This window comes from Danio rerio, chromosome 17 (assembly GCF_052040795.2).
Source record: "Danio rerio strain M-AB ecotype USA chromosome 17, GRCz13ab, whole genome shotgun sequence".
Classification (NCBI taxonomy): domain Eukaryota; kingdom Metazoa; phylum Chordata; class Actinopteri; order Cypriniformes; family Danionidae; genus Danio; species Danio rerio.
The window spans coordinates 35,108,043-35,236,937 of NC_141037.1; the positions used below are offsets into that span (position 1 = coordinate 35,108,043).

The 128,895-nt window shown below is 36.0% G+C and overlaps 2 protein-coding genes and 1 long non-coding RNA gene across 4 annotated transcripts; 1 reads left to right on the forward strand and 2 right to left on the reverse strand.

Moving 5' to 3' along the window:
- Positions 1-4,230: 4,230 nt before the first annotated feature.
- Positions 4,231-8,060, forward strand: pth2 (parathyroid hormone 2). The gene is made up of 3 exons (NM_205577.3): positions 4,231-4,493; positions 5,104-5,210; positions 7,258-8,060. The coding sequence occupies exons 2-3, from the start codon at positions 5,104-5,106 to the stop codon at positions 7,622-7,624; spliced, it is 474 nt and encodes a 157-aa protein (NP_991140.1). The 5' UTR covers positions 4,231-4,493; the 3' UTR covers positions 7,625-8,060.
- Positions 8,061-11,546: 3,486 nt separating this feature from the next.
- tmem121aa (transmembrane protein 121Aa) lies at positions 11,547-63,371 on the reverse strand. Its single transcript, XM_087290781.1, has 2 exons — positions 63,140-63,371; positions 11,547-13,870 (listed from the first exon to the last, which is right to left on the reverse strand). Exon 2 carries the CDS (start codon positions 13,403-13,405, stop codon positions 12,455-12,457), a length of 951 nt encoding a protein of 316 aa, XP_087146907.1. The 5' UTR covers positions 13,406-13,870; positions 63,140-63,371; the 3' UTR covers positions 11,547-12,454.
- Positions 63,372-80,922: 17,551 nt separating this feature from the next.
- On the reverse strand, positions 80,923-95,972 carry LOC147833124 (uncharacterized). Of its 2 annotated transcripts, none has more exons than XR_015513588.1 (2): positions 95,832-95,972; positions 80,923-81,738 (listed from the first exon to the last, which is right to left on the reverse strand). It is a non-coding gene; the product is annotated as an uncharacterized LOC147833124 (long non-coding RNA). The 2 variants fall into 2 exon arrangements; XR_015513587.1 differs by lacking the exon at positions 95,832-95,972 and adding an exon at positions 82,997-83,053.
- Positions 95,973-128,895: the final 32,923 nt, after the last annotated feature.

Consider the following 128,895-nt stretch of genomic DNA (forward strand, 5'->3'; position numbering starts at 1 on the left):
TTACATAATGTTTCAGTTGCAAAATAGTGCAGTAAATTATGTGATTTGAACTTGACTCCACCCACTAAATGTTTCTGAACTGTTTCTATGGTAAAACAATGTCAATAACATTGTATTTTCTCCACGGAATGAGTTTTAAATGTCTGAATGACATCTAATTTAGGACGAATACTGAAATATGTGATAGAAAAAAGAGCACAAAATTGAACACCAAGCATTCCACCAGGAGGATTCCGATCATTAAGAGGTAATGGGCTCTTCATGAAGAAATTCATTTGCATAATATCATGTTTTTACTGCATACTTAACTATTATATTTTAGACCTAGTTTCAAACATATTATAGGATGTTAATTTTATTGTCTCAGGAGATCAAGATTTGGCTGTTTAACATGGTGGCTGTTATGCCCTGCTTGTAGATCATAATCTGCCAGCAAAAATCTTCTTCCTGTGTTGGCACTTGAATGCTAATGCAAAGAATGCTAATGCTATCATAACCTTGATAACAAGAAAAGCAGGAAGCATTATTAATTCTCCATCCATTACATTCCTCTCTCAGATGTACAGTCTACTCATTTATAGACTATTCAGGACATAAATGCTAATTTAGTGTAGTGTAATGCTAATAATCTAGTTAATTTACATCTTATGATTATTAATTTAGGAGATTTATTTATTTTACTTACAGTAGAACATTTCAGCTTTTTTCGCGAAAACTGATAAATATTTATTGTATAAATGATTAGAGGTCACTAGTTCAAGTCCCAGTTGGGCAAGTTGGCATTTCTGTGTGGAGTTTGCATGTTCTCACAATGTTTGTGTGGGTTTCCTCCGGGTGCTCCGGTTTCCCCTACAGTCCTTCAGAATGGGGGAACTGGATGAACTATATGGGCCATAGTGTGTGTGAATGTGAGATTGTATGGGTGTGTACCAGTACTGGGTTGCAGCTGGAAGGGTATACACAGCGTAAAACATATGCTGGAATAGTTGGTGGTTCATTCCTCTGTGGTGACCCCTGATAAATAAGGGACTAAGCCATGGGAAAATGAATGAATGAATGAATGAAGGTTTAAGTAAATTGTTAAAGTAATTGTCTGATAAAAAAAATTTCCCGATCTCAAACAATAATAAAACATGCCATTTAGAGCATTTTGTTTCTTCGAAACTGACAACTAGTTAGAACACAAATGCATTTATTTATTGAGGTTGAAAATCACAGTTATTTCCTAAGGTTAATTTATTAATAAATTGTTTCTTATCTCTTTTTAACATTGGAACAACCACGATTCTTTAACTACCAACGGCCATAGCGGTCCGTTTGACTGTTCACGTTTTTTGTCACATCATATTTACATTCAAAGCTTCTAATGAGATTTTAGAATAAAGTTTATAATGTCTGTCATTACATATTTATAAATCATTCATTACCCAAAAAATACAATTATTTTTGTGATAACTGTGTATGAGCAACACAATCTCACACAATTTGTAACTTTTTGATTTAGTGGCTAATTCATATGAATTTGTACGATCTAATTCATACAATTTAGTACAATTTGCTCATCCCCCAATGACGGTTGGATTTAGGGGTGGGGTTAGTTGCCACGTAATTTCATACGACTGAACTGGTACGAATTCGTACGAATTAGCCACTAAAACTGGCAAAACGTAAAATACTTACGTTTTCTCGTCAGATCAGCCTGGTATGAGTTACTGGGCATACCTCGCTTTGTCTGCAAGTTTCTGGAAAAGACTATTCACACATCCATTCCAAAATACTGGTAAATTCGGACATCATTAACAAGAAATGACCTCTAAGTGGCTGCGCTTGTAAATAATAAAAAATATTCAACGGCTTTTGTTTTCATAGACATCGCGGATGTGAATGCATCTAAATGTTCTGATTGGCTGGTGTAGACATCTCAAGTTAGCGCATTCTAGACGTGAACGTGATCTTCATGGTAATTTACATTCTGTGCTCACACAGCACAGCATTCTGGCAAATTGCCGGTAATGTTACAACTTCTCTTTCCGGAAAGTATTTTCGGTATTTTCAAAAAGGGCCTGTTCACACATGATCCCTTTCCAGAAAATTGCCAGAAAAAGTGACTCTACAATTTGATTGTTATGGGCATTTAAAGTAAAACATACTCAGAACTCCTTTGTGTTTTATGACTTTAATAAAGGCAATGCAGTGGCGCAGTAGGTAGTGCTGTCACCTCACAACAAGAAGGTCGCTTTTTTGAGCCTCGGCTGGGTCAGTTGGCGTTTCTGTGTGGAGTTTACATGTTCTCCCTGCGTTTGCGTGGGTTTCCTCCGTGTGCTCTGGTTTCCCCCACAGCCCAAAGACATGCGGTACAGGTGAATTGGGCAGGCCAACTTGTCAATGGTGTATGAATGTGTGTGAATGAACCTGTATGAGTTTCCCAGTAATGGGTTGCGGCTAGAAGGGCATCCGCTGCGTAAAACATATGCTGGATAAGTTGGTGGTTAATTCTTCTGTGGTGGTGACCCCAGATTAATAAAGAGACTAAGCCAAAAAGAAAATAAATAAATGAACAAATGAATGAACTTTAATAAAGTAACTATGTTAGAATAAAATATACAAATGAACAATCACACTATTAGTTAGTTACATGGGTTTATATATATATATATATATATATATATATATATATATATATATATATATATATATATATATATATATATATATATATAATTACAGTTCAAAAATTAAAACATGTCTCATTAGTTCTAGTGTAAAGTTAAAACATCATTGTTATTGTGTTGTCTAAAATAAAAATAAGAGTTCCTATTATTTTAGATAAATAATTCAAAAATACTAATAGGTCTCTGGATTTGCTTTTAATGCATATTTTAAGAAGAAATGCTAATTGTCAGAGTTCTTTAATAAATACTAAAGATCTATCTTCAGTCCACCCACTCCACAATGTCTAAAACAATTCAATATTTTATACTGACCAACGCAACGGTCTAATAGAATGTTTAAATTCTTAATCGTTATTAAATAATGTAAAGGACACTCTTTGAGATCCTTTACCATTTTAGAGCACACAAACCCCAAGGTTTATTTGAGGATATGAAAGAGTCGGAGATGGAGAGAAGAGAGAAGAGAGAGTGCTAGCATGTGTAAAAAAAAGCGCTCATGACTCACAGCTGCGGTCAACAGTAGATGTTCAAACATGCAGATCTACGGATTACTGGCAAAGTTGAGGCCAGAGTGTGGCGAGTGCTTCAGATCTTCTGAATCCCCTGACCTCTTCCACCTCACACCCTGATTCTTTCCGTCTACTCTTTCATTCTTGTCCCTGAACTCATGTCCGACCCGAGCGGCCCACGTCGCTGTTGCTGCTCTCCATAATGACTGTCAGGACCTGCACGTCTCAACCTTGGACTCGCAACCAATGCCCATTATTTTAAATGAGACCTCGCTGAAGTCTGCTTCGGTAACAAGCTTCCTTCTGTTGAATGAAAATGAATTCAGCGGATGTCTTTATCACAGCCATATTAGAGTTTACATGGGGATACATGATAAAAACACAATTTTTAGTTTGTTTAAAAACAAAATATATCAAATTCTGATATACACAACTGTTTTAGCAGTTGTCAGTGAGTCTCTGGAGCAAAATCCTACCTTGCGATTGTGTAAAATGCGACAAATTGTCTTGTGGGGGATTCAGTTGTGTTTGACAGGACCTTTCAATTTTAATGAGAGTGACGTCTTGCTTGGCCTAGAATCCAAACGTGTGCGTAGGAAGCCTGAGGACGGCAAACAAACGTCACTTCAAATTCGCTTCACGATCCTCATTATCGACCCTCATCTAGTATATCATGATCCTATAGGTTACGCCCAGCAAAAGGCAGGTCACGCTTGGTAAAATCAAGGGCATTATACACCATAGAATGGAAACACTGCAACATCTAGTTTTGATCATGATTTTGTGAACGTGTGGCACTTTCCAGATTTGTCATTTTCCTTTTTTTGGAGACATCATTAGGTGTGCTGACGTCCAAACTGTTGTCGTTTCTCTTCTGATTCTTTCCTCTATTTTAAGGCTCCGTTCCAAACAGGACATTCAGGGGTGTAGCCTTCTCAGGTTCTTGTTTCAACAAGAAAAATGACACATGTCTTTTTATCTTTTCTGTTTCCCCCTACAACTTCCGACACAAAGAGAGGTATATATAATCCCACACAAGCAAATCCTGTATATATTCACACTGGCACCTGACAACCTGAGAAGTTGGTGGAGCAATACGTAGAAAGAGGCACCGTAGGCAACTTTTTGACAATTAAATACCATCCTAGAGTGTTAGAGAGAAACTCTGGACAACCATTAATCTCATTGCATGGACGATTTACGAATTAGCTTGGAGTAAAACGTGAGTGATTGGATTTTTGAGTCCACACACTGGAAACAAAGAGCTTCATCCACGCAACACACAGTCAAGAGGAAGAACTACTCTGCTAAGGTAACACATATTTAAATACCACGTTACAAATTAAATCAGCTCACAAATGCATACAAAATAATTGGGATATTATATTAAACAATACATTTAATGATAATAATTATTTTTACAAAAAAATATTAATTAAAATTGTGCATTTATGAAGTTTTTTTTAATCTTTCACTATATGAGTCATTTAAACAAGTACAAGATCCTTCGAATATTATAATATTTATTTATAATTACTACACATTAAGTTTTGTAAAATAAACTATATTTTATTATAAATCAGCTGAACTTGTCATGTATTTTAGATATATATAAACACAACTGTTATTATGTACCTTAATATGCTTCTTTCTAAAGCTCTGCTGTGTAATGTAAGTGAGTGAAAGAGTGTGAATAATTCATATAGACATGTGAAATATACTCCTGATTGGCTGATATACGACTTTAATTTCAAAGTGGCCTGTAGTCAGAACAGCACTAGTCAGAAGGCTCGCTCATATTTCTCATATCTGTGTAAATTGTATTTAGCATCTATATTTTGAATGTTGCGCATGTATATTCTGTATCTCTCTCAACCAAGCGGTTGCTAATGCTATGTATTATTCAACTTATTCATCTGCAGATGGCTTTATCCTTGCCTCCTCGTCCTGCCCTGTTGTTCTTAGTCCTCATGAGTGTGACTCTCATGGCATCGGCATTTCCCCAGCCTCAGCTTCGACCTCTGCAAAGGTATAATATTAATGATAATGATAATAATAATAATAATAATAATAATAATAATAATAATAATAATACAGTCAAGTGTTATTATTCCAATTATGATTATTATATTTTTGTTGTTCTTTGTATTGTAGTTATTACTCACTTTTATTTGACATATCGATCACTTAATATAATAACATTCCTTTTTATGCATTATGAATCTGTCATTAATTGCAATTGTGTAACTACTTACACTGTAATAAATGCCCAGAATTTCACAACATGTTGCTGTAATTTTTTTACAGAAAATTACATTGGTGTCAATTTACATGATTCATTTGTTAAATTTTACATATACAGATTTGCATTGTAAAATTAAGGCTGGCATCATGATTACAGCAAATTACTGTAGAAATGGCTATATATTTTGCACGTTAGTCATATTAATTCAAAGACTATTGATAAATTATTCAACATATAAATTAATACACATTAACTTTTATACTAGTACAGGAACTTCGTTTTAATATTTAGAAATATTTACATAAATATTGTTATTATGAAGTACCTCACAGTAATTTCCTGTGAATTTACATTCAGTACCTTACTGTGAAAGTAATGCAATTATTAGCTAGTAATTTACTGTAAATTTAGGGTCAAATATTTTACAGTGTACATTTTCCATTGGAGCTAGAGACTTAAATTTTCACATGTAGGTCTTTCTTTTCAAATAGAACAAATTTGCTTCAAGGAATTCAAATTTGCTAGTAACCTCAAAATAAATCAATATTTTCAAATTCTTATTCAGGAGGTCATATTTTAAGATAGCATTGGCTATAACATTTTATAAAATACAGAGTTAAATGATTTTAGGTGCCAGACAGTGAGTGCAAAATAATGTCGAAATTATTTAAAAGGGAATTAGAAAAGCAGATCGTTTTAAAGATGGTTTTAAAAACCTATTCAGAAACGCTTCAGTACAGTTTCAGTTAAATTCGGAAACCCTTCTTATCAGCAACACCAGTGGCAATTAAGAGAACTGCAGCAAGGTACAAGAGACCAAATTTGATATAATGACATTTAATTGTTTTTCATACTTTGATCAGAAGTTGAAAGATTTTGGAAATACTTTTGCATTAATAAACTGTTGAGAGCAATGTTTACATGAATATATAGCTGCATGCTTTCCTTCAATAACAAAACAAACACAAAAGAAAAAAACACTGATGTAAAAAAAAAAAAACCCACAGAGTTATATAGTTCTACCATTTTTAAACCCATTCAGCTGATCTTTGGGTGGGTAGAAGCATTTTTAGTTTAGCTTAACTTACAAGAGTGTAGTCCCTCGACCTAGAAAATCTAGAAACTTTTCAATTTCTGTCAGTCTTAGTACAAGATTTATCTACAAAAGAGAAGAACTTTAAAAAGGGAAAGTTATCTAAACTTTTTTTTGAATGACATGCTTGATTTATGCTAAGCTAAGCTAAGTTAAAAGTGCTCCCACCAGAGGTCGACTGAATGGATTCAAAAAGAGCAAAACTCAACTGTGAGTCTAGGCAAGTTGAAAAATAAGCATATTCCCTTCAAAAAAGTGGAGTGTTCCTTTAAGAAAGCATATGATCATAGCATTGTGGATATTTCTTCTATTTAACAACATCATGTAATATATTTGCTTATTAAAATCACACTATTATGACCAATATGAGGTATTATTATAAAGTACATTTTTGCTTTATAGACTAAATACTCACTCATTCATTCAGATATTTTCGGCTTAGTCCCTTTATTAATCTGGGGTCGCCACCGCGGAATGAACCATTGCTGTTAGGCGAGTGTCCACTGTGCCACCGTGATGATAATTTTTTTCTAAACTTTATAAGCATTCATTTTGTGTCACAAGTTATTTCACGTTTCACAGACACTAAGAAGTAAAATTTCATTACAGCTCGTCCACACGACAGAAAAAGTCTTGCATGTATCCCCATTAAAGAGTTATCCTTTCAGAGTTATCATTTCATTCACTTCTTTATTCCTCACTGGAGACATTTCTAACACTTCTCTCACCTCTAAACAGTAACTTGCCTGCAATTGGTCAAGAAGACTCCAAAGGTGAGCAGTGGGAGGTGGTGTATCCATCCATCTCGCTCCGTGATTGGAGCATTCAGATGCTGACCGCCCCTGATTTTGGTGCAGCTAAGACTGGGAGGGAGCAGCTGGTGGCAGATGATTGGCTCCCGCTCAGCCAATCACAGATGGAGGAGGAGCTGGTGAAGGGCTGGACGGGCGACTGGCCTTCACGGGTGGGTCACCAGCAGAAGAGAAACATAGTGGTGGCAGATGACGCTGCGTTTAGAGAGAAGAGTAAGCTGTTGACAGCAATGGAGAGACAAAAATGGCTCAACTCCTATATGCAGAAGCTCTTAGTAGTTAATTCAAAGTAATTGTAATCTTTATGTAATTGTATAAATATATATAAAGTATGTATAGGGAAAAATGCATTTTGTGTGGGAGAAAAACAAGAATTTACTCATTACTTCATGAGTAAACAATTAAAGGGGTAGGTCAACTGAGAATTAAAATTCTGTCATTGAATACTAATTTCAGTTTGTATGACCTTTCTTGCATGGAAAATTGAAATATTTAGTTAGTAATATGGATTTTGAATGACATGGCACTAAGATACATGAAAAGGACTGTATTTTTTGTTGATCTATCCCTTTAAACACTCATAATCACAGTATTTTAAAACTGTATGCAGATAAAGGTGCTTTTCTTTTGGCTTTCTTTTAAGAAAATCTTTGAATAAGGAATGCATGATGTGTTTGTTGGTCTGATCATGATTGAATAAACGCCTAATAAACAATCTTTATGACTGTTTGAGCGAACATTCAGATGGTTAAACTGGATAGAATACGAGACACACATTGCTTTAACAACTAAATTGACAAGTACTAAACTAAAAAAGTACATTTTGATAGTGAATGTTTGTCAGTTTATTAGTTCAATTAGTTATTAAATACCGGCTAAGATTATTTAGAAGCTGTCAAATTTACAGCCAAACATTGGAAAAGCTAAAGTCTCAAAATCAATGATGCTTGCATCAAGTAAAATTTCCAAGTCATACTGCAAAACGCATATTAAATGCAGACGTCTCCTTGAAAGCTTGGAATAACTTTTGGGAAAATAAAATGTTTAAATATAAGTGATTATACATTTTCCAAGTACTGTGTTGTATGGTTTTTACATCACAATATCATAAGAAGTTAATATTAGATTAATATATTGATGTCAAATACTGACATTTATTCATCAGGTATGGCAACCAAAATCCAACATTTAATGGATGTTATAGTGGTAACGTCAACACAATGTCAAGCTGTAACATCATTAAGCAATATTTGGTTGATTTTAGGTTGGAAGTTGGACGTTGACTTGACATTGGGCTCTGATGTCAACACGGTTTTAATTTCCAAACAAAATGAAATGTTTGGGGTACAGCGTCAATCTGACATCATGTTGACGCCTTGCGCCTGCTGGGTGTTTAAAGCTATTTTGGTCATCATACAGTAAACATTCATCATCTTCTCATCAGTGACATGCATCTAAACAGTCCTTGGGTCATTGCATGTAAAGATTTTTTAGATATCCTCTTAGACACTTTTAATGCTCCAAACAGTTTGCTGCAATTATAAATCACCCATGTCTTGAGGTATTTCATTATAATGCGATTTACCATCTATGTGCGATTTGATTTGAAGAGAAACACAGGACTGATTTTTCTAATCCCCATAGACAAGAAAAATAAAGTAGTGACTGCAGGTTGAGCGAAAGTTGTGTAGTAAGAGTATCAATACTGCACTAAAAATGTACTCAAGGGAAAGTAAAAGTATACATTTTTAAAACTTCAGAAAATTTTCTAAGAAAAAATACTTAATTAGCTGTAGTTTGAGTATTTGTAATTTGTTACTTTACACCACTGCAAATAATTAACATTTTTTATGTGGCAAATGGGTAGATCTTTGGTATAAAGCACTGTAGAAAAGTATAACAATTTTAAATGACAATTAATTAATGTTTTCGAGCTGCATTGTGAGGGTCTTTAATTTGTCATCAAAGGATTACTTGACAAAATATTTTGGTAAATAAACCATTCCCAGCTAGAATTGATTGTGTTCTAATGAAGAAATCTAGATGTCTAAACACAGACAGCTTGGCTAAAATAAACTACAATTGACAAAACCACAGGTGTTAAAATCACGAATGTGCACATTAAAGATGACAGAGACCCAAAAGATCATGTCATTCGCCAGTTAGAAAACTTTAAAGTACTTTATAATACTACAATTTACAACGAAAAACTGTATTATATGTAGCACGTTTTCAGTTGTGTAGTTAGCAAGCAGAAAACACTCTGTCATCAGTATCACTCATCAGTCTCACTCTCTCACATGCTTAAGCCATAATAACATGATATTTCAGCCTGATCTCATGAGGAAACTTAAGTGTTTTACGTTTTGTCAGTTTAGTGGCAAATTCATACGAATTCATACAGGATTAGTCATACAAAAATGTACGATTTTAAATCCTGAATGTAACAACACAATTCATAACAACACAATCTGTATAAGCTTTGTGTGAATAAAATAGTTTTAAATCATAACGTCACCTATCTAAAAGAAACACTTCAGCCATAGTGTCATCCTTCCTCCAGTGTCCAAATGTAACTCCAAAAATAGTTTAGGATTTTAAAATGTTTTGATTGAGCATTTGTTTTTAGCACTGTCACTCATGTCTACATATCTGCGTAAACAGGTGTGCAGTTGTTTAAATCTATATTTGCTGACAGACACTTTGGGCTACTCATCAGAATTATGGGAATAATTAATTAATTATTTGGATGAACATTTTTTAGTCTTATGCCTTACCCACAATATAAAAATACATATACATAAATACATTTAGATCATTTAATTTAATCATTACAATTGGACTGTGAAAAAACTTTCAAAGAACGTTTCTAAAGACAATCAGCTACTGCACCTTTAAATGTAAATTTTCCAGTAAGACCAAGTTTTGAATTAATCTCACAAATCATGTTCTTGCCAACTTCATTAGTGATTGCTTTAGTGCCTGTATAGAGAGAGATTACATGTGACAAAAATAAAACTTTAAGTAACAAGTTGCCTACATGCTTGATACGACAAAACATTTCCAAGATGAATAGATTTTTGATACTCTGTAAAGGTACCATGAAGTGAAGCAAGCTGGTAAATTGAGCTATGTGTCAGCGGAGATAGGGCCTCCCATGATGATATTAGTAATTTATCGCCAAGCCGAATTATGATGTGCTTAAAATGGAATTTTTAATGTTCTGACAGCAGAAAATTAAATAGGGCCATGGTTAAATACACCCTCATGACCTCATTAGCCTCGAGCTAGCAGGCGATTAATCAACTGATTGGAGAGGCTTGAAGTATGAGGAAATCTCTGACGCCAGAGACTGCGACAGCTGAATCGCTGCTTCAGGTGCATTTGTTGGAATTCCACAATGTTTATATTCCTTTTTTTTTTTAAATGGCCTTACAAAGGTCAAGTACTGCAGGCAGCGCTAGGAGGTGTTGTTAAAACTCTTCTCGTGAATCCCAAGGGGCTACTATTCAGCATCCAAGAAGTGATGTATAGGCTGTTTGTTGGGGATAATATATTTCCGCTGAAGTGACTGGCAGAGTTCAACATTTATCTCCAAGTGTCAAAAGTGTCTAGGTGTCAGCTGCCAACAATTTACAGCTCCCTAGAAATGGCATCTCTGTTAGGACTGAGAACTGCGGTGTAGGAAATCTTCCTGCTGTTCAGGCCTCTTGGTGAGGAAGCCTATAGAAACTCTATAACGCTGAGATGGATGAGAGGGCTGAGGATCACAGGAACTGTAATTTATCACTCTGTACAGCTGGCCTACATGGCAGCCAGAGCCAATCAGCAGTAGCCAAATTGCTTTCTGCACCCCATTCTCACCAAGTGGAACTGCGTTTCAGAGCTCATGCAGAATCAACCAGTCCTGCTGTTTCTCAGCGGTTCTGACACGAGTGTTGGCTGGCTGTGGGAGTGAACGCTGTGTTTATGGTTATCAGTTAAGTGGCCTTGAAAACCAAAGCAAATGCTGAAGTGTAATGCATATTTCAGCAGCTCAATTTCAAACAAACCACAGTTTTTTGAGATTATTGAGGTTTTATTACACTTTGCAACATTCAAAATGTCACATTTAAAAGAAAAAAGAAACTAGATTAATAATAATAATAATAATAATAATAATAATAATAATAATAGTAATAATAATAATAATAATAATAATATTAATACATTTGTCCTCTTTAAAAACATGACTGTATTGTATATTAATTGTTATCATCAAGTATAATCTGCTTTTAATGAACTCTCTTTTGTCCTCTTTTCTACACATACAAAACTTGAAATAAAAATTTGGCTAGTTAAAAAGTGTTCTGTTCCCAATTGAAAAAAAAAACAATCATGTGAGAGTTATTTCTGGAAAATAAATCCTGTGAGAGTTGTTTTGCTAAAAACATGTTCACAACTTAACACGCAAAGGATCATTTTCATCTTAAAATCACAAAAATCTTCAAAACACATATTTAAGTTCACTTAAAGTTCACTTCTTGCCTTAAATCTGTTGGAGGAGTGGATGTATTTCTGAACTTGGTATTCTTGGTTTTTCTTTACTCATCTGCAAACCCAGATGGGAATTTCCTTACATTTTAAGCACTGATTTTATGTGGGAAGATCTGCAGAATTGTGTAAAATGGGTTTAATCATTGAGTTGAGAGTTCTGGCCTCTCAATGACATCTGAAAGCATATTAAGACTAGCCAAAATATGTTATAAAATAACACACAAAGAGCTTTGAAGATCTTTGAAAATGACGAGATTCTGGAGAAATCTGAGCAGATTCCATGTGGGGGATCCAGGTGAGTCACGATCACACAAATCTCTTTAAAAACACCCCATATCTAACATCACAAAACAGCTTGAAATTACAAAATCTGGTTAAAAGCAAGATCTTGTGAGCTGCCATTTGTGCATGTGAGCATCAATGGCCTCAGCCTAGATGAGCAGGGCTTTAAAAACATCCTTCAAAGAAGTAATCTTAGAGCAGAACTCTTTGCTCAATAGCAAAGGGACCAAAATAAGTCTACTTCATCTGGTCTGAACTCACGAATGTTTTATTCTACAAAGTCCTGCCAATTTGGTCAGCTCTGGTCACGTGTCAATGACCTCACGGGCTGGTGAGGGCTCTTCTGGGAGAGTGGTTGTGGCGTTTGGTAGAGTTTGATTGTGTGGCACAGAGTTCTGCTGTATCTCCATTGCAATCCCTGCAGGATCCTGTGGGGGAAACTCCTTAACTTGTCTTCGGTACTCTAGGAAGGTGCAGGCCTTAGTGGCGATAGCAACAACGTTCTTTCCTATGAAGATGGTCGAGACTCGGCTGTCCTGGAACAGCACCATGTTGACCCCTCGAATGAGGATGGTGACGATATTGATGGTCACCAAGCTGAGAACTGGATACAGCATCATCTTCTGAGGCGACACATGTTCGCCCTGCACGCTGATCTCACTTAGAGAAACACAAGGCAGGATCAACAACAGAATGTAGCAGTAGAAGAACATCAGACCTTCAGCCCAGATGGGCAGACCTGTCCGCTGTGGCTCCCAAAGATTAGCCTGAATGTCCAGGACATCCAGAAGGTCAAGTGCCACCCAGAAGAGGCGACCCCTCATGTCCTCCTTCTTCCGAAAGGTTCTAACATACTCCATGCTGTCAAGAGCGACCAGGACAAGGTAGAGTCCAGGTACACAAACTGACAGCAACAAAGTCAATGCTTTCCGAGCGACCGTCTCCAAACTTTTACGGTCAGCCTTGTAGTTCTGGAAGACGAAGTAGAGTTTGATCTCCAGAACAAAGATGTATAGGAACCAGAGGATCATGGCGTAACCTCGCTTCGCAGTCCTTACCTCAGCTCCCACCCACACCGCCACATATCTCAAGACTATAAGAAAGCAAATATCTCCAACCAAGACGATAATGCAGACGCCGATTTTACGTGGGCCCTGGTTTTGCTCCACAAGGTAGGCATCCATGAAGGCCATGCTAGTCATGATCACAATGGTGGTTAAACACACATGCCTCTTGTCAGGTGGCGGCAGAACCATGGTGCTGTCTCTTTATTAAAGGAAAAAAACAAACAAAATATACCCTTCAAAAAGTTGCAAGATTAGTTCATGATGTGCAAATGATGTCCATCGATGATGGAGACTGAGGAGCCCGTACAGCAAAGCTCCGCACAGTCCAGTGTCTGTTCCTTAGCACATTTTGAGATTCACATTGCCTCCACACTAGTTTAGTTCATCAATATCTCTTTGATTCGAGGTGGCTTTGATATACCTTTATGTGTATCCGCAGCTGAGCCAGATTGTGTTGACTTCCTGACCTTACCGACATGAGCCTGCTTGTCTGTGTCAGCTGACCCATATAAACAGCATGGCTGAATACCGCACCGCTCTCTGGACGTTATCTCTTACTCCTGCAACTGAGTCGAGCGTGCACAGGAGTTCTTTTAGATGTGAAGGCGAAATGGGAGGTCACAACTCTCTGTCTGCTCTTCTGCCTTGGAGCATCTGTGAATTAGAGAAAGAAAAATTAGCTCTCTTCAGAGAATGTTTCTGACCTTGTTCCAACTGATGAAGCTTTAAAACTAAACACTAGGGGTCACTGTGGTAATTTAGCACAATCAGATGTAACATCCCCATGAGACCCTAGGCTTTATTTCACATTCCTCTAAAGCTTTTATGTTGAATAGGCTTTAGCTATGTTGAAGGACACTGGATTTCATGTTTAAACATATAAAAGGGAACTTTTTGCATGTACATATTCAGTCAATGACTATGCTAGCACAATACAGCTTGAATTATGATCTCAACATCTTTTTTTCTTTAACACGTGACCCCACTCCTCAAGTTCTCTCCTTAGCTGAATGCTTTCACATAGATTTAATGAAAAATTCCTGCTTTTTGCATAATTTGTATAAGCTTGATCTTGCCATGCTGCATTCTCTATACTTAGGTATAGCACTGTCAGCTGCCAGACTATCATTCCCTAATATTCCTATGAGCTCTGAGTCACCAGCTTCCATAGCAACAGTTTCTATTGAGAGAGTGATAATAAGTGATGATGAGTCTAACGCAGCAGGGAACCCTCGGATTTCTGGAAAGCGAGATATTACTGGATGTGTCGACAGGCGGAGGGGTGTGCATCGCTCTGATATCTAGGTGTGAGGTGGCTTGATTTGAATGACAATACTCAAAATATGATTTTTCCGTAAGCTTCTGTATGCAAGGTGGGCACAAAGTGTTGAAATCAAATAAACAACATCACATTTTAATGCTGCCATCTTCCTGGAAGCCACTGCTTTCAGATAAAGTAACTATTCTGACTAGTACTCATCGTGTGGTCAAAATTAGCTGACTAGATTTTCCTCTTTAGCTGGAAGATCATGTAAAAATGATCAATAGATTAATGTTGATCTTTTTTTTTTGTATGAAATTAAAAATACAACAACTTTTTGCACACCACTCATATACAGCAATCTCCTATTGCTAGTTAGTTCACGTCAGTGGTGCTCAGGTTTGATAAATATGGAAGCCAACACTGAGACTATTTGCTCACAAGTCTTCTCAAGTGATTGATTTCTATCTTACAGAGATAGAAATCATACACAATAAATCAGTACACTGAGAAATACATGGAGCCAGAGGATGTTAAAGGAAGATATAGAGTGTATGAGGTAGTATATCTTGTACTGTGTATTGTGCTGCTTCCAGAAATCATAATTTCGCTGCATTTATCTTGAGTCTTGAATGCACTTAGCTTTAGATATATGCTCAGAAATAAAGGTACAAAGGCTAGTATCTTTTCAAAAGGAGCACTTTTCTAGTCTCTATGTACTTTATTGTACTATGAAATGTTGTTTCACATTATGTACTTTATTTGTGAGTGTGTGTACATTCAATAAACTTTTTTTTTTTTGCTTGTTTAAACTGCTTAATTAAAATAAGCTAAAACACAATTCTTGAGATTTCATTGGAACACCTTAATTTTTTATGTTCAATCAAAATTTGTTAAAAGTGTTAAGTCAACTTAATCGATTTGTGTTGGGTCAACATGAATGAATTATGTGGAATCCTGTATTTGTTTAAGTGTAGGCATTCTGAATCCACTGAGTGATGGATTATTATGCTTCACATGATCAGCTTTGGAACACTTCATCTTGATAACATATAATTTTTTTTAACTAAACAACTTTGCAACTATATGTCAACCATCATCTATTAGGATATTGAAGTTCCTCCGAATTGCATCTGAATATGCAGCTTTATTTAGAGTGTTGACTTAATTTTTACCGAAACAGGTAAATCCCCAGCTCATTATTGATATGCACCACTATATACATTTATGGAGATCGCGAAATTTGTCCCAGGAGGTACGTTTTCTCGCAGTTTTAGTTTTTGTGAATCCATCAGAGGCCACTGTGTATGCTTTTTCAGATCTCAAATTTCTCTTGCAAGGAGATATATCCAGCTGCAGAACCGCAGAACCACACAAGTTTTAGGCACACACAATCTAGCACACACAATTTAGGCAAACCATATATGATAACTAACTAATTCCTTAGCATTATCACCACCTATTGAATTAAAAAAAATGGTTTCCCATTTCAGTCATATCATAACGATCATTTTAACATCTCTGCAGTTCCTAAACTCAGATTATGTAAATAAAGATAATTGGTTAAAGACACTTATGACTTTATTCATGTGTCCACATAAACAAAGAAAACATAATGGACCGTCTAATTGTAGGATTGAGTGTAATAAACCAATTCAGGATCTTAATCTTATCATACTTGGTTAAAATTGCTTTTTTTTTAAATATAAAAAAGCAAACAATAATATCACATTAAAATGAATTAGCCTACTTTAATTAATCATTTAAACAATATATAATATAGTTAAAAACTGATTATCTTAACTGATTATCTGATTATAAACTACTATCTTTTACTAAACTGTCACAGCTGTTAGTTATATATATACCAGTGTTTTCCAAAGCACAGATTGGCCTGATCACCCCTTTCCTAAATCCAACAGACAGTGTTTTTAAAAGCAATCCAAAATGTTTTCAAAAGAGCATTGGCGGCCGCCAGATTTTTATCACGTTTTTAAATCTTACCAAGTTCTCACCCTGTTATTTACTTGTTTCTTTTATTATTTGTCTTTTGCTTTTTGGAACCATTCTTCATCAGACTCAAACCCTGTTGTTGAGGTTGCTTATTGTTATACTTTTGGCTTTAAATAATAATAATAAATGTAATTAATGTAAAAAAAAAAAAAAAAAAAATATATATATATATATATATATATTTATATATATATATATATATATATATATATATATATATATATATATATATATATATATATGGGGAGATATATATATACATACACATATATATATACACAAATATGGGGAGAACATGCAAAGTCCACACAGAAATGCCAACTGAGTCTGAGTAAGTGTGGGGGGGGGGGGGGGGGTGGGGGGAAGACTTTTGCTATCTTGAACTAAGAGGAAGAGACTATTCCTTTAGATTTTATTGGGCAAAGAACCATATGGTATATATATGTATATATATATATATATATATATGGACTTTGCATGTTCTCCCCATATTTGTGTGAATTTCCTCCAGGTGCTCCGGTTTCCCCCACAGTACAATGCACGCGCTATAGTTAAATTAAATAAGCTAAATTGGCCTTAGTGTATGTGTTTGAAGGTGAGAGTTTATGGGCGTTTCCCAGTGCTGGGTTGCGGCTGGAAGGGCATTCGCTGCGTAAGACATAAGCTAGATAGGTTGGCGGTTCATTCCTCTGTGGCAACCTCTGATAAATAAAGGGACTAAGCTGAAAGAAAACAAATGACTGAATGAATGAATGTTGTTATTCTTGATATGTGCAGTAATTTAATGTATATGATTTCTCTGTACATGATTGCTCAAAACAGTATTTGGTTATTTCAGTAATTGCACTTTGCCTCTACACTGCTTCCAGACTCCTTCTCCTCTCCTTTCTTTTCTATTCTAGCGCACAGATTTTCATTTCTGACAACATGACTCTGTGACCTCATGAACTTCTCATCTATTCAGTTTCAGAACGTGCAGCTGAGCAGAAGATTGAACTGTTTACTTTAGAGAGGATGGAGGAAACCACAGATTTAGACGCTGAATTTGTCAAACAAAACATGAAATATGGATTCTTCTTTGCATTTAGATGTAAAACACATTAACTTAATTACCAGACACCTCATCAATCCTACCATAATTGTTGTGGGCCCTCCTGGACCGGTGAATATAGTTCCTACAGTATTTCTCACCCTATTAGCTACAATAATAACTCGAATGAATCTACAATGTTTAAGAAAAGTGGCTCAAACATTGTTACATCTACACTCACATATACATATCCTATGAAAAAGGTATAATTGTTAAGCTTTTTAGACATTCTCAGTTTTATGTGTCCAGATATTTGGTATGTTTGTAAATTTGGTAGATTTCATGTCTTTATGGGGTTTATTTGTGTAAGTGTCTGTTTAGTTGTTTACAAAATGGAGAAAATGTTTAAATCTGTTTCTGCCTAACAGCACTGTGACCTATTTTTGTATCTGGTCCATGCCTACACAAAGAAGTCATATTATTTTAACGTTCTTTCTTTGTTGTCAAATACACCACTTTTATTTTTAATTTAGCAAAAGACAATGCTCAAATGTGCTGTAAGCCAGTGTTGTGAAGTACTTTCCAATTTGGTTTAATTTAATCTAATTGAGTTTCTCTCCCAGGGCTTTAAAAGAACATCATTTGTTAGATTTCTGCCTAAAAGAAAAATGATTGATTTGTTTTTATGATGACGACATAATGTTAAATGCAGTGGAACAACAGGGTTCCTAAATAAGAACTCTATTCCTTTACTACTGTCACGATAACCAGTGATCGTTCTCCATAGATCGCTGGTTCTCACACAACAAACCATGGACTACACTTCCGCCTTCTCCTGGACTACATATTCATACATGCTCTCCGGTCACACTCACACATGCTCACTCATCTAGACTGATTACATTCTCACCACCTGAGCCTTGTCAGAGACTAATTGCACTCACTACTTAAGCCACTCATTAACCCATCCAGTTTGCCGAGTCTTGTTCGCTATCAGTGACATTACAACGCTTTTCTCCTTGTCTTGTTTCTCCGTGTTTAGACCCTAGCCTAGTTTATCTCCTGTTTAGCTGCCTTCCTTCTAACCTTTTGCCTGTTTACTGACTACGATTCTGAATTGCCTGCATATACCCATTTGGACCTGTTTGATCATTGCTTGCCTGATGCTGAATAAACCTGCATTGTGGATCTTACCTTCTGTTGTGAGTGTCATCCCCCGGCGTTACAACTACATGGGATTTTTTATTTTTATATTAAATAAAGCATTAAAGACTAGATAGCACGAGAAGGTGGTGCTCGTAAGACTGTCATGTAACCTTCATAATCATAACATGACACATCATGAATATGAAAGACACGTCTACATGCTTCTTCACTCAGTTATACCATTTTAAATGCAAAGATAACATTGTTTGAGATGTCTTTGTTATGACAACTTGACACAAACAAATACATCATTACCTGTCTTTGTCATGACAACTTGACATTACCAAGACAGTATAGCATAACCTAAATCTCTCATAAACATGACTCTCATGACGCAGAGCACATCTTACACATTTTTCAAAGTCAAATTTAAGCACTTTTATTAAAGCACTTACCAGATGCATTTTAAAAGTTTTCTGGCACTAATTGCATATTTACATACTTCATACTGCATTATATCAGATGATACTAGTTTTAGTATTCTGCAGTATAGAATTACAACGAATATTTGAATAGAATATTTTTCTGCAAGCCCAACACTGAATTAAGTTTATTAACTCTCTTAAATCTCTTAAAAATCTTTCATCTCAAATTTATATTTATTTTAATTTCACACATTTTGTCTTCATGGAGTTGACTTGCAAAAGGGCAATGGCTGCAGGTTTCACTCAGTAGATAAATTGCTAGCTCAGATTGTTTTTCATAACTGTTAATTTACTGATATTTCAAGAGTTCACACTTAGCTGATGATTGGTAATAAGCTAGTTTGGCATGCTGTCCCGGGAGAGAGCCCCGAGCTCAAAAGATCCTCAAGCCCGGAGCTCCCTTCCATTGCAGGGCGAGAGGGGAGTTTGACTCGGGTAGATCTCGAGGACCCCCTCCCTCCTGCTGCGTGAGGGTTGCTAAGGTGATGCGTTGCTGACAGAATTGAATCGAATTTGGTGCTAATTTGGTTTAGTCAATTTACTTAAGTGTCATGTTTTTGGGAGTGTGGGAGGAAACCGGAGGACCCGGGGAAAACCCACGCAAGCATGGGGAGAACATGAACTCCGCACGAAAATGCTGACCGGTTGGGTGGATACCCAAGTTGGAGGCATTTTTTGCTGTGAGGCCGCAGTGCTAGCCACTGGGCCTCCGTGCTGCCCTGTAGAAAAGAGGAGGAGAAAGGGTGGAAGGGGGGATTCTTCAAAACGAAGATGACTAAATGTAAGGTGTTTGGTTATTTATACTAGGTTAGGAATAGCCTGATTGGTGGTTCATTCATTAGCTTGACTCAGGGCCAGCTGTGTCAATCATAAGCACGTGATCCTCTCGAAATTAGTTTATGAATAAACTTCACTTGTTAACATGTATAATTGTTGAAAATTTAGGTATAGCAATAAATTCCAATAGTGCTATAATTCTTGTCACTTTCACAAATGTGTTAATTTCACTAGTTAAAAAGAGAAAGTACACAAGCTGTGATTGTTTAAAAGAATGCAACTGTTCATTATCAGCGGTATATTTAAAAATCAAAAAGTTCTTATTAAGAATTGTTTGTATTACTTTTACAAATAGTCAACTATATTCTTCATACAAATCTAAATGGACATATTTCAAATAATGTCTTTGCTGAGATGGCCAGTCAATTTGAGAAAACATTAATTATTTTGTATACTATGTAAAAATGTAGTTTTGAGTTGCGATTATGCAATGTCGTCATCACGCAAAGTAATATGTTATTAAGAACCTATTTATTGTGCACCTGGCTCTAATGTTTTAATATAATATGATAGACGGTGCCTCAGAGAGTAGAGACATGACGAGCTTACGCTTGTCAGATACTATGTGATGACGACACTGATATGCAAATTAACATGTGACTTTTGTGATGCTACTTTTCAGGCAGGATTTACTTAATTCTCCAGCGAAAAAATGTAATTGCTCCAAGAGGGAAATCATATTGGTCAGCGTTAATAGAAGATATTGATTGGAAAAAAACATGGCTATTCATGTAATCCCAAACAAAGCAAAGGAAATCCATTTTAAAATTCTACACAAAATATACCCAGTTAATGCATTTATCTCATAATTTACTGATATTGCAGATACTTGTTCCTTCTGTCAGGATAATGAGGAAACTTTGACTCACATGTGTTTTTACCTGTAAAATCTTACAAAAATTTTGGTCAGATCTATATAATTATTTGAATAAATCACAATCAACAAAACAAATCTTTAAATTATAAGATATTATTTATTCTAGTCCCAACAATAAAAATGAAGAATGTATATATAGCTTTTTTATATTATATGCAAAATTCTTTATCCACAAACAAAAAATTCTTAAATCCTCTCCCTAATTTGCCCATTTTTTAAATTGAAATTAATTTCTTGCTTAAAGCTATATGTTTATTGAACAACAAAAAATCTGCAAGTTAATAGAAACTCATAAAAAATATTATGGTTCCAGTAAGTTAGTCTTTAATGCTTTCTGTGATTTCTATTTAATTTTGTACGTTCCTTTTCTCTTTTTTTTGTTCTCTTTTTTCCTCTTTTTATTACTTATTGTTACTTATTGTTCTTATCACTTTGTAATTGTATGTACTTGTGTTCCAGTCTCCTACAAATTATTTTTTGATTTATATTGTACATTTCTTCTTTTCTAAATAAAAGTTTATTTAAAAAAATAAATAAATAAATCGGGCAGGCTTTAGCTACTTTTCATTTAAAATAGTTGGCAACACTGCCTTTAGCACTGTTCTTCTCGTTGTCTCGAACACCCCTCCCTTCCTCTATTTTTTCTTGCTTCCCATTAACAATCCTTATAACCTTCTCTTCCCTCCTAAGTTGAATTGGGGGGTCCAATCACTATACCAATATATAACAGAGACGGTAATCCCACTATGAGTATCTGGCCATTATTGTAGGATGCCCAACCAAACAACCTACCTGATCACTGTTTATCCTATAATTTATCCTTAATTTAATGTATCCTTTAATTTTATTCCCCTTCATCCCACATTCCCCTACTATCCCTTTTTATCCCTACAATGAAGTCTAGCTCAAAGTATGGTTTGGTTCATACTGGTAAATCACTGTTTAAGCAGAGGGCACATGTTTAAAAAACAAACAAACAAACAAACAAACAAAAAAAAAAAACCAGGCAGATCGCACATAGACATATTGCAGAGTTTTCATTTTATGCAAAAGCAAAAAAAAAGCAAAAAAAAAAAAAAAAGAAAAAAAAAATATATATATATAAATATATATATATATATATATATATATATATATATATATATATATATAATAAAAATTATATATATATACATACATACATACATACATATATATATATATATATATATATATATATATATATATATATATATATATATATAATTTAAATAGTTAAACTTTAACTAAAACCTAAGCACTTTTAAAACCTCAAAAAAACAATAGATTAAAAAATATTACAGCTTTTCAAGAATTTTTGATTTTGATTTTAATTTCCAGCAACATTATAATTTTGTCGTGAATATTTTTCTGATTACTTTAAGCGAAACAAAATTTTTCATAATAGTTTCATAACAATAATTTCATAACAATAACACATTTTAATGACTAATTAAATCTGTATTACTCTAGTTCAGTTGAAAAATATTAATGAAATTGTTATAATATTTATAACACAATTACATGGGCCTAATGACAATCATGTTTATGAGAAATTTATGACAAGTTATGTTCTCTTAGTAATTTCAAACGGTTAAAAATCAGGGGTGCCCAAAATGTTCCTTATGAAGGGCCAAAAACCAAACTTAATTGAGGCTAGTGGGCCAGAGGTAAATATTGCCATGGATAATTTCCTAATTTTTCAATACAATTTAAAGATAACTAGAAAACACTGCTTTATATCAACTAGGGGTGGAGTGGGTAAGGCGTTGGATAGAGGGGTGTCACGGACAAAGGATGAAAGTTGAAAGTGAAGATCGGGGGGTTGTCGTGGATGAAAGTGAAGAGGGTTGAGAAGTCGCGAAAGAAAGTGAAAGTGAACAGTGGACGGGGAAAAAGAGTGGTTGAGGAGGAAAATTGCTAAAATAGCTAAGATTTCAGAGGTGCTGGATCCGGATCTGGTGTGTTCCAGCACAAATTAAGCCCCAGGCGTCTCTGTTATAAATGAATCTCTAACAATGTCACATTTGTATTTAAAATGACTTAACTGAGATAATGACACGTTTTCATAAGCATGCATAAAATGTCATTCGTATTCATGACTGTAAAGGTGTCATGACAGTCTAATGAACACCCCTTCAATTGTTACCATTTGAATTTGCAAGAAAAGTGTTTCTCATAGTAGGGGTTTTGCTAAAAGATCTGCCCTTTCTGTGGTCGTTTATGGAATAGTTTTATCAGCCACATTTGCACTCACAGTTCTCCCCCAAAGCACTGTACTGTAAGTGAAGAGAGCAATGGAGTGAGAGCATTAAATCAAGAGTTTAATTAAAGTGGCAAAACACATGGGAGCAAATAAGTGTCTGGAGTAGTAGAGAGCGAGCTCATCAGGCCAATCAATACACACATGAGGAATATTCACCTCCTGTGCAGCAGACAAACCCTTTACACTCACAGCAGCCCATAAGGCAAAAGCTGCACAGTCCTCTGTGTTTGCTAATGGCTGATAAAGTGAACACAGCTGCACACAGCATAAATTGCACATGAGGATGCTGCACTGCAGCTGCATCTTGTGACAAATGAGATCGCCATAATATCTCAATCATTTGTCCAGTGGGATTAAATCATGCACAATTAACAGGTTTAATGCTTCTCAGATGTTTCCACTTAGTGTAAGATCCTAGTGGTGTTATACTGCAAGTGTCTACACTAGTTTCCAGAGTGAGCTTAACACTTTAGCTAAACAAATCAAGAAAGGTCAGCATGGATTTAAATGTGAGCTCAAATATTTCTCATCAGTTTTTCTCAAATCAAAGGATGATTATTTCTTTAAAAGAATAATAAGAGAAGCATATGAGGCAAGTTATAAATACATAATAACTAACTGACTGCATGAATGAATAAACAAACTAATGAAACATGCTAATTGAACATCTGAGCAGGGATGTAATGATTCACCTGACTCACGATTCACAATACTAATCTCATGATACGATTTAGTCACAATTTTTTAACAAATTTATTTGAAACTAATTTAAGGTGAAGAGCCCTTTAATTTTTTTTTTCTTAAATGCTGCACATGTGACAGCAGCCACAGGACAACGGTGTCAGTGCGCCCATCCTACACCAGCTATAGGGGTAGTGGTGAGATAGTGATAGAGCCAGTTCATTGGATAGGGATTATTGGGAGGCCTTGATGGGTAAGGTCCAATGGAGGGAAATTGACCACCAGGGTTAATCCTCTACTCTTTACAAGAAGCGCCATGGGATTTTTAATGACCACAAAGACAAAGGACCTCGGTTTAACGTCTCATTCGAAAGACAGCGCTCATTGATAGTATAGCATCCCTTTCACTATATTGATGAATTAGGACTTACACAGACCACAGTTTGAGTGCCCCCTGCTGACCCCACTAACACCAATTCTAACAGCAACCTAGTTTATCTATGTGGTCTCCCATCAAGGTACTGACCAGGCTCAGCCCTGGTTAGCTTCAGTGAGTAACTGGTCTTGGGCTGCAGGGTGATGTGGCTGTGGCCATACTAAAGAAGACTCATTAATACAAACAAACTAAAACTGTGGTGACTGTGCTGGGATTTTACAGTTTTAAAAAGTAATATCAGCATATCTCTGTTTTCTGGCATAAGCTGAGGTCTTTGCACATTAACATTGTCCCCTGCTGAAAAAAAACTCTACACAGTAAAACTCTGTACCTCTCGTGTACAGAAGTGGTCATTGGTCAATGGCCCTCTGCTCCAGGGGACTGGCCACTGGCATAAAAAACTGATAATAAAATGACTAATTATGAAATAGGATAAAGACAAGAGTTGAACATGATTATGAAGGTGAAGAATAAACATTACTTGTGTAATTCATTAGTATAAGTATCAGTTTGGTACACTTAAGAGATAATTTTGCACTTTTTAAGTATTCAATAATAATAAGCATTAATAATAATTGTAAAATAATAATAATAATAATAATAATAATAATAATAATTGTTAAAATATGCATAAACCAATTTGAAAAGGAGAGGGCAAAATAATCTACTACCTGCTTCTGTAACAGAACACCTTTCTCTTTCAGTCCATAGTTACACGTTCGCTATGAAAACACTGATGCACCGTGTGATCTCTGTAGCACTCTTCTGAGCTAGCAGGAGCTACAAATTATCCAGTCCATGTGGTTTGCCTTATCAATATTTTTTTTGCGTGTTTACTCTGCCACCCCACCTCTTGCTTGCCACTGATGTGCAGGTAAAGCAAGTTTTTGCCTGTAGACCTGCCTCTGTTCAAAAAATGTATTGCAATTCATTCAACATTTCGTGTAACGATTCACCTGACTCATGATTCGATACGAATCACATTACTTATCTCACGATTCTCAATTTAGTGATGATTTTTAAACAAAAAGTTTTTAAACAAATTTAAAGTGAACAAGAACCTTTTCATTTTTTTCCTTAATGCTGCTTTTTGCAAAATAATACATTTTCTGTCATAATTAAATTGCTAAAAAAGATTTAACAAATAATACAAACTAAAGAAGACTCATTAATACAAATAAACTAAAACTGTGATTGTGCTGGGATTTTACATTTTAAAAAGCAATATCAGCATATCTATGTTTAGGTATTTGCACATTTACAATGTCCTCTGCTGAAAAAAACTCTTTCACTGGGGACTGAGTGGAGAGGTAAGCCTTTCCTAGAGAGAAGTGTTTACAGAGGTGCTTAATAGTCCCTTTAACCCAGGGGACTGGCCACTGGCATAAAAAACTGATTACAAAATTACTAATCATACAGTAGGACAGAGACAGGAGTTGAACATGATTATTTTGCATATAGAAGTCTGTGTCAGTAGTTTTTCACTGTGTGGACGGTTTTATGTACATCATATTCGTTGTTCTGTTAGTGTAAGTAAACGTCTTTTAGCAGTATTTGCGTTTTGTCTGGCGTACTTCACCGCGGTCATTTTACTCTGCCGCCCCACCTCTTGCTCGCCGCTGATGTGTGCAGGTAAAGTGAGTTTGTGCCTGTATACACAGCCAAGTTTTTGCATTTACACTTCTGCATGTGGATTTGGGAAGTTTTTAAATTTGGATAGGGAAAATCCAGGCAGAAATCTCAAAATAACAGACGAGTTTAACTGGTTAAGAATTCAATTAAATACTAAAATAAAATAATTAAAATAAATGAAAATACAGCACTGTACTGTACTTTAAGAACGCTATTTCTTGGCACACTGAGATTTTAGTATATTGTGACTTATTAAATGTCAAGTAAGTGCACTCCCCATGCAAATTCTCTTTATTTTCTGCAGTAATATGATGTTTTATTTAACTGGTAAAGTATTTATACATCACAGCAGGCTCGTGGCTTTCAAACTGAGCTGTCTAACATCTTCACTAGATCTTTACGCCTCTGTTTTCTTGGCTGACACACATCTAGCGACTTCCAAACAAGTTTATCAGAGAAAGTATGGACATCACTTACTAAACACTTTCAACATGTGCTGATTTGCATTCTGTGTGGCGAGACACTTTATTAATTTTCCATGAGCACACAACAAACTTTCCTGAAGGATATTTTCGAGAGAAAGTTGATAAATGATGTTTAATGTTTCATTACTCATACATACTTAAGGCGAGACACTGAGGCAAAAACATTTTTTTCCTAAAGTATTTTTTTTCAGTGTGAAGGAATCCTCCAAAATACACTTTTAAGTGTTTCTTTTGTCGCTCTTCATCATTAAATACATTAACATGTGTAATGTCATGAGTAATTGAATTATTAGACTTAATCTGAATAAGACAATAACATGATTAAGGTGTTTACATGAGTTGCTTTTAAAACGTTCCTTTCATGATCCTGTTTTACATATTATAGCATATAATTCAATTAACGTCATTGCGTCACCAGGATATCCACTTTTCCTTCAGAAACCGGAGCACCTAGAGGAAACCCACATGAACAAGGGGAGAATATGAAAACTCCACAAAGAAATGCCAACTGGCCTAGCCGGGACTCGAACCAGCAACCTTCTCGCTATGAGGCGACTAATGAGTGCAAACCACTGAGTCACCAGGCTGCCTTGATTTTACATTCTTTTATTGAATTGTTTGTCACTTTGAGAAGCTGCTTTTAAATGTGCAGTATAAAATAAAGTTTATTATTATTATTTTTTTATTATTATAATTAGCATTATTATCATTATCATTTATATCTATAAAATGGTGAAGTATATGGTTATAAATATTAGTTAATGTGTCAACCTATTCAGCTGAAGTGACTTGCACTCAAAAAGAATACAGAAACCAAGCAGGTTTACTCAAAAAGCTTCAGAAGCCTGCTAAGAGCTGATGAATACACTGCATTTACGTATATATTTAACTATTGTTGCTGTGGTAACAGGTATCCATCAGACCCCAAAAAAGAAAACAATAATGAGTGTGACTCTTATTTCCACTCTGTAATGAAAAAAAAAAAGCCTCTATGCTCCAACTTGACTTGAAGTGGAGGATTTTGTGCTATTTTCCAGTTTTCATCTTGATGTTATTACAGCAAAAGCCCTTTCTGTGGACACACATGGATATATAAAACTGATGCCGCAAAACATAAACACAGATTGCTATTTGATCATTCATGGTGCATCTGTGCTTTCTGCGAATTCAACGCAGCTTTACTGAGAAAACAGAGATTCAAGTCAGTCAGTAGAGCCAGTAATTCTTATAGAAATTGATTCAACCATCAGTTAATCGAATAGTGCTCATCATATATGAGTACACCCCTCACAAATCTCTCATTTAAATATATACTTTCAATAAGAAGCTAATTTATTTACATTTTTGTTGAATTTTTTTCCCAATATTTCGCATAAATTTAAGTGTATCTTTCTATTTCTAAATATGTTCGGTAACTAAAATATTATAATAAATATATCCATGTAATTAATCTGTTTTGTTCAAATTCAAATATACACTTACCGGCCACTTTATTAGGTACACCTTTCTAGTACCAGGTACCACCCTAGTTTCTAGTACCACCCTTTTGCCTTCATAACTGCCTTAATTCTTCGTGGCATAGATTCAACAAGGTATTGAAATATTCCTCAGAGATTTTGGTCTATATTGACATGATAGCATTATGCAGTTGCTGCAGATTTGTCGGCTGCACATCCATGATGCGAATCTCCCATTCCACCACATCCCAAAAGTGCTCTATTGGATTGAGATCTGGTGACTGTGGAGGCCATTTGAGTGCAGTGAACTCATTGTCGAGTACACTGTGGCCATAATGGATGGACATGGTCAACAAGAATACTCAGGTAGGCTGTGGCAATGACACGATGCTCAATTGGGACTAATCTGCCTAAAATGTGCCAAGAAAATATCCCCCACACCATTACACAACCACCACCAGCCTGAACTATTGATACCAGGAAGGATAGATCCATGCTTTCATGTTGTTGACGCCAAATTCTGACCCTACCATCCAAATGTTGCAGCAGAAATCGAGGCTCATCAGACCAGGCAATGTTTTTCCAATCTTCTATTGTCCAATATTGGTGAGCCTGTGCTAATTATAGCCTCAGTTAAATGCATTGAGTTGCTCCCATGTAATTGGCTGATTAGAAATTTGCGGTAGCGAGCAGTTGGACAGGTGTACCTAATAAAGTGGCCGGTGAGTTTAAATTGCCTATATTCACCGAGAAATGGATAAAAATATACATTTTCAAAAAGAGATGTACTCAATTATGTAGAGCCATGTAAATCATTCCAAGAAACTGGGTAAATTTTAAAAAAGATTAAAAAATGTAAGTAAAATTATTAAAATTAAGTAATAAAAATAAATAATAAAAATGTTTTATGTGATCTATGTAAAGGAAATGACATATAGACACCTAAAACCCATCTTTGACACCTGATGTTGACATTTTGCTTATATATTCTAGATGTTTTATGGTCTCTTATTATGTTTTTAACTGTGTTTTTGTTTTTCTGTATTGCACTTTGGTACTTTTTAAAGGGCTGAATAAATAATGTTGATTGACTGATAATATCTGAGACAAGTAAATTAAGTCAAATAAAATAGAATCATTTTCTTTTCTTTCGCTTTGTCTCTTATTTATCAGGGGTCGCCACAGTGGAATGAACCGCCAACTATGTCGGGATATACCCTTGCAGCTTCAACCCAGTTTTGGGAAACACGCTTACACTCACATTCACACACACACACTCATACACTACGGCTAATTTAGTCCATCCAATTCACCTATACCGCATGTCTTTGGACTGTGGGGTAAACCGGAACACCTGGAGGAAACCCATGCAAATACTGGGAGAACATGCAAACTCCACACAGAAATGCCAACTGGTTCCTCCAGGACTCGAACCAGTGACCTTCCTGCTGTGAGGTGACAGTGATATAACCACTGAGCCACCAGGTTTCCACTAAACAAAATTTAACAAAATAAAATGCCGACATTGCAAGACATAACTGTTAAAAACCACCTGCTGTTTGAACATTCACAGCGCATCTTCGGCAAATGTGATGCAGCTTTCCTTTGAGCATAAAAGGTGATCCAACTAATCATAATATGAATCAATTCTGCAGTCAGTTATTCCTATAGAAAGTGATTCAGCCATCAGCTATTCTACCAGAGATCGATCCCGCACTGAGTATTTCCTGAATAATTTGTATGGACGTGCTGAGAGTTTGAGGTTGTCCTCATGAGGCAGGTTTCTCTCATCCCCCTCCATGTCTTTGGATTCATCTCCAGCACTCATTGATTGACCCCTCTCTCTCTCTTTCTCGCTCCCTCTCTGCTTTCCTCCCCCTCATTCACTTAATTAAAACGCAGAGTGTCTGGAAATCTGAGAGGGGCTTTGTAAGGTAATGAATGAGCATGTTTTCTGCTCTCTATTTGGGGGAATCGCAGATCAGGTCACATTTTGCATTGAACATCAAAACAAAACAGATTTTTATGATTAAGAAAAAAGTAAGATGTAAGGAAAAGTGGGTTATTTTAGCTTTGTATTTTAATTAATCATTTTTTTTTTTTATTTATTGTAGCATGTTTCCTTACTAATTTATCAATAAAGTAATGCATCTGTGCTGTACTTTTATTTATGAATTAGCAACAATTGATGATGATAACAATATTATATTTTATAATTATATCATTATTATAAAAAAAATAAATAAAATGACATTTCTTTAATTGTATTAGTATTTGTTTTAAATGAAATTAAATAAAATATTTTTGTAAAATGATATTATATTATATTTAAAATACAGAGGATAAAATTTAATTATGTCTTAATATTTTAATTTCTGGCTGATGACATTGTATTAATAATAATAATAATAATAATTCATTTATTTTCTTTTCGGCTTAGTTATCTTATTTACCAGGGGTCGCCACAGTGGAAGGAACCACCAACTATTCCAGCATATGTTTTATGCAGCGGATGCCCTTCCTGTATGTGTATGAAACTGGAGCACCCGGAGGAAACCCACGCAAACACGGGGAGAACATGCTAACTCCACATAGAAATGCCGACTGACCAAGCCGGGACTAAAAAAACAGTGACCTTCTTGCTGTGAGGTGACAGTGCAAACCACTGAGCCACCTTGCCGCCCTATTAGAACCATTATTATTTTTACATATTTAAGTTTGTTTGTACAGTATGCATGCACACCTCCCTCCATCCCCAGTAGTCACTGGATAATTATCATAACTTTTAATTAATATATATAATAGTCCAAAAAGAACACACTTAAATGTCCCGTAAAAACATATACACTTGAAGTTAGAATTATTAACCCCTCTTTGATTTTCCCAAATTACAGTATGTTTAACAGGGCAAGGAAACATTCACAGTATTTCTCATAATAAAAGTCTTATTTGTTTTATTTCGGCTAAAATAAAAGCAGTTTTAATGTTTTTAAAACCATTTTAAAGACAATATTATTAGCCCCTTTAATCTTTTTTTTTTTTTTGATAGTTTAAGAACAAAACATCATTATACAGTAACTTGCCTAATTACCCTAACCTGCTTAGTTAACCTAATTAACCCAGTTAAGCCTTTAAATGTCACTTTAAGCTGTATAGAAGTATCTTGAAAAATATCTAGTAAAATATTATTTACAGTCATCATGGCAAAGATAAAATAAATCAGTTGTTAGAAATAATTTATTATGTTTAGAAATGTGCTGAAAAAAATCTTCACTGTGTTAAACAGAAACTGGGGGACTAATAAGTCTGACTTCAACTGTATAAGTATAATGGGCTACTTTCTTCTGTTATCAAGGATATTTCCGGCATGTTCTTGAAATTGCTTTCCTCTATAATTTAATCTCATGTGACTCTGCATGTATCATTAGCTCAGTGTATGAATGGAGTGTGTATAGCAGGTCAGTGAGGAACAGACAGCACCGCAGGGGAGGAAACAGAGCTCAGCAGAATCAGATGGAGAGGCTGACGGCCCGAAGGCCTCTCCAGTAATCATATCAACATGTTCATCCAGCCTGGCAGCTGCAATGAGCACGAGCTCCCCGTGGAGCAATATCAGCAACATCAGCACCACAGAGACAGAGAACCATCCTTTAAGACAAAGAGGACACACACTCTTCCCAAATCAACACGCAAGTCCCCTGTGTGGGTTTGGGCTATTTCAGAGAAACATCAGTTCATGCTTCACTGGATATTTACATGCTTAAAGTCACTTAGGACTGCTTTTGCACACTGAAGGAAGAAAAATAATAATAATAGTGGTTTATAAAAATTATTTTCTTTTAAAAGTTAGTAGTGAATATGACAAAAAAAAAAACAAACAAAGAAATTGTGAATAATGCACTAATGCAAACATGTACTGTAAGTTTAAACTTTATTTTAGCCTATTAAAACTAAAATCTTAAAAACAAAAACAACTTGGTTTCTCTACTTTGTTTTAAAGCAAGACACTTTAGTTGAATAGATTAAAACATTAACTAATATTTATCACTATACTTGCCAAATAGAGAGATCAATAAAAACAACTCAATCTGCTCATACAGACTCATTCTGTTTACGTACTCCTATATACATTTTGGGAGAGTGCAAAATACATCCAAGGAGCTACTTTTTTTTATATTTGCAGTTTTTTGTGACAAACTTGCCAGCTCTAGACAGGCTGCAAAATAATCAAGAGTCTATGTCATTAATCAAATAATTTTAAAAAATAGAAGATTTTAAAAGTAGTTTAAACAAGCATCAAATTTAAAATAAATAATCTTCCAAACAAACAAAAACTCTGGTGCTGAAAGAGGAATTCTTTTATCATGCTCTCATCACTGGCAACGTGGCACACATGTAATGCACTCCAGCCTGCGTGCATAAGGGAACAAGTGACCTTAAGGCAATAGCGCCATCTAGTGGACATCCCAGCACCAGTGAAAGAAAAGAAAATAAACCTTTAACATTTTGTTTTCACGAGTCCACCAAAGTCCACTTGCCACCAGAGATCGCTGTCAACTGACTGATTGACTGACCGAACGACTGACCAATCGATAACCCCACCTTCCCTAAACCCAACCGATATTTTTTTTTAAAAGCATCGGTTGATCTGCCCACCCACTTCGCTAAACCCAACCGCAGTGTTTTAAAAGGCAATCCAGAAATAGAAAAGTGCTCTAATCTGTACCAGGCTTTCAGATTCTCACCACATTCTCACCCTGTTATTTACTTGTTAATACTATTTTTTAGCTTTTGTTTTTGTCTTACCTGCTTTCAACTCTGTTCTGCGTCTCAAGTTCGCAGACGAACATGTTAGCTACCAGACATTTTAAAGACGAAATGCAGCCATACGTACTTCTGGCTACATAATTTGCGATCTCCAGAAATGTCTATAGGGGAACATTTTCAGAATGAGCCTATTTTGCAACATAATAATAATAATAATAATAATAATAATAATAATAATAATAAAATGATATATTTATTTCTTTAGCTAGTTGCCAAGAAAGCATTTCTCATTTAGATTTTTCATTCATCTTTAAAATAACCCAAATAAAAGGAATAAAAACCACATAGAAATATTTTTAAAAATCTAAACAATTACTTTAATTGTCTTAACTAAGAAAGTATACAGAACAATATAAATATGATCATATTACAAAACATCATCATTGATTAGTTACTTTGGCATCATTGCTTTTATAAATTGCTTGAGTAAGTTTTTATTTGTATATTTTAGGTTTTCAGTTTAAGTTAAGTCCATTTTAAGCAATTTAATATATATATATTTTTTGTTTTTCTTGTTTTGCTTTGCATTTTTTTGTTTGGTCACATTATTATTTTAGTTGTAGTACTGTTTATTTTAGTTTTAAGTGAAACTAAAATGCTTAATGAACTGTGTGTTGCAATTCACTATTTTGTAATATAAATTACAGATAACAGCAAATATTAAATATAAGCAAATGATGTAATTAAAAAAATATTAATTGTTTTTCATGCATAACACCTGTAATATTATTTTTTAAATGATACATTCCAGGTGCATTTTTAATTTTCTGTGCAGCACAAATGTAAAAAAGTTAGAGTAACATCAACAGGTGTAAACATTCTGGCTAACAGAAAAATATTCTGTTTCATAAATATACTGAATTAACCAACTCATGTCACCTTTTTTCATCCACGTTGACAATGATGTCAACTGTTGCTGTCTGAAACAAACGAAACTGCAATACCAGCTCATTAGAATTATCACTTTCACATCAAGTTATTTTAGAGCTTGCATATTAACATTATTGCGAACCCACAAACTGACACAGGCAGTCTCTCTCTGTCCATCTGCGGCAATGCTGGTACACAGTTTAACACAGCAAGAAATTGTTCACAGTATTTCTGATATTTTTTCTTCTGAAGAAAGTCTTGTTTTATTCTGGCTGTTTTTTTTAACTATGTTAAGGTCAATATTATAAGCCCCCTTAAGCAATATATACTTTTAACTGTCTACAGAAGAAACTATAATTTTTTAAAATTTTTAATCAATTAACCTAATTAACCTAGTTAAGCAATTAAATGCCACTTTAAGCTGAATACTTTCTTGAAAAATATCTAGTAAAATAATATGTAGAGATGTCCAGATCTGATCATGTGATCGGAAGTTGCTCCAGAATCGGATGTTACCTCCCAGTCTTGAATATATATATATATATATATATATATATATATATATATATATATATATATATATATATATATATATATATATATATATATATATATGTACTGTACATTCTCAATATTTTTGAACACATCTATAGTTATGCGGTGGCACAGAGATAAACCTCTTTTGACTACACAAAAACAGCAACAGTGCAGCACGACATCACTCTGTTGCGGAGATGCTATTGGTTAAATGCCGGCAAAGTAGAGCACGGAAGCAGCTTGAAGTAGAAAGTGCGAGTGTGTCTGCTGTCTGGAGGTATTATAAAGCTGATGACAACAACACTGGCATAGCAAACTGTGAGATATGTAAACTTGGGATTGCCTGCCGGGTATTTTAAGCTGAGGTGCTATTTGTTTTTTATGTTAGATTTTTTTATATATTTACTGTTGGACCAGAGTCCAAAAGAGAAGAATTTATAATATTTATTACTTGATTGTTCAAGCTACCAAAGAGAAGTGCTTTGTTTGTTAGAGTTGTTGAATGTTGTTGAAATAAGGTACATTCTAGATCTGTTTCTTCACTCTCCTTTATTCTTTTTTTTAAATCTATTATAGAAGTACCAGATCGGGTTTCTGTATCAGTGGATACTCAAAATCAAATGACTTGAACTCGGGACTCAAACTTGGGGAAATAAATCTGATCGGGACATCCCCAGTATACAGTCATCATAACAAAGATAAAATAATTTAATTACTAGAAAGTAGTTATTAAAACTATTATGCTTAGAAATGTGTAGAAAAACCTTCTCTATGTTGAACAGAAATTGAGGAAAAATATATTTACAGGGGGGCTATTAATTCAGAAACGCTAATAATTCTGGATTCAATATATATATTTTTTTATTATTATGTTATAATAATTCTGTAATAACTATATAATAATGAGTAATACCTACAATATCCCTGGTTCTCTGTCTGTACAAGTCAAGATCAACCATGTGTGCAGTTCTGTTCACACATCCACAAACAAATCCAAAAGCATGACTTGTACAAGACAGAAAGCAAAGCAATCCCGACTGCAACCAAAAGCTGGAAGCACAAACTATTTTGAGCTCAACTCCTGCAAAGCAGCATGAACACAGAACACAGCTGTTCTCAGAGTGTCAGGCTTGAAATTGAGTCCAAGAACCTTTAATATTTTGCAAACTGAACCACAGCAGAATGCAATACAGTGTATCTGTTGGGGAAATGCCCCGAGCATTACTTCTGCTTCTCCTTTTCTGCCTCTTTCTCATTCGTTCTTGTCCTTTTAATGCCTCGCTTCCACTTGTTTCACTTCCTCTGGTCTGTTTGGCTGAGCTCAGAGTAACAGGACCCTTAGGGCTGCTGCTTACTACTGTTGCATGTTCAAAGCTAAGCGAACAGCAGACGTGAAGCCATACTCAATCCCCTTTCCCATGGTTTCAACTCCAAACACTTGTCATCTGCTTAAGAAATCAAAGTAAGAGCTCCCCGGGTAGCGACCGGAGCTGTCTCACAGTCTCTGTGGGGCCTGAAGACGCTTGACCTTGCAGCATCTGCTGGAGCGAGGAAGAATAGGACGGTACAGGGAAGATAAGCACTAAGAGATGAGAAGACGGATGTATAATGTCTGCATCAGCATACAGTCTCAGCAGGACCAGAGAGAATGTGCAGAGTGAGCAGAGAAAAACACAGTCTACTATAAGAGTGAGTTGCACAGAAAGCAAACACCAGCACACAGATACTTGCTCATTCATGAATGATACACAGAAGAGCTAGGTAGATATAAACAGTGTTCTTTTAAAGCAAGCAAAGTTTTAAAAATTACACTTACACTTAAAAGTTTAAGGTAAGGATGAGGTTTTTCCTCTCATTCTGTATGCATTCATTCATTTTCTTGTTGGCTTAGTTCCTTTATTAATCCGGGGTCGCCACAGCTAAATGAACCACCAACTTATCCAGCAAGTTTTTACACAGCAGATGCTCTTCCAGCCGCAACCCATCCCTGGGAAACATCCACACTCACATTCACACCCACACTCATACACTACGGTCAATTTAGCCTACCCAATTCACCTGTACCGCATGTCTTTGGACTGTGGGGACTTTAAATAGAAGTGAAGCACTCAGTAAAGTTTAAACTATTTTGTACATTGGTTTCCACTTTAATGAAATTTTATTAAACAAGCTCAATTAATGTAACCATTTAGAAGAAAACGCATGTTTTGCTATAGCTTTCAGATCTTCTTGGAATGTCGCTGTGTCTGATGTCACAGGGTTGGTTCCATTCCCTCAGCTGAACAGATACAGTGGAAATAATGGACTGAACACAGAGACTTGAAAGCCTAATTTAACCCAATGCGTGAAGTTGTGGGCATGGAGCTGGTGCAAATACGTGCATCAGATGTGTGTCTAATATTAAAAAAATATATTTATTCTATTTATTTTTCCCTTTTAATTACTGATCATCTGATGCGCTTTGGTCCACTCTCTGTATGATGCTCCCTGACTGCCTGTCTGGATTTTAGTCATGGTTTCAACAAGGGGTGGTATACTGACGTAATGTGGGTGGGTGCTCTTACTTTACACTACCACAGCTAAAAATAAAAATGTTGTCATTTATACTCATCCTTTACTTGGTCCAAGCATGTTTGAGCTTCTTTGTTCTGAACACAAAAGAAAATATTTTGAAGTACGCTGCAAAACAGTCATTGACATCTATAGTATGTTTTGTTCCTATACTTTGGATGTCAGAGGCTGCTTTTTAACAATCTTCAGAATATTTTTTTGTGTTTGCTCAACAGAAGAAATAAAATCATAAAGTTTTAAAGCACTTGAGTGTGAGTAAATAGTAAAGAATTTCTAAGCTATCCTTTTTATACATATTTTTTTACTCCAGAGTTTGTTAGATTTATGTAGATTGGCCAATGTGCTGATGCAGAAAAAGGCTGACATTTTATAGATCATTTCCATTTTTCTTTGAATAGTTCAAATGAATAGGATTAACTTTAAACTGAGATCCTTTGTAAGATAATAAATGCCTAAATTTGTACAGCAAAATCGAATGTTATCACTCAACTGATTGGACATTATCAGTACTTATCAGCTGATAGATATGGGCCAGTAGGGGCTATCTGCACCTACTGGTAGGCTCAGAAGGCTGTTATCATCCATCCACATGGTTAATCAGCTATAGATCACATAAGGCTCTGGCTGAAAGTTAACAAGAATTATTTATATTATTCAATGTAATAATATTTTATTAACGTCTACCTCTACCCCAACCCTAAACCCAACCGTCACAGTAACATAAAAACAGATCTGGATCTGGAGTATTCTCTATTTGTATAGCTGATGGACCATGTGGATGGATGATAGCAGCTTTGTGAGCCTACCAGTAGGCGCAGAAGGCCCCTACTGGCCAATATCTATCAGATGATAACCACTGATAACGCCAATGCAATAGAGTAATAAAATTCAAAGCGGGTGGTACTGCAAAGTAATGCAGAAATATAACTTAATTTATTTTTACAAATATTAATAATCAAATAAATAAATAATTTTACTTTAATGTACGATTAAAAATAGACTGATAAATCACAATGTTAATTTAAACCATCTTGATATTATTCATTCATTCATTCATTTTCTTTTTGGCTTAATCCCTTATTTATTAGGGGTAGTCATAGCTGAATAAACTGCCAACTATTCCAGCATATATTTTATGCAGCCTGATCTCACGAGAAAACATAAGTTCAGTCGTACAAAACTGTACAATTTTAAAAAGGAGGTGTGGCACCTAAAACCACCCCTAAACCCCACCGATATTGGGGGATGAGCAAATCAGACTAAATTTTACGAATTAGATAGTACGAATTCATACAAATAAGCCACTAAATCAAAAAGTTACGAATTGCCATGAGATTGTGTTGGTTTTATGCAGCAAATGCCCTTCCAGACACAACCCAGTACTGGGAAACACCCATACACTCTTGCATTCGTTCCAATTTAGTTCAATTAATTCACTTACTGTATATACCGCATATCTGTGGACAGTTGGGGGAACTGGAACAATTTTATGTATTTATGCAATTAAACTACCTATAAAGAATCTGAATTAAATCAAATTGCTTTTTAAAAAGTTCCTCAGTTGAGTCATACAGAAACCAGAATAAAATACACATTTAAGTTTTACTTTTTTTGTTGACAGCAACAATTTGAAGATGAGACAACCATTAAACACTGTTAAACACAGTAAGCTTTTTCTTTAAAAAAAAAAAAAAAAAAAGTTAACATTTAGTGGAATTGAAGCAAACTGTAGGCAAGAATCAGAACTTAAAAATGGCAAAACAGGGTTAATTAACTAAAATGACTTTGAATCCCAGAGGCACTCTCTAAAAGCAAAATTACATTTCACACCATTTAACCAAAACAAAAGCTCTGACAGTACTTTTTCACAGAAAAACAGAACGTTCTAAGATGTCCCTTTTTGTAACAATTATTCACAAATTACTTGACACTTTTACATGGAAATGTAAAGAGCGATCAAGTCTGAATGCAGCCCTGCAAAATAATGGCTTGCAGTGACAGTTTCCAAATCCGTGGAGAGCTTTTATAAAAAAACAGCTGTTTTTCTTCTCAACTTAGCATTTACCCCTTAACCTATTGATTTGTCTTTTCGAATGCTGCCATTTCATTTCACTAGAAGTGGAAGCACCCATCACAAGCACCTCTTTTAATAAGCTGCCTTTGTGCTGTGTGCTACTCTGTGAAAAAAAACAAGAGAAATATCAGGAAAACAGATATACAGTAGTTGTTGGATTCTTTTTGCTGTTAAGATACATATATTCTATGGTATTCATCAGATTCTTAATGCATGGCAGAAACCTGATGGCGCACGAAGATCAGTACCCTTCACATTGAAAGATGTAAAACTTACTAAATTCTCAGATTTTCAGAGCACTTCTTTTTAAGTGCTTAAGTTGTCCTACTTTGTTCTTATCTCACTCGGTTCTCTGATATTTTTCTCTACATCCCTCCTTTGCAAATTGCTCTTTTTGACAACCAAGTTTGAGTTTACTATTTTCCCAATCTTTATCTCTCCAGGTATTGTTCATCAGGGCCCTGTTTATGACTGATATTAAGAGACATTGGGGCTGCATGGTGGCGCAGTGGGTAGCATGTTTGCCTCACAGCAAGAAGGTCACTGGTTTGAGCCTCGGCTGGGCCAGTTGGCGTTTCTATGTAGAGTTTGCATGTTCTCCCCATGTTCGAGTGGATTTCTTTCCGGTTTCACATGCTCTGGATTCACTTGCGGTGACTGGGTAAATTAGGTAAGCTAAATTGTCTGTAGTGTATGTGTGTGAATGAGTGTGTATGGATGTTTCCCAGTGATATGTTGCGGCTGGAATGGCATCCGCTGCATCAAACATATGCTTGATAAGTTGGAGGTGCATTCCACTGTCGCGACCCCAGATTAATAAAGAGACTAAGCCGAAAAAGAAAATGAATGAATGAATGAATGAAATTAAGATGTATTGTAATTCAACCAAAAAAATCAAAAGCTAAATAGAGTGTGTAAAGAAGAAAAACACTTTTGATCACTAATCAGAAGTACAACTGATCGCTTTCATGTGTGTTCATGTGGTTGAATGCATTCAGACAGCAACAAAAGACCAAAATACTACTTACTCTCTGCCTACTCACTTTTAACCATTATCTATGGGATGTGTTGTGAGAAAGTACTCCAAAAAACATGTATACATATATATATATATATATATATATATATATATATATATATATATATATATATATATATATATATATATATATATATATATATATATAAATATAAATAAATAAATAAATAAATAAATAAAAAATAAATAAAAAATAAATAAATTATATATATATTACTGCTTTGTACCAGAACTCATGTATTGCTAACAATATTGAAGTTGCATGCGAATCATTTTCATTCACTTATTTCTTTGCTTGCTCACCATAAGCTATGTACCACAGGTTCCTTCATATTACTTGTGTCACACTGATTGCTCCCAAAAGTGATGTAGTGCATGATAAAGCAAGAGCGATGTGTCTTACTGAAACATGAACTCAAGTGGTCACAAGAGGCACATTGCTAATGTTAATGTCATGTGGAAACAGCAATATTTCATGGCTGACTAGTTGTGATCTGATCACGGAAAACTCGTTAAAGAGGTCACGAACTGAGATATCCCTTTATTCTTTGATATATGGGGTCAGTGTTAATTTGGGTTCACAATTGCTCTTTTATTACAGACCGCATGTATATACAGTTAATGCTCTATAACTATACTAAGTGGGAGGCACATATGCAAACTATTGAAATACCATTCAAAGGATTTGGATGTAAATACTCTGAAATTAAAGCTGACATTTTAATGAGCTGACGTTTAATTTCAAAACCTTTGTGTTGGTGTACAGAGCCAAAAATCTTAGAATTGTGTCAATGTCCCATTATTTATGGACCTAACTGTATATGTATACAGGAAGGGTCCAGATGCAAAAGCCTCTAAGTGCCATCTAAAATTTTCTTCTAAAATTAGCATTTTTCAGTTTTATGATTTTCAGTTTTTGATTTTCAGTTTTATGTCAAATAAAAAGTTATTTTTATAGCTTTTAAAATTAAATAACTGAACATAAATGTAAAAGAGGCTAAGAAAAATGCTCATTGTGGGAAAAAAATTCCAGATGGCCCTTAGAGATTTTTGTATCTGAACAATATGTATATATATAATATGTATATATATTTTTTCCGAACATACTGTATGCAGAGGTTAACCATTGTGTCCTGAAATTAAAAGCAAAATATTGATTTTTTTATTTTTTATTTTTTATGCAAGGCCATTAGCCTGTCATACTTTTGGGCATTTACTTACAAGTCCACACTTAGCCATGGCTGTTCAAAGCATGTTCTCTTTTGACCATGTTCTCTAACAAGCCTATTGATTCTAAAATGTACTTTTGTGTTTTTTTATGTAATCATCTTGATAGGCTTATAAGTGGACCTCAAAGAACAGTAAAGCATAAACAAAAGGCAATTCATGACCCTTTTAATACAGGCGGAAAAGAAAAAAAAAGTTTTAGCTTTTTAAAGTTTACTAAAACAAGAACTCAAACTTGTTTGTCAAACTTTTTAATGCTAGCAACCACCAAATATGATTAGCCTCAGGAAGAAACCATTTGACATTACACCAAAATTATAAATAAATAAATAAATAAATAAATAAATAAATAAATAAATAAATAAATAAATAAATGAAATACAGAGATTGGACAATAAAACTGAAACTACAATAATTAGTATGGTGTAGGGCCTCAGTTTGCGGCCAATATAATATCAATTTATTTTGGGAATGACAGATACAAGTCCTGCACAGTTTTTATTTCTTTTTGCAGAATAGTGGCCAGGTCACTACATGATGTTGGTGGAAGAAAACGTTTCCTGACTTGATCCTCCAAAACATCCTACTTTCGCTCAATAATATTTAGATCTGGTGGGACATGGGAGATTTCATGTTAATCAATGCACTTTGTCACCAGTGTTGCTGTGTGTATTGGTGCATTGTCATCCTGATACACCAATACACAATAATAATTAGTTCTTAGACTAAAAGGGTTACTAGGCAAAAAAACTAGCAATAGCAGAAACAGCACAATAATAAAAATATACAACAAAAATAAAAATATTTACCATAAGATATATTTACCTTAAGAAGTTTTTTAAACAGGCCAGAGAAGCGGCATTCCTAATGCTGATGGGTAGTGCATTCCACAGCTTAGGCGCACTGTATGAGAAAACCCTTCCACCCATGGTCTTGAGTTTACAGCGTGGCTGATATAGGGTACGTCCCAATGCAGAACGAAGACTGCGGGCTGTAGTGGCGAGAGTCAGTATGGTAGACCTGGCAGTGATCCGCCTATCTAGCATAAGTATTGGGCCAAGGGAATGCCATGATATTGTATCCCAAACCATCACTGATCCACCCATGTGCTTCACTCTGGGCATTCAGCAGTCTGAGTGGTGCACTTCTTTGGGCTTCTCTACACCTTAACTCTCGCGGATGTGGGTAAGACAGTAATGTTTCATATTGTCTAAACCCAAGACTTTCCCCGCTGGCACCATTAAAACTGGCGTTTGGCAATGGCATGAGGGACCAAATCTTTGGCTATAGCAGAACGTTCATGTACATTGCCCAACATCCCGCACTCCCTTGTGAAGCCAATACAGAAATAACTGAAACTGCAGTTCATCAACTCGCCTTTGGGGGCTGGCTCCACAAACTCCAGATGTTCACTGAATGCAATGCTAAATTGCCAATTTTACAACATGTTTACAGCCAGGTGCAAAAGATGGTTTTGGTGTATATAGCTAATATTGTCCTTCATGACAACTGTGAGGGGGTGAATTTTTTTGGAACTCATTCGTTTTGTTTTTATTACGGTATATTAAGTCTGCATAACTAAAGGCATGGCCACTTGAGTGACAGCTTGGTCTCGCTGCTCGCTGTCATGTCATTCTGGCTGATCAGCCACTGAACTCATATTTTTTGTAATGCTTTAAGTGGCTTTACACAGTCAATTGCCGTTTGGGATTAATTCCTATACAATTATCACATGATATGGCATGCTGTGTGCACTTAATTGTGCTTGCAAACTGTTCAAGATGCCTCCATTTCCCAGTTGAGTGCCCAGTTGAGTCCCAGTTGAATTATATATATATTTGTTTTATTTAAAATAATTTATCATTTAAAATTTTCTTTAGACCTGTAATATATATATACAGTTGAAGTCAGAATTATTAGCCCCCCTGAATTATTAGACCGCTTGTTTATTTTTTCCCCAATTTCTGTTTAATGGAGATAAGATTTTTTTCAAAACATTTCTAAACATAATAGTTTTAATACCTCATTTCTAATAACTGATTTATTTTATCTTTGTCATGATGACAGTAAATAATATTTGACTAGATATTTTTCAAGACACTTCTATACAGCTTAAAGTGACATTTAAAGGCTTAACTAGGTTAATTAGGGTAACTAGGCAGGTTAAGGTAATTAGGCAAGTTATATATAATGATGGTTTGTTCTGTAGATTATTGGGAAAAAAATATAGCTTAAAGGGGCTAATAATTTTGTCCATAAAATGGTGTTTTAAAAATTAATAGCGGCTTTTATTCTAGCTGAAATTAAACAAATAAGACTTTTTCCAGAAGAAAAAATATTATCAGACACACAGTGAAAATGTCCTTGCTCTGTTACACATAATTTGGAAAATATAAAACAAAAAAGAAAAAAATTTGAAGGGGGCTAATAATTCTGACTTCAACTGTATATATATATATATATATATATATATATATATATATATATATATATATATATATATATATATATATATATATATATATATATATATATATATATATAAAACAATGTGTATCTTTATTTTTTTGTTAACTGTGTCTGATATTAAGACTTATACAGTAAGTATTAGAGCTCAGAAAACTATAAAATATGCAGTGTTTTGGACCTTCTACTCAATTACATATAGTATGTGTTCCACAAAAGACTGAATATCATACATAGAACATGAGCCTAAGTAGTCGGGCTTCATTTTTAGATAAGCTATTCCTTTAATAGCTGCCCAGAATAGTGAATCAAGCACAGAATCGCATATGGTGGAGAGGCTTCCTTACAACTTCATTCTGAGATATTAGAATAGATATTAGATATTGGAATGCAGCCCTTGTCTCGCTGGCAGGATTTATCTTTTAATTTCTCAGCTGCATTGTTCCACTGTCTCAGTCATTCCCATGGGAATCTGAGCCTCAGAATCAAGCAAAGGCACGAGGCGAGACCCAGAAAGCTCTGCGCTTACTATTTATGTCTTTCTGGTTGAAGATGACAGGGAGGCTTTAAACTGCAGAACTTTGGCAGGCTGGGCATCGGGAGTCTACTCACGTCCATGAGATTCTTTATCTCAGCGTGACACAACTGTCCCCAGTGCTGTGCTAAGAAGGAGAAGAGAGTATCGCTTCTCTTCCACTCTTGTGCCTTCCCTACTCTGTTCACATAAAAGCTGGTACTTTGAGAAACCCAAGGTGTTTGCAGCACAACAGCTTAGACACTTAGGATTGCGTAAAGCTGAATGTAGAAAGCGATATGGCTCACGGTGACTGGGAAAATGTGACCTTTTAGGACCACTATATAGTTAAAATTCAGAATCATTTTACAATTTATTTCACCTCAAGCGAAAAACATAGCTTTCAACTGATGCGCGGTTCGCATTTTGTTCCCGAAGGGTCTAATAGAGAATGTTTTAATTATGTGATATTTACCTATGAAGCTGGCTATGGATACAGAATTAATGCTTTGGTGCATCATATTTTATCTGAGAAGATGTGTGTGGAATAAAGGGCCATTCACACCAAGCACAATTATTAATATGACGATAAGATATAGTTTTAAAAAATCTATGTTCACAGCATTAAAGTATAGCATCCCAGCAGGCACACAACATCGTAAGACGTTAATATTCAGTTAGATTTAGGTCATGACGTCAGTTCACCAAAATTCAATGTCTAGCCAGTGTCTAAGAACAACGTTATTTTGACGTCCAATAATGACATCAAACTACGTTGATATTTGGTTGATCTTAGGTTGTGTTGGAAAGTGACCAAAACACAACATCTGATTGATGTCATAGTGGTAACCTCCACACAATGTCAAGGTATAACATGATTAGACATTGATATTTGGATGATTTTAGGTTGGACACAGGGCCGGAGTGGGACTCCTTTTCTGCCCTGGAGTTTCAAGCCTCAGACCGGCCCACCTCAGTTCACGACTGACTATATTAAAATAAGGACATTTCCAATTCAGTTTCTAATTACACTATCACGTCTTTTTTTGAGAAAACAGCTGCTTTAGAACTTCAAATGTTCATCAACCCTAACAGTATTATGTCTTAACAATAAAAACAAAAAAAAAACAAAAAAAACAACTCAGTCGAGGATCAAACCCAGGTCCGCAGCGTCGTAACTTAACGTGCTAACCGCTGAACCACAACAGCTGTGCATTAAAAGGTGGCCCGTCTAAGTTATATCATCATTAACCAGGCTGCGAGAAAATAGATAAAAAGAGTAGAGCTGCGGTAAAATAATCAATAAGGAGACTGTGGTCAAGTAAAAAAAAAATAAAAAATTTAAAAAGTGTGACTGCTGAGAGCAACAGATTCTGGAGCTAGGGACACCGGCCCTCGCGGCCAAAAAACGGACCGGCCCACCGGGAATTCTCACGGTCCTCCCGATTAGCCAATCCGGGCCTGGTTGGACATTGACGTTAGCCTGACATTGGGTTCTGACGTCAACCTGAATTTCATTTCCAAACAAAATCCAACGCCCCTACGAGGTTGGGGTTCATCAGTATGATGTAATGTAATGTTTATGTCCTGTCTCTACAGGATTAGTTCACACCACAACTACAGCGTTAAAGATACAGAGGAACAATTTAATTGGGATCACTTATAGAATGATACTTCCCAGCTGATGAGCGATAAAACATTGACAGGCAGTCAGAATTCATTGAAAATTAAAGGGCTTGCACTATTTAAAGATACATACGACACAGTTGAGAAGCACACTGACAGATCTTAAGCCCTCTTTTAAAAGATAATTTGAAGATAATGAAAATGCTAAGGGGGCGACACATTGGTTTAGTGGTGGTTAGCACTGTCGCCTCACAGCAAGGGTCAGTTGGCATTTCTGTATGAAGTTTGCATGTTCTCCCTGTGTTCATGAGTGTGTTTTCTCTCAGGGCTCCAGTTTCCCCCACAGTTCAGAGACATGCAGTATTTGTAAACTGAATAAACTAAATTGGCCTTAATGCATGTGTGTGTGTGTGTGGATGTTTCCCAGTACAGGATGGCAGCCTAAAGGGCATCTGCTGTATTAATCATGCTGGATAAGTTGGCAGTTCATTCCGCAGAGGTGACCCCTGATAAAAAAAGGGACTAAGCCGAAGGAAAATGAATGAATATGAAAATGCTAAGGAAGATTTCTAAATTCACTGTATGATTAGATTGTTACACTTCACATGCTTGATAGTACAGTATGTTCACATGCGGTAGTGGCACTCCGAGGACACCTGCTGATTAAAAGGGATCATGCCAAATTAAAATCATAATCTAAAAACAAACAGATCATGGTCTATATGAATACAGACTTTTCATTTTCAGCCAGGCAGCCCAAGGGCTTCCAGTGAACTGTCTTTCCATTACAAAATTGTCACGTTTAAGATCTGATTTCTTTAAAAATATGAGATCTTCACTGTTTGTCAGATATACGATATGAAATGGGTCTCAGATCAGACAAGAAGCACTGCATTAAATTTAATTCCCCCAACTATGTCTTTAAATATGACAGTTTATTTTACCTCAGTATTTTCAATGGAATTTCTGTGCTCGCCTGCTGCTACTGATGGTGCTAGTGGTTACAACGGTCTTTCATCTCACTTTACGCTTGAACAGCTACATTAATGCTTTAGTCTATTCAACTGAATGTATTGTATATGTATCGTTACCGTCCTTGGTGTGAACGGTCTTAACACTGAAATACTGATTAAATATCAGAAATCTAGTGAATATAATGCCAGAAATTTACGTTGTTTCTATTTTCTATTGTATCTCAGGTTTATATCTATGACAGTCGTCTTTTATTGTAAAACCTAAAATGAGACATTAATAATGATGTTCATGCTGCTTTTTCATACACTAAATGTGTAAGTGGCTAGGTTATAGGTTATATTTTGAAGTCATTAACTGAAATAAAATAAACAAAATCACAATAAATAATGAACATTAAAATGATAAATAATTAAACATTTAATGAAACTAAAAATAGGTGGCGCAGTGGGGAGCGATGTTGCCTCACAGCAAGAAGGTCGCTGGTTTGAGCCTCTACTGGGTCAGTTGGCATTTCCGTGTGGAGTTTGCATGTTCTCCCTGTATTCGCGTGGGCTTTCTTTGGGTACTTCAGTTTTCCCCACAGTCAAAAGTCATGCACCATAGGTGAATTGGGTAGGCTGAACTGTCCGTAGTGTATGTGTGTGAATGAGAGTGTATGGGTGTTTCCCAGTGATGGGTTGCAACTGGAAGGGCTAGAGTGTATAGGTGTTTCCCAGTGATGGGTTGTGGCTGAAGGGCTGCTGCATAAAACATATGCTCGGTAGGTTAGCCTAAAAGGAAATGAACAAATGAATGAAACTAAAAGTGTATTTAGCAAAAACAAATAATGGTTTCCAGAACTCAGAAGCTCATTCTGTGGCAGAAAACCTGCGACTGTTTAACTGCTCAACACTGGACTATTATTAAAAAATTACAATAAAAAACTACATTTAAATTTGATCAAAAAATAAAAAGCTAAACTAATATGAACAAACCCATTAATGAAACAAATTAAAATTAATCTGAAACCTACAGCAAATTCAAAAATAGTATTTAAACAAAAACTAATTTTTAAACCAGAAATACACAAATTATGCAAAACTATAATAACATCAGTATAAGGGGATCAGGGACTGTCAAATTCCACAAATGACTTCTGAAGCTCTCTGCACAGCCTGAAACTTAAATTATTGTTAACAAAAACCTTGCTTTCACCTTTGTTGGCAGCATTCACTTTCACTTCATCCTTATGTAAACATCTTGGTTTGTGCTCCAAAGCATGTCACACTGTTTCATAACTCACAAGTATGAGTTTGAGTCGCACTATTGATCATTAAAAGTTTCAAACACCCACACAAACTTATTCCTAAATGACATGAGCAATCACAGCGAACATTCAGATCTGTGTTTGCGCTAGCGCTGATCCAGAGGGAGCAGTTGTCATCGTAAACATAAAACAGCTCCACAAACAGGCTTTTCAAGCACACAGTACTGTTGTATCTGTGTTACAAGCAAACAAATTATCAGGGAATTATCGAGATAAAACTTAACAATTCAGATGCAAACATTGATGTCTATTGAATATCTAAATGTGAGTTTCCTCTTCTCCAAAAACAAAGAAGACCAAATAGGTTGTTTGTGCAAGCAACTTATTACAACCTATAGTTCAGTTTTAAAGGTTCCATGATGTGCTTTGAAATCTGCTTTTTTTTTCTTCTTTTTGTCAGTGTTTGATGTAATCTCAAGTGAAACATGAAGAGAGGGTGGGACACTCAAGAAGCTCCTCCCCTTTAAAAAAAAACAGCCAGTAGTGTTTTGTTTTATCACAGCTGAGAGTAATTGAGCTCAAGTGCAAAAAGCAAATAGGTGCAATGCTGCACAGACCGATCTATCTTAAAGCGATGCATGCTGCAAAGTACCACGACAGCGCTCTGACATCAGACGATTGATTCAGCCAGTGTTCTAGCATCTGAAAAGCGATTGCGATGACGACACCGTTATTACACTATTGGCTAAGTTCACAGCATCACAACAACCATGTGTGTTTCGGGTTTATTATTGGACAAATTCCATCTCACAAATTTTAAAACAAACAATAAACTTTTCATACCCTCTCTATCTTGTATTTATCATGCTTATTAAAATACTACAAATATTTTACTGCAGTATCATCTTTTGTTAAGGCTAGATTGTTTGCACAGGTTTATTTTTGACCTTTTTATACTATTTACTGTATTCATCTACATGAACGATTTAAAATTTATTTAATTTATTTAGGTGAACAACCTAAATATAACCTTAAATAAGTCTTACAGACTTGTAATAAAATAAGTATTATCATTGATCCTAAAGGTTTCTTAACAAATTAAGTTAAAGAACGATTTTATTGAAAAATAATGAAATTATTTTTACGATTATAAAATATTTTAGAATTTATAATTTTATATTTAATTTTATTATTATTTATATTTTATATTCGATTATACACAAATTCTAAAAGTGACATTGATATATATTGCTCTTTCTGGGAAATTTCTACTTAAAGTGTAGCTCACTTCTTTCGGGAATGTCCTTTTATTTAATCTTACAGTGCTTTTATTAAAAATGCTTTCATTATCCAAAATAATCGAATCATTGTTTAAGACTAAATAGAAACACCTTGTTTTGGGTTTTTACGCTAATATATATTAAAAAGTTTCATATCTATAAACATAAATAAGCCTAATCATTTCTATGTTTATATCACCCTCTCGTTTTCCCTTATTTCTCTCATGCATTTGCTATATATTTAATTCATAATTCTCTTGTTTTGTAAAAAATGAACTATAGTTGGTAGATAATCTATTCTGTTTTATTTGTAGCGTAAATCTTTTTTGTTATAAATACAAAAATTAAAAAATAAATGATGATGATGACATGTGATCGTCATCATGACTGCTGCAACTTTGAGCCCCGAAGTGTCCGGCTGTCCATCTCCGTTTTCAACTGCGCCCCCGCTTGCGCCCAGCTAATCTCGTTGATCCCCGGCTGCAGCCGTGGTTCAAGCCGAACGCACCTAATGTAAAGCATCTTGAAGGGGGCAGGGCATGTCAGATACTAAAGAGCATTTAATTGGTTATGATGTAATGAGAAACTGAAGTATGAGGTGACGTGAATAAAGCCTTTGATCCATTTGGGTGGAAGTGACAAAGCTTTATGCTTCTATCAGTTTTACATTGTCACGCTCATCAAATAGCAATAGAACAAGAAGGTCAACAAGAATAGCGGTATGAGTCCAAACGATAATCAAAAGAGAAAATATAATAAAACGTAGCTGATATCGTCAAGTTAGACCGTGAACCAGACAACAGATCAGGTGTCCAGAGAAGAGTTCACGCGAATCCTGACATAACACGAAGTAACATAACTGGATGGCTAATCAGCACGGCTGATCAACAAGCAATAACTCACGTGACCACAACAACACTGACACGCAACAACAAACACACATGGGAAAGCAAAACATTACCATGTGACAACCAAAAGTGCACACACACCTATAACCATGACATATATCTTCTAAATGTGGATTTTGTCACTGTTTTGGGGCACACTAGCTCACAGATATCATAAAAATGAAAAATACTGAATCTAACATTTAAAAAATAAAACTTATTTTAATTTCATGAGGCCTTTAATCACCCTCTAGCTGGTGTAAAATTAATGAAAGTGTCATATGTTGGGTGTTTCCTCATGAAATTTTGTATGATCTGAAATTACCAGTCAAAAGGCAGAATCATTAAAACACAATATGTGGATATTTCAGATGGTCCTGTAACCATTAGTTTTCCTATTTCCAATAGACACATTTTACCAACACATGCATAATACAGTGACGGTGCCCTATCGATCAAGCTACACCATGCCCAAATGCATGATTAGGCACAATGCATTATGTCTTTTTAATGGCAGGAGCACAGTTTTAATAAGTGAACACATGTTGTATTTTAGGAGTCAAAAATGTTTCAAATAAAGTTTGTATTGATTACATTGTCGCTCCAGCAAGTGGCAGACCATAACAGTTAAAAAAAAAAAAAGTATTTTAACATTGAATCATCTCTATTCAGCTGTATTATAAAGGCTAATTCATGCAGCCATAATGATTTAATTCATTTAAACTGATAAATATTTAATTAGACGGCAGCAATTAATCTAATTCACAACCTCTAATAAAGTGCTAGTTTGGTTTTAATAGTTGACAATTCAATACAGTGGAAGAATTATTATTTATATTTTAAGCTAAATATTTGTCATTCTTAAATTAACCCCAACCCAGGCTTATTGGAAATTCATGCCTCATTGCCTACATTTATGTCAAACGTAAAATACATTGAAGGGTATATTTATTTACACATTTCAGCTGACAAATCCATTAGGAGGTGCTGTCTACATTTTTCTGAATGTGAAATATGCTACTTAGGATATGTTTTAATATACCTTTCAGTAGAGGTGTGAACCTACACTCGTCTCACAGTTTGGTTACGATTATTATGCAATCAATTGGGCTTAATTCCATATCTCGGTCCATCACAGTGCATAGACGATGCTTTCCCCACACAATTTTATATTTATTGATGTTTATATTTATTTTTAATTTTATATTTATTAATATTACTTCACAGCACATCAATTCTTTTACTAAAATATAGCATTTTAAATACATTTTTTATGTATTTGTAATACAATTTTGTCCTTTAATACAAGTAGTCAGATATATGAACTGTATGTTTAATTTTACCTGCTCAAAGAAAACACTCTTTTTGAATGCATCAAAAAGGAAACGCACAGAACAACATGAACATTTAAAGCACATATAAACCAGGGGTGTCCAAACTCGGTCCTGGAGGGCCGTTGTCCAGATTTTAGCTCCAACTTGCCTCAACACACCTGAAAGGATGTTTCTAGAAAGCCTAGTAAGAGCTTGATTAGCTAGCCCCGGTGTGTCTGATTGGGGTTGGAACTAAACTTTGCAGGACACCGGCCCTCCAGGACCGGGTTTGGACATCCCTGACATAAACAAACGTAAATATTATCCCGCTTGCTTTTTGAGCATTGTCAAGCGACTTGTTAAACACCTATAGTTGGTCATGTGCTTAACAGAAAATGCTCCGATTGGCTGTAACAAGCTGCTGCTGTTCACCGATGAGTGACACTGATAAACAGCAGCGGTGATTACCGCTGATCCATGATAGATTCGGTGGAGAAAACTTGCTATGCAGACATGCCCGAGTCTGGATCAACAAGAATCGCTATAACAATCGAAAGGAGAGGAAATATCTCACCAGCAGGTCAAAGGGGCCACAGTGAAAGAGAGACATAGAGTTTACTTTCATTTACTCTATCACAGTGAAATAGGGGCTTCTGCTGTAACCTCAGTGTTACTGAATGACTGTCCAGAAAACACATAGTCAATTGTGTAGAGTTTCTGTGTTTTAATTACATGTGCTCGCCTCCTTCACCATAGTAAGCTACTATGACATAGCACATATAAAATAAATGACATCATAAATGACATAATAACCAGTTGTTATCTATTACTGACTAATTTTGACACCCTACATTTCAGATACATGACTTTCTTTTACACATCAAAAAGGTGTTGGTTTTTTGTACAGATCACCTAGACAAGTGAACCGCTGATCTAAACCAAACCAATTCAAAGCAAATGCAAGAGAAAAATGTACTGTGAACGCAAAGGTTGATCTTGATTTCACATTGGTTTTATCTTTTTTAGGGGATCATGCTTCAAAGGACTCAAATCCTTCAAAAAAATAAATAAATAAATAAAAAAACACCATTCAAAGTGAGCTACTGAACAAATCGACCATGCCATTCACCTGTATTCAATGACAAACAGTTGTGCATGATTGTGCAGATCTAGTGTAAGTAATTCACAATTATGTTTTTTGGGTTTGGGTGAACTTTCAAACATCAGCATTTGTACTTGAATGCTAGAACACAGGGTACACTTTATTTTGATGGTCCATTTGAGTATTAGTAGACTGCCTGCTTAATATCTGTTGATGTGCTCCATCAACAGACATTTAAATGACTATAAGAAACTTTGCAAGTACAAGCCAACTTACACTAACCCTAGCCCCAACACCAACCTAACAGTCTACTTATAATCTAATGAGAATTAGTTGGCATGTAGATGCAAAGTAATTTAAATTCAATGTAACTTAAATTCAACAAACCGACTTAAATTCAACAAACCTGGTTGCTGGTTCTGCTCAGCTGCCAAAACTGACCTCTGTAGACTACAGCCAATAGTCTGGACTACTGAGCGAATCACTGGCACTACCCTTCCTACACTTCAAGAACTGTACTTTTCCAGAGTGAGTAAAAGGGCTCGCAAAATCACTCTGGACGCCTCACACTTTAGAGCACCAAGCACAAAAACAGCCAGACAAAGGAAAATTTTCTTTTCTCAGGCCATATACCTTATGAACAGGTAAATAAACCCCTACTGTGCAATAAACATGTGCAATGTTTGTACACAGCACCTTATATCAACATACAATGCAATACTTTCCCCCCTTCACTTTATGACTGTGCTTTTTCTTGAAGCGACCTAATTGATCAAATTTTTTCTTTACTCAAAAAAAATGTAAATGTATTTTAAAAGTGAGTCAAGATAGGCCAAACTTATGTGGCCCACATATACATTTTAACATCTGGGCCAAATACTACATTTGATATCTGGCCCAAGTTTTAAATGCCGCCTGTAAGACGGTGCCACCTCAGCCAAACCTGGGCCATGTTTGTTCCACATGCTGCATGCCAGTGCCGGACGAATGCCTACTGTGCCAGCTTTATGCCAAATCTGGGCCAGAATTCTTTGCTACCTGGGTCCATATGCATTTAAACACAGCACCTTATAAACTGTATATAATTATAACAAATCTGTGTCTTTTTTGACTAACAGTCTTTTTTGACTAACTGCATCTCTGTTTAATGTTTATCGTATTTCATTTTTTTCCAAATTTATTTTGTGTTGTCACTTGTCACTTTATGTACACTGGAAACTTCTGTAGCCAAAACAAATTCCTTGTGTGTGTGAAGCACACTTGGCAATAAAACTGATTCCGTTAAAGTGTGACCAAACATAGCCACAAGATCTTTTCAGCTGTTCATTCTTTATACATTTCATTCGTTCTTCTGTAATGTTAATTACATTTGTCTCAGACAAGTAAATAAATTAATACTACATGTCCTAATTGAAGACATGCCATGAATAAATGAACAAAATACAAGTTCAGCCTCACCATTTGTATTCTCAGTAAGACAAAAGTCATACCATTTTTAAGGTTGCTACACTGAGAGGCAACAAATGGAACGACTTAGAGCTCCAAATCTGCTACAAAAGAGGCAGTAACCAGTGCAATCTCAAATTGTGGCACATAGATGTTATCTTTGCTGCCTCTGTCTCTCTGTGACTCACTTTATCTTTCCTTCTCCCTCTGTGAGAGGTGATTCAATTCAGGCCCCACACGCTCTTAAGCGCTTGCTGCTCTGAGACTCCGCGGTCTCTGCCCTTATGCTGCTGTTATGGAAGGGCTGCACTCTCCTGTCCAGGTAGATCAACAGAAACACCACACAGCCATGCTCCATTCGGGTGTAAAACTGTAATAGCTATATTTTAGGTGACTCTGAAAGGCCAGCCTGTACAGTGCGCAGTAAAGCAAGACATTGTATCATGTTGAATTTTTATAGCAGAAAAAAAAGTCAGTCTAGAAGGAATCGCTGGATTCCCGAGATGATTTCATTGCCATGTATTTCTAAGGAAGTATGTTTTATGAACTGTCATCCTGCATCAAGGAAGAGGACCAGACCTGACTAATACATCTGTCACAGCAGAATATGTTCATTCGCACAGAACACGACACAAAGGCGAGTGTGAGTGGAGTCGCTATGAGCTTTTCAGCTCTAAAATGACATCTCGCACACTGAAAAGAACTCTATTTGCTTTGCAGCATTTGTAATGTGAAAGTATGTTGGCAACTGTACTGCTGTCATGATGCCAGGGAATTAATAGATGACTAGGTTGTCATGGGAACTAATGCTAGGTTGGGACAATGAATTACTCAGCTAAAATTGGACATGGTGGGATTTTTTTTGGGGGGGTGGGGATGAGGCAGGAATGGGGGTTTAGACTAATGGTATTGATTTCAGTGGTTGCAAAGCAGCACTGTATTGATATTCTAGACAATCTGTTTTGGGGGGTTTCTAAACCACTAACTCTATTCACATCTGCAAGTAATTAAACCCAAACCACTTTACATATAGATATTGTTTCATCAGCTATATGCACTTTTGGGCTTGTGGACCTTTAGAAAATAAAGTTGCTTAATAAACTCTCTAACATGGTACAGGGTTTCTGCAGGTTTCATAAAGTCAAAGTTAAAGGCCCGTGCACACCGGGACGATTTTTGCTCACGTTTTCCGTCAGCGTTTAATGCCTCGTGACTAAATAAAGGGCGCCAATGTGATTGTGTACACCAATGTTCAAAACGGCAGGCGTAATACGCCATTTTTAAAGAATCGCCTCAGGCTCGTTTTTTTATTTTGATGTGCTGCGTCGAAGCCTTCTCCAACGATCAGGTTGGCACTTTTGATCACGTGCACGGAGCTGCTAAAGTTACAGTAAACAGGACTTGAAGGCGCTCAAGCGCAAAATTGTCAATGCGAGCACACATTGAAGAAGATGCCCAGAGGCGATACGAACGAGGAGCTGCTTATTGCTCTGGTCAACAATAATCATTTCTTCATCGCTAGAGCTAGAGCTGCTGCTTGAACCATACATAACAAGAAGCTTGTCAACTTTGTCTTCTTCTTCTGTGTTACAAGTGGGTGTTAGAAGCTTAAAGCTGTGTAGCGCCATCTAACATCAAGGAGTGATTTTGCATATTCTTCTGCTCGACGCCAGTGAAAATCGCTTGGGTTTGAATCCAGTCTTGAAAAATGCTGACGATAAACGCAAACAAAATATTTCCTGTGTGTACAAGCCTTTAGACTTTTAAAGACCTTTTTTGAGACCATTATTTATGACATTTCAGACGTATACGTGACTAAACACTATTAGAATTTATTTTTTCCAATAGAAAAGGAAAAAATGTTTACTCTCCTCATCAAAAAATGTTAAATTTAGTTAATAATAATGTGTGAAAACAAGCAAACACTGGTTTTATAGATTCACTTTTTAACAAACAAACAAAAAAAAGCTAAATGTCATGTCATATATAAATCTATGCACATGTTATATATAAATATATGCACAACTGTCTCTCCAGGTCAGTGTCCTCACCATAAATCAATGGAGAACTTGTAAACAAATTGTATTGTAAGGAATAACTCTATTACAATTTCTTTTTCCAATTGAAAAGAAAATATTTTTATTTTTTTATCTATCCTCATCAACTTAGTTATTAATTATGAGTCAGAAAGCAAACACAGGTATTGTAAGTAAAATAATTAAACTAAATTGCTAAATAGAGTTAAAAATCTAACTATTTGTAAAAAAAATTCTATTGAGATGGATTGCTGGTGATCAGATGGGTTTAGCCTGTATGAGCTCTTCATGGATATAGGAAAACTAAGATCTGTTTAAAATGATTTAAGACCTACAACAATATTTTGGTTAATTTGAGACTTTTTAAGGCTTAAAATTTTGGTTTTGCAATTAGGCAAGTTATTTTATAACAATGTTTTGTTCTGAAGACTATCGAAAAAAAATATAAAGCCTAAAGGGGCTAAAAATTTTGACCCTAAAATGGTGTTTAAAAAATGTAAAACTTTTATTCCATCCGAAATAAAACAAACAAGACTTTCCCTAGAAGAAAAAAAAAATGTTATCAGACATACTGTAAAAAATTCCTTGCCCTGTTAAACATAATTTGGAAAATATTTTAAAAAATAAATAAAATCAAAGGGGGGTTAATAATTCTGAATTCAACTATTTATTTATATATATATATATATATATATATATATATATATATATATATATATATATATACACACACACACACACACATATATATATATATATATATATATATATATATATATATATATATATATATATATATGTGTGTGTGTGTGTGTGTATATATATATATATATATATATATATATATATATATATATATATATATATATATATATTACTAGTTAGTCTTATTTTTTTAACTTTTATTCACACAAAAACACATATAAACAGAACATTACATATGGTAAACATGGAAGTATATCATACCATTGAAGAGCTCAGATGCAAAAGCCTCTAAGTGCCACCTGACAATTTCTTGTTAAATGATAATTTTTCTCAGGCTGCTGTGTGTACGTTCAGTAATTTCATTTTATGGCAGTGAGTAGGTTGTTTTCATTGCCTTTAAAGTGAAATAACTGAACATAAACACAGGAGGCTGAATAAAGTGCTCAGTTTAGTAGAAAATTGCAGACAGTGCTTTTTGCATCTGAACTTTTTTGAGTTTCTTTCTTCTGCTGAACACAAAATAAGACATACCAAAGAACGTTGGAAGCTTTCATAGTATTTTGGATGTGAATGGCTGTAGGTTTCCTGCATTCTTCAGAATATCTTGTTTTGTGTTTAGCAAAAGAAAGAAATTTAGTTTATAACCGTTTGAGTGTGAGTAAATGATGTGAACTATCCCTTTAAAGGTGAGACTGGTTCTTGTGCATCACACATACTGTAAATGTTTGAGCTTTCATGTTTACCATATGATCAGCTTAAAATAAATCTGTTCATCAAATAAAGTGACTGGATTAAACCACCAGATTCATATAGATTAACTTCTAATGAAAGTTCTTAAATTATTTTGTGTGTGTGAGTGTGTGGGGAATTTTTAAACAACAGTTTGTTAAACAAAAGTGTTCATGGATGATAATTATTCTTTACAGAACTCTCAATGACAATTAAGAACCTTTAATGTGTATAGTAGATATAGGATCTTCAGACCATTCAAATATTTTTTTTTTTACCCTTTTACACCGATTTCTTAAAAAAACATAGTCTTTGGGGTCTTTTGAGTGTAATTTGAATCACTGTCAGTGTTGCCAGATTGGGTGGTTTTCCGTCCAAATAGGCTGAAAGGAATTTGATTTTGCAGGTTAAAAATGGCATAGGCGAGTTGACAAAATTTGAGCGGTTTTAAAATGTAAATTTTATATGCAACTTATTCAACAAAACATATAGTAACTGTGAGCTCATACTCTATTCAGTTAGTATTGAGCAGTGCATAGCAAAAACCGCGTGGGCACACCCGCAAAAGGAGGTGAAGAAAAATTGCATCAAAATCTGACCCCCCGGACAAATCCGACTCCCCTTTGCGTGCATACGCATCATGCAGCGTCTGCAGTTAAACTCAAAGCATTTTATCACTTATCGATAATTTTTTTCTGCAATTGACAGCAAGAACAAATATAGATGCGCTGTCAAGCAGCACCCAAGTATGTTCAAAAAAAATTTAAATAGGATGAATTTACTCCCCATTTCAAAAGTTAAACATACTCTAATAGGTAGTGTAATCTGCACAACATTAAGTGCAGTGTGTGGGTGAGTGTTGGGTAAAAAGCAATAACAATTTTACGTCTACCTAATCTCTTTAAAAAAAGTCAAAAATGCAAATTACAATAAAAAATTATACCACATATCTATTCACATTGCGTCCTTTAAAAGTGACTAACACATTTATTTACGTTTTTTTTTTTTTTTTTTTTAAGTGACTACAGGTTGTAATATATTACTTTTTTCCCAACAGAGTGTTTCGATGTGATCCGGCTATGTTGTGGTTTTGTGACTGCTGGTGTGTTCCTATCTGTATGGTAAAAAATTATGACAGTTAAAGTAACTAGGCTAGATTTAAATCTATTATTAATCTAATATTTTCTATGGGTTTTGGGCAGCTTTTGGGCTGGAGAAAGTCCACTATATAACACTGATCACTGTAAAGCTAATTTGACATTTTCCGAATCATAAATACACACAATGAAGTAATATTTCAACAATTGTGCATTATTTGTGGAATTCTGGAATGTTTTTGGATAATATTTCCCCCTAATCTAAAATCCATTGAAAATGTTCAGAGAAATATACAATACCGCATCTGTTCAACTACTCTGCATACATTAATTCATTCATTCATTCTTTTTCCCTCAGCTATTTTCCATACACTCATTCACACACACACACTCTCATACATTTTTAGTTCATTTAATTCACCTATAGCGCATGTATTTGAACTGTTGGGGAAACGGGAGCACTGGGAGCAATCCCACACGAACATGAGGAGAACATGCAAACTCCACACAGAAATGCCAACTGACCCAGAATGGACTTGAACCATCAACTTTCTTGTTGTGAGGTGACAGTGCTAACCACTGAGCCAATGTGCCGCCCTATTTTGCATACAATAGATCCATTAAAATATTTATTCTTTAACTTACAAACTAGACAAGTGTATAACAGTCTATATCAAAGCTGAAAAAACATTACGTTACACATACTTTCACATTATGCATTTGCTTATCTGTTGTTTACACTGCTTATGAGCTTTATATTTAACTTACAGAGCAGGCACTTCAGCAATAAATTCCAAACATAACTGCATAATATTAAACATTCCTCTCCTGTACTTCAGCACTGCATAAACTCTGTTTACCGGAACTGTGTAGGTTTGCTGTTGCCTTGGGAGCCACTCACCAAGTCACCTTCCTTCAACAAATAAGCTAATATGGCAGATAAACTCCATTCTTATTCTGATGTCTAAGTTCAGCAGGGGCATCTGCGACCACGTGATCTCAAACACCAGTATGTCAGCTACGCTTCCAGCATATTACAACACACACTCTAGAGTAATCCAACTATCTCTAATGAGCACAAGCAGATCGTCTTAACCAATCTTTCACTGTGCTGAAAGACTGTGCATGTGCATCCAGCATGCCGCCTCATGGGCAGAGCTGCATTGTTTGATGTGGGCATCCAGGCCTCCTACAGATGCAAAACTCAGAGGAAGGGCCTCCATCCAGCCAACCCCAGTCAAATGCTTCACTTCACAAAATGGCCTTGCCAGCTGTCCGTGCTGACATTGTGTCAGTAATTAGCCAGCGGGGGGTTTGGACTGGCAGGGAGGCAGTTAGCTTGTCTGCCTGCAAATGGAGGCGGTCATGTCACAGTTGTGAAACCCCAAAGGGATTGGAAACATGCAGGTGGAACTTCCATGACCGGGGTAAGAATGTGTCCTGATAATGGACGGACAGGACAGCGGAGGAGGAGAGTCACTCTGAAAACCTAATTCCACTTTATGCACAGGAAGAGAGATAAAGTACAAGTACCAGCAGCAAAGCCTTGGCAATTCTGTGGGCTATTATCAGATCAATGGGAGAGGTCACCTAAAGTCATCATTAAATTGACCCTATATAGTGTTCTTTATGGTCTGACTGTGAATGATTAATCTCTGCGTGCTATTCCAAAGAAAAAAAATAATAATACAGATAAAAAAAAAGAGGAAAGTAATACAGTTTCAGCATTGCTTCTGCAATCACCGGGATATTTTTCATGTAAACATATACATATACATATAAACATATACACTTACCGGCCACTTTATTAGGTACATCTGTTCAACTGCTTGTTAACACAAATTTCTAATCAGCCAACCGCTCAATGCATTTAGGCATGTAGACATGGTCAAGACGATCTGCTGCAGTTCAAACCAAGCATCAAAACGAGGAAGAAAGATGATTAAAGTGGCTTTGAACGTGGCATGGTTGTTGGTGCCAGACAGGTTTGTCTGAGTATTTCAGAAACTGCTGATCTATTAGGATTTACACACACAAACATCTCTAGGGTTTATAGAGAATATTCCGAAAAAAAAAAAAATATATATATATCCTGAGAGTGGCAGTTCTGTAGGCACAAACACCTTGTTGATGCCAGAGGTCAGAGGAGAATGCCAAGAATGGTTTGAGCTTATAGAAAGGCTACAATAACTCAAATACCCACTCGTTACAACCGAGGTATGCAGAAGAGCATCTCTGAACACACAACAAGTCAAACCTTGAGACAGATGGGCTACAGCAGCAGAAGACCACACTGGGTGCCACTCCTGTCAGCTAAGAACAGGAAGCTGAGGCTACAATTCGCACAGGCTCACCAAAATTGGGCAATAGAATATTGGAAAAACGTTGCCTGGTCTGATGAGTCTTATTTTTTGCTGCAACATTCGGATGGTACGATCAGAATTTGTCATCAACAACATGAAAGCATGGATCCATCCTGCCTTGTGTAAATGGTTTAGGTTATTGGTGGTTTAATGGTGTGGGGGATATTTTCTTTGTACACTTTGGGCCCATTAGTACCAACTAGTCAATGCCACAGCCTACCTGAGTATTGTTGCTGGCCATATCTATCCTTCGTGACCACAGTGTACCATCTTCTGATGGCTACTTTCAGCAGGATAATGCACCATGTCATAAATCATCTCAGACTGGATTTTTGAACATGGCAATGAGTCCACTGTACTCAAATTGCCTCCACAGACACCAAAACTCAATCGAGCAATAGAGCACCTTAGGGATGTGGTGGAATGGCAGATTTGCATCATGGATGTGCAGCTGACATATCTGCAGCAACTGCGGGATGCTATCATATCAATATGGACCAAAATCTCTGAGGAATATTTCCAGTACCTTGTTGAATCTATGCCATGAAGGATTAAGGCAGTTATGAAGGAAAAAGGGGGTTTAACCCAGTACTATAGTAAGATGTACCAAATAAATTGTCTATATACTAAATATTATTCAGACAACTCTCAAAGGCTTAAACACTGAATAATTAAACTGCTCAGAAAGGGAAAGAAATTAAGCAACACAGTGTAAAATCACAAAACAACAGACAATAACAAAAATATGACATTAAAATTCAGTCGCTCATATAAACATGTTACAGGAGATCCATTTCTCAGATAGGAGAACTAAAAGTGAGTAACCTAAATGTGTATTTTTTTATTATATATGCATTTTTACTGTTGAATTCAATATATATTTTAAAATATTTACGATAGTTGCTGGACAAATAAGGTACTGTGATATCTTTTGTATATTAGCCTACCAGTAAGCTAAGTTACCTTACCTGTATGTTTTTTTCTGGTCAGTGATCAATTGAGTTTTTGTGGCCAAAACTTCAAGGTGTAAGGCATACACAAACAGACTTTGAGAACAAACCCACCTTGTAAGCCAGGCGGTCGATAAAGTGTACGAGGTGAAAGGGTTCGAGGATCCCTCAGGTTGTTTATGTGTCACGTGATTCGCCTCTTGGCTCACCTCAGAACTGCAGGGCGCGTGAAAAATGCCTGCAGGCTCTGAGCCAGCATTGTAAGTGGAAACGGATGAGTCGTTTGTAAAAACCCCTTTGAAACCCTTCGAGGTACTAGAATGGCATTCAGTCAATGAAAACAGAAGCAAACGTCATGGCTATTGTTTGAAAGGGTTGAAGTAGTGAGCCTGTGGATTTCCCTTATGGATCGAATCGCTTTTTGAATGAATCGAATCGTTCTCGTGGTCGCTTTCCTGCCTTCCGATTCGCAGTGGCAGTGAATCGTTTGTGAACGAAAGTAATGGCATCTCAATTGTTAATGATCTGCAAAGATGAACGTGATGCATTAAGTGTAAAAATTATGGATGAACATAAAACTAAAATTTAACAGGGGATGACGTCATAGAAATGCAATTTAGTCAATACAATTTATGTTCATTTATAAAATCATGACCAGAAGGATTCAGAATTAATAAGAGAATATATATCAGGCAAATATTTAAGATAAAAAATATTATTAGGCTATGTGCTAATGAATGTCTAATTAAATGTTACTTTTTTAAAAAATGTTTAAAGCTTATTTCGATCAAGTTTTAAACGATCCGAGTGAACTATGATTCACTACCAATACTTCTCACTTGTTTGTCGACATGGCCTGAAGAGTCAGGATATCTTTTATGCATGGGATTCAAAAGACTTCAGTCCATACAATAATCACGACTGAAACAGTTTTCATTTGTTTTACTTTTTATATAGCGCAGTAGCAAGACTTAAAACCCAAGCAACTCAAATTACCTAATCTAAAATACTTGAAAAATCCTGATTATTAAACAATGACTAGCCTAGTCTATATTCATCAGTTCTGCTTTTCTTCTTTCATTTAACAATCTTTAGCCGACAGTTTGTTATCTCAACCCCCATTAGTTAGCCAAAAGCGCTAGCTGTCCCATGAAATCACGAATGGATACTTTAGCGACTGCACTATAAACTCGAACCCATTAGAAGCACCGACATAAATCACAATACTTTTTTATCCACACATGTACTCAGCCAGCCATTAACTAATTGTCCTTCATGCCGTCAGTTCAATTAAGTTTATATTAATTTAGGGAGCACAACGCGCCTTATGTGCTCGCCACAGCTCATTGCACAACGGGTAATTCATGATTTTGACAGGAAACCCTCCCTCATCCGAACAGACCGTTCAGCAGACTGTACCTTTGGCATCCGCTGTCCAAGGTGCTGATCCGCTCTGAGACGAGATTGATGTTTTTGGAGTGATTTAATCCGCATCAAGCGCGCGCTGATGGAAAACAAGAGATGTCGCCTCCGAAAGAAAAGCATTCCCTTGTAAAAACTAGTGAAACGCGTGTGCACCACTGCACGGAGAGAGGAAATAGACACGCGCGTGCGGGCCGGTGCTCGTCAGTCCGATCCACATTACTCTCTCTCTCTCTCTCTCTCTCTCTCTCTCTCTCTCTCGCTCGCTCGCGCTTTCTCTCTCTCTCTCTGAATCAGTGATTCAGTCTCTTCCTTCACCCTCCCAGCAGAGAACATAATTTATTGGCAATTTGCTTATGTTGGGAGACCGTCAGCCCACTGCCTTCCCCCTTTAGTGGACAATGAAACAGCTAAATGAAATTCCCACCAATATTGTGTACGTGTTTCATACACTTTAAATAGCATGCAGTATATCTAGCTGCTTACAATTAATATATGCAACAGGGGTTTGGATTAGCTTCTTCAAAATACATAATGTAGGCTATATAAATAAAGTAAAGGACAGATAATATGTAAAATGTTGACATGAGATTTTTTTCTGTACAACAGGAATGTAAGCAAAACGTCTTTAACGCAACATTTATTTTTTTTGGTTTGGTTTTTTTTAATGGATTTAAAGTGCATATTTCTGGGGACAACAGTAAAATATCCCCACATGAAAAAATACTTATAGTGTTTTTGAACCATTTCATACAACAATAATGTACCAAATTAACCTGTTGTGATACTAGTTGTGATTACAGTAATAGAAGCAAACTTCCCAAATACTGTACTATGTTGTCTACTATTATTTATTTCACTACAAAAGGCTATACATTACAGTGTATATTACAAAAGTATACTACATATTCTTTTCACATATAGTCACATATTTATCACTATAGTTAAAACTACAATGTGCTTATCGTTCATTAACAGAGGGTTGTAAAAATTTTTAATGCAGTAAAATACACTGTAAGAAAATTTGTCAGAACAACAACAACGACAAAAAAGCAATCCTTATTTCCTTTCGCTTTTTCTAGTTCACTCAACTTTTAAAAACATCAGCTGCACAGACCTAAAAGTATTTGTCAGTGATACAAAAAAAAACATTTAGTTGGGGTAACAAGATTATTAGTTTTCTGAAGAGGAGAACTACTCTGTGACAAAACTTTTTTAAAAAAATGTCTGCAGAACTTTTTTTTTTCTTTTTTGTATGTAATCAACATTAACTTCTTTATAGTTAGAGAGTATAGACAGGGACGTGTGGGGAGAAGGGGGAAGGACTAGCATATAGGACCTTGAGACGGGAATTGAACTCGGAATGCCGTGAACACCAGAGTGCCACATGTCGAGGCACTAACCAGTAGACCACTGGCATCGACGTGTACTGAACTTTTGAAAACATCAATTGCACTGACCTAAAATGTCTGAAGTTAAGTGAAAAAAACTCTTTAGGAAATTAGTACTAAGAAATAATTCATTATCAGAACAAACAAACATAGTGCAATTGAAAAAACAGGAGACATGCTTCACATGTGAAGCTTTACAAAGTATTTATCCCTGTTTGTCCTGCCTTGTTATGATCCTTGTCTTGTTTACAGTTATTGTTGCTTTACCTCCTGTCCTGTTTCTAATTCTGTGTCTAATAAATGTTTGCTTAACATTTGTCTCTGTTTTAGTTTAGTTTTAATTGAACTATGTTTGTTTGTTCTGTTCTTAGTACCAATTTCCAAATAAGTTTTTTGTTAACTCAAACTGATGTTTTTAAAACACGTTGGTACCAATGGTTTAGTGGTTAGTGTGCCAACACATGGCACTCCAGTGTTCACAGCCACCTGAGTTTGATTCCTGCTTTGAGGTCCTATGCTGATTTTCCCCCACGCTTTCCTGTCTATACTCTCTACTGTCCTATAAAGGAAAAACATTTTATTAATAAATGTTGAGTAAACAAGAAAAAAAAAGAAAGAAGCCCTAAGTTTTTTTTTTTTCACTCAAGTTCAGGCATTTTAGTTCTGCAGACAAAAAATGTTCAGTTGTCACAAGTTAAAATGTTTTGTTACAGAGTAGTTCAGCTCTCCAGAAAATCAATAATCTTATGTTAGCCCAACTAAATGTTTTTTTTTTCTTTTTTTCTTTTGTATCATTCAGAAATAATTTTAGGTCTGTGCAGCTGATGTTTTCAAAAGTTAAGAGAACAAAAAAAAGCCAAAGGAAATAAGGATTATGTTATTTTGTTGTAATGACTTAAAAATGCATACAGTGTATGTTTATGTATTATAAATTACTATAGAATATCTCAAATGATTATGTATCTAATAAGGGTAAGCATTAAATAATTAACTGCTTGGTAATAACAAATGCATCCTGATATCACAAAATAGGAAACACTAAATGGCATGAGATGATAATTAACAACAGTGTAAATGAAACTGGCAAAAGGTCAAACAATGGAACTGCAATTATTCAAGTTGGAAAACTTGATAGGTTGCAGAATGCCTAGTTAGACTTAATGATGGCTCATTAATGTTAGTGGCATTTAAAAATAACTAATTATATGCAGAATAAATAATTATAATGAGCATAATAACCAGAATAGAGCTGAATCCATTTTTTTTTTGTAATATGTTAACATTGAATAAAATAAGCTTGTTGAATGTAGAATTGTTCAGAAGTACAGCATCTTTTATAGTACACTGTGTCTGAAACAACTATTTCATAATCATTCATTCAGGTATTTCAGGAAAAGCAAGAGAACAACAAGGATAGCTTACAACTAAATGTGAGTGTTTGAGTTTGCTTATAAAAATCGTAAGGTTATAATTTTAAAAATAATAATGATTCAATCAAGGGCATCACTGTGACACAGTGGCTAGGACAATCGCCTCACAGCAAGAAGATCGCTGATTTGAGCCTCCACTCGGTCAGTTGGCAATTCTCTGTGGAATTAGCATGTTCTCCCTGTGTTTGCGTGGGTTTCCTTCAGGTGCTCAAGTTTCCCGTACAGTCCAAAGACATGCGGTACAGGCTTGGCTGGAGTGGGACTCCATTTCAGCCCTGGAGTTTCAAGCCTTAGACCGGCCCACCTCAGTTCACGACTGACTATATTAAAATAAGGTCATTTCCAATTCAGATTCTAATGACACTATCACGTTTTTTTTTTTTCTCAAGAAAACAGCTGCTTTAGAACTTCAAATGTTTAACAACCCTAACAGTATTATATGTCTCAACAATAAAAATGAAAAAAAAAAAAAAAAAACATACTTACGTAAGGTTTAAACTCGGGTCGGCAGCGTCTTAACACAATGCGCTGATCACTGGACCACAACGGGACCAGTGGAACGCATTTTTTTCTCCCTTTTTTAGATTTCTCATCAAGTTATGTCAGATTTATTAATGTAGTGAATCATCTGATTTTCATTGAGCAGGTGTAATATTCATTGACATAAATTATTTGAATTCTTATACTCACTAAGGTGCCGCTGTTTGGGGTCGAATGATAGTTACGTCATTATTAACCTGCAGCTGCATTTTGCTCATGAGGTTGCGAGAAAATAAATAAAAAAGAGTGGAGCTGCAGCAAAATAATGAATAAAAAGAGTGAGGCTATGGTCAAATAAATAAATAAATAAATGAAAAAAAGTGTGACTGCTGAGAGTGCAGGCAGCTAGGGACACCGGCTCTCGTGGACAAAAAACGAATCGGGCCACCGGGAATTCTCCTCCCGTCCTCCCGATTAGCCAATCCGGGCATGGGTACAGGTGATTTGGATAAGCTAAATTGACCATAGTGTATGTGTGTGAATGAGTGTGTATGGATGTTTCCCAATGATGGGTTGCAATGAATTGGCAATTAATTACGCTGTGGCGACTTCAGATTAATAAAGGGACTAAGCCAAAAAGAAAATGAACGAATGAATAAGTAATTCAACCATGACATTCTGCCAGTTTCTTAACTACAGCTTTTCCCCAAGACTTCCACTGAACATTAGAAAGAATATCATTGCACACAATCCTCTTTGCCTTATGAATTTTTCAAACACAACTAATTGGATCTGAGTTAAGAAATAAATGAATAATGTATCATGTTTTGGCAAACATGGACAGAAAAAGAAGACTCGGAAATTAAATAACCCAAGAGACAAAGAGATCCCACTGTCAGGTTTTCCTAGAAAACCTCCACACAGGGAAGAATCATGACACTAGCACATTTGCAACAAAACCTGCTCTAATGAACCTTCTCGCCAACCCAATGAATATAAACGCTATGCATGCAGTACTGCCAATATAGAAGCACCCATAATTGCATTCATATGAAAGAACGTGCAGCGCTGCGACTTGAAGGCCTTTTCATACAAAAAAATACAAAAAACAATCCATTGGTTTGTTTTGAAATTCTGCCAGAGACGTGTGCGTAATCTTCTTCAAAACCAAGAAAAAGAGAACAGAGAAAGAGAAATCAAGAACAAAAGACACACAGAAAGAGTTGTCTTTCCACACCAAGTCCAACTCAATATCGAACCATCTAAGCACATACTCCCTCATTAGATGGCATTGTGATGGACAGACGTTTATTGGGGAAGTGCTGGACTGTTGTTGGGCTGGCAGCATTTAGGACATGTAGTTTTAATTAAACATCACTCCGATTTCACACGCTCTGCTTCCCCTTCGCTTGCTATCCCTGTAGCAGTCTGACACCGTGTGGCTCGCGCACCACCTCTCATTAGCCTTCTACAGCTCGGCCAAACTAATTAGCAGTGTGTTGAGAAGTTCACGTGGGCGTTAACATCTTCATTTGCTACGAAAATCGGTGGCCTTGTTAGTTCTGCTTGCTGTGGGGTGAAACAATGGCTCTATTGATATAGGAATTTAAATGACTCACCGTCACATGAACAACCATTGCACGCACAAGTTAAAGGACATATTATACGTATTCATTGCTTCTTATTGACAATGCTTGAATAGATCTTACACAACTTTAAAAAAAAATACTTCCCAGATTTCCAAGGTTGTCAGTGAAAATCTAATAGCTGATTTTTATGTTAAGCCCTACAAAATCAATAGGATTTGATGCACTTCAAAAAGCCAGGGGTAGGGTTATGTTTTCTGGTCTACTTGCACAGTGGTGGGCAAGAACCTACGCTGTAGGAACTGTGTTCCAATGGGGTAACATGTGGTTCTGTACAGTAAATAGTAGGGGAGGCCAAACTTTTTCTTATAAAGGGCCAAAGACCAAACTTGATCGAGGGATGTTGGCTGAATATATACCAAACCGAATATATCACATTTTGCTTTATTCCACAAATGAAACCCCATCAACATCTCCTTATCAGAGACCTAGCTAAACTTGTATAAGGTACTTGCTTAGGACATACTTTTAATGTGAACTATTCTCTCTTTATATGTAATCAGGTGTTTCACAACAAGTCTCTTGCTGATGTATTATTATTATGGTTTTAATACTGTTGCAATCAATGTTTAATTCTACCACAGCTAAACAAGATCATAGATGGTTCATGTTTGATGTGCCTACAAAGCTAATTTGGTGTATTGAACGATTGTTTACATTTTTTTAATATGTGTGCAACATATTAACATTTTAAGAAACGTTCTTCACTGCCTTTCACCCAGAATGCCTATGCAAATCTCCCCACTTTGAAACAAAGACTATAAAATGTGCCTCGGGGCAGTTAATTTCTCATTGGTCAACTCAGTTCCAGAGGGTGGGTAAAAAAACATCCTTATAAAAGCCAGACCAGAGAAATACTTGAACCCAGAACTAGAACCCCAGGAGAACCTAAGAGTACTTCGGTGAGCAGATATGGACCCTGACAAAATTTGTCAGACATTCCAATTTCTAATACCTTTCTTTCTTTCTTTCTTTCTTTCTTTCTTTCTTTCTTTCTTTCTTTCTTTCTTTCTTTCTTTCTTTCTTTCTTTCTTTCTTTCTTTCTTTCCCGTCAAGAGTCTAGTTAAAGGTGCAGTAGGTGATTGTCTTCAGAAATATTTGTTGTTGTGCTGGTTGAAAGTCTCTTCACATTCCAATAGTAATGATTACAGTAAATTATATAAATGTGTTTATATGTGTTTATATGTAATACTATAATATAATAATAATAATATAAAACAAAAAAAATGTTCATCCAATTAAATAGAGTCATGCCGACATCTCCCATAATTCCGATAAGTAGGTCAAACTGTCTGTCAGCAAATGCAGATTTGAACAACTGTGCAGCCCTTTGCATGCAGCTCCACCAACCGCTGTTTGTGCATAGACGTGCTGCGGGCTTTCATGAGAGAGAGAACACGTGCGTGCGCGACAGGCAAAAACATGCTGAATCAAAACTTTTTAAAAACCTTAATCAATATTGGAGTTACCCTTGCATGCTGGAGAAGGGATGACACCATGGCAGAAGGATTTCTCGTAGACATGCAACGTTTTGTTTTAAAACTATTTTAGCATCACGTAAAGCTGATATAACGTTGGATGTTGTTGTTAAAAATGGGTTATATCTTCACAGAAGCGTTGTTCAGCCACTAAAATCTTCCGGTGAAAGAGTGATAAGACATGAGGTCCTTTTACAGCATGGATAATGTACATTTTAATTAGTTTAACAACAAAACACAAGTAAATAGTGCTATTCCGCCTAGTCTCTCCCTACATTGTTTACCATGCAACTCTAAATGTTCGCTCTGAAATAGCATGTCAGTTTGGCTTAGTAATGAGTGTAATTCCTGCACACCGCCAGACAAGGCAAGCACTAACGTTAGTAGCTTTTAACACTTGAGAGGTTTCTTTTGCTGTCATCATTAGAGTGCACATGCTCCTATTACAGGAGGCGTGCCTCTGGACGGCAGGGGAGGGACTGTGATTCAGAGATTTCTGCTAAGCTGTTAGCATTTTGGAAGATTGCCTACTGCACCTTCAAGTTTAGTGCGCAGACTTAACTAGTCGTGTTGACTAGCCTTAACTAGCCAAAACAAACCTTTACAATTTTCTAGCCAAAACAAACCTTTACAATTTTCAGAAACTTCGAACATAATTCGATGTGAAGGGGAACTGTCACTAGGTGGCAAATCATACAAAAATCATATAGATCACATGAATTCTCATGAATTAGCCACTAAATAGCCACTGTGCTATTTACTTTGAGATCACATTGAATAGTCCAGACAAGTGAATTTTACATCAGGCCACTGTGTTCATTTGGAGAAGTTTCATGCAGATAAAAAAAAAAAAAAAACAGGTTGTAAAGCTTTGTAATTGTATGTTAGTTAAGTGTAATCTGGCATTAAAAATACTGTATCTCCATTTCCAACACAGTGTTCTTACAGCTAAGATGCTGTAACATGCTGTTTTGGAATGCAAATTATAAACATTTACTTTATCATCATAAATTTTAAATTGATTCTGTGAATTCTGAACCCTAGGGCCTGGGCCAATTTTTTTCACAGCACCCCAGTTGGAAAACACTGCTGTAGATGTGTGTAGGTAATTATTACTAACCTGCTCCCTATTTGAAGAGCTTAGCTGTGATTTTGTAGCACCATCTTTGACCAAGGCTTTTCTCTATTTAATTCTCTATCTCTCTCTCTTCTCCTACTTTGCATTTACTCTATTTTTTGCACAATTGCTCAAAATAAAGCCTTTGTGCTTGGTATATTCTGTAGAGTGGTGCAAGAATGACGTCAGATCCTTCCCTCAAGGTTCCCTCAAGATTTTCCTATTAGATTTTAAAATGCGGATTATCAATTATTGAGTAAAATTCTACTTGTAGTAAATATAACTTGACAATGCATTTTCTTCTATAAAGTAAACTGCACAGACTTACACTCCAAACATTTTTAAGTAATTACTTATTGTAAATGTACATTTTGTAAGACTCACACTTTTGATATGAGTGTGTAATATATGTTACAGAGCAAAACCTTAATTTATCGTCATGTTATGTTTATAATAGATGTTCTTTCTCATAAAAAGACACTGTAAACACTGCACAAGAGATTAGAAAGACCAGCAGGCCAATAAGAAATGTATCAGTGCTTCAGATTACCAGTCTGCCCCAGTATACCCAACTAATTCTGAAAATGTAGCACTACATACGTTTCTGGAGATCGCAAATTAAGTAGCCAGAAGTACGTACAGCTGCATTTCGTCTTTAAAATGAATGCTACAGCAGCAATATGGTGCTGTTTCTTCTCAAACTTACCAGCTGACCGCTTAACTCCATGTGGTCGGCTTTCCCGCTGTTACCAGTTTGTCCTATTAGCTTGCCATGTATGTCCACGGACTTGAAATTCAGAGAGGAGTTGACCATGACAACGGGGTTCGAGTCTGCTGAAGAACAGTTCCAGAAAGCCAGTAAGACAAGAACAGATGCCAAAAATAAAATAAACAAGTAAATAACAGGGTGAGAATGTGATAAAATCTGAAAACATGGTAAAAATCAGTCAAGGCCTTTTCTTTTTCTTATTATAGATGTACATTTTCAGAATGAGCCTGGGTTTTGTATATCACTGTGATCGGATACTTACACTTTCCTAAATGTTGTTTTCTTATTTCTGAGACTCTGAAATTCTCGGCAGCACGAATGTCACCTACAAAGTAATTTCTGAAGTCTTTTTACTGCTAACAAAAGAACATGAAATAGCTTTGCCATGTAAATATTAAAGCATTAACTCAAGTGTCTTGTGTTACATGCAATCCAGGCTAATTGGAGATACTTTCCCAGGGCTACATATTTGAACTAGGAAATGACACTACACATTTTAAGTTCCATGCTGTTCATGGCGAGCTATCGAGCAAACTGAGTATGTCAGAAAAGCTGTATATAGGAAGGTAAGCAGTCAGCTGTATAGCGCGAAAAGGAAGAGAAGTTATTATGCACACAAAATACAGCCATACGTAGCTCAGGGCACATATTTCATTAATTTTCCTTCAGCTTAGTCCCTATTTATCACGGCCACAACTCAGTGCTGAGAAACACCCATACACTCTCACATTTAGACACACTAACAAAGTACGGTCAAGTAGTTCATCCAATTCACCTATAGCGCATGTCTTTGGACTGAGGGGGAAAACGTGCCTTCTAGCATATATTTCCTGGTTCTCAGATATGTAGCCCTGGGCACATATTCCCAATCAGCCTGTGTTGGTTATATGTGTGCTGGTTACATTATTAAACAGCCACAAAAGTTACTAATAACAAAGGATTCTGATGTCTACAGCACTCATCTACAGCACTTTTCTCAATCTGTTTATTTTTCCAGCTCACTGTCTGAGTGATTCCTTTCTGAGTTGTGTGAACTTGTTTTTCCTCCTGTGTGTTGTAGCTGTGAAGAGTGATATATTCTTTTGCCTAGTGGAGAAACTCAAGGCCGAAAGGCATTTGAAAGGCAATGAAGGAAAACAGTCCTTTCAGAAAAACCTGCTTGGAGATCAAATGTAGATTTACTTCGAGATGCAGATTTACTTTCTACAACTTCTCTCTTTTTAAAATATTGATAGCCAAGTTCTTGTTTATTCTTTGTCTAATGAACGAGTAATGGCCCTTAAGCTGCTGTTCTCCGAGCGATTCTTTCACCCTCACTCGCTGAATGCTAAAATGCTCTGTAGGAAAGCTGTGAATTCACAGATAGATCAAATCTCTGTGGCTTTTGATGTTTTTTTTTTTCTTTTTTTCTTTCTGCCTGTGTGTGTGTGGATCAAAATATATGACAGCAATATTGTTAGTGAAAGGAAGTGTGAGTTAGTATTCTTATGCTGGCCTGTGTGTGAATGTCCAGCAAATTAAAAAAGCACAACAGTTAATGATTTCTCCACCCTTCAGGTCCCCTCTGATGCCCCTGTTCTTCTTTCATGCACAGAGCTGCGGGACATGCTGCACTCTTTTCCATATCAAAGACAAGCTCAGACCCTCTCTGCATCTCAGTCGAGACTCACAAATAGACAAAAGGATTGTATAATCTTAGCCTATTCTTTTGCCTTCACTATAAAGTGTTTATTTGTTTGCTTTCTATGTATTCAGATTTTTGTAGTATGCCTCATGAGGGCTCTGCAATCTGTGGATTTGTTTGCTTTCTCTGATGCCTTTGCTGAAGCCCCAGCTTTGTTTTGTATTCTTTTCTTTTATTAAGAAATTATTCTGTTGACAAGAGCACCATTAAATGTTTATTTCTGTAGGTTCATTCTATGAAGGGAGTTATATCAGTTTACAAATAAGTGGTGACCACAGACTGTATACCTAACAACCATCAATTGAATCATCAATTCTTTCTGTGGCTAAGCATGTACTTTATTATTGCCAAAATCTAATTAGAATTGCATTATAAAGGGTGCATGAAAACCTAATCAATTGCATAGGCTATACAGCCAAAAATGTGGGCTGCAGTCTTCAAAATGAGATATAGGCAATGATTTATTTATAAAACAAATGATTGACTGAATTTGGAATTGCATCCTTTGGCTTATCCTTATGTGGCACAAATAGTATAATTTTCTAAATAATAATTAAAATTTCGAAATTGTGTATCTGAATCATTCACTCAACTAATTTATTCAAGCATAATAATTTGTTTAAAAACATAGTGTAACGACTGGGGAGTAACACCACAACAGAAGGTAAGATCCAATATGCAGGTTTATTCAATGTCGTCAAGCAAGCAATGGTCAAATCAGGTACAAACAGGTATGTGTAGGCAAATCCAGAGTCGTAATCAAAGTACAGGCAATAGGTCGTAAGGCTAAACAGGATAACTAGGGTAAACAAGGCTAGGATCGAGACACGGAGAAACAAGACAAGGAGGAACCATATTGTAATGTCACTATGGGCGAACAAGACTCGGCCAACTGGAAAGGTGAAAGAGTGGCTTATGAATGGTGTGATATTAGTCTGTGACAAGGTTCAGCTGGTAATTGCAATCAGGATAGATGAATGACCAGGCGTGCGTGTTTGGAAGAAGTGCATGTATGAATATGTAGTCCTGGGAAATGCGGAAGTGAAGTTCAAGTATAGTGGAAACCAGCGATCTCCGGAGAACGATCGCTGGTTATCGTAACACATAGCATGATTTCAGCATTAATATAATGCTTTTTAGTCGAAAATGTAGATGTTTAGATTGCAACTAAGATGTGATTGAATGGTGGAAGAAAGTAATTCCTCATACAAAAGGATTTTTACATGTTTGATTTTCTTTTTTATACACATGATTATACCGTCGAACTGTTGTATAAACTCAACATCCCACTTGTAGCAGTGCAATATGGCTGTATATCGTCACTGGCAGGACATGCCTCTCACCAGTGCTGATATACAACCATATCACACTGCTACTCATGTTGTTTATACAGTTAAAGTCAGAATTATTAGCCACTCTTAGAGCTTTTTTTTTCCTCTTTTAAATATTTCCCAAATGATGTTTAACAGGGCAGGGATATTTTCACAGTATGTCTGATAATATTTTTTTCTTCTTGAGAAAGTTTTATTTGTTTTATTCATTATTTGTTTTCATTTTTTGATAAACAACGTAAGGTCAAAATGATTTGCCTCTTTAAGCTATATTTTTTTCGGTAGTGTACAGAACAAACTGTCATTATACAATGACTTGTCTAAATACCCTAACCTGCCAGTTTTCAACTGTATGTGTGTATACAGTACATATATATATATATATATATATATATATATATATATTGGGCTGTCAAAATTAATGTGTTAACGCAGGTGATTAATTTTAGATATTTAACGAGTTAAAAAAAAATTATGCAAATAACGCAGTTGCAGTTTTTTATTTCCTGTTGTGGCCGACTTGTGTTCAGGGACAGCGCGTACATAGAGGCGACCTAGGCAGCCGCTTTGGGCAGCAGAATAGTGAGCGAACCCCTCCGGTCTTCACTTTCATCCGCTACACCCACCCCCTCCCTTACGATCCTTACTTTTATTCGCAATCCTGTCACTTTTGGGTTGAGGGCAGCGTGATTGCCGCTTGCCTAGAGCGCCAGTTCAGCTAGCTCTGGCCCTGCATGTGTTTATAGTGCAAAGAAATTTGGATAAGACCAAGAACGCACTTTTAGAAGAAAAGTTTCAGTTTAAACAATTAATGTCGCATCACCAGGCTATCCAGCGTTTCCTCCAGAGTTCCATGCAATTTGAGGTGTTTAATTTTTATTCTTTAGACTTTAACTGCAATTCAGCAGTTCAGTCACATTCAGCATATTTTCATTCAGGATATTTAAATGAAATTTGTAACCTCATGGTGAACGGAAAGAAAAAACTCCACATTTCGGGACTTACATGATCCTTTAAGGTAATCAAAAATCGCTGCTTACATGGTAGACTCTTAATCAGTATTATCTTATTCATAAAAGCGGAGTATTGGTGTCCATGTAAATGTACTGTTGTGAAAGTGGCAGATGAAGTCGCAAACTGTCAAAGACAGCCCTATTCTCTGCCTCTAAGCTGCGTCCATGAGCCCTCACATTTCATAAGTTTGACGTGTTCCCCCTACATGGAACTTTTGTAAAGCGTCTGCTTCACAATGCTGTGTGTGTTGATGAATCTGAAGGGATCCAACGCTCACTGGGTCTGTAAGTGTGTGTGTGTGTGTGTGTGTGTGTGTGTAGTCCACTTAGAATTCAACATGGAAAGCATTGTTGTTTGTTATTGGCATTGATTGTTTTGACATTTAAATGGCCCTTACATGCCTTACATGTTTTATTTCTGTAATAAATATGCCATTTTGTGATTAATTATGATTAATTTTTTAAGTTTGATTAATTATTAAGAAATAATTTTTTTCTATGTAAAGGTTTTCCAATGATTTTGACCAAGCTATTAAATTAATTTTCCTAGCTAATTAAATTAGTTATGCCTACTTATGCCTTTAAATGCACTTTAAGCTGATTACTTGTGTCAAGCAAAAATTGGCAAAAACAAAAAAAATTAGTTATAAGAAATTACTCAAGTAACTAAGTTCAAGAATTCTATATTTTCTTACATTAAAACATGGTTTAATATCAAAAACTTTCCAACTGGCTTTAACTGAAAATCCAAAAGTGGCACTCAGTCATTATACTCCCTGCCTGGAGTCATGGGATTTACAATACTGGCTTTTGTGTGACATAATAATGATTCATAACATGCAGTTCTCTAAATATTTTTACTCTGCTGGTGACCATTCCTCCAAAACTAATGCCTAGGCTCAAATGATATCTCACATCAGGGTCCATTATACTTGGAGTGGGAGAGGAGAAACAGTAGCAAAAGAAAAAGAAAAGAAAAAAAACGATAGGCCCTCTAAAATGATCTAATTGCCTTTCTCTTTTCTCATGGATGCGCTCATCACTCCTGATATTGGCTCTGCCATCATCTCATGATAAGTTCTGGTTTCACTCAGCCACTCTGCTGGAATGCAGTAATTGTCTCTCGTCGACCTGTATTCTGTGTACAGAGGGCTGTTTTGCAATGCTGATTTGAAGAGGCCACTCAGCAGTATCCTTCTTCCAAAAAGAGTCCATTAGAGTCAGCGCATACAGTATAATGCTGTTGGTTTTCAGATCAACACTAAGTGTATGTATTAAACAGAATGAATACAGATAGATCATACAACACAAATTTCACCCCCTTGGTGAGCTGTCATTATCACTTAACGCAAATAACAAACAATCTATAAGCATTCAAATCCTATCTTTCCCCCTGTCTGACTCTCCTGCGCATACAGAAAAAAACAAAAAACAAACACACACTCATTTAAATGTGGAAGTGACAGGCTTGTTAGTGATAAAAGCAAGGATAAAAAACACACACACATACACATACACACAGCCTACTCATCTGATGTTGTGGACAGTAGCTTGATAGTTAAGGATCAAGGTTGTTAACAAAGAGGCTGCAGAAACAGTCCAGTGCTGGAGTCGCCTAAAAAAAATAAAAAGACTTACAGAGACTGCAGTATGGTATCAAAACCAGTGTGTTGTTGAACAGAACAGCTGAAGGTAAGTTAAATAAATACACCTGCATGTGCACACAAACTATGGGCTCTACATTAATGATCTAGGCACAAAGTCTGAAGCACTTGGAGCATAAGCATTAAGAGTGTGTCCAAATCCACTTTTTCTATTTTAAGGATAAAAAAATACAGTTTGGTGTAACAGGGTTGTGTTTATTCTCTTAATAAGTTATGGGTGTGTTTTGAGCATAGCATGCATTAAACCAATCAGAGTGTCATCTCCCGCGTCACTAGCGAGAAAACAGTTAAACAGCCTGAGGATAAAGAATGCGCCTCCTACATTCGACCTCTTTTTTACTTTTACTCTTTACTCCTTTACTTTCGTGGATAAGGAAACAACGTTGTACGCACTCCACTGAAGACATCCAATAGCCTACATATTTAATTTAGTTTGTTAAGCTAAAAGATTGGTTTCAAAACTATTTATGAATTCAGTTTTAATTTCCAGCAAAGAAATAAATGAACAATAATAACAAAGTGTTTGTGAGTTATATTCAAACACACATCCTAGTCTTATGCCCCATATGGTGTTGCCTCTAAAATGTTTAAACCCACAGGCACATAACTAGGCCTGCTTTTGGTTGGTCAATGGCGCTGTCTGTTTCAGTTCTTCAAAATTGCAACATGCCAGCAATGCCCCTTGACACACTTCTATTTTACCAGCATGCCCATGAGTCCACAAAGTGGTGCACATGGATTTGCTATTTAAACAACGTGGCACAAAACGTAAAAATTGGGGTTGCACTGGTCTGAAAATAGCAAAAAAATCACACAAAACAAGTATTGCACCTTATTGCGCTGGGTGTATGATAAGGCTCTATGTACTGGGATACTCAAACAGGTTTTCTGGACATTTCTTCTGTGTGTCTAGCCCTGCCCCAAACACGCACCCTTTTGGTTGAATCCGTGTCAATGTATGCTAGCCTCAAGACACCACACCACATTATAAGAAACCCAAAACGTCGAACTCTTCAGGACTTTCAAAGTTCTGATCTGATTTTTTTTCTGAAAAACATGTATCATATTCACAGTCTGCCTGGGTACAAGCTGTCCCGACACTGAACCACCATTGAAGAAGAAAGTAGTTTTTTTATGAATGGTTATGTAGATTAGCTATATTTTTCACACCAGTGTGATGATTTTGTGTTTAATTTGATGGTTTTTAATTGAGTCATAAAAATAGGAAATAAAACACTCCAGTGTGTTATTAATTTCTTACATTTATATAGCGCTTTTCTGGACAATGGCTGCCATTGCATCCACATGATGCAATGGCAGCCATATTGTGACAAACCACACACCACACCTTAGCTAATTGGTAGAGAGCAAACAGAGTGATAAAGCCATATGGGGATGGTTAAGAGGCCATGAAGGTTAGAAGGCAAATGTGGCCAGGATGTCGGGCTACACCCCTACTCTTTTTCTAACAACAACCTGGGATTTTTAACAACCAGTCAGGACCTCTGTTTAACATCTCATCCGAAAGATGGCGCTCACTGAGCAGTATAGAGTCTCCATCTATATACTAGGGCGTTAGAACCCACACAGACCACAGGTTGGGCACCCCATGCTGTCCTCACTAAAACCACTTCCAGCAGCAACCTAGCTTTCCCATGTTATCTCCCATTCAGGTACCATCCAGCCCTGCTTTGCTTCAGTGGGTGACAGTGGGAGAGTTGGAGAGAGCTACCTGCCAGATTATTGACTTTAGCTTTACATTTTCACAACTCTAAACAAGTCATTGGACTATACAACTGTGATTGGCTGTTTTACATGTCAATCATGTGTGTTCCTGGGCAGTGCTTGGCCAATGAAAGCTCAGATGGAGTCCAGACTCTCTGCAATCAATCTGAAGGTTTGGATTAGTGTTGCTGTTGTCAGGCAGAAATAGGTATTCAAACAATCTTGCTATGCTTTGAAAGACAGTTATACAATGTTCACACTTCCCAGGAAAAGTATTAATTTTAAATTAATGAACTGCAATGTTCTTGGCAGATTTTCTGCCCAGACTGAGACTGTAGTCCTCTGATAAGGACACGGTTCCAGAAAAATCAAGATGCACTGTTGATATTACTTAAGACGGATGCAGATTTTACTGGTATTGACAGCCGCTATCATAATGATCTGTGATATTCATCAGCTCTAACTGCAAACACGAGGCTGAGGCTGAGCTTTTTTGAAAAGGACGTCCTTTAAGCTAAACTTTAAATAGACTGTGGGAGCAGGATAAGGTGGAAGTTTGATAGGTTATCGGAATGCTTAGAACAACATGTTCATACATTTCAGAGCTTGTAAATATCAAAATATATTCAAGATTTTATGTGGCACTAACAATAGAATGTCATGGACTAATACTAAAAACAGTATTTATTTGTCTCTGCGTTCATGTGCTATATAATACACTATAGAAAGTGCTTAGCAAAATTGAGTACATCCCTTTTTGAAAATTAATATTTTTATCCATTTCTCAGTGAAAATAGGCAATGTATTTTGGTGCATTTAAACAGATATATCTGTTCAAACATTTTTTTAGTCACCAAACATATTTAGAAATTGAAAGAAAATACAATTAAATTCCAGCTAAATAATGCCAAAAAGAATTACATCTACAAAATTTCAACTCAATGTTTTCTGTTTTTTTATTATTTTTTTGCTTCCCTTGATTTTTCCTCTTTTTAAAATTTGTATTTAATATTTTTCTATAAAAATACCTTTAGGTGTACTAGTTTTTGGACCAATATTGTAAGTTATTTTGTTAGATAAGCTACCGATTTCACTTTAGTACCGACTAATCTAATGTATATGCACAAATATTATATTGCATAGCTTCCCATTAAAAATATGAATTTAAAAGAAAGATTTGTAAGGGGTGTACATATATAAGCTGAGCACTGTATCATCATCATCAATTATAAATTACTGTATGATGAAAAACACCATGAAAGTACAATAAAGCTAATGTATTAAAACTATATAATTTAACCTTTTATATTATATTTACATTTAATATTTCTTAATTTATATTTGACAATCAGTATTATTAATTTAATGCAAAATAAATATATGTTATTCTCTCTCTCTCTCTCTCTCTCTCTCTCTCTCTCTCTCTATATATATATATATATATATATATATATATATATATATATATATATGGATTTCAATTTCAAATTATGATGAAAAGCACCACAACAGTAATAGAAGTGATGCATTAAAATAACACCAATTACCATCGCATTATATTTATCCATTTTTTCTGCTCATATTTTTATTTATATTTGACAGTCTTAGTACTCTTTGTTGAATGCAAAAGAGCAAAATGTATTGTGTACATGACAACCGTGTATCTAAAAATGTTAAAGTTTGCTCTTTGAGTTTTTTAAAATGTTTGCATACAGTTGTTCAACTTTAAATACTATATATATAAAACCATACAATGTATTATGCCACAGGTAGGCAACAGCTGTCAATAATACTTTGTAAAGAAACACTACAAACTTACACATGAGATTCTGAAGTCTGCAATAATTGTTCGGGCTATCAGGTACATGCATATGCATGTAAACGCAATGCACATGCATTACATTACTAATTTGCATCATTTTCTGTGGTGAAGACTGAAAGCAGTGATGTTGCTTTCAGAAAGTTGTACTTCAAACTAGTTTTCAAATGTTTGCATTTTTAGGTCTTCTGTAATGTAAATAAACATATATATAGTTAGTAAAAAAATACTTCCACTATCCAATGTTTTATTAAAGTGTATCTTAAAAAGCTGTGGTCAATTGACTCATTTGCTTTTCAGGCTCAAAAATACCAGTGTTCCACAATGCAGAGTGACGGTTCTGCTTGTCTTCTGTGTGTAGGTGCGAATAAGTGGGTGGTAAAAAGGTCAAATCGCGGCTGGTAAAGACAAAATCCAGCATCAAAGAAGCACTAATGTCTCAGTTAGCAAACAGACAAAAGCTGTCATATGTGAAGCATACAAAGACAATCCAACCTTCTATGGTGTGGCTCAATAGCAGGGGGATGGGGCGAGGACTCTGAGTGATAAATGGGATTTCGCCACCAGTTAGATGCCGTCTGCCCCAGAGAGCACTTCCAGTCCCCAGACGGGGGGAAAGGGAGAGCATGACGGATTTATGGACCAGCAAAAGTGCTGACCTTTCAGCTCTGCACAGCCCACCACACAGAGTCACCGCCATCACGCCCGCAATGCACTTTCATGACCCTCGTATCACAAGCAGGTCAAGTCATTACTGTACCATGCATCAAAATGTACATATAAATAGAGTTTGATAGGGAAATACCGCTGGGCTATTTGGAGGTGGGCGGTGGGATATCGAGCATCTGCTGAGAGTTTGTTTGTTTGTCTTCACAGCTGGCTCGGGGTCACCACTCCATCACGGATCTTCGTTGTTATTCAGCTGTGTGTTCTCCGCTGTAGGCACCAAATGGGAGGCTTGGGACTCGGTTTGCCAGGGTGCCTGGTTTGCAGAAGCAGGGAGAGCGATGCCTTTGTGCTGTCACTCATTACGCTCTCAATGCCTTTGCCTGAAACACACAGATATCATTTCAGTCGGGGGGAGGTTAAAGCAAAGACAACAGGATGGAGATGCAGAAACACAGTGTGTGAGGAAGGCTGCGGCGGATGTTTCTGAAGCGATATGCGCACGCTGCAAAACACTATCTGTCCGATCTGGAGAGTCTGGGAATTAGTCAGGCTGATTACCCCTGCAGTCGTAGTCAAAGACGTGCCCCTAAAGAGAACTAATTGATAAATGAGAACATCTGATGGATGTAATGGTGAATGGGTCATATTAGAGAGAGGCTGATCTAATTGGACAGAAATGCTGAGGCATGCTTCCTCTTGAGGACCTGTCACTCCGTTCGCTGTAATGAGGAAAGGAACTTGCAGACGCCGAGAACCATGGTGGCTAATGCCTCCGGTGCGAGTCTGTCTGAACCGCACTTCAGATATCACACAGCTGCAGTCGTCACGTCTCTGCTTTTTACACTCAGCATCTCTGCAAGCTTCCTCCCGCTTTGACTGTAACCGGGCTTCTCCAGTTGACAGATGCGTGCAGTATAAATTAATGTGAACATATATCGTCCGTCTGCAAGCAGATTGCAGAGGCCACAATCATTAGCTCAAGAAAAATGTGTGCATTGGTAGTTATTTAACATCAAACACTGGATTTTAAAGGGGCAGTTCACCCAAGAAATGCAATTCTATTATTTTTACCCACCGATATATTGGCCGGTTCATGCTTCTTTATTGTGTACTTTTTTTTTTTTGTGGGGGGGTGGGCTGAATGGTTGCTGCTTTCAATTTAACGAAAGTGAAAACTGGAGCTGCAGAACTCCAAAAATAAAAGCATTATATCTCTGTAAGTGGCCCTGTAGCAATCATATTTCAAATCTTAAAGCATTTGGAACCTTTCTGCGAGGAACAGATTGAAATGTATTTTTGTTAACTGGAATCTTGACATCTGTCTTATGCCGAGTTCAGAGTACATCAGTCTGATTTGTTTGATGTGGGATCACAGTGAATCATAAACAGCATCGGGGTACAAAAATCAATTGTCTAATCAATTTCGTGTATCACAGAGGACAACAACCAACATCCTGACAGAAAAAAAGCTAATCTTGATATCTGCCTGTCAGGTTAGGCAACAAATTCACTTCATTTGTGCTACCCAAAGAGAAAAGCAGCAACAGTTTTAGACACCAGGCAATTGTACTTATCAACCACAAGAGGCAGTCTCTAGAGAAAGTTGCATAGTGTCGCTTTAAACAAGAGTTTCCCAACCTTGTTCCTGAAGGCACACCAACGGTATGTATTTTGGATGTCTTCCTTATCTGAACCATTAACTTCAGATTTTGGCGTCTCTTCTTATGTTCTGATGAGTTGATTCAGGTGTGTTTGATTAGGGGGAGGGGTAAAAATGTTTATTATTAGTGTGCCTTCAGGAACAGGTTTGGAAAACACTGCTTTGAATGAGTAAAATAAATACCCTGATAGATTATGAATACGCATAGGTACAAAGTCTTGCCTTTAACTATTTGGTCAAAATGTGATACTTAAAGTTAAATGTATTGTGTTTTTATTTAGGTTTACTATTTTTTTTAACTCTTAATAAAATTATAGTTGTTTAGTGAGGAATTTATGAATTTATTGTGTTTAATTTGTTGTGTTGTTATTTATGCTATATCCAAACCTAACCCTTCTTATGAAGGATGTCAGGTAGGGCTGCAGCAACAAATCGATTAAATTGATAAAAATCGATTACTAAAAGAGTTGGTAATGAAAAATAATGGTCGCCTAAAAATTCTGGTTCCAGAATATTTTAAACTCACCAGTGAAAGAGTTAAAAACAGTAGTGAAGCAGTGTTGGTATAGTTACTTTGCATTGTAAGACTAAAGACATGTTTTATTCACTCGCCTTTCTTCGATCATTCATTTTTTAATCTGTTGTCATGTTTAGTGACACTGCAAGAAAACTTTTCTTTAATTAGTAATTGTCTCATTTCCAGTTCAAATATCTAAAAAATCTTAAATCAGGACAAGACAAGAAAATGGCATAAGAAAATTAAGTGATGCTTAAAACTTCTGTTTGTGATTATATCTCATTAAGATTATTTTTCTTACCCCATTATACCCCATATTTTTGCTTGTTTTAAGCAAACAATCACTTAATTTTTAGGTGTTTTTTTTAGAAAACAAGATATAATTTCTTATACTACTTTAGTATGTGGTGACGCAGTGGCACAGTAGGCAGTGCTGTCGCCTCACAGCAAGAAGGTCTCTGGTTTGAGCCTCAGCTGGGTCAGTTGGTGTTTCTGTGTGGAGTTTTTTTATTTGCAAGTTCCACGATCACACTTAAAATGTCAAGGTGATAGAGCTTTCTCAGTAGCAGCTTCAAGACTTTGAAACAATATTCCACTCTCTTTATGAACAGCTCGATCTTTTGAGTCTTTTCAGAGGTCACGGAAAACACACTTATTTTCTTTAGCTTTTAATCATGTGATGTGAGTTTATGTATTTTGGTTTTGTGTATATTTGTATGCGTTTTAAGTGTTTTATGTACAGCACTTGGTACCCATTGTGGTTTGTTGAAAGTGCTATAGAAATAAAGTGAGTTGAGTGAGTTGAGTTGATATGAGCTGAGTTGAGTTTGCATGTTCTCCCTGCATTCGCATGGGTTTCCTCCGAGTGCTCCGGTTTCCCCCAGGTGAATTGGGTAGGCTAAATTATCTATCGTGTATGAGTGTGAGTGAGTGTGTATGGATGTTTCCCAGAGATGGGTTGCAGCTGGAAGGCCATCCACTGCGTAAAAACATGCTGGATAAGTTGGTGGTTCATTCCGCTGTGGCGACCCCTCATTAATAAAGGGACTAAGCCAAAAAGAAAATTAATAAATTAATAAATTTCAGTATGTATCTTGATTTAAAAACCAGGTATTTGGACTAAATACAGGACAAAACTACTTAGTTTTTTTTAATTTTATTATTATTATTATTATTATTATAACAGCTGAAGGTTGCTCAAAGAGCAACATGTTTGTGCACTTTCTAAAGATTGTAGTTCTGTTTTTGTAATAATGAATGCTTTTCTTTTTTTATCCAATTCATTAATTCATAAAAAAAAATAAACAGATTAATCAATTATTAAAATAACCATAAGCTGCAGCCCTAGTGTTTGTAATCAACAGTAAGCGGTGCAATGTCAATGTAGTATAGTGTTATATAGTGTAAGTGTTATAGTCAGTTGATCAGTAAACCACTATAGTCTGGCATATTTATTGTCAAAGACTCTACATGAATTTAGAAGTCATAACCACAACATTTTACAGAAACAACAGACAAAAATCTTGCATTTTGTATTAGGAATCTCCCTGGAATTTCATTCAGTTCAAAATATCAGTCTGAATGATTTGTTTTTGAGAGGCAGATCTATTTCATCTCGCACAGAACACTGCATCTTTGAATCCCACTGAGCTACTTTTATTGTTTTTCAATGTAAACATAGACATCTTTGATCATTGCACTCACATATTCTGCAGTGTTTTGTGTATTACACAGCACTCAAGTTAACAACAAGTTCAACTTTTTAAGGTCTCAAAACCTTGCTTTTTTCTTTCATTCCACTGCCCTCTTGTATTATAGGTACTAAAAAAGTATTCCGTGTGAGTGGCCCCTTGTGGAGCTTTTGTGCCCTTTTTGAAGTTGAAAGCCATTCATTATAATTCATTATAATTGCAAGACCAACATGTTTTTGCCTGGATTTCTATTCATACAGGTTTGGAATGACATGAGGGTGAATTAATGATGACAGAATGTTCATTTTTTGGGTGAACTACGGCTTTAATCAAACAGAACAAAGTAAAAGAAATGTTCTTAGATCTAGCCAACAGAATCTTTGAGGACAAGAGGTGAATGGCAGGTTCTAAAATGCAATACTAAAATTCATGGGAAGTCAGTGTGTGGGTTGGGAGGTGCTGAAACATCATAAAAATTCCACTGCCTAGCTCATGAATATTAATTTGGTTATGTAATAATCGCCAAGTAGTCCTAAATGAGCCGCTAAACAGTATATGTGGGGCATAAAAGGCTCGTGCGTTCTGCTGAGTGCAATCAATCAATGAATAAAGCTGATGTCTCAATCCATTTGATAACCTTCAACTTGACATGTCACCTTTTGAGCAACAAATGAGCATTCGCTCTACTATGAGAAAAAAATTATAATAGGATTATGACCCAGAAAAGGGAGGACAAATTTAGTAGTCGTAATGGTGCTACACCCCTGCTAAAGTTGATTAAACAAGAAAAACGAAGAGATTCTCTAAGCATTCAATCCTTTGCTGTGCCAGCAATATGCTCGTTAAATTGGGCCATATTTTTTTGGGGGGGGACTCAGCCTCTTTTAATCTTATTACCATGTGCTGCATATGGAATAAAGCAAATAGATGTTGAGGAATTATCTTTGTCCACAGTTCCAGCTCTTTTCCCCTCTACTCTCTCTGTTAATTAAATGTGCTAATGACCTGGCAAGAGACAATGGTGTCTTGGCACAGAAGATGCGCAAAATTACTACAATAGCAGAACACTGTGGTTTGAATGCCTTCCAAGTGAGTTTTCCACACACCAACATAAACATATTGAATAGCCTACTAGATACCGCTATAGTATACCTGTGTGCAAACAAAAGAGTCTGTATGCATTGCATAGAATGCCTAAATAGCCTTCAACATTCTTACTTGATGCTTACTCTCTATTTTAGAGGTTGCCACAGTGGAATGAACCGCTAACTATTCCAGCATATGTTTCACTCAGCAGGTCGTCTTCCAGCCGCAACCCAGCATTGGGAAACCCACATACACACTCATACAGTATAGCCAATTTCATTTATTCATTAATTTTCCTTTGGCCTTTATTAATCAGGGGTCGCCACAGCAGAATGAACCGCCAACTATTCCAGCATATGTTTTTTGCAGCGGATGCCCTTCCAGCCGCAACCCAGCATTGGGAAACATCCATACACAGTCATTCACACACATTCATACACTACAGCCAATTTAGTTTATTCAGTTTAGCTATACCACATGTCTTTAGACTGTGGGGGAAACCGCAGGAACCAGTGGAAACCCAAGCCAACAAAGGGAGGACTTCTTGCTGTGAGGTGACAGTGCTAATCACTGAGCCACCCTGCTGCCCTGAACTCAAATTACTTGCAGCATTTATTTTTACATTTATTTACTCTAAAACCTTTTTATACTCACCTGCCTTTATTAGGTATATCATGCTAGGTTAGGATAGGTTGCCTTCAGTTGCTTTAGTTGTTCATGGTACAGATTTAACAAGATGCTGGTAACAATTAACAGAGGATTTGCTCCATGTTATATATCTATAATGTTCACCAAATCCGAAAAGTAGCTCTGCTGTATTGACATTTAGTGACTGTTGAGCCCACTTGATTATGGTTAATTCACTGCCATATTCAATAAACCAGTTTTAGATTATTTGAGCTTTTGTAGATTAAATTGTAAGACAATTCTAACTCAATCATCAAAAAGTTGTCAGACAATTTTTTCCAATCTTTCGTTGTCCATTTTTGAGGCTGTGTGAATTGTAGCCTTGGTTTGCTGTTGTTATCTATCTGGAGTCAACGGTGTCTCTTTTTTCTGCTGTAGCTCATCTGCTTTAAGGTTTGATGTGTAGTGCATTCAGAGATGCTCTTCTACACACATTGATAGTAGTGCTGTAGTCTATAGTACTAGTACTATGGTACTATTTTGGTAGTATAGTTTTTTTATTTTATTTATTATTATTATTATTATTATTATTATTATTATTATTATTATTAGTATTGATTAGCTCAAATGGCTTTGGCCATTCCCTTATGATGTTTGACATGAAGAGAACATTTTTCCTCACAAAACTCACTGGATCTGGATATTTTCTCAGACCAGCGCATCATGATCCAACAATCAAGCAACATTCAACATCACTTAAAGGTCTTAAAGGATGCACTGACACAATATACATAAATTCACCTGTTTACATGTGTCTGTTGCCTTTTCAGAAACATTCCACAAATTCTACAATATACATGTTAAAATAACAAAATATACAGCTAAACTCACCGTATGCCTGTATTCAGGGTGGTGCTGAATATATTTAAAATCTGTATGTCCTGAATTTTACATTCTGAATAGCTGTAAACAGATTAGATGAATTTCTATATCAGGGATTACCAAACTTTTCAGCACACGACCCTAATAATAAATTAGGGTGGTAGGTCTCATTTATAAATAAGATGGCGGCGCCCGGTACGGCAGCGGCTACTCCGGCTCCGTGTAACGGTGTGCGTTTTATGTTAAATGTGTCGTCTGAATCATCTCAGTCATGTACGAGAAAAGTCTACAACAGAAACCTACTGCTTGGTGTTTATTCAATTTATCTTGTACTATATTAGTTAAATGTTTAGTGTATGTCTAGTGTGTGTCATATTTTTGTTTTTAAATTGCACATTGGAGTATGGGAGAAACGCAATTTCAGTCTGCTGTGTAATGTACTGTTGCATGGTTTGATTGACAATAAAGTTGACTTGACTTGCCTTGAATATAGCAATGCCAGTGACTTACAACCACTAAATTCCTCTTAGGTGGTTATAAATTTGCAAATGTTGCTCATACAACAATAGGCCTAAATTAAACATGAGCATACTGGCAACACAAAAAAGTGCAATAGTCTAACAACCATGTAGTTGTTATAGTCATTTATTAATTTGTTTAATTTAATATTAATTTTAACTAAAGAAACACAATGTTTTCAGCACAAGTCTCATCTTATTTTTTTTTTGGACAGCGCCAATCAGTGATCATCCTCAATGTCCAATTGTGGTCTGTATTTATTGTCAATGTATTTGATTGCCATAAAGGTGTTAGAAAGTTTAACCTAGTGCTATAAAATTAACCTGCTACAGCTGACAATATTGCGGTGTGGTTAATATAACGTAAACATTTGGCTTTTAATTTGAATGTCGTTGTTTTGTTTTTTTTATAATTAAAATTACTATGTTTTTCTTCTGTTGGTTATGGTTAAAATATAGTAATTATAATAATTTAATAAATTTATTTGACTTGTGTAAATCACCAAGCTACCCCCTTTCATAGTCACAGGGTGTGCACACCCCCACTTTGGGAACATGGTTGAGAAACACTGTTTTGTACTTAGAAAATAAGGGGAAAATATGATAATCATCATGATCTGACTGGAAAACATTGTGACCAATTAAACATTGGCAGGGCGTGCATATTAATGATCTTATTTGGATTGTCAGATTCTGTGTTTTGTTTTGATTGGCCTGTTTTTCACCTGGATTAATTTAAGAACAAGTTAGCAATGGTGTTTGAGGCTCAGTGTATTTCATTACCAGCTAATGATCTCGTATTATTTAGTTATGCTCAGATGTATCAACATTTTTATAACATGGCCTCTTGAAATCACCTTTCACAATTTTCTTGATGCTCGGTTAGAACTTCAGCAGATCTTTGACCACATCTTCACGCCTAAAAGCACTAAGTTGCTGTCATTTGACTGGCTGATTACATTTTTGTGCTAAGGTGTACCTAATAAATGGCTGATAATTTTAGATGCTTTTAATAAGTGGTATTTAACAACTACCTATATAACATTTTCAGAAACTAAATGCATGCATCACAATAAGGCAAAATTGATATGTTAAAAATGTTAAAAAATAAATTGTGCTGAAATACGTGTCTTGAAATATTTAGCGTGTTTCTATTTTTAAAAGGGCAGTTAACAATGCATACTTTGCAGTAATACGAAACAGCAAGCTAGTATTCCATTCTGGCCATAGCCTTTCTGACATTTTCATTCAGGAGGAAAAGGTTGTTCCCTGCCTTTTTTGAGAGATGATGGATTGTGTGTGAAAGGAGTTTGAGCTGATGACATTTTGCCTTCTGTGGTTTACACTTCTCCCCTTGTTTTGAGTGCTGATGTAATGTGTTTTTTTCATTTACATGTTTTTCTTTTCGTAAAAATTCAGCACAAACGTGCTGTTTGGTGTCACGAATGTCTTTCTCATATATATGAGTCTGAAGAAAACTGATCATAAGTAACCATGGCAACTCCTTATAATATGGAGAAACGGTATGCAGATGTTGCCGGCATCTATAGTCTCTCCTCTGGAGCTTTTTTCTTTATCTTCTTGCCATGAGCTGAACTGGAACATTTGATTATTAATTGTGGTGGCATCATCTCAGCCGCATTTACCAGCAATCTCTGTAGCTCCAGTTTCATTTTCCCACACATAAGCTAAGTCCCCTCAAACCCCTAGAGAAGTCTGTGAGTGAGCTGATTTAAGAGTAGAAATCGCAAGCTTGTCCTTGGAGAGTTGCAGCAGCACATGGATACTTACGGACCGGAATGAAATGTTGAGTATTTGCTACTGTATTTCACCTGAAAGCCTGCAGCCCAGCTCAAACTGAAATTGCAGTCTGCTTTTATATTCATGTCCAAGGATATCAACATTCAGTTGCATCATTTTTTTTTGTGGTATTTGCTAAGGCAAGCATCAATTTTACCATTGCTCACACCTCAAGTTAGGGATTTGAATAAATGTCTACCCTTGAGAATTTAACTTGGATGTCTGATAAATCATGCAGCTTCTTGAAGAGACTTTTCTAGGAGACTATAACTTTCAGCTTTCTCCAAGTGAACCATAAACAAGCATAAAAATCTCGTAGACTTAAAGAGATAGTTCACCTAAAAAATGAAAAATCTTTCATCATCTACTCACACTCAAGCTGTTTCAAAATGTATGAGATTCTGTCCATTGTGGAACACAAAAGAAGATATCTGAAAGAATAAAGCAGAGAATATAGCGCCAAATAGAGGGGATAAGCAATTGTCTCCAATTTATTTTGTGTTCAGACAGCTTTTGAACAATTTGTGGATGAGTTAAAGACAGTTTTTAAAATGATTACATTTATTCACCGTCAAGTTGTTCCAAAGCTGTATGACTTAAATTTTTTCCATTGAAAAGAAAATAAAAGATTTTAGAAGAAAAAACCAAATTCTTTTTTTTTAAAGATTCTCTTTGTGTTCAAATTCATACAGCTTTCAGATAATTTGAAATGAAAAGTAAAATTTACTCACCCTTTAATGGATCCAAACTTGTCACAAATAAACATGCTAAAATAACAAAAAAAACTATTACTATTTAAATTTATGTAGGTGTAAACACCCATAAGTGAGTGCTGGCTGACAGGTTAAAGGGCATCTATGATGAAAATCAACTTTTGTAAGCTGTTTGTACGGAACTGTGTGTATGTACAGTGTGTCCACTGTCATATTCAAGTGATATAAACCCAACAATTCTTTTTCCTGGCGTTAAAATCAATTCTGGAAATTCTGCTAGTCTAGGCTCCATAATAGAGCAACTTTCGATTGAGCCCACTGTTAAAATGGCCAGCAGAAAAAAAGGTGTTTGCAGCCTCGTACAAACAACAATTTTGGTTTATAAAGCTAATATTACTCTTCATTACAACTGTGAGGGGGGTGATTTTTTTTTTTAAGAACTCATCTGTTAAGTCTGCATAATTAAGGGCGTGGCCACATGAGTGACAGCTAGGTCCCACTGTTAGCCATCACTTCACCTCAGCTGATTCCTACTGATTAGCTGTTGATCTCTACATGTAGGAGTGCAGGTTCCCTTACATGTTATTCTATATGTTATTCTATAATAACATGTATACACATGTCAACAGAACATCTTTTCCAAAGAAACTGGGTTTAAAAAATATGTTATAACTCTCCGTGATCAGCTGCGCCTTAATATAATTTTTAAAGTTTACTTAAAGTTTACTTTATAATTTTTAAAGTTTAAAACTTATGTAAAACTAAGCATGTTTGTAATAAAGAGAGTAAAATCACAATTTAATTCTAACCAATACAATCACCATAACCGCATGGTGTCAATAAATGCACGTGTGTGTACTGCACATGGCATTTGAGTGTGACTCATCGTTTCAGAAAGGCTTGAATAAACTCCACCACAAATACATCAAATAAACTTACTTGGTATTTGGTACTTGGTATACCTATACTTAGTTTTAAAACCATCTGATTGATCCAAATTGATTTTGAATTTTTTTTATTGAACAACAATATATATATATATATATATATATATATATATATATATATATATATATATATATATATAACTTATGTTAGTAACATGACAGTTGACTGTAGTCATTGAGAATAATAATAACAATAATTTTAAAAACTATGGAAGTAATTGGATGATTTGTGTGGTTACAACATAATTTGAAATATATTTTGTGTTTATCAGAAGAAAGAAATTCAAACAGCATTGGAACAAGTGTAGGGTAAGTAAATGATGACAGAAATTTTATCTTAGGTGAAAACAACAGCTTCGCCAACACACCTTTACTAGATTCTTTGAGTGCCGAATAAATCCAGCAATGCTATTGTCTAAACTCCTAAAGTGTTTCTTCCTCTGCACCAGAATGTATTTCAGTGCCATTTCTTGTGGAAAACAGCATCTATCTTGAGACTGAAGGAGGCAGCAATTGTAAAGAGGAGACTTTGCGGTGAGGCGATGCAAACAATTTTTTTCTGTTTGTGTGTGGTTTGTCGGTGACACAGACAAGAGGATGGGGCAGTACTGGAGAGCCTATTAGTATTTGTAATTAGTGAGAGCGAAGCCTAAGCATTCACCAATTAGACAGCTGATATCCAATTACAGCAAGGCTGCAAGTAAGCACGGTCATGTCTTATTCATCATGAGTGCAAAAGCTACTGATAACAAAGAGAACGATGCCGCCTCTCCATGGAAACCTCGCCTGATTATGATGCTCTTTTAATATTTTTACAAGTGGACAGGGGAAATTAATTTTAAGCATTTTATAGTATCATTTCAGGAAATAAACGTTTGCTTTTTTAAGTTAATTGTGTGTACATGATAAATTTCCTGGAATCGTCTCTTTCTCCATTTTTGTTAGCAATATGTTCTGCATTCATGTACAATTAAACTGAGTCAAATTTACCAAGAGCTAATAGAGACATTTAATTACACAAGCTCTGCATTATTATAGCTGCCACAACATTAGTGCTTTTTTAATCAAGTGTAGACAAATGTGCCCCAATATTGAATTTTGTTTTTACTCTTACGGTTTGCATAGTTTTTAAGTTCCAAAATTACCATATTACTTTTTAAAAATAAAGCTTCCAACTGAGTTTTTACTGTGATGCCATAGAAGAACCATTTTTGGCTTCCCAAGTAACATTTTAATGAACAGTTCTTAAAATAACCCTGAAGTTCTATGAATATTAACAGTTCTTTTTAGAATCACAAAAATAATAATAATAATAATAAAAATAATAAATTGTAACAGTGTAAATGATAACACTTTGCATAATAAGGTTTAACATATTAACACCAGCCAGCTGCATTAGTTAACATGAACTAACAATGAACAAGGTGACGCAGTGGCGCAGGGAAGTCGACAGTAGTGCTGTCGCTTCACAGCAAGAAGGTCGCTGGATTGCTGGTTCAATCCTTGGCTGTGTCAGTTGGTGATTTTGTGTGGAGTTTGCATGTTCTTCCTGCGTTTGAGTGGGTTTCTTCCGGGTGTTCCGGTTTCCCCCACAGACTAAAGACATGCGGTACAGGTGAATTGGGTAGGCTAAATTGTCCGTAGTGTATGAGTGCGTGTGTGAATGAATGTGTGTGTTTCTTTCCCAGAGATGAGTTGTGGCTGAAAGAGCATCAGCTGTGTAAAAACGTGCTGGATAAGTTGGCGATTCATTCCGCTGTGGCGACACTGGATTAATAAAAAACTAAGCCGAAAAAAATGAATAACAATCAACAATTGAATGAATAACTGTAAGAAAGCATGTTTGCGCATGCTCTGCAATCTACCTGCATCATTTCAATAGTGAGGTCATTAAAACTTTTTAGATAATAGAGACTACAGTATATATAGATCTGGCTATGTAACACTAGATTGAATTAATGCATTTAATGACACGTTGAGCTCTCAGTAGAGAAAAGGTCTTTCTGCATTATCCTAAACATTAAAAACATTCATTATATGTGTCACAGAATTTTAAAATAGTGTTTGTCGAGGGTGGGGTGAAAAGCCTAGACATTAATTTCCTACCCTAATAAAAGAAAGTAGCATACTATAAACTTCCATAGAGGTGTATTTGTGTAAAGTCTAGAATAGATACATCTGCAGGTACTTGGTACAAAGAACAATACAGAGAATAGAAATCTACAACAAGCTGACTGTTTTATAGTAATATCTTTTGGAAAAAAAATCTTACAAACACTCAAAATAAAATGGACAATTGTGTAGATATGTTTATAAATGCTTTTTGTTTTGGTCTGAAATATGTATTACATAACATTCTTTCCCCAGTGCTAAAGTGGAACCAGAGAAGCCGACCACAGACGCAGAGGGAGCGGATCAAATAAATAAACCAGCTTATGAATAAGTGACCCGTATTTATAAGCTGCCAGAAGAAAACAATCCCACATATAATTTTCTTCTTTATTTGTAGCGTGAGCACTTGCAAGTCAGTGTATATAAATGATACAATAAACCTATAGAGATCACCAGGATCAACGTTCCCATGTCCCAAATTCCTAGAATGTGTTGCACTGCAATGATACATTGTCATTCTCTGTAGCATAATTTTTGTTATGCTATAATTACAATTTTTACTTTTTGGTTAGGATTGGGCTAGACCAGGGTGCCCAAACACGCCCCTGAAGGGCAGGTGTCCTGAAGAGTTTAGTTCCAACCCCAATAACACACACAAGGACCAGCTAATCAAGCTATTTTTTAGGTCAGTGGTGTCTATGTTCTGCATAGTTTAGCTCTAACTTCCTTCAACAAGTTTCAACTTCCTTCAAATCGATTCATCTTTATTTCAATAGCGCTTTTACAATGTAGATTGTGTCGAATCAGCTTAACATAGTTGTTTTAGTAAATTGAAACTGTCAGTCCAGTTTCAGAGTTGAAGTTCAGTTTAGTTCAGTTCAGTGTGTTTTAATTTTTACTGCTGAAAGTCCAAACACTGAAGAGCAAATCCATTCATACACAGCTCCACAAGTCCCAAAACCAGAAACGAGGAACTTTACCAATTGACGAAAGTGAAGGAAAAAAACCTTGAGAGAAACACAAAGCACAACCCTTTCTCCTCTGACCAAACTTTTTGTGCAGACCTACAGGCAAGGTGCCGGAGGCTGGAAAATACTGGACGTCCATCGTGGAGAAGCTACACGTATGAGTAGGAGTGTATTTTAGGAATCTGAATCTCATGCTTTTCACTTCTCCATGTCCACCACAAAATCTGCTCAGGGTACAGCCTGGTCCAGGATTTTGGAGAGCTAGGGATAAGGAAAAACAGACTAACTTCAGGAAGTTTGTACTAAGCCTAGAAAGAGCTTGATTATCTGGTTTAGGTGGGTCTTATTTGGGTTGGAACTAAACTCTGAAGGACCCTGGCCCTCCAGGATACATATTTATAGGTAAATAAACCCTAAGTTAATGGGTAATTTAATAAGCAAAACGTGAATCTTTTCTAGACGCTGCCAATGTTTTGACGTAAGTTGGAGCTAAACTCAGCTGGGCAGTAAAGAGCGGGTCTTTAGAAAAATAGACACCCTTGCTATACAACAATAATAAAGTGATTATTACATAATGATTCTTTCGTGTTTCACAAGCTTTGCTAGAACAGATGTGTGTAATTAAGGCTAAAGTAAAACTCTGCAGTGCTGTAGGCCTCTAGCAAATCAGTTTGACTGCCATGATTTATTTTTCTGTACATTAATTAGCATTTAACATTAATTTTCAGAATATCACTTCTGCTGTTGTTCACAATAAACAAGTAGCAGTGACTCTTGATAAATAGTCATGCCACATAAAAAAATCCAAATATGTAGTGAGGTCAGGGCCAGTCAACATCAATAACATAATAGCATCAAACAACCTGCAATAAAAAATAAGTTAGATTTGAATTTATTGCAACCTTGACTAAAGATCACATTCATCCACATTCTGTCCAACCTCACTTCCTACCTCCTGTCGTGTCTCACTGTGTAAAGCAGCTCAGCTTGTACTGCAATGCTGTTCCCGTCATTGTTCTGCCCTGAGAAAGACATACGAGCTCAGAGGTGTGCTCGCCTTGCCCGGACGCATCCAGCTGTCACTGGTTGCCCTACAAACTGCTCTGTCATCGCCCCGGCGGCCTGGGGGTTAGGTCATTTGCTCAGGATCATCACTACAGCCGTGTAGGGACCAAGCTGCCAAAACACTTACAAACAGCATTTTTTCTTGGCACACTTCTGTGATTTGCTGCAGGAGTTTTCCCATAAGAGGTGCACATTTTATATTGTTTATCAAGAATCATTTTGTGAAGCCGTTTTAGAGTGTGTTTGCGCTCAACTGGTTTGGTTCGGTTAAAATAAACTCTGGTGCAATTGCTCTGTTCATCTGAGGTGCCATTTACACTAGTGTGTTTTCATTGTTAAATTGCATATGTTTGTTGCGATTTAAGTTTGGTGTCCACTCTACTCCAACATCTTCGACTGTCAAATATGAGGTATTTCGAAAGATTTTTATTTCCATTTTAATTTGGAAATGCTGTGGATCAATTTAAGTATAGATGGACAGAAATGCAGACTTTTGAAAATGAAAAACAGTTGTCTTCTGGACTATTGTGTATTGTTTCTTGGTTCATCAAGACCCTCTTATATGACCATTACACAACCAGTAAAAATCAAGTACGGATGGTATCAAAATATGTCCATTGAGCACAGAATGATTATGTTTTATATGTTTTAGGCTGTTTAATGTGAATGGAAATTGTTTTTATGCCACAGCCAGATCACTCTGTAGCCTAAGACCGGTTACTCACTGAAGCTAAGCAGGGCAGAGCCTGGTCAGTACCTGTATGGGAGACCACATGGGAAATCTAGGTTACTGTTGGGCGGTCAACCTGTAATCTGTGTGAGTCCTAATGCCCCAGTAAAGTAAAGGGGACATTATACTAACAGTGAGCACTGTCTTTCGAATGAGACATTAAACTTACTCTCTGTGGTCATAAGAAATCTCATGGCACTTCTCGTAAAGAGCAGGAGTGTGACCCCAGTGTCCTGACCAAATTTCCCTCCATGGGCCCTTAACCATCATGGCCTCCCAATCATACCCATCCACTGAATTGGCTTTATCACTGTCACTGCACTTCACCTATTGCTAGAGTGTGCTGAGCAGACTGGTGCCGTTGTCCAGTGGCTGCCGTAACATCATCCAAGTGGATGCTGCATACTGGTGGTGGTGTGGAGAGACCCCCCTCATGATTGTGAATATGAATACACACATTACATTACATTTCTGAAATGCAATAAAAATGCCATTCTGAAAGAGGAGAATTTTTATCCTAAAAACCCTGTTGTGCAATTAACAATTTAATTCAATTCAATTCACCTTTATTTGTATAGCGCTTTTACAATGTAGATTGTGTCAAAGCAGCTTCACATAAATGGTCATAGTAAATTGGAACAGAGTAGTTCAGCTTTTAGTGTTTAAGTTCAGTTCAGTTTAGCTCAGTTTAGTGTGGTTTAAAATCATTACTGAGAGTTCAAACACTGAAAAGCAAATTTATCGATGCATAGCTCTACCGATCCCAAACCATGCAAACTAGAGGCGACAGCAGAGAGGGAAAAAAAACTTCACCGATTGGCGAGTGAAGAAAAAAAACCTTGAGAGAAACCAGACTCAGTAAAGCATGACCATCACCAAGTGGACAAAGACCATGATGAAATGGGTACATATGATGTGTGTGTGTGTGTGTGTGTGTGTGTGTATATATATATATATATATGTTTTCAGAGTTGAAGTTCAGTTTAGTTCAGTTCAGTGTGGTTTAATTTTCACTGCTGAAAGTGAAAACACTGAAGAGAAAACCCACAAGTACCAACCAAGCAAGACAGTGGGGACAGTAGCGAGGAAAAAATTTCAACCAAAGTGACGAAACTGAAGGAAAAAAACCTTGAGAGAAACCAGGCTCAGTTGAACACAACCATTTCTCCTGGCTGGAGAACGCTGGATTTCCATTGGGGAGAAGCTGCAGGTATGAGTAGGTAACCAGTGGGTGTTCAGGCTGCCCACAAAATCATGCTCTCCACTCCTCCATGATCACCACAGCATCTACTCAGGATACAGCATGGTCCAGGATTATGGATACCTTTAGAAGTCCTCTATGGTTGGCATTTTACAGTATAGGTGTTGGACAAATTTTTATCTGTGTTTGTGAAATTGAGCAACTTCTGTTTATTACACAAGAGCTTCGCTAAGTTCCATCTCCACAAAATATGTAGCATAAAGTCTCTTTTATACACTCTCACATTCAAACACAATTACCAATTTTGTTTACCCAATTAGCTTATCTTTGGACTGTGAGGGAAAACCGGAGCACATGGAGGAAACCCACGTGAACACGAGGAAACATGCAAATTCCTAACGAAAATGCCAACTGGCCCAGCCGGGACCTGAACCAGCAACCTTCTTGCTGCGAGGTGAAAGTGCTAACCACTGAGCCACCATGTCGATATCTTACTGGAAAAAAGAAAAAAATCTGTGAAAAATCATCATAAAATAAATGTATTATTGCTTGCTTGACTGCATATTTTTACTAGCCGATTAGTCATCCAGAAAAGTTGCCAACTAGTCAGCGGGCCAGAGTTTACCTTATGTAAATGACAAAAGGCCATGCAGCATCAGCGCTCTTTGCAGTTTCTGTCAAATCCAGCGATGTGTGAACAGAGTGTGTATGAGGGCAGTGTAGAAAATGATGTGGGTGCTGCTTGCATCAAATATGTACCACTCGCTTACAGTTCCTGTCATCCTTTCCATGACACTTGGTTATTTTCAGGGCGGTTTACAAGAATTTTGGCACGTATATGAACACTCAAGAAGACTGCACAAGAGTGCACAGAGCATTGTCTTGAAATTGACATTAAATGCAGCCAGCTTAGATTTTTCCTTGCAATGGCCAAGAAAAGCTGACTAAAGTGTTCCAAATGGGCAATTTTAAATGTTCTTTATTTCATCATGATCTGAAGAAATTCTTGATTGCTGGAAATAATAAGTTCATAGATAGTTCCAGTCTGTTATTATTATAAATAAATGGACTTCCCTCATTCAAGTAACTATAGCAAAGTTGGCAAAAATGTGCAGTAGCTAATGTGAGCTTTTAGATATGCCCATTTCATTTACATGCACTTTCTATCTCTCACTGTCTGCCTATGACTAATTCTAAAGAGATCTAACATGTGGTAACTCAGGGGTTATCAAACTTATCAGCCCGCAACCCCCAAAATTACAGTGCCAGTGACTCGCTACCCCCAATATTTTCTGAGGCGGATATACATACAGTATATGAACCTTGCACACAATAGCTGCGTTTCCACTATCGCACCTAAAGCGTGCAAGTCAGGGCGAGCCAAGGCCAGTCGCATTTCCACTGTCACTTCCGGGGACTAATCGGGCCAAAGCGGGGCTTTCTTGGGGTCAGTGGCTGGCCTTTTTTGGCTCGCCGAATACCTTGGGCCAAAGAGGGCCAGCTGGAGCTTCGGGGTGGAGTGAGAGGCGGACACTAGTTTTCTGATTGCACATGAGTACATGCACCAAACAAATAAATAAATAAGGGAAAGAAAACATCTAGCCTTATAGGCTGGTGTCTTTTTGCATATGATTGCCCTTATGTTTCCTTATTAAATGTAAGGCTTTTGCATAAAATAAAGTTTTCATTTGTAAGTTACATTCTTTGCTGCCATAGTAGCCATATTAAACTTTCATTTTACAAGCCTATCCTGAAAATGATTTTCGATATTTTCTAAAAACAATAAACACCAGAGGAGGTTTAAAATATTATTTATAAATTATTTGGAGACGATGATATTAATCAAATCGTGCAAACAGAGCATTTTTAGGTGAGTGACAGCAGAAACTAGGCGACCTTTTTTCTGTCCTGCGCAGCGCCACTTTTCAAACGCATTGGGGAAAACTGCAAATACAAAATGTGTTCTGTGTCCTCAAACAAGTATTTACGTTTTTATATGATGTGGTAAAATTAAAAAACGAAATTTTTATTTTACTTTATTAGTGAAAAGCTGCTGAGGGCAACGAAATATGGGCCTAGGCTTTTTTTTATTACTTGCTCTTTTGTGCTGAAACACTTAACACTTTCCTTAAGATCACAGAAAAATATGCAACATCTTTAAATAAAGAAAATTCAGGTCTCTCCGGAGCATTTGGGCTGAATGTTTGACAGCGTCCATCTAAATGAGGATGTTATACAATACATTTTATGCTGAGTTATTAACAGAGAATTTCTGTGTTATATTATTGATGGTGCGCTCCCTGCGCTGGCGAGACCACTTGATGTTCGATGCCAACAGTTGGTCGGTGAGTAAATGAATATGATAAATGAGAACACACAGGCATGTGCGTATAGACATATAGTGTAATGCTGTACAGTAACGCGTCATTTGTTTTGGTTGTTTTCACTTTAATGGTTTCGTAACCCGCTGCAAGCTACTAGCCTGACAGTGTAAATGCGACATGATTTCGGCCTCACTGCTCAACCTCCTGGGCGATTGGCCTGGTGCGGCCTGATAAAAACCCTGGCTCGCACTGGCCCGACAGTGGTAATTGGTGCACACTTACCAATTGGTCCAAGTCTTTTCATCATTTAATTTTGGAGAACGCCAATAGGAGACCATCCTCCATGTTGTGGCCTGTATTTATTTTTAATGTACATGAGTGCCACAAAGGTGTTGGAAAGTTTAACCTGGAGTCATAAAATCAATGTGCTGCATTTGAAGCTATTGCTGCGTCTTTAATTTAACGTAATCACCCAAGGGGTTGCAAAAAACATAAATAAATTGGATGTCGTTTTTTAATGTTTATTATTAACGTGTTAACAATGTTACTATTAACTACTAAATTGTTCCTCAGTAGGTTGTAAATAAAATATGGTAATTCTTATAGTTTAATGAAATAACTGACAAAAATCCAGTCAAACGTTACGCTTCAAAGAGCAAACTAGTTTTAATTTGACTTAAACTAAGCAAGCAATCACAGAATACACAGGATAATCAATAACTTGCCATGTTATGTTAACTTTAAGTATTTCAAATGCACTACACGGAAGCATTTAAAATCCTTTAACGGACAGCAATCTGTTGATTATGCTTTGGACGTCTTCTCCTATTGACTGTGTTGGGAAGTAGCTAGCTACAAGTATCTCCAATACTAGCAGTGATACAACAAAGCTTTTCCAGCTAGCTTCTGTTTTTAACAAATAGCTACCTACTGGAAATACTATATTTGAGAGTTCTCTGATCCTCCATAGACAGCAATGGTCTTGAGAACCTAGTCTTAAAAAAATGGACCACATTCCCTCAGTGCTTCAATCGGAATAGTATCAAGCTACAAAAACATATACACATAAATACACATATATATGCGCATAGAGCAAAAATAAGAGAGCGATGTGCGTCTATGTCTATGTTTGTCGAGCTTGGTAATGCTAGTGACGTACCTCGAATGTGCCTGTGCTTTGCTTGAAACAGACAAAGGTGTGTGCCGGCATCAGGGCACAGAGATCAAGAATATGAATAAATAACCAGAGTATCTTACCTTAGCCATCTTCGTCTTAAAGAACCCCCCTCCCCCCTCCACCCCTAATCCTCTCATGTCCTTGTCAGGGCAGCACGGGGGCCTAATGGTTAACATCATTGCCTCACAGGAAGAATGTCACTGGTTCAGATCTTACCTGGCCAAGTTGGCATTTCTGTGTGGAGTTTGCATAATCTCCCCGTGTTGGCGGGGGTTTTTCCCGGGCTCTCCAGTTTCCTCCTACAGACCAAAAACATGTAACACAAGTAAATTGACAAAACGAAATTGACATTATAGACAAGCGTTGAATCCATTATTCATAATCTACATCTACCATCATCAAGCAGGGGCGTTCTCGAGACCTACCTGATCTCAGACTCCCCTCTCGCCCTGCAGCGAGGGGAGCCCTGGGCTCAAGGATCTCACAAGCTCAGAGCTCTCTCCCGGGACAGCATGCCAAACACGCTTTATACTGAATCATCAGCTAAGGGCAAACTCTTGAAAAGACCATAATTTGTGTTACAAAGATGAATGAAAGTCTTGTGTGTTGGAAAAACATGGAGGTGAGTAATTTATAGCATCATTTTAAATTTTGGGTGAACTAACAACAATCTATAGGCTACTTCTCAGTTATAGTTTTAATGAATACTATAATTTGGACATACTATTAGGCTTGCATAGGTTTAGGCGATATGGCAAAATTGCAATCTTGATAATTATTTTTCCATATTGAATAACAATATATATTTTAATAAAAGTTGTTAATGCTTCCAGATTTAAAAGGGTATCCCAAAAATGACCCATAAAATTTTCGATAATAATAATTTTGATACATTTTCGGTGGCAGAAACTTAAGTACATCTCTAATATAAACACACTTTTAGATTCCTATTGTTGAACATTTCTGCTGTGTGATTGGCTCTTAGATTGATATTAATTAAAAAAGTCCAAGCTTATCATCGTTATTGACATAAATATAATCGGAATTTGTTATAATATTGTTTATCAGCCCAGCCCTAGGCTTGCATGCTGTTTTTCATCTACAGTACTGCATGAAATTAGCCATATTTGCAAGCAGGACATGTGCTCCAATAATCATGGCTAGCATCTGTTTATATGTTTTTCGCCCTCTCTTTTAGTGCATCCGTATGGTATGGAAAACCCCTTACAGAAAGTCTTAAACTGGTGCAGTGGATTAATGAGGCATGCTGGGTAATTAACGTAATGAGACTCCAGTGTGTCTGGCTTACCTCAGCACCAAAAAGGTGAATACTGGAGTGGTCAAATGCAAGTGGTGTATGTGTGTGTCTGTGTAAGTGAAATGTGTTCTAAGGGTGGCCCCTTGTCTGCATTCCATGTGATCGATTAGCTGCTTTTGTACTAAAGGGCAACCTGTGTGTGATTTCATGCAGGAAATTGGACTTCACAGCAAACAAACAAATAGACTGTGTGCGCTGCCCATCACTTGCCACACTGTGGTCACATGATCAGCAGCAGTGCTTGGGGACACTGGGGCTGAATGTGATGCATGGCAGCCCTCCTGTACTATTAACTTGGGCTGTGAATCAGACCACCTTGCTTGATATTTCTATTAAAATTCCATTACGGACGGAGGTGAGCTCCTAATTTAAGAGGGCATTCACATATGCGCACAACATTGGCTTAAAGGCCCTTGTCTAAAAACTAGAATTATTTTTCATATCTAAAGGTCACGTTGAAACCTTCTTGCAAACTTTTTACCATGCGGTGATTATTTATTTGTGCTACTTTTCGAATGCCTTTTATAGATTTTATGGTCTTACCCTTATCCCTGACCTAGACTTTCAATTTCAATACAAGAATCCATTATAAACATATGAAGATACATCATGATAGTGTAAAATAATGTTTAAAACCACAATATACAGATAAAGGCTATATACAGCGTTTTAGCAAATATTTTCTGAATATTAAAATTGAAAAAAAAATCATAATTTTAATCTAATTAAATCTAAATATTTAAAAGGCACCTATAATGAAAATCCTCTTTTTTAAAGCTGTTAACATAACCATATTAACAAGACAGGATGTGCGCAAAGTAACTGGGATAAAAGATCTGTTGAGCGCGCTATCATCAATCATCATCAAATGTAAGTAAGAATGAGTTTTACAAGTTTAAAATGTTTTTAAAACAGTGCATGATTGTAATGAATTACATAAACTTTACCGTCTTTATCACCACAGCCGTGTGTCAGTACTATTATAAAAGAAGACGCTTCAACCCTGTTTGTGGACTTTAAATCAGGTTTATTTTGCACATTAACATAACGGATATCCATACAGCAGTGGATATTAATATGTATCCTGTCACATTTGCTGTGCAAAAACAGTGCAAAGTTAAACGCACACACTGTGTGTGTCCACTGTGTGTGTATGTTGCGAACTTATGTGTAACGACTAGGCTTGGGCTGTATCCAAATTTTGACACCGTCAAACCTTTTCCCTCTTGTACCTTGGCATATATAATACCGTTACCATGAATAATAATAAAAAAAATTATTACTAAGACTTGGACAGCATGACCTAACTGTTGGCTTGTGAGTAAACTGTTCAGAAACGGAATACCAAACTCTAATACTGAAACAAAAACAAAATGACATCCACAACCATATTAACAACCTTTATTAGCAACGAAAAGCAGTTTATATGAAAAAAAAGTGCAAATACAACAGTCAAACATAATTAAATTAACATAAATGTCCAGAACAGTTTTCATGCACACAAATCAATTGTTATCAAGTCAATTTTTATTAAGTCCTTAAAGGACTTTTTTCCACTTTGTGGAAAAAGACCATTTCCCTCCCAGTATTTTGTCACTACATCAGTTCAGGTTTTCCAACGGACACTGTCCCTTTTGTACTTTGTTCTTTTCCCGAAGGCCTCATTGCCATCGGCTGCATACTGGCGGTCGACCTAGATGTTGCAGGTCTTGCATTGTAAGGCATTGAAACTGTTGCACTGAGTGAACTTAGGTCGATTCTCGCAGCAGTTAGTGTGGATGGTAGTTTTGTATATGCAACTTTAGGTTCAAGGTATTTCCATATCTCCAGGTCACCAATTTGCAAATTGCCTCATCCGTATGCACCTCTCCCTTCTCGTTTGGTTGAAACCTGAAATATTGCCAAACTGCAGAAGTTTTTTCAAGACCAGGTCACTTGGACTGCGGCTCACCATCTTTTCCCAGCTCTCTCTTTCTCCTCCACTCTGTCCCGTGATAATGACATACGCATCTTTAGCCATTAAATAACTTATATTTAATATTTAATCCTTGTCTCCTATATAACTGCATTGTTTTTATGACTGTATTGAAACTGATACCATTGCTATTTTCAAATACCAAAGTATACCATATTACTGTATTATCACCCAAGCCTAATGCCGACATTGTGCGCGACTCATCGTCGCAGAAAGGCTTGAATTAACTCCACAACAAATACATGAAATACTCATTGGGAAAAAGTTCTTACTAGTATTTCTGACAAACGTTACGTAAGATCTGCTTTGTTCATGTCTGTCACTGTGCTGTTTATCTGACACTGCTGAGGGAGACAAGCACATGGGAACGGTGGGTGTGGAGAACTAGCATTAAAGTTACAGGCTACAAAAACAGCTACACTGTGTTCAGACAGGTAAAATATTTTTAAATATATAACAAATAATCTGATGGGTGTTTTGAGATGAGACTTCCACAGTCAATCTTTAAAAAGGGGTAAAATATGTGCCCTTTAATTAGTTAAAATTAATTCCTTTACAACTATTATTTTTAAAGTATGCATAGAACACAACCTTTTCTTTTCAGATTTGGCCTTCTGTCCACACTGAGAAAGATTTTATTTGCCATGCATTATATATTTGTCACAACATACTGAGGACTTGAAACGAGAAGTTAAGAAATCCACAGTTTACTGAAATCAATAATGTATTCAAAGTCTTAGCTTGTGATTGACAAATATTGAAAGAGATGGGGAGATCCGTAGCAGACACATGACACACTCAAAGGGAATCTAGGAATACAAGGAGCCAGAGCCAAACATAGAGACGCTGAAGCAGGAGAAACGCTGGAGAAAGGATCAGGAGAACCTCAAGGTGTGAGTATCACACCCAACAATGGTGAAGAGAACAGAGATGCTCTTTATAGTGCATGCTTGTGTCTGTGTGCAGGTGCGGGTAATCAGTAATCTAGTGATTGGGAACAGGTGTGTGTGAGTTCTGGTGAACTGGGTAATTCCCACGACTGTCTGACAATATTGAGTCCCATGTTGTTATCGAACATTTTCAAATATATATTTTTTTAATGTCGCTGAGGTTTCTGAAATGATGATGTATTTTTCTTCACGTGACCCATTCAACCCAAAGCGAGATGGTGGACAAAAATATGCTGCTATTGCTTTGGCTGCTCTCTAGTTTGATAGCATTGTTATGGATTAAGGTCAGTTTGACCAAACTTCAGATTACATTTCTACAATGAATACCGGATGTAAACTCACAATTGTTTGGCGGTGTAGAACAATTGTGCTGTATTAGTGTTTTCAGACATTACAGCAAGCGGCATGGTGACAGTGGTTATCACTGCCTCACAGCAAGAAGGTTGTTAGTTCAAATCCCAGCAGGACCAATTGGCCTTTCTATGCATGGACTCCCCATGTTCATGTGGGTTTCCTACGGGTGCTCTGGTTTTCCCCACAGTCCACAGACATGCGCTATGGGTGAACTACATTAACTAAATCAGCCATAGTGTGTGTGTGTGTGTGTGTGTGTGTGTGTGTGCGTGTGTGTGTGAATGTAAGTGTATTGGTGTTTCCTAGTACTGTAAGGACACCCGCTACATAAAATATATACCGGAATGGATGGTGGTTCATCCAGCTGTGGCAACCCTAATAAATAAGGGACTAAGCTGAAGGAAAATGAATGACACATTTCAGTTTGGGAGAAAAACTTCTTGGAATATGCTCTTTTTGTACAGAAACAGTTTTAAATGAATATCTAGTGTAGACATACCTGGGGCGAAAAACTCCTTAAACTGAAAGGCAAGTCTAATGATAACATTCATTTGCTGCACCATTTTACACAGGTTTAGTTTTACTCCACTCACAGAGATTCTGAAGAATAGAAACCCAATTTAACAATTCGATCTGACTCCCTTGTGTCATCAAACTTAATTGGTCTCGCTGACTATGATGATCAGGTGAAATAGCTTTTTCCTGAAAAACACAACCTGATTTAAACTAAACTCTCCTTAAAACTCAATTGTCACCTGGGCTGATTTAATGTCAAACCCAGTGGTTTGGAAAACAAAACAAAAGGTTTATCAGAGCTATCTGGCTATCTTATGTAGAAAGGTAGAAAGGAAAACCCTACAATTCATAGACTTCACAGACATATATAAATGAATTCCTCATCAAGTATGCCATTTGGGACAGGGCCCAGACATGTGTCCCAGTTCTTCTCCCGAATCAGGACAGCTTGCTCTCCTCATTTTACGCCTGAGGAACATAAACAGTAGTGGAGCATTGAACGGTTACAATAAAGCAAACTGACTTTGCTTTAAACGTTTTACCAAAGCCTTCAGATTTAGGGCCACCGGTGTGATATTGTCAACATAAAATAGGATTGTTATGCCCACGTTGATGGTTGCCTGAAGAATGGGCATTTATTATTCAATCATCAGTCACCCATCCAAATCTATAAAAAATGAAAACCAACACACCTACTAAAATAGACTACTGTTTATGAAAGCAACCATGAAAAGGGCTTTATCAGGAGAGCAGAGTAATTGGGGGAGGAAATGTAGGAGGTCATGTATTATACATTTACCACCCTGTTTCTTCCTTACAAATTGTAAAACTTTGGATACATCTATACAGTGATTTCTGATTTGCAAACAATTACTGTAGGAGCACATCCTTTGTAATGAGTCAGGTAAAAAGATTCATGAAACAGATTGACTCTATTTTAGTTTGACATTTGAATCAGACTCTGATTCAGATCAGTGAGTCATTCATGTTCATTACAGTTTTCACAAGTGACTCACTGTTCATTTTTAGTAGTCCCCACTAATGATTGCAGTTTTTAACTCTTCAATAAATCTTTCTTTTGGTCACATTTATACAAAGTATATTAAATATTTAAAACAGAGAATTAATTTTCATTCACCTACATGTATTAAACACACACACACACACACACACACACACACACACACACACACACACACACACACACACACACACACACACACACACACACACACACACACAAAACCCAGCAAACTATTTTGTTTTGAATAGACATCTACATCAATAGACAGCTTGTCTAAAACAAGGCTAAACTTGGGCTGTCAGTAAAAATCCAAAAACATCTAAGAATTGTCCAAATCAAGACTATAGTCATCAAATAGACAGATTAGACAGACTTTATATGTGTAGTCATTAATTTCTGTTCATTTTATGATTAGTCTAGTTTTGGCCTATTCTTAGTGACGTCTATTAGATTTTCACTGACAGCCCAAATTTAGTCTTGTTTTAGCCAAGACGACTATGTTTTGACGTCTATTAGACATCTATTAGGCATCTTTTGAAAACAAAAAATGCTTGCTGGGAATCCTCCTGTGCTTTATATATTATGCCTGTCCTTCTCAATTGACCAATTAAGGCTGCTTCTAAAAACATCAATGGCAAGTTTTTCTAGTCCACATGTACTGTGGTACATTTTCACTCTCTTTAACCAGAGGAATGTTTTTCAGCAAATACACTTATCACAATAATTGATCTGCATCAGCTTGCAGATCATCTTGTAAGGCAATATAAAGTGGAACTTATTATCTTTATAGATCAGCAGCTCTTTTTCTCTTTTCAACTTACATCTTCAAAGTAGGATGACCTTCAAAAGTATGACCAGTTCTTGTCTTTTATTATTCAGCAAAGTCTGCACATGCTGCAGAGTGAAGATGTTAAAAACATAGACTTCAGATCACTGAATTGATCTGTCATTTAACATGTAACTGCATTTATGGTTTCATAGATCAGTAAGTCAGTGATGCCTATATTTTTCTCTGCTTTCTGAGGTTAACTAAAGGTAAATTTGCCACCCCCAAAAAACCCCCCATCATTCTGTCATCCTTTAGTCATTTTTGTAAGGCTCTGTCAGTACAATGGGCTTTTTGGAAATTCAGGGTTGCATTAATTTGATCAAACAATCATCTTGTATCAGTGGACCTAGTTTGGAGTACCTAGAGCAGAGCACAAGTGTTTCCAAAAACTGCTCTGAACCTCCTGCATGAATTTGACATCCTGCAATTTCTGTACGAGTGTCATTTCATCATTATCCCAGCCTGGTTCCTGTTTTTTGGTAAGTGCACATGCTCCAACAGATGCAGAGATTGGTTCATCACAGATCTCCTTGGCGTGGTGAAACTGATGTCTAGTGTGTTAGATGCCTCATTTACACTGAGCGACTTTGTAGCTGCCTGTCACTCTGGGTGTGTAGGTCTACAGCATGGAGAATACAACCGGCCTCTGAGAGAGCTGAAAGAGAATCACATGAGCTCTACTGGTACTCCTATTGGCTGTCACTCAAAAAGTCACTCTTCATTTGCATTAAGTGAAAGGATTCTCAACTTTTTGCATTGCTTGACACGCCTACCTGGTCGCCAATGGTCGCTCATATAGCCGGAAGTTTCTCACTCTCCATTGAAATGAATGGTCACTTGTCACTTTCGCTTTGTCGCTTGAAGTTTGAATGAGCAGATTCCTTAGTCTTTTGTAAATCCTAGTGTTCTTCCCTTGTTGGCAGCAATGGAAATTGCTATCTGGTGTGTTTTGGCTCTACACACTTTGTCTTTTACTCCAGAGATGGTGAAATGAGGTACATGATGCACCTTCTTGCCACCAAGCCCATACACAAACTTACTGTCCTCCATGCCATGAAGGCTAGAAGCACTCTACGTCATTTCATGGCTGGGGAAGCTGAACACCATCACACTGTACTTCATGTCACAGCCAATGACATCATCAAGAAACTCCCTGTACTCCATATCATAGCCAAAGAGACGTCCATGCCCATTCTGGCATTCCACCTTAACTCCACAGTCTACCATTGCTTCATTTCACATATTGGTCTTATTGGCATGTTTAGACTCTCTTAGCATTTAAAAGCTGCATTCACTATTCGGCTTCTAAAATTCCAGAAAGGTGAAGAACATCTCACCATATTTAATATTCCACATCTCCATGCTGCCCACTCATTCAACTTGAGCCGTCATGCGTTCAAAAACATAACTTAGCCTCTTGGCTGTACATCTGAATGACTTTCAACAATTAAGAAAGTGATTCAGCATTCAAATCTAACATCATGGAAACCAAAAAGTCAAATGCAATTTGCAAATACAGTCACTCACATTAAAATAGTGGAGAATGGCAGTTTGCTGACCTTGAAGTACCTTTAAAGTACCAGTAAATGGTGGAAAAGCTGTCTACTGTGGAGTAGTTGTGAAAATGCCCTTTGTTTGTATACATTGTGAAAACATAATATTGGATATTAATAATCAGTTTGCATAAGTGTTCACATTTTTGACTACCTGTATCTAATGATGCTGTACCCCCATAGTGGCAGCCTGGCTCAATTCCTTAGCAATCCTCTTTCATATCACGAAAACCATTTGTAATCCACAGATTATTACATCCTCTGGCTCATTCGTCAAATACTGTAGAAGACAAGGCCAGCAGAAGAGTTATTCAGGTTCACTGGGCCTGTTAGCTGCTTGGTATTATTAAATGATTCTGTTCTAAAACATGTCCGGCTGTTAATGAGAACTGTCCAGCGTAGGCATGGCTCTTCATTTTTATTTATTTTTTGCTGCTACTTGATAGGGAGTTTTGTAAATCAAATGCTAAGTATATCTGCTCTCCATAATTATATAATCTGTACAGCTGTTCAAACGTATTATGACATCATTTGTCTCTCTCCATTTAATAGCGATAGAGGCTATCCTCCTTCGTAATTTTTAAATATACACTGTATATATTCTATCCACTATGCAATAGGGCCACTGTAGTAATGCAGTGAAAGACTCAATGGTGATTGGCTCACCTTTTTCCATCATGACTTTTTCTTTTGCAATTTTCTCGGGTTCCTCTAGGGAAATCCAAATGTGTTTTCAGCAACATATAGGTTCATTCTGAAAACGTAGCCGCATATACATTTCTGAAGGTCATGAATTAGCCAGAAGTGATGTCATATGATATGATATGATGCTTTTCTTTTTCACGCTTACCAGCTGACCGCTTACCTCTGTTGAGATGGCTTTCCCGCTGTAACCAGTTTGTCCAGTTAGCTCACCATGTACGTTGGCGGAGTAGAGACACACAAAGGATTTGACTGACAACGGGGTTCAAGTCCAGCGAAGAACAAAACCAGGAACAGGTAAGACATAAACAGAAGCCAAAATATGAAATAAACAAGTAAATAACAGGGTGAGAATGTGGTAAATTCTGAAAACATGGTAAAAATCAAGCGAGGCCTTTTTTTTTTCTGGATTGATTGCCAATTGGGTTTAGGGAAGAGCGTGGGCGGGTCAATCTGTGCATTTGAAAACACTATTGGTTGGGTTTAGGGAAGGAGGAGGGTGGGCCAGTCGATTGGTCGGTCAGTTAGTCAGTCGACAGTGGCCTCTGGTGGATTTAAGCAAGAACAACAGGCATGACAAGCACTCACAAGAGAAATTTGAGATCTGAAAAAGCATACACAGAGGCCTCTGGTGGAAAACTGCAAAAAAAAAAAAAAAAATGGGATGTATTTTTGGGGCTCTCCAGAAATGTATATAGCAGTACCTTTTCAATATGAGCCTGGGTTGGATTTTAGGCAAGCCAATATATGCAATTCCTCCTTCATGTCCTGGGTCTCCTATCAATGAAGAGGAGCAACGGGTCTATTTTATGTCCCTTCAGGATGTTCAAGCTTCATACCCATACCTCAGTCCAATCATCTTGTGAAGGAAACTCATTTCAACCAATTGACTCCATGGTCTCGTTTTTTCAGTCACAACTCAAAGTTCATGATCATAGGTGAGGGTTAGAACATGGATCGGTAAGTTGAGAGCTTTGCCCTCAAGCTCAGGTCCCTTTTCACCACTACGGCCTGATGCAATGACCACATTAGTACTACCACACCAATCCGCCTATTGATTTCATGCTCCAACCTACCCTTACTTGTAAACAACATCCCAAGATACTTCAACTCCTCTACTTGGATAAGGAATTCACTCTCCACCTGAAGCACGCATTCTACTGTTTTTTATTGAGTGTAAAGTATATGCGCTCTGGTGTGGGTTTAACGAATGTCTGTCAATGTAAACACAGCCAGATGCTGCCGTCTCTTATCAGTGCCAGTTCTACAACACTCAGCTGTATGTGTTGATTGTCAATAACTTTAATTCTCTATTAACACACCAGCCCTCCATAGGGAAGTAGGGGAGATTAAAATTGCCTGGGAAGCACTGGTTAGTTAATCAGCTTTCAAGCAATGAATCATAATCTTTTTTGACAGGGAAAACATCTGTGTAATTTCAAAAGAACAGCGTGAAGGTCCTTGCACTCACTGAGCAAGTTGCCGTGGTGACATTGTTTCACAGCATGCAACCAATACAGACTTGTCATATAAATTCTGCGACAGAACAAGACAGTATCTACATTTTCCACCGACTTGTGAAAAGAGAATGAGATCACACCTACTCAAACATACACACACACATGTACCATTATATATATATATATATATATATATATATATATATATATATATATATATATATATATATATATATATATATTTAGAGAGAGAGATAGAGAGCTTGGTGATAAACAACCTTTCCCATAAGTCCTAAATTTATTAAATTTGCTTTCATCACTAAAGTGAATTTTAGACCCATTCTTAGGCTCGTTTACAGTAATATGTTTTAGTTTTAAAACGCATACATTTTGTTGTGGTTATGCCTTTCGTCCACACTACCTTAAAATTTTCGAGCCTCAAAAATGGAGACACAGGAACGCAGAATAGGCTGTTTTTTATTTTAAAACGCTGCTCCTCCGTGTCAGTGTGGAGGGGGGGAACAAGAGACATCTGAAAACGGAGGCGTGGCTGCAGACATTTGCCTGCATCTGATTGGGGCTTTTCTCAATATTAAGTGCACAAAGTTCAGCCCTGCATCCTTTCCTTGTAAGTTCAGACTTTGCAAGTTTGATATGGAAAAGAAACTTCTAAGGACACGTTGGGTAAATCTTCAAATGGAACAGTGTAGGCCTATTTATAATGTTGTTTGCATGACCCTGGCTATGTTGTTTCATTAAACTGCCTAATTTTATTTTGATATAAGCTACTTAACAGACACCAGAAATGTTGAGGCATTGTGTAGTTACATATTTATATGACTGTCAACTTCACTGTATGCATAATTAACAAAACGGAGCCTATAACATTACTGCCTTCTTTAATTTTCATTGAAAAATACGAAACATTCCCTGTCTTTTGCTGAATATCAGTTTTAATAATCAATAATCGTCATTATAAAATTATAATGTACAATAAGTTTATACAATATAGGAAATAAAGGCAATCAATCAGTCAAATGTGCAGAATCAGTGTATAAAATAAATCAATCAGTCAAATGGGCAGAATCAGTGTATAAAATAATATATTAACTTATCTCTTATCTTATGCTCAGCCAAAACACATTACCTGAGAATAAGTAATAGAGGCAAAATGAATTAAATATCACATTTAACAACTATAGTGAGATGAGATCCAGCAACATATTCTCGAAGAACTGTTCGGCGTGAGCTGCTCTCATCTGGGGAGGTGTGCTCAAAGCACCCGCTGACTGCCTGGAGCTCAAAACCCCACATACGCTGCAGTGCATGAGGTAGATATCACAAGAATAATTAAAAAGTTTAACATTAAAAACAGCAAAAAAACGAAAACAAAAAAAGATTTTCTTAGATTTTTTGCATTGTTTCTATAAAAAAAAATCGAAAATCAAGGTTCAAATATGTAAAAAAAAAAAAAAAAAAAAAGAGTCTTAAATCAAGAAGCAGTTTCAAGGCAAATAAAATACTGTCTTGTTTTATTGTGATGTTATTTTGGAGTCAGATCTGAATTTCAGTCATCTCAAAAACATTGCTAGAATTAGATGCTTTGTTCACAGTGAGGACTTGTTCATGCTTTTATCAGCAGCAGGGTGGATTACTGTAATGGATTCCTCACCGCCCTTCCCAAAAAGACAGTCAGACAGTTGCAGCTCATGCAGAATGCTGCTGTCAGGATTCTGACCAGAACCAGAAAACCCGAGCACATCGCATCTGTCCGTAGATCTTTACACTGGCTCCCAGTTACGTTCAGAATAGATTTTAAAGTATTATTACCTGAACAGATCCCTCAGATCATTAGTATCAAGTAAATTAGATCTTCCAACAGTTAAGTAAAAACAGGGTGTATCCACCTTCAGCTGTTACACCCCCTGCTGCTGGAATCAGCTTCCAGAAATGATCAGATGTGCTCCAAACTTAGGCACATTCAAACCTAAAACAAATGTGCCTTTACTGAGTGAGCACTGTGCTATGTCAGACAGATCACACTATTATGTCTTTCTTTTCTTTTTCATTCTTTTAAAACCTGTTTTAACACATTTTAATCTGTTTAAAATAGTTTTTATTCTTTGTTGTTTTCATTTTCTTATAATTGTATTTTATTCCTATGTAAAGCACTTTGAGATACCATAGTGTATAAATGTGTTATATAATTAAACCTGCCTTGCCATTTAAGATATAATATGCCAAAAAAAAAAATAATTCTAAAAAAACAAGCAAAACAATCTACCAAAGGTTGAAGTAAAATAATATTGTTCTTCCTTATGAAGAAAATATGATTTTTTTTTTACCCTATTTGGAATATTATTTTGCTTCTCTCTCACTAAAAACTCACTGAATTTTGACATGTTATTTCTGGAAACAAGACTATACGTTTTACTTGTCTGGAAAATGCTTCTTGATTGAATACTATTTACATATTTCAATGATGAAACAAGACAAAAAATTTATACGTAGGAAAAACGGGAAAGCATAAGGTAGGAAAGAAAATATAACAACTCTCACATACACTGTAAAACACAAAAAGTTAAGGCAACTCAAACCACTTGAGGAAACCGATTGCAACACATCATTTAGGTTCAAAAACTGATCCTATTGAGTACTGTGAACTTAATCCATTTGATTTAATGAAGCAATTTGAGCACAGTAAAACTCAATAAATGAAGAGAACTCAAACCAACCGAGTACTGTAAAACCCAACAAGTTAAGGTTTGAGGAAACCAATAGCTACAAACCATTTGAGTTAAAAGAAAACTAATCTATATGAGTACCGTGAACTTATTTGTAATGAGCTATTTAATTAACTTATTACCTTCAAAACTGAGATCAAAACTCTTTTCAAATGAGTAGAATTAAAATGTTGAGTTAACTACACTCATTTCATTTGATAAAGTTGACTGTTGGGTTTTACAGTGTTGTGTTAAACGAGAAGCAGGTTTTAAAGATATACTTGGCAAAAGAAAGTGTTTGGAATTTTCTAACACATAAAGGAAGATTATTCCAAAGTATAGAATCTGACACTGCAAATGCACAGTCCTACTTAAGGGACAACTACCAGTGAATGATCAAAGGACCTAAGACCTCTTGATGGAGCATATGGCTGCATTAACTATATTTAAAATATAGTCTAAGTCTGAGTAATGCTGAGAGGAGCCAAAGTTAGAAACAGTAAATAAACAGCACACTAAACTCCTTCACCCAAGGGAAGTGCAGAGGTCCAGGCCCTAACTGTTACCAAAATCTTGTTAATGTCGCTTGGCGCAAGTCCGGTCTCGACAAATGAGACTATAAACACCGTAAATTCTCTGGCATGTTGTCCATATCTGTTAGGGGTTATTTATTGTTTGCTCCCAGGTGAGCGTTTGCAGCCTTTTGTGCTAGAGTATATTTCTCATCCCATGACTCTGCAGCAGTCATATATCCTGAGGGGCAGAGAGTGTATGACACGTTGACACACACACACACACACACACACACACACACACACACACACACACACACACACGCACAACCTAGACAATCCTTTTCCTCTCTCCTTCCCTCACTGTATTTCTTTGTTTTCCTCAGCAAGTTTTATGTTCCTTGTGCATCTCAGATGACCTTAAACATCTTCATAAAAAATTATGTAAATTATGCTTTAAAGTATCTAAACAAGCATACTAATATGGACTACGAGCTTTGCTGTGCTTATTTAGCAATTAGCATTCACTTTATGTGGTCTTCTAAACAACTCTGCCTAAATATTAAGAGGAGTATTTGCTAGTGATTTCATATGTAAGATTAAATGCTCATTGTGATTGAGTAATCTCTGGATAACATTAGCATTCATGCATTAGCAGAGGCCTGGTTGTTCCTGTAGCTCAAACTGTTTTCAGTGCTGTGAAAGCAAAACTGAATGCATTTCCAGTTGATGAGGAACTTGATACAATAAAACAGTTTTATTGTTAGTGTTTGTATCATTGTGTGTACCAGCCGAGGAAGCCCCTGGAGCTAAAATTTAGATATTATGATGAGGGTTTGTTTCTGACACACTGACATAAAACAGAATAATCTATCTGACCAACCACAGCACAGTAAGCTCTCAGAAATCACTGGTTTAAAGTCATCATAAAACAAAAGTGTGCTTTCCCCCTTCTCCTTCTCCTCCATACATCCAATTATGGATTGGTACATACACGGTAAAAAATGACTCTGAATTTAGTCAGGTGAAAAAGTCAAAACATGTCCTATCAACTTGCAGTGCCTCAGTACTCAACAGTATGGGCTGTAACAACCTCAATTTAAAGGGAAATAAAAAACTTTAAATAGTATATATTTATATTAGGACAGTCACCATTTTGTAGCACAAAGTGCTGATCATTCCAGGAGCCAATGGACTTTGTTGACAGCAAATAATGAGTAAGTACTTTGATTTGTTCTATTTAATGTCACATTTAGCAAACTTGGATAACTTTAATATGCAGGACCTACGCGCTGCCAGGCAATTTTTGCTTCAAAGAAGTTAATGTTGGTAAATAACAGTCCATAAACTGTAAAAAATTATTCTGCATTTTAGTTTTTTTCAACATGAAGTTTTCGCTGTCTTAACTAGTCTGTAATAGAGCGTGTGTCGACTCAAATTAAAAACATGCCGAATCAGCATCCTTTGTGCCACCCATACTTCCAATCCAGCAGGTGGCAGACTATCCACCATTAAGTCAGCTTGCCAATTGCCAGTTAAACACCAGAAGTCAGAGACATGGGATATTTTTCAACTAGTAGTGATTATTTAAGAACAAATGTTTATAACAGTTTACCTTAATTTGATTTTCTCATTCTAACGGCTGCAGCACATTCCCAGAGGCCAGATTGACTTACAGGTGAAATTTTATTAATCATTTCTTTTTTTGTATGTTTACAGTAGGCTAATATTTAAGAAAAAAATTTTCTTAAAAAAAAGATTCACATAAATGCCATTTTCTTATTCTAAAGGTTGCAGCACATTTCTAGAGAAAGACTGATTTATTACATGCACTGTAAAAATTACACGGTTCCACACAATTCATTCATGTTGTCCCAACAAAAATTTATTAAGTTAATTTAACACGTTTAACAAATTTATGTGGATTGAACATAAAAAAAATTAAGTTGTCCCAATGAAATCTAATAATTTTTCTCTGAACAAGTAAAAAAATATATTTTTGAGTGTGTGAGAGTTCCTCCTATTTATCCTGTTATATGCATACACTAAACAAATGTTCAAGCAAACATAATTTGTCAAGACTATAATATTGTAAGTTTATTATGTGTAATTGCTAAATTGGGTGTAAAAACCTTTAACAAAATGTGTAATGTATTTCATTGTCTGTTCTGTTTCTAATTGAGGAAATCTGCTAGATTACGTTCAGTGAACTGGAAAATGTAAGTTAGCCTATTTAAACTAAACTTGGCAAGTTCTGCCAACTTGATAATGTAGGTTTACCTATTAAAACTAAACTTTGCAAGTCCAGGTAACTAGAAATAAGTAGTTGTGTCAATTATTTAACTCTGTCAACTAAATATTTTAAGTTGAGAAAACTTAGAGATTTAAGTCAATACAACTTAACTGAGTCAGTGCAAAAAGGTGACTTAGCTGAATTACAGAGTGAACAAATCATTTTTACAGTGTGGGGTTGTTCCAAGATGCTTACTCCATAAGACAACACACAAGATGGGGTTCATGACAACAAGACGAGAATATTTTTATAGTTTTTTTTTTTTTTTGGAATCGTCAAATGTAGTGTTTTATTTAACTGAAAAAAAATCACAAAATTCAAAATTATTTATGTGCTTTTTTTTTTTAATTGTAATGAATGCTTTTTCTGTTTTAATGAATTCCATGCTGTAAAGAGCATGCAAACATTGCGAAATAGTTTGCTAATATATGAATGGAAAATAGTTTTGATATAATATTAAATATTAGCTAAATATTATCCAATAAATAAAGTCCAATAACTTTAAGTTATTTTTTTCACCAAATCATTTGTGAACTTGGCAATAAAAGAGTTAAATTCCTGTAATTTTCTAAGCAATTTAGCAGTTTTTATCAGGAATAAAGTTAATAAAGAGATTTGTGCCAAATACTTTGAAAAATAAAATGATCTGAAGCATTTTTACAGCCGTTTAATTTAGTGGATGTTTTTATCCTGAACATAATAACAGGGGAGTAAATTTGCCCAGAGTGTATCATTGAGATTTTTAAAAAATTCAAACCATTTTCTTAAAATATGCGTTAAAATAGGATTTGTCACCAAAAATCATTCTGCTAGCTGAAACACTGAAAAGGTTATGGCCAAATTAAGACACAAAATCACCCCAGAGTGGATGAAAACATCCCTAACAGTACATGAGGGTTAAACTTCTAAAGCCTAAACTGTTTCAGCAAACTAATCTGTAAGAAAAGAGCAGATGCTGCAATGTTTATTATAAGAAACCTCGAAATAATATAGACCATTTGTTGAGACCTCCAAATCAAAACTAGCAAGCTTTCAAGCCACATATAGATGCAATTTAAATTTGTATGATAGGAAATTACAGTTCAACAGGTCTAATTTCTTCAGGGAAACAATCCTAAAAGTGGATGTTCCAAGAATTTAAGTGCACTCTCTCAGAATATGTGCTGTGTTGGGAAGTTTGAGTCATTTTAGCAAATTGCTTCATTGAGATGATTTGTTCCATGAATTAAATGAACCATTATAAAACAGAGAGGATACTTGGACTCTCTTTGCCAATGATCTTCATACTAGTCGAGTTTTCTTGTGTCATTTCTGCCTGGTTCAACCAGCCAGTGGTGACTGATTCAAACTATTAGCTGTATATATAAATATAGATGAAATATTCATTTGTTGTTGTTACCCGTTTGCATGAATCCCACTGTAGATCATCTAAGATTGGCTTGCTGTCATTTCTCGCCTTCAATGATAATATGAAAAGAAAACAGTGCAGAATATTTAACACAGCCGTGGTGAATGCTTAACTATTAGACACAGGCAGTAGAAGCATTTTTGCATATTGCAATAAATCAGACATTAAATATGTGTATGGCCTGCAGAGATAAATGAGGTATTCATTGTGCTGTGATTGACAGCGTAAAAGCTGCATACAATGAGAAACATTCATTCTTTCAGGCATTAATGTCAAACGTACCAAGGGAAAAATAAGTTCTCTTTTCCATTCATTAACCTTGAGCCATCCTGGTGCACCAGTCACAATAACATTAAGGGGTATGTTTCTCAAACAAAGTACCTTGCTGATTAACTATCACTTTGCATGCTTACTTTAGTTTAATGCATTACTTAAGACGAATTTACCATTAAAAACACACCTGGTAAGCATTTTAGAATCTTTTTTTAATGTTAACTAAACATATGTTAATGTGTTAGTTAATGCATTAATCACTGGTAAACAATGCTTCCTTCAGCAATTAATAATCGATGTATGTTAACTTACTCATATTTTAATGGATCCCTTTACATAAGCAGGTTAATTAGTTAATGTTCATTTAAATACACCAATGTCTTGAACATGACAATGAGTTCACTGTACTCAAATGGCCCCCACAGTCACCCGAACTCAATCCAATGAAGCACCTTTGGGATGTGGTGGAACCATGTCAATATAGACCTGAGTAAGATTTCCAGTACCTTGTTGAATCTATGACACGAATGATTAAGACTAAAGGTAAAAGGGGTCCAACCCGATACTAGTGAGATGTACCTAATAAAGTGGCCGGTGTGTGTACTACAAAACACTGCAGTTTACTGTAGTTGGAATTAAAGTATACCACAATGCAGTTTACTGATGTGTAACTTTAATACTTAACTTTTCTCAACACTGGACCTTTTTTTCGCTCACAGTTTTAATATGGAGTTAAAATATAGCCTTTTGGATATCGTTGAAAAGTTGTTAAAGTCAGTGTTATGAACAAATTCTTACTCCTGTCAGTGTTCGGCTCACCATTAAATGAGGTGTTCCATTAATTAGTCAACCAAACAAAAAAAAATATTAATAATAATTTTCTAGCAATTCTTAATTTTTTTTGTATTTTTTCTAGTTGCTAGTAATTTGCAATTAATTTATCCTTATTTTTAAAGTTACCACAAGTTACACCTAATTTTCCCCAGCTGCTGCAACTTAATTTTTCAAGTTATCCCAGCTTATTTTTTCTAGTTATTGCAGCTCAATTTTTGTAGTTACCCCAGCTTAATTTTCCTAGTTATTCCAACCTATTTTTTCAAGAAGATTGTGTAGTGCTGAACCCTCCGTTTCTTGTTTGTTCATTGTAACTAATGCATTAACTAACGCATTCCTATATTTGCAAGTTTACATTGACAAAGATTTAGTATTGCTGAATAAATGTGTTGTTTATTGGTTTCGTTAATTAGGTCATGTCATCTAATCCATTATCAAATAATGTATTTTTAATGTAGTTTTAATAGTGTATAAATGCATTAGAATTTACGTGTAAGTTTACATGAACAAAGATTGTGCAATGCTGAACGAAGTTGTTGTTCACCATAAGTTGATGTTAACTAATGCCTTAATATTATTATTATTTACACATTAATATATGTTAAGCTAACATTAGTAAAGATTAAGAAGTGCTTCAAGATGATACTTTTTTAAATTCATGATAACTAATGCTTTAACTAATGTTATCCAATACAAGTCTTAGCAATGGTATGATGCTGTTGAAGAAGCTAACTAGTCATGACTGTCATAACTCAACAGGAACACACCCCTTTTTTAAATACCTCCACTGTCATTACTAAACACACCCCTTACTGCTGATTGGTTTGGATTTCGTTGATGGGAGATGTTCTCCAGCTGTGATTAAAGCACATCAACAGCTAATTCCTGGGGTCTGTCTGTCAAGTTAGTTTAACACAAGATATCTTATTTCCCAAGTGATAGACTTCAAAGGGAATAAGACTTCATCTGACTTGGCAAGGTTTCGACTATAGACTCGCTGTGGGTAAATTAAATTATAAGCAATCGTCTGGTGATTTTACGAGGGGAACACTGACTGAAAATACCACAGGTTAACTTATTAACCTAATTCAGGTGCATATAGGGGAAAATATATAACAGCAAATGAACGCATGACCCTTGAAACAAAATTTGCAGAAATTGCATAAAGTGATATTTTTCCCTTAAAAAATGCTACATATGGTTGGTTTACAATCAGATGTGCATGAAAGAAGTGGTCAATTCAGATTTAACTCGATTTTTTTTTTTTTTTTTTGGCTGGTCACATTATTTTTTAAATATGGCCCAAATCGAAATTGAGTGTGAAATGGTCATGGTCTTATACTCGCTTGCATGCCTAAAAGAACTTGAGAACTTTGTACAATTATGACAAATGTTAATGTAAGCTGATGCTTAAGTTGCAATAATTGTAATGTCAGTGAACAGGGTGAAGTTGCACGGCATCAGAGCTACAATACTGATGACCCTGGACCACAAAAGTGCTGCATGTGTATATCAGGCGCAATAACCAAATATATATTTCATGGGTAAAAATTATACATTTTTCACATATGCCAAAAAAATCATTAATATATCAAGTAAATTTCAATTCAGATGAAGACATTCATAAAATTTAATACTGTAAATATATAAAAACTCATGTTTCGATTAGTAATATGCATTGAAAGCTTTAAAGAAATAAAATGTACTTACTGTTTACTCACCCTGATATAATTTCAATTTAATACCCAGCAGGCAAACAACATCATAAGACATTCATTAATATTAAAATGCAATGTCTAGTCAGCGTCTAAGAATACTCAGACTCAGACAACTTTGATGTCCAATAATGAGGTCAAATTATGTTGATATTTGATTGATTTTAGATTATGTTGGGAAATGATCAAAATCCAACGTCTGATAGATGTCTTAGTGGTAACGTCCACACAACGTTAAGGTGTAACATGATTAGACGTTGATATTTGGTTGATTTTAGGTTGGACATTGGACATTGACATCAGCCTGATGTTAGGTTCTGACGTCAACCTGAATTTCATTTCCAAACAAAATCCAACGTCCCCACAACTTTGGGGTACGCTGGGTTACAACATCAATATGACATCATGTTGACGTTCTGTGCCTGCAGGGCATGTTGAACACAGTAAAAGATATTTTGAAGATACAAAAAAAAAAACCGGTAACCAACAACTTTCATTCAATCATTGATTTTCTTTTCAGCTTAGTCCCTTTATTAATCTGGAGTCACCACACTGAATGGCCAACTTATCCAGCATATGTTTTAAGCTGCAGATGCCCTTCCAGTTGCAACCCATCACTGGGAAACCCAACAACTTTCATAGAACATAAAAATAAAAACTATTGAAGTCAATGGTTACAGGTTTCTAACATTCTTCAAAATAATTCTTTTGTGTTTAATAGAAGAAAGAAACTCTCAAAGATTTGAAAGAAGTAAATTAATGATGAAATATATTTTATTGTTTTAGTGAATTTCAGATAACTTAATGGTGTATTTATTTTTATTTATTTTTTTATTTATTTATTTATTTATTTATTTATTTAATGCATTTAGATGTTTTGGAACCTTCAGATTTCAGATTTTAATTTTTTTTTAAATATATTTTTAAATAGATCAATACCAGATTTTGTCAAATCCTACTTGTTGAAAGCCTATTTACTCTATACAAAAAAAAAAAAAAAAATGGTAGTCTTCACTTTTGGTTATGGGTTTTGAGGTCGAGGGTCACATATAGAAGTGGTGCTGATGAGATTAAAGAACAGAAAATATTAAATTTCATGTGGTCTTTTCTGATCATACTATTATGGAAAATATGGTCACATATGAGCAAAAACATCAGATTTGGACCAATTTTACCAGTGGTATGAAAGCAGCCTTTCTAATAAGAGCGGATAAAAATAACCACAGCCAAATACTTACCGCTGTCCACTCCAAACAGAAGAGCTGATTAAATTTCATCTGTATTGTGGCGCTGCCGTCAATCTGCAATCAATTATAAATGAATTATGCGGTCTTCAAATTGCTCTAATTCAAGTACACTCTCAGTCGATTCAATCTGCTCGCCACAGCTAATTTGAGATAAACCACGCCGTTTAAGTAAGCACTTTGTTAGGATATTGTGAACGTTCTCATAAAAAGCTGACGAGATTTATATCAGTTCGGTAAATCCTGGGAGATGAGTAACGATAGATCAGAGAGCAGCGGAGGAACCGGAGGCTGCTAAATAAAACTCCCCTGAATCTGGCTCGCGTGTGGGCCTGTCAGACCTGATTATAATTATACACATTAAGCGCTCGCGCTCGGTTTTGTGACATCATCAAACGTGACTGACGGTTAGGGTTCTAGTGAAGTGTCGCATGTTGTCGTTCTGCCTCGTTCTCTTTCTCTCTCTATTTTAGCTGTCTCTCCCTTTGTCTTTCCCAGACGCTCATTATGCACGGTTTGAGCAATTTTTAATCAGTGCTTGAAGCTGCCATGGTTAAAATGCAAAGCGTGCTTCTCTCCTGCTTTCTTGCTCCACTGATCGACTGGTGGGTTGCAGTCGGCGATAGCAGAGCCGCTCCTGTCTGCAAAACTGTTTCAACTCTGTAACTTTCAAGAATGAAAGTGTTGTAATTAAAGGAAGTGTTTCTGTAAAAGGGGAACGAGAGACGACGTTTAGGGATACAATTATCGTTGGCTGAGTTCAGGTGCATGAAACTTTGTTAATTATTTACTTGATTATTTACACAGTAGGAAGGAAATTAAAGGACGCCTGACAGGATGTTTATAAAAGAGCTAAAGCTAGCCATTGCTCAACTGAGAGCTAGCATAGATAAGAGAGTCAAGATGTAAATATTTTAAGCCTGCTAATGACTTTTTTTCTGTCATTTTGTTTACTGGGACAGAAAGTTTAAGTTAGACAAAACAACTTATGACATAAACACATAATTGGTAAAATTTAATGTTAATCCATGTTGGTTTGCTGTCGGTTTCTAAGTATTATGCTGCTAATAATTAGTATAGTACACTGTAAACCCCGCTGTTGTCATTACTAAAGATTAAGTTAATATAACTTGACATTACTTAAAATACCAGGTGTGTTTAACTTACTCATTAGGCAGCAAAAAACATTTCATTAATATTTTAAGTTCTTTAAATAATTCATTATGTCTCTGTTTAAAATGATTGGTTGCGCTTGAAATTCTGCCCTGACATTTGTGTCGATATATGTTATATGACACAAGGTGGTCATTTTTGCTTGTGATGCTGAATTTTGCAAAGCACAGCAGGACAGAGGCAGGTAACACTTTATTTTGATGGTCCATTTGAGTATTAGTAGACTGTCTGCTTAATATAGGTTGATACAGACACTGAACAGACATTTAATTGACTGTAAGAAACTTTGCAAGTACATGTCATCTTACACAACCTAGCCCCAACCTAACAGTCTACTTATAATCTACTGAGAATTAGTTGGCATGTAGATGCAATGTAACTTAAATTCAACAAACGAACCATCAAAATAAAGATTGACCCAGAGGCACTACCTAAACCCCTCTAATGAAAAAGAAAAGTTAAATTAGTAAGTAGATATTTAAATGCTTATATACCTTTTTTTAAATTGATACATGCAGGGGCAGCATGGTGGCAATGGGTAGCACTGTCGCCTCACAGCAAGAAGGTCGCTGGTTCGAGTCCCGGCTGGGTTAGTTGACATTTCTTTGTGGAGTTTGCATGTTCTCCCTGTGTTGGCGTGGGTTTCCTCCGGGTCCTCTAGTTTCCCCCACAAGTCCCATAACATGCACAATAAGTGAATTGAGTGAGCTAAATTGTCTGTAGTGTATGTTGGCCTACAACTCACCTCGTAAAAATTAGCTGTTACAAAACACCAACTAGGTGCGGCTAAATATCAACTTTGATATAAACGGCCCTGGGATTAAGTAAAGAATATAAAAGCTGAATATTTAGAAGTTTAGTCTACTAGCCGTTTTAAGTTGCCTGTATTTAAATATTTAAGTTAATTCATAGAAGAGACCACACTTGGTCAACTCAATTAATTGAGTTGTTGATTTTCCATTACTCAGATGAACTGAGTGAATCACTTTCCTCAAATCATTTAGGTATAGTCTCAACTTATTAGGGTTCACAGTTTAGAGGTAGTTTTCTGTTCAAAAACTGAAAATCTGTACACTGGAAAAACTGCTGGGTTCCATAAAATTGATTTGTGTTTGGACAACATGAAGCAATTAATTTACCTTGTTAGTTAGTTTTTACAAATTTAAGTATTTAAGTCATCCCCAAAAAAGCAAGATGGGTGTTGTTTCAACTTATTTTAAATAAGTAGTTTAAACAAGCAGCAAAAATAATTTTTTGAGTGCAACTATTGACTTCCATCATAGGAAAAACAAATATTCGGATGTCAATGGTTACAGATATTGTGTTCAAACAAACAAAACAACTCTTTGGAACAATTGAATGTCTAGAAATTGATGACAGAATTAAATGCAAACTATTAGGGCATCACGGTGGCGCAGTGGGTAGCATGATCACCTCACAGCAAGAAGGTGTTTCGAGCTGGTTCGACCCCCAGCTGAGTCAGTTAGAATTTCGGTGTGGAAATTGCATGTTATTCCTGTGTTCGGGTGGGTTTTTCCCGGGTGCTCCGGTTTCCCCAACAGTCAAAAGACATGCGCTATATCGGTGAATTGGGTAAGCTAAATTGGCCATAGTGTATTTGTGTGAATGCAAGAGTGTATGGGTTTCCCCATATTGGGTTGTGGCGGGATAGGTGTCAGCTGAGTAAAACATATGCTGGATAAGTTGGCGGTTAATTCCGCTGTGGCGACCCCTGATTATCAAAGGGACTGAATGAATGATTGAATCAATGTGAACTATCACTGTAAGGATTTAGTGCATTTAAGTTCTGCTGGAAAGATTTAATTGTTTATTTCAATGTAAATGAACACCGGCGGCATGGTGGCTCAGTGGTTAGCACTGTCGCCTCACAGCAAGAAGGTTGCTGGTTTGCATGTTCTCCCCGTGTTCGTTTCCTGCGGCTGCTCCTGTTTCCCCCACAGTCCAAAGGCATGCACTATAAGTGAATTGAATAAACTAAATTGTCCGTAGTATGTGAATGAGTGGGAATGGATTTTTCCCAGTGGTGGGTTGCAGCTGGAAGGGCATCCGCTATGTAAAACATACAGTACATTATGCTGGATAAGTTGGCAGTTCATTTCGCTTCGGCGAGCCCTGATGAAAAAAGGGACTAAGCTGAAAGCAAATGACTGAATGAATAAATGAACACCACCACAATAATGTAATTACAAATAAGAAACATTGGATATTTGGTATGTTTAAGTCCTCTTGTATAATTAGTCATTTTAGGGCAAAGCATTATTAAATGCATTATTTTTAAACACTTCCTAAAAATAAACAGATGTAATCATTTACTTACCCTCAAAACACGTACCCTCAATCCACTACACACACACAAAGATATTTTGAAGAATGTTGGAAACCAGTAGTCAGTGACATCCTTTTTCCCCTACTATGGATGTCAATTGCTATCACATTTAAACATTCTTCAAATAGATTTATTTTGTTTTCAACAACAACCAAAACAGAAACCCAAAGGACTGTAGCCACTTAAGAGTGAGTAAATTAGCATTTTGAGGTGAACTATTGCTTTAATATTTCTCTTTATGCTGTGCTGCTTCTTTTTATCAAGCAGTAAAATTGTTAATTCCCATGGCCGAAACAAACTGCCTGTTGCCGAGAGAACTAATGGGATGTTGTTCTGAATATTACAATAGCATAACAGTAATTTATGACTTCGTTCTACAAAAACAACAGCTCATTTCATCGACATACATCATTGTGCCATTACGGCATTATTACATTCTACATTGCAGATGCACTTCCAGTTTTGGTTTTCAACTCATTCAAGTGAATGCTTGTGCTCTCAATTGGAATAGAAAATATCTCAATCACCCCTCCCACCCCTCCTGAAATTTCATTCCAATCAAGCTCAGTTTTATCAATAAAGGTGCATATATATGAAAAATTTACAGTACAAATAAGAACGGATTATCAGGTTCACTATAAAAAATGCTGCTTTCCACACAATTCATTCATGTTGTTTCAACACAAATCGATTAAGTTAACACATTTAAGTGGATTGAACCTAAAACAATTAAATTGTCCCTAAACAATCTCATAAGTTATATTTTTTAGCTCATTTTAAACAAGTAAACAAGCAGCAATATTTATAATCTTAAAAAAAATCAATTACAGTATTTATTTATTTATTTATTTTTTGTCATTTCAAAGAATATTCAAAACTCAGTAAAATGACAAACAATCTTAACATTTTGACTTAATTTTAGGTACTTTATCAATAAAGACAAATTACTGTCATTTTTTGTTATACAGGGAAAATCCTGTATTATTTATACAATGTTTTTCTGTTATTTTAAATTATATTTAAAACTCTGTAAAATTACTAACAATATCTGTAAATTAACAGCTTGACTGTTATTTTATGTATTATATAATTAATGATAAATTATAGCAATTTGTCGGTTTTATACAACAAAATTGCTGTATTATTATTTTTTTGTAAATTTTTTTGAGTAAACTTAAAATTATGTTAAATTAAAGTAATACGTTGTAATTACTTGTGCACCTCACTATATAAAGGTTTTACACCATGCTAACAATTTTTTATCTTGCATGTTGTTTTTTTCCAGATTTTTTTTTATCCAAAATAAAACTATTCAATTACAACCTTGAGCATGTCTTGACATGTGCGACGTGGACAAACAGTTTTCTTAAAAGCCAGAGTTTACAGACTGGATCATGAAAACTAGGAAAACAATGAATGTTGTCTTTGTTTGTATTTTTTTTTTGTGCAAAAATACTCTTAAATCTTTTATTACCAAGGTTTTTTTTTTTTTTTTTTAATTAACTGGTCAGATTTGTTTATTTATTTATTTATCTTTCAAAAATAATGGATATAAATTATTGCAACATTTAATAAATTAAAACATTTCTATAGTGTGGTGGGGAAAGCTTTACCGCTTTTTTGTGCAACAAAGAACTTACGCAATAAAAAAGACATATTGAGCTCAAAATCTGCTTTAAAGCAAACTAAATGATAAGATAAAATCCAGATAATATATAAATGTGCAGTATAACTCAAATGCTTAATTCTCATGGAATAAAAATGGCAGAAGAATTTTGCGAATACTTTTAACAGAAAACGAGAAAAAATTAGTGTGAAGTCATCAGGGGTAGGTTAGGAATTCTTTACCAAACCCCAACCCTGAAATATAGCTAATTTCTACTGGAGTACAAATTAAAATAGAAATACAACAAGCAAATAATACAAACATTTTGCTTTATCGCACGTAATGATTTGAGCATAACATTTTACTGTCTTTGGGTTGTCGGAAAATGTCGGTTTTAACAGCTGTTAAATCTAAAACTCACTTGATCTTATAAGTAAATTCTATTTAAATAGTATTTTGAAAAGGCACACATCTAAAAAGCCATGTCAAGATAATAAACAATATATATAATTGAAACACAAAAAATATGTCTTTACAACAAATGAATAGCAAATTACTCGAAACATCAAAGTTTTAAAAAGTTATATACTTAAGTATTGAAAACTGCATTTGTTTGGTGCAGTGGGTAGCGCTGTTGCCTCACAGCAAGAAGGTCACTGGTTCGAGCCTCGGCTGGGTCATTTGGCGTTTTTGTGTGGAGTTTGCATGTT

Bases quoted from the DNA above. Each gene is read 5' to 3' on its own strand.
- tmem121aa (XM_087290781.1), bottom strand. From the start codon at position 13,405: ATGGTTCTGCCGCCACCTGACAAGAGGCATGTGTGTTTAACCACCATT.
- pth2 (NM_205577.3), top strand. From the start codon at position 5,104: ATGGCTTTATCCTTGCCTCCTCGTCCTGCCCTGTTGTTCTTAGTCCTC. The intron at 5,211-7,257 runs GTATAATATTAA...ACCTCTAAACAG, and splicing joins CAGCTTCGACCTCTGCAAAG to TAACTTGCCTGCAATTGGTC.